Consider the following 114195-nt stretch of genomic DNA (forward strand, 5'->3'; position numbering starts at 1 on the left):
GACTTAGTATCGGGTATAACCGTAGAGTTGCGGTGTCCGCAGCAACTCACAACGTTCCGCCTCGTTTAAAGTCGCCTTGTGTGGCGATATCTGCAAAATGTACCGCTGTGTACGCGTTTCCCATCCCGATACGCACGTGCAGTGCATCCTATGGCGCAATGACCGGAAGGAGGAGATTCAGGTGTTCAAGTTGGAGACTGTTATACTCATTTTGAGTATCGGGTATAAAAAGGATTCAAAGGTTTTATGTTTCCAAACCATCACACATTAGTCCGATCTGATTTCAAATAATTTGCCTATTCACGAATGAAGGCTTTATTGAGATGGAACACAAAAAGATTGTTGGACTGTTAATACTTCTTCGGATCGAATATGCTTTTGAAATTTAATACTGTATGATGACATTTTCGTTCAGTGTACAATCGCTGGAAGCCGCAGGCGTCGCTTACCAAAGCTGGACACATGTCGAACATTTCAGTGATTAGTGCCGGCAGGATGCTACGTACTCGTACAAGTGAACTGCGCTGAAAAACCAAAACCCGCAGACCACCGACCGCCGACCATTGAGAGCAGCCAGCGGCTGTGGATTGTCGTTGGTACATGTCCATGTCTACGTGCATGTCCAAGTCGAGATCCGAGCTGCAGTCAGTCCCAGAATTCTATTTATTTATTTATGTGGGTTTTTTCTAGTTGTTGGCAGGATCTCAACATTTGGTGCGTTTGACAGCAGCCAGGTTCGCTACTTGTCTCCCGAATGTCATGAGTTATGTGTCCAATAGAAATGGAGGCAACAAAAAAAACCAAACGCATCCAAGACCCTGGTCGGGAGACGGAGATTGAGACGGAACCCGGAGACGCAACCAGACCGAGCCGCCATTTCTTTTGCATGGCGCATGTGCGCACAAATGTATGTCGCTGTGTGTGAGTGTGTTTTGTGTATGTGCATTGGTGTGTGTGTTTGGGGGGAGTTAGGGAATCGCCATGGAAGCACAAGAGTTAACCATGTATTGGTTGTCGTTACTGCCGCTGGGCACAAGCACAGCCGCTGTCAGCATCAACAGCATCAGCAACCATTGTTTGCCCCACCACGCAACCCACAGCGCCAGTAGTGCCGATGCGAGTAGGAACAGATACAGATACTCAACTTGAGCCTCAGCCTCAGCCGACCATCCCCATCCACATCCACATCCCCATTCCCTTTTCCATTCTATCTCATGATGATACGAATTCGCAGCCCATATTCGAATGCGATTGCGTTGAAGTTGTGTGTACGTACATTGTTTCAGTTGCAGATGCAGTTGCAAAGTTTTCGTTGTCGTTGTCGATGTCGTTTTTGTTGCTGTTGTTGTTGTGAGATCCATTTGCAATTCCTTTGTATTTCTCCTGACTCTGTATGGATGCTGATGGAATTTATTTTGCCCATTTGTGCATGTTTTATTCATAACTTGCAATATTTGGCATACAATGTTGAGTCAGGTTTTATTTAAATTTGTATTTTTCATTTATTTATTTTTACTCTACTCGGCAATGGCAAACAAGTTGACAAGCAGTTGAGCCTTTGTATTTTATGCAATATTTTCCATCGCATTTACATTTCGATTTGCCATAAATAAATATTATACTGCAGCCATATTAACTCTCCCCACACACACACACAAACACACACACTCACACTGGAAATGACATACTCGCATATATGTACATATACGAGTACAATATATGCACATATCGATCTGAGAAAGTTCGTTGAACTACTAACAGCTTTTGTTGTTGGCGGTGGACGTGGACCGGCCCAACCCCCATCCCCCACCACCTCTGGCTGGTATTTCAATTGACTTTTGCCACACACACCTCCACAGAGATGACGGAAGCTCTGGCATATATGTATGTATGTATGTATATATGTAGTACTCGTATATAGGTATATGGCTCAACCATCCGATATGCCAGACGGGACCGACCGACGAGCCTAATTGCTCAAGGTCACAGGCATGCGCATTTCTTCTTTGAATGTATTCAAAATTAATTAAATACAACAACAGGCAACAGAAGCCGGCACCGGCAACGGCAATCAGCGACCGGAGAAACAGAACGAACAAAACATTACCCAGATATGGAGCACAGCTGTAATGCCAATTTCAGTTTTTAATGCTCTCAAGGATGGTTTCCGAATACAATCGCAACTGAACTGCAGCATCACCAACCAGTAGCAGCATGGTAAATGGGGGAGGCTGCTGGGGGCATAGCCAAAAATTTCACTTTTCACTTGGCTAGGCTTGTGGCTTGCGGCCAGCGGCTTGCGGCTCGGCTAAAGAACCAGGTCAGGCGAGGCGGCTTAATCGGGGGCAATTTAGGCAAACATGTGTTTTTTAATTAAACTTGTCCCGCCGCAGACATTTGGAGCATCCAGCAATCCGTTGGTTTGTTCGTGCTGCAAAAGCCTCACTGTAGTCGGAGAGTATGCGTGCTGTTCTCGTCGCTGCAATTTGTCGCAATTGCATTTCGTTTAGTTATCACGTAGCGTTGACACCTGTGTAAAACGCAATGAATTTGTTTGCCGATGGCTCCGGCGTCCACTTCGACTCCACCTGGCCCTGGCCCTGGCCGGCTGCTCATTCATGGTGTTATGAACGGGCTTCCGTTCCCTTTTCCCAACCTCTCTCCCACCGCACTGTTGTCGCTGTTGTTGCCTTTGCCGTTGCCTGGCGTGGCACTGCATTCGGAATCAATGCTCAATGGGTTTCTGCTCCGCCCCGCTCCCTCGCCTAGTCGATCCAACCCTTGCACATGCGCAGCGAATTTTTTCACTTACATTGCAAATTACTTTCCATTTGCCGTTCGTCGTTTTAATCGCGTGTGCTGCCCCGATTGTGGGCTCAAAAGTTGATTAAGGCCAGTACATCTAGTAATCGTGATGCATAATGGAAAAGACTCACATTTGTAAAATCGTTTTAGGAACACAGCATCCGCTATCTGAGATTCATAAATGGAGGATACTTTACGGATTTGATGGCTAAATTATTTAGTTTCGGCATCGCATTTCACTGAGAGAAAATTGGCATGGTAAAAGAAACACACTCCTATTTAAATTAAATGTTCACTTTTTCACTTTGATTACATCTTAAGGATTTACAATCACATTTTGTAGCAAGCATAAATATATTCATTTTAATTACTATATATATTAAAAATATATGTAAATAAAGACACTTAAATTTAAATTTTTCCACTCTCGTGGTAAATATAATGGCATAAATATTTCAATTCAAGTTTCACTATTCGAGGCTGAGTGCTGTTTTCCATTCCAGAAACGATTTCCTGTATGCCAATTAAGTTTTAACAATTGTACAATATCTGTACGCCACTTGATGAATTGTTTCATGAATGATGTTGATTGAAGCCATTTCATCTCTATAGATTTGTATGCAGGCTGAATCAAGGACGTGCACGAGCCCCTCCGGTCACAGATGCTTCCTTCACTGCGTGGCAATCATCTGATGGTGTGACCACCCTCAGACTCAGACTAGGGAGTTCCATTCGCATAAATAAGAGAGAAAGAATCTAGTCTGGAAAAACCAATTAGTTAAAGCTATTTCATTAACTACTATATTGTACAGAAAGCTTCTCCAAATAACCAATTACCTATCTATATAGAATATGAGAGCTTTTAAATGTATTCCCTTCTAACTTACTGACTCGTCATTCGCATCAGAATGTAACAATGATGGGGTCGGACGAATACAATCAGCTTACATGGCTTGTTTTTTCCAATATTGCATTTCCATAATCAATGAAACACCATCTGCATCGATACCGGTACCGGTACCCCACCCCAGTGGAGCTCCAATGGCTCTTGAATAAATGTAAATACTTCAGATCAGGTAGCAGGTAGCCAGCAAATAAATAAAATTCCTGGTAAGGCACACGGACATAAGAACAATGGGCGCACATGAACGGAAGCTCGCCACAAAAAGGTTCGAGGACGGGGGCGGGGACAGGGACAGGGGCAGTGGTAGAAGGAGCTGCTGCCACTTGCACAATTGTGTCGCTCTCGAAGGCTCCTTGCTGCCGCAGGCCACCATTTTAATCGATGCGCTACTTTTTGTAGCCCAAGCGCCGCTTTGGGTTCTTACGCCCCTTCCGTTTTTGAGTTGTATTTATTTCCGTTTCACTCGTTGCACAGCATACGAGTGGCACACCAACACCCACATCCCATTCGCGCTCTGAGCCTCGGTAATGGGGCGAAACTTCTGCCATTCGCACGTATACTTCACACGTCGCCCTCATACCTCGTATCCCACATTCCATTTCCCGTCTCCCGCCCTGCCATCGTGTCGCTCCGTCCCGGCAAACGTGTCGCATGCTCGCTCTCATAATCCGATCATTTTTTCACACGCAAATTCTTATGCTTATTCTTTTCCACACGCCGCAAGGACCAATCGCATAATGGGGGCGTCGTGACGACGACAGTTACGGCGCTCGCTCTCAATTTGATGTTGCTGTTTTTGTTTCGCTATTGCGCAGCGACAAAACCAGGAGCAACTGAAGCACGGGGCGAGCATCAAAGTCGGCGTCGGGCGGAAGGCGACGGAATTTTTCTTAAGCAAAGCATAGTTTTCCCCGTGCCCAAGCGTTCGTTCGTCGTCTTCGTCTGGGCTTTCGTTTTGGCCGCCATTTTCCGTCTGTCTGGCTCCTGGGTTCGGTTCGGCTCTGGTTTCATCTCAGCCGCCGCCATCTGCTCCACTACCTCCAAGGCGCGATGCCAGTGGGGGAAAAAATGGGTTTAACAAAGTAGCGAGCGGGAAAAATCAATGAAGTATCTGAGTCAGGACATTGCGTATACGCATGGAGAACCACTCACAAAGGCCACGCCACTGTGGAGCAGAAAAATCAGACAATGGTCTTAACATTATTAAGCTCCTGTTATATGTTTTTATACCCGATACTCAAAATGAGTATTGGGGTATATTAGATTTGTGGTAAAAGTGGATGTGTGTAACGTCCAGAAGGAATCGTTTCCGACCCCATAAAGTATATATATTCTTGATCAGCATCAATAGCCGAGTCGATTGAGCCATGTCAGTCTCTCCGTCTGTCCGTCCGTCCGTCTGTTCGTCCCCTTCAGCGCCTAGTGCTCAAAGACTATAAGAGCTAGAGCAACGATGTTTTGGATCCAGTCTTCTGTGATATGTCACTGCTACAAAAATATTTCAAAACTTCGCCCCGCCCACTTCCGCCCCCACAAAGAACGAAAATCTGTGGCATCCACATTTTTAAAGATACGATAAAACCAAAAACGCAGAATCGTAGAGGATGACTATATGTTTTAGAATGTAAGATCTCAACCAGATCGTATAATTATTATAGCCAGAATCAAGAAAACAATTTCATTCTTTCTCGCTCTGTCTCTCTCTAACACACAGGTTTCATGGTCGGTTTTGCCAATTGCAAAATATGAGTTCAAGGATCTCAGAACCTATAAGAGCCAGAGCAACCAAATTTGGTATCCACACTCCTGTGATATCGGACCTTGACCGTTTTGTGTCCAAATTTCGCCACACCCCCTTCCGCCCCCGCAAAGGACGAAAAACGGGCATCCACAAATCTCAGAGACTATTAAGGCTAGAGTAACCAAATTTGGTATCCGCACTTCTGTTAGATCTCACTATAAAACGTATATCTCAGAATTTCGCCCCACCCCCTTCCGCCCCCAAAAAGGACGAAAATCTGTTCCATCCACAATATTGCACATTTGAGAAAACTAAAATCAGAATCATAGATAATGACCATATCTATCAGATTGCTGAATCTGGATCAGATCAGATCAGATCATTTTTATAGCCAATAGGAACAAATCAATTTGCAGTGGCTACGCAGCGCCCGACGTCACGCTCAGACTGATTTTCTGTCTCTCTCGCACGCACTCTTTGTCGTGTCGTTTAACATTAGCTGCGTCTGCCGGAGGAGAGCCATACTGACTTAGTATCGGGTATAACTGTAGAGTTGCGGTGTCCGCAGCAACTCACAACGTTCCCCCTCGTTTGTTTTTAATCTGTCATTTTCTCTGCAGCTGTAAATAGCCCCAAATGCCAAAGCTGTTTAAATGAAAGGCGATGGCAACAAGGCAGTTACATTTCGAAAATTACGCAGTACTTTGAGAGTACAAGGGTATGTTGTGTTCCTGTATTTGGAAGCATTTACGACCTTGTAAAATTGATATATACATATTTGGATCATACGTATCTGTAATAGGTCATATTTTGAAACGAAATTCGTCTGCAACTTAGTTCTAACTACCAGTTCGGTAGTTGAGCTTAATGTAAACTTTGCTCTTGTATGTATGTATGTGCATACATACATATAACCCTCGACATATACATTTACTCATTGGAGTACTCCTTAGAACTCGTATTTAGGGGAGGCTGTGCCCAACCAAATCCTCCAAATCACACGCACAAACAAACAGTCAGTGCTCGGGCGGTATTCACCGTTGTCGCCCCCCACTTTTAACCTTTCATAGCGGCCATTTTTATACCCGATACTCAAAATGAGGTTTGGGGTATATTAGATTTGTGGTAAAAGTGGATGTGTGTAACGTCCAGAAGGAATCGTTTCCGGCTGCTCATTCATGGTGTTATGAACGGGCTTCCGTTCCCTTTTCCCAACCTCTCTCCCACCGCACTGTTGTCGCTGTTGTTGCCTTTGCCGTTGCCTGGCGTGGCACTGCATTCGGAATCAATGCTCAATGGGTTTCTGCTCCGCCCCGCTCCCTCGCCTAGTCGATCCAACCCTTGCAAATGCGCAGCGAATTTTTTCACTTACATTGCAAATTACTTTCCATTTGCCGTTCGTCGTTTTAATCGCGTGTGCTGCCCCGATTGTGGGCTCAAAAGTTGATTAAGGCCAGTACATCTAGTAATCGTGATGCATAATGGAAAAGACTCACATTTGTAAAATCGTTTTAGGAACACAGCATCCGCTATCTGAGATTCATAAATGGAGGATACTTTACTGATTTGATGGCTAAATTATTTAGTTTCGGCATCGCATTTCACTGAGAGAAAATTGGCATGGTAAAAGAAACACACTCCTATTTAAATTAAATGTTCACTTTTTCACTTTGATTACATCTTAAGGATTTACAATCACATTTTGTAGCAAGCATAAATATATTCATTTTAATTACTATATATATTAAAAATATATGTAAATAAAGACACTTAAATTTAAATTTTTCCACTCTCGTGGTAAATATAATGGCATAAATATTTCAATTCAAGTTTCACTATTCGAGGCTGAGTGCTGTTTTCCATTCCAGAAACGATTTCCTGTATGCCAATTAAGTTTTAACAATTGTACAATATCTGTACGCCACTTGATGAATTGTTTCATGAATGATGTTGATTGAAGCCATTTCATCTCTATAGATTTGTATGCAGGCTGAATCAAGGACGTGCACGAGCCCCTCCGGTCACAGATGCTTCCTTCACTGCGTGGCAATCATCTGATGGTGTGACCACCCTCAGACTCAGACTAGGGAGTTCCATTCGCATAAATAAGAGAGAAAGAATCTAGTCTGGAAAAACCAATTAGTTAAAGCTATTTCATTAACTACTATATTGTACAGAAAGCTTCTCCAAATAACCAATTACCTATCTATATAGAATATGAGAGCTTTTAAATGTATTCCCTTCTAACTTACTGACTCGTCATTCGCATCAGAATGTAACAATGATGGGGTCGGACGAATACAATCAGCTTACATGGCTTGTTTTTTCCAATATTGCATTTCCATAATCAATGAAACACCATCTGCATCGATACCGGTACCGGTACCCCACCCCAGTGGAGCTCCAATGGCTCTTGAATAAATGTAAATACTTCAGATTTCATGGAACTCAAGTGCAGGTAGCCAGCAAATAAATAAAATTCCTGGTAAGGCACACGGACATAAGAACAATGGGCGCACATGAGCCGAAGCTCGCCACAAAAAGGTTCGAGGACGGGGGCGGGGACAGGGCGACCCCATAAAGTATATATATTCTTGATCAGCATCAATAGCCGAGTCGATTGAGCCCTGTCTGTCTGTCCGTCTGTCCGTCCGTCCGTCTGTCCGTCCCCTTCAGCGCCTAGTGCTCAAAGACTATAAGAGCTAGAGCAACGATGTTTTGGATCCAGACTTCTGTGATATGTCACTGCTACAAAAATATTTCAAAACTTCGCCCCGCCCACTTCCGCCCCCACAAAGAACGAAAATCTGTGGCAACCACATTTTTAAAGATACGATAAAACCAAAAACGCAGAATCGTAGAGGATGACTATATGTTTTAGAATGTAAGATCTCAACCAGATCGTATAATTATTATAGCCAGAATCAAGAAAACAATTTCATTCTTTCTCGCTCTGTCTCTCTCTAACACACAGGTTTCATGGTCGGTTTTGCCAATTGCAAAATATGAGTTCAAGGATCTCAGAACCTATAAGAGCCAGAGCAACCAAATTTGGTATCCACACTCCTGTGATATCGGACCTTGACCGTTTCGTGTCCAAATTTCGCCACACCCCCTTCCGCCCCCGCAAAGGACGAAAAACGGGCATCCACAAATCTCAGAGACTATTAAGGCTAGAGTAACCAAATTTGGTATCCGCACTTCTGTTAGATCTCACTATAAAACGTATATCTCAGAATTTCGCCCCACCCCCTTCCTCCCCCAAAAAGGACGAAAATCTGTTCCATCCACAATATTGCACATTTGAGAAAACTAAAATCAGAATCATAGATAATGACCATATCTATCAGATTGCTGAATCTGGATCAGATCAGATCAGATCATTTTTATAGCCAATAGGAACAAATCAATTTGCAGTGGCTACGCAGCGCCCGACGTCACGCTCAGACTGATTTTCTGTCTCTCTCGCACGCACTCTTTGTCGTGTCGTTTAACATTAGCTGCGTCTGCCGGAGGAGAGCCATACTGACTTAGTATCGGGTATAACTGTAGAGTTGCGGTGTCCGCAGCAACTCACAACGTTCCCCCTCGTTTGTTTTTAATCTGTCATTTTCTCTGCAGCTGTAAATAGCCCCAAATGCCAAAGCTGTTTAAATGAAAGGCGATGGCAACAAGGCAGTTACATTTCGAAAATTACGCAGTACTTTGAGAGTACAAGGGTATGTTGTGTTCCTGTATTTGGAAGCATTTACGACCTTGTAAAATTGATATATACATATTTGGATCATACGTATCTGTAATAGGTCATATTTTGAAACGAAATTCGTCTGCAACTTAGTTCTAACTACCAGTTCGAAAGTTGAGCTTAATGTAAACTTTGCTCTTGTATGTATGTATGTGCATACATACATATAACCCTCGACATATACATTTACTCATTGGAGTACTCCTTAGAACTCGTATTTAGGGGAGGCTGTGCCCAACCAAATCCTCCAAATCACACGCACAAACAAACAGTCAGTGCTCGGGCGGTATTCACCGTTGTCGCCCCCCACTTTTAACCTTTCATAGCGGCCATTTTTATACCCGATACTCAAAATGAGTATTGGGGTATATTAGATTTGTGGTAAAAGTGGATGTTTTTAACGTCCAGAAGGAATCGTTTCCGACCCCATAAAGTATATATATTCTTGATCAGCATCAATAGCCGAGTCGATTGAGCCATGTCTGTCTCTCCGTCTGTCCGTCCGTCCGTCTGTCCGTCCCCTTCAGCGCCTAGTGCTCAAAGACTATAAGAGCTAGAGCAACGATGTTTTGTATCCAGACTTCTGTGATATGTCACTGCTACAAAAATATTTCAAAACTTCGCCCCGCCCACTTCCGCCCCCACAAAGAACGAAATTCTGTGGCATCCACATTTTTAAAGATACGATAAAGCCAAAAACGCAGAATCGTACAGGATGACTATATGTTCTAGAGTGTAAAATCTCAACCAGATCGTATAATTATTATAGCCAGAATCAAGAAAACAATTTCATTCTTTCTCGCTCTGTCTCTCTCTAACACACAGGTTTCATGGTCGGCTTTGCCAATTGCAAAATATGAGTTCAAGGATCTCAGAACCTATAAGAGCCAGAGCAACCAAATTTGGTATCCACACTCCTGTGATATCGGACCTTGACCGTTTCGTGTCCAAATTTCGCCACACCCCTTCCGCCCTCGCAAAGGACGAAAATCTGGGGCATCCACAAATCTCAGAGACTATTAAGGCTAGAGTAACCAAATTTGGTATCCGCACTTCTGTTAGATCTCACTATAAAACGTATATCTCAGAATTTCGCCCCACCCCCTTTCGCCCCAAAAAAGGACGAAAATCTGTTGCATCCACAATATTGCACATTTGAGAAAACTAAAAACGCAGAATCATAGATAATGACCATATCTATCAGATTGCTGAATCTGGATCAGATCAGATCAGATCATTTTTATAGCCAATAGGAACAAATCAATTTGCAGTGGCTACGCAGCGCCCGACGTCACGCTCAGACTGATTTTCTGTCTCTCTCGCACGCACTCTTTGTCGTGTCGTTTAACATTAGCTGCGTCTGCCGGAGGAGAGCCATACTGACTTAGTATCGGGTATAACTGTAGAGTTGCGGTGTCCGCAGCAACTCACAACGTTCCCCCTCGTTTGTTTTTAATCTGTCATTTTATCTGCAGCTGTAAATAGCCCCAAATGCCAAAGCTGTTTAAATGAAAAGCGATGGCAACAAGGCAGTTACATTTCGAAAATTACGCAGTACTTTGAGAGTACAAGGGTATGTTGTGTTCCTGTATTTGGAAGCATTTACGACCTTGTAAAATTGATATATACATATTTGGATCATACGTATCTGTAATAGGTCATATTTTGAAACGAAATTCGTCTGCAACTTAGTTCTAACTACCAGTTCGGTAGTTAAGCTTAATGTAAACTTTGCTCTTGTATTTATGTATGTGCATACATACATATAACCCTCGACATATACATTTACTCATTGGAGTACTCCTTAGAACTCGTATTTAGGGGAGGCTGCAAAAAGCTACGCCTGTGCCCGGCTTACCCCACGAAGGAAGGGCGCATTATTTGCCATGGCTGCCGTATTCCCCCACTCGGTTATCGCTTGACGATTTGCACTATTGGCTACAATGCAACCAAATCCTCCAAATCACACGCACAAACAAACAGTCAGTGCTCGGGCGGTATTCACCGTTGTCGCCCCCCACTTTTAACCTTTCATAGCGGCCATTTTTATACCCGATACTCAAAATGAGTATTGGGGTATATTAGATTTGTGGTAAAAGTGGATGTGTGTAACGTCCAGAAGGAATCGTTTCCGACCCCATAAAGTATATATATTCTTGATCAGCATCAATAGCCGAGTCGATTGAGCCATGTCTGTCTCTCCGTCTGTCCGTCCGTCCGTCTGTCCGTCCCCTTCAGCGCCTAGTGCTCAAAGACTATAAGAGCTAGAGCAACGATGTTTTGTATCCAGACTTCTGTGATATGTCACTGCTACAAAAATATTTCAAAACTTCGCCCCGCCCACTTCCGCCCCCACAAAGAACGAAATTCTGTGGCATCCACATTTTTAAAGATACGATAAAGCCAAAAACGCAGAATCGTACAGGATGACTATATGTTTTAGAGTGTAAAATCTCAACCAGATCGTATAATTATTATAGCCAGAATCAAGAAAACAATTTCATTCTTTCTCGCTCTGTCTCTCTCTAACACACAGGTTTCATGGTCGGCTTTGCCAATTGCAAAATATGAGTTCAAGGATCTCAGAACCTATAAGAGCCAGAGCAACCAAATTTGGTACCCACACTCCTGTGATATCGGACCTTGACCGTTTCGTGTCCAAATTTCGCCACACCCCTTCCGCCCTCGCAAAGGACGAAAATCTGGGGCATCCACAAATCTCAGAGACTATTAAGGCTAGAGTTACCAAATTTGGTATCCGCACTTCTGTTAGATCTCACTATAAAACGTTTATCTCAGAATTTCGCCCCACCCCCTTCCGCCCCAAAAAAGGACGAAAATCTGTTGCATCCACAATATTGCACATTTGAGAAAACTAAAAACGCAGAATCATAGATAATGACCATATCTATCAGATTGCTGAATCTGGATCAGATCAGATTAGATCATTTTTATAGCCAATAGGAACAAATCAATTTGCAGTGGCTACGCAGCGCCCGACGTCACGCTCAGACTGAATTTCTGTCTCTCTCGCACTCACTCTTTGTCGTGTCGTTTAATATTAGCGGCGTCTGCCGGAGGAGAGCCATACTGACTTAGTATCGGGTATAACTGTAGAGTTGCGGTGTCCGCAGCAACTCACAACGTTCCCCCTCGTTTATAATCGCTTCGATTGAAGTGCGACAGCCATGGTCTGGGGACCAGGCATGACCAGGACGCGCTTGTATTTGTCCATCGGATTATCCCTTTGCCGTCAGCTGAGGTCGCTCGCTGCTCAGATACAAATATTTGCGAGGCGCACTTGTTGGCAATGCGCATAATCATTAACCATGATGAGCACTTGGCTCGTGTTGGGCTTGGCTTGGTCTGGTCTGGTCTGGGACCGCGATTTCGTTTGTGCTCGCGGGAGCTTGGACCCCTTGAGTGGTTGGGCCTGCCTGTCTTATCCGGCACCTGTCAGGACGTCGCGACGTCGGCGTCGATACGGGGGAAACTCCATCCGTAAGAGCACAGACGCCTTTTTAAATGATTTATTTTAATTTAATCAGCTGCCAAACAGAGCAATGATAAGCACCAAGCAACCAAAGGCGCTCCTCCAATTATAGCGTGCAAATCGGCAGCAAGAGCCATGAAGCAAATACAGACATATGTTGCACTCGGTTACAAAGCCCATGCCGATGCCGATGCCGATGCCTATGCCGCAGCCGAAGCAAGGGAAGGGCGTGGGCCTGGGCATGGGCAATGGTGGGGCAGGGGCAGAAATGGCCACATAATTGAGGGTTCAAGTAGCGTGGCTCAATTTGTGGGAGCGTTTCGCTTTATTACACACTTTCGACACGGCGACACAGCACTGTAAACCCCGCACAGTACACAGTACACAGTACTCACTCAACTCAGGCTGTGAGCAAGCCAACCGTACACCATACACCCTCTGTTGCAGTGGCAGTGGCAGTGGCAGTGGCAGTGGCAGTCCCAGCTCGGGCTTCTTCTTCTGCTCTAATGACTGCCTAATAGAAAAATTCGCTCGCTGGCAACCAAGTATTTGTGGAGGGATGGGGTTTCGTAGGGACTTTCTTTGACTTGACGTGCGCACGTTTCTTACAGCGGATTGTCGTAATAAACTTGTGTAATAGAATAAACGCCACACGGCACAAACAAACTCCCCGTTGAGCTTGGGCTCGGGTGCGCTCAGCTGCGGTGGGCCTTGCCACGTACGGTGCATACGCCAGCCTGTGTACACGTGCGGCTTGTTCTCATCGGAAAAATCTTTGCTTTGAGCACGTGCACGGGATTTTACATAATCAAGAGCTGAGAACTTCACCAATACTTTGATACCCGTTTGAAGCTATGCGGAATATTTGTCAGGATGTGTGTGTGCTTTGGTACGGGTACTCGTATGTACATTCGTCAGAAACAACATCGACGTCAGTCAGGCTGTCATGTTTTGAGCAAGCAGCTTACACTCCACTTCACTACACTCCCACGGAGCACCCCACTGAGCCACCCGAGCTACCCGCTGTGCCTGTGCTCGGCCCACCTGAGCTCGACCTCTGGCCAGAGCTTCTGTTTGCTCAAAAGATGGATTTTGACTTTTACAAATTTTCGCACAAGCAGAGGCCGCGAAACCACCCTTGGGTCCCAGCATGTGACCGTGTAATAGCCCTGGTGGGGTGGGGTTGGATTCGTTCTCGTTGCCAATACCGCCGCAGGTATTTCCACGGATTAAAGCACGCAAGCCGTGTCATTTGACACCACTTGGTAATCCGAAATGCCGCAGCAGTCATCCGGCCGGGGATCTCATCCTACCGCCACCGCCACTCCCACTCCCAGGCTTAGTCCCACGCCCACTTACTCCCAAATCGCAAACATATTTATTTTTAATGACGCAAATCTCAGTAGCAATAAAGTTGAATTTTGTTTAAATTCAAATACAACATCCCCCTCTTAGAGTCTCTGCTGTCGCATTTCCAGTCATCAAATCAGAATGTAGCACATATGTTTTTGTCTTCAAGATATCTAGTACAACATTGGTATTCTGGTACAACCACAAAACAAAAACCTAAAGTATTTTCACTTAGATCTAAATATTTACGAAAAACATTTGCAGCTGAGAGTGGAATATGTATTAATACATATTAAAAAATATGTTTTTTCACTTACATTTTTATGATATTTGATCTAAATATATTTTATAAATAAAACAAATGTATTTCGTATTTAAATTAAACACATTTCCGTAAAGTTTAATATAATAAAGTTTAGACTTAATATGGGCCGTACTGAAAAGACTTTTTTAACCATTTCCGGCCAGAGCATTTGCTCCTCTGATTACTTTATATTCCTTGTCGTCTGCCACAGGAACGATCTTGTTGGACTTTTTCCAACAGACCCCGATTTCGTAGACCATTCCAAGCGAAAGTATACAATTTGTTGTTCGCCTAAAACTGAACATCCAGCAGCTAATAGATTGAATGCAACATTGGTCGGCCCCCACCTCATTTGGTCCTCGGCGCAATCACAGTGCCATCCGTTATGTGAGTCCATCGTTTTTGCCAAATATGGCTGGCAATTTTTCTGCAACTGGCCATAAAATGACGCATGCAACGACGATTACTGGACAAGTAATGCCCCTTGAAACGAATTCACGAATAAGGCCCATCTTCTGCCCATTTTGATCGTGGCCTATCGTTTCTGCGGCCTTTCTTTTTTTAAAATAATTTGATCCCCTGGGTCCTAATTTGTGACTACTGTGTTATGTTGTTGAACAACGTCATGGACATCGTCATGCCGATGCCGATTGCCAGCTCAGCGGTCGCTGGCAGCAGATTGACTCTGTGTCCTCTGGGCACGGGATCCGTGTACGCAGCGACAGCATAGAAACAACAACTGATTTTATGTGTCCCCAAGGCTTGCTCATATTTCTTGCGGTGCTGTCATACAAAATTATTGCTGCACACGTCAGTCGGCGAGGACGAGGGCGATGGCGAAGTTTTTAGCGAACATATGCTCACCTACTTGATTAGTTGATTTAACCCTCTCCGAGCTCATCGCCAAGTCAACGAGTTTCTTTGTTAACAATTTTCCATAACATAATGAAGTGGTCAACACTTGATTTGCTTCATTACGGGTTCGGGGTGTGACCCGTCCATGCCCATGTCCTCTGGGATCCCAGAGCATCACATCAAATAGAGTTATGACGGCGATAATGCGCTCTAAAGCGTGCTGAGACCGCCCATGCGATGAATGCATTGGGTGGTTGGGGTAAGTTAGAATCAGAGTTCAGGATTGAGAGACCGAACAACCCTAATTGAAATTATGCGGTGTGTCTCTGCAGCGATTGCTCGTTTAGGCTGGTATTCCGAAGGGAGTACTGAAGGTTTTCATCGGGCCGAAAGCGAACCTTTTGCGGCGGAACTGATTAGCAGACAATATGTCAAAGCTCGTCCTGGCAGAGGGTAGAATCGTGGAAGCATAGCTTCAGCCCTTGGCTCCGTCGAGACTGGGACGGGAACGGGGACTACGACTGGGAAGGGACCGGCTTCGAGGGTCGGTCGATAAGGGAAAAGTCATGACAAATAAACGGATACATGTGTCGGCAATAGTTTTGCTCATTGCCGCGATAATAATCGACATGAACAACAATGGCCTTTGTCCTGGTTCTGCTACTGCTCCTGCCACTGCTTGGGTGCCCATAAAGGACATTCGCGAGCGCACGCCCAACAAAATTACAGGATCGCTTTTGCTGCGAGGGCAGGCGTTCGTACACGTACACAGGTCTCCTGGTAGCAACAGCCCGGAAACAACCCTGAGGCGATTATCTCAAGTGCTTGCCGGGCGGCGTACGGGTACGTATGTACGTATTAGTATGTTGCCACAGTGTACCCGTGTACCCCTGTGGCTGTTGTTGCTGGTGTTTGTTGGTGCTGTTTTTGTTTGCCTGCAGATGCTTATCGATTACACGGCGCGCGATGAAATCATTACTCCGAATTAAATAAACGTCATACTCGCTTTTCGTCAAGCCGTCTTTGACATCTCAATAAACGTCGGTGGCGCGGGAGGCGGGATGGGGGGCGTGCATTTGCATTTTGGATTTGTTTGGTGCCAACAAGCTGTAATTAGTTGGCTTAAACGAGTGCCACCACAACACCCGCTGGCTATCTGCTGTCTGCTGTCCACCGCTCCAGTTCCAGATGACATCACTCGTCGAAGGTACTTTCCAGCTAGCCGGATGGGTGATGGGAGACAGCAGCTGCCTGCAAAGACCCAACTCTCGCTATCATTGTCCGAACCGTACTCGTATTTGTATTTGTATTTGTAATGTGACTTTGTTGTGATTACGGGCGATAAAGCGCTCCAAAGAAAAGTAAATCACAATAAACTGAGGCCCGGCCAGGTCCGACCGAAAGGTCCGAAGGAAAGTGTGAATAAAGTCGCGGACAATACACAATAACAATGGGGCACCCCGACCAACAATGATGCACGTACATACATATGTACATATGTCTGTATGTACACATCATGGATGTACGAGTACTCGTTTGTGCATGGCCATAAAAAAGTTATAAGCCATAGAAACAATTGTGGCCGCGTCATGGGCCCGTCAGGCCCAACCAAGGAACAATTGTATGACACTTTCTTGGGTGTCGCCCCACGCTTCCACTGCCACTGCCACTGCTGCTGCTGGTGTAAATTAAGTTACTTTGTAGCTGAGGCGGAGTGGTCGTGACGGGCCTTCTTCCGTTTGCTACTGGTCTTAGGCCCTCAAACCAGTTCCAGCTCCAGTTTCTGGCCTTTGTCCATCATCGGTTTGTGGGCTGCTGGGTCTTTGCATGCGTCAGCGTTAAATTAAATCGTCAACATATCATTGATTGTTCGAACTTCGAATACAAATTCTGCACGATCACTGCCGGCTTTTGGATCCGTGGCCATTTCCTATTCTCAAATTTGTGGGATTTGGTGGAGCCCCCGACCCAGCACACGGAGATGCCATCACGTATGAGGGGAGGTTGGGTTCGTTCCCCTTTTCATCGTAATGACATTGACGCATTAGTCAAATTGCCCGCCAAATTATAGGAGTCATGAAATCGAATTACCTGTCGGGGGCAGGAAATGCGAAATTCGGTAGCCCGTTTATTAAATACAAAAATATTTCACTGTTGGCAGGACTTGGGAAGCGAGACACAGACACTCCAGCCAGGTCCTGCTACCTGCTACATGCCACATGCAGGCCGGGATGGGTTCTGTCCCGAGATCACACGAAATAGGCGTAGCCATAAATTAGATGCTTATCGCGCCGCTGTAGGGATACGAAAACAAAAACCTAACGTGTGTCTCAAGCTCTGGGTGGTTGTCGTTGTCCCATTTGGGGGCGATCCAATTAAGTGGTAATTTTTAACATTTTGGCGTCGCTTGGCCGGCTTGGGCCTGGGTCCAGCGCCGATCCGCAGCAATACTGCGGAATATTGCCTGACAAACGGAAGCGATATGTGTTGACATTGTTCTGCGTAAAAATTCCTGGGTCTTCTAACTGGAACTGGGAGTGAGACTAGGTTTGCGAACACTTTTACCTTTCCGTCTTTGAGGAACGTTTCTGTATCCTATTCCCATGTGTTTGGTTGACTTTTTATACCCGACTCAAAATGAGTATTGGGGTATATTAGATTTGTGGTAAAAGTGGATGTGTGTAACGTCCAAAAGGAATCGTTTCCGACCCCATATATTCTTGATCAGCATCAATAGCCGAGTCGATTGACCCATGTCTGTCTGTCCGTCTGTCCGTCTGTCCGTCCGTCCGTCTGTCCGTCTGTCCGTCCCCTTCAGCGCCTAGTGCTCAAAGACTATAAGAGCGAGAGCAACGATGTTTTGGATCCAGATTTCTGTGATATGTCACTGCTACAAGAATATTTTAAAACTTTGCCCCGCCCACTTCCGCCCCCACAAAGGGCGAAAATCTGCGGCATCCACAATTTCGACGATACGAGAAAACTAAAAACGCAGAATCGTAGAAAATGACTATATCCTCTAGAGTGCAAAATCTGAACTAGATCGTATAATTATTATAGCCAGAATCAAGAAAACAATTTCATTTTTTCTCGCCCTGTCTCTCTCTAACACACACGTAGCATAGGCGGCTTTGCTTAGAGTAAAACATTAGCGCCTAGATCTCAGAGACTACAAAAGCTAGAGCAACCAAATTTGGTATCCACACTCCTAATATATCGGACCGAGACGAGTTGGTTTCAAAATTTCGCCACACCCCCTTCCGCCCCCGCAAAGGACGAAAATCTGGGGATATTCAAAAATCTCAGAGACTATTAAGGCAAGAGTAACCAAATTTGGTATCCGCACTCCTGTTAGATCTCACTATAAAACGTGTATCTCAAAATTTCGCGCAACCCCCTTCCGCCCACACAAAGGACGAAAATCTGTTGCATCCACAATATTGCACATTCGAGAAAACTAAAAACGCAGAATCATAGATAATGACCATATCTATCAGATTGCTGAATCTGGATCAGATCAGATCAGATCATTTTTATAGCCAATAGGAACAAATCAATTTGCAGTGGCTACGCAGCGCCCGACGTCACGCTTAGACTGATTTTCTGTCTCTCTCGCACGCACTCTTTGTCGTGTCGTTTAATATTAGCGGCGTCTGCCGGAGGAGAGCCATACTGTCTTAGTATCGGGTATAACCGTAGAGTTGCGGTGTCCGCAGCAACTCACAACGTTCCCCCTCGTTCCCCCTCGTCAATGCATTGATTAAGGTACACCATTGGATCCCAAATAGCATTTTTCTAACTGATCGCTTTTATGAGCGAGTAATTCAAAATAAGAATACTCTTCTGCTTTCGAATGCAATCAGGGCTTGTTACTCTAGATCTTTTAGTTTTCCAAAATCCAGCTTATTAAAATAGTCCTATGAATGTTAGATATTTTTAAACTCTACAAATGTTAGATCACGACTTTTATTAATTTTCATTAGCCTCTGATTAAAGAGAATTGAAACTTTCAAATTCATTATCAGTACTACTAGTATTGTATATTTTGAATACTCGCAGTGAATATTCTGGTAAGTATTCTAGTAAGCCGATATGTACATATATCATATCCATTTTTCTACAATGCGCAACCATTTATCTGTTATTACATTTTGCATTACTCAGTATAATTAGGTGAAAATTTTTAAATTGGGACGATTTATCTGCCAGAGAATCAAAAGTCCTCAATTGCCATAGGGCGATGTCTGCTTGGATGTTTCAGTAGAATTAAAGAGGCTTTCCTACTTAGATGTTTGCATCGATTTCAAAGTCCTCGTGCTACCAACACAATACTACAAAGAGTATTTTGCATAATACGTATACAAATATATGTATTGTATCGACTACCACTGGACTATGTTTTCCACCACGTGCCATAGTTGATCATCTTCAAAGAGTCGATGGCTTGCCGCCAAGGGGTGGAGCGGGCGGTCGGGTCTCGGGGCATTTCAAAGGTTAAAGCAACAAACAGCGATACCACTCGACTTCAACTTCACCACCCACCTATGACAGAGGTCCCTGATTACGAAACTGATAATTACAATACGCTTATGAGCGTTAAATCAGGGCCAGGATCAGGATGAAGGCGAACACGGCAATTCTCCCCTCTGCTCCCCTACCTCTCTTCACCTCACCTCAGCACAGAAACCGCAAAGCCGGTGCGCCACAAAGCTGCATTGTAGTCGGTATCAGGCGGAGGTGCACGCGCATCCCCAACCTCGACCGCATCCACATCCACATCCACACGGTGACCGCCGGGGAGTGGAAGTTTAACGAGACTGACACGTGCACGCCTTTAATTTGTTTACAAATCACTTCAGATGCGTTACACGCACGGGTACGCAGCGGGGCAGTTGCCAAGGACGGGAAGGGGGTGCTCTCTCAGCCTTTCTCCATGTCGGTTTCGGTTCGCACGCACACCGCGGCCATAGATGTAATTTTTTGACCATTTACAGAAGCTTAACCCGGAATGGAATACAGCGCACGTTCGTTAAACTTTACCTATTATAGCCGGGTCTAGGGCCGAGACTGTCGGCATCGGATTTGATTTGGTTTTGTCAGAACTAAGGGCAACATATCGCGTTTCCCGATCTTCCTTGTTATGATCTATGAGCAGCTTACGTGGATTTAAAAAGAAGGCCACGGTCACGGGTTTCTAGGATATTATGTACCAATTAATATTTACAGTCCTTAGTGATTTAAAATATATTTAATTTTATAAATTTAAGCTAATTCGTGGGACGACACTCTCAGGTGCCACAGCAAGTCAGTAAAGACACCTGGATAAAGCTGTAATTAGTACTAGACTGTTAAAGTCTGACAAGTGACTTTGTGAGAATACTTTTTTTTAACATTTTTGGAGCTAATCTAAGATATGTAGGTAGATATGTAGAAACAAAATAGCTTAATATTTGTATTTCTTAGGATATTGCCACTAAACTCAAGCAGCTGTCATTTTATTGGTTATTTATTCTTGTCTAAAAATCGGACTTCATTACCATATACCGACTTGCAAGCTTTAGCTATGGCCTTTTATTCTTGTTTCTTGATATTCTAATCGTTCAAAAACTGATTGGATATACCGCTTATAATTGATATACATACATACATAACGAGGGAGAACGTTGTGAGTTGCAGCGGACACCGAAACTCTACAGTTATAACCGATACTAAGTCAGTATGGCTCTCCTCCGGCAGACGCCGCTAATATTGAACGACACGACAAAGAGTGCGGGCGAGAGAGACAGAAAATCAGTCTGAGCGTGACGTCGGGGGCTGCGTAGCCAGTGCACATTGATATGTTCCTTTTGGCTATAAAAATTATCTGATCTGATCCAGATTCAGCAATCTGATAGATATGATCATTATCTATGATTCTGCGTTTTTAGTTTTCTCGTATCCTCAATATTGTGGATGCAATAGATTTTCGTCTTTTGTGTGGGCAGAAGGAGGTGAGGCGAAATTTTGAGATATACGTTTTAAAGTGAGATCTAACAGGAGTGCGGATACCAAATTTGGTTACTCTAGCCTTAATAGTCTCTGAGATTTGTGAATACCCTCAGATTTTCATCCTTTGCGGGGGCGGAAGGGGGTGTGGCGAAATTTTGAAACAAACTCGTCCCGGTCCGATATATTAGGAGAGTGGATATCAAATTTGGTTGCTCTAGCTTTTATAGTCTCTGAGATCTAGGCACTAATGTTTTACTCTAAGCAAAGCCGGCTACGCTACGTGTGTGTTAGAGAGAGACAGGGCGAGAAAAATGAAATTGTTTTCTTGATGCTGACTATAATAATAATACGATCTTATTCAAATTCTGCAGTCCAAAAGATATGGTCATTCTCTACGATTCTGCGTTTTTTGTTTTCTCGTATCTTTAAAATTGTGGATGCCACAGATTTTCGTCCTTTGTGGGGGCGGAAGTGGGCGGGGCGAAGTTTTGAAATATTTTTGTAGCAGTGACATATCACAGAAGTCTGGATCCAAAACATCGTTGCTCTAGCTCTTATAGTCTTTAAGCACTAGGCGCTAATATGGACGGACAGACGGACAGACAGACATGGCTCAATCGACTCGGCTATTGATGCTGATCAAGAATATATATACTTTATGGGGTCGGAAACGATTCCTTCTGGACGTTACACACATCCACTTTTACCACAAACCTAATATACCCCAATACTCATTTTGAGTATCGGGTATAAAAATGCATATTCATAGATTCATAGGCATGTTAGCTACAAAGGGCCTTGCGGATTTATCGAATACCGCGATTCCAGCCGTAGTACATAATATTGTGTATTCGACCAGTCAGAAGAATTTCGTAGTAGAATGTAAATATAAATAATCTGAAACAGCTTAAGCCGTCTCTAAGAATCGAATACCCAAAATAGCAACAACCACATAGCAATTATTTGTCAAAAGTCTGAGAGTCTGAGAGATATGAGATGGAATAATCAGTATTAGTTTATTACGAGCTAATATTATTTATATGACCGACAGCCTTTGGCAAATTTAGCCTCGAATTCTCATCGCGCCTCCCCATTTCAGATCGCATCCATCAACCACCGAATATTACGTTATTATTGGGTCCACAGAAACAGAACCCCCTCTGCAGCGTCATGTGTTTCCCCTCTTCGATTATTGTGGACCAAGCACTTGGGACCTGGACCGGGACCGGGACAGGGACCTGGACCGAAGGCCTCGCCTTTCATCGCACACTTGTGCGGGCTCAAAGACACACGCTCTTTGCCTTTCAGTCGCTCAGTCAATGATTCTAGGCAACGAATTGAAAAATCCGGGCTCAGAAAATTGTACACAATTTTCTGTCTATTTAACTTTGATGGCTCTGCAGGCAGTTGGAGGTGGTGAAGAAGAGTCGAGATGCTGGGCGTCGGGAGAGGGGAGCGTGAGTTGGAAATCCTTTTGCCAGCGCCCACATAAAGAAACATAAAAACCTTTTCGCTTTGAAGCTCGGCAAAAACACAACGTTAGCGCAGTGCTTCTCTTCTAGTCTTTCTCTGTGCCGTCCCTGTCTCTGTCTCCCCCATAAGCCCCCACAGCACCAGCCCCCTGACGATGCACACCGCTGTGTAGGATGGCCTTCGGGCTGGAAGACGGAGATTGGCGAGGACTTGCTCAAACCCTCACTCCCTTCGGCCACCCGCCCCTACCGCATCGGCATGGCTGTCAAAGTTTACGTTTCACTTCGAGTGCGGTGTGCTGTTTTATTTGTTGTTGCAGCAGCTGCTTTGTGTGCGTAACGGAGCAAGTGGAGAGGAGTGGAGCTGAGCGGAGCGGAGCGAAGGATCACAGGGCAGGACCACCACAGTACGAGTTTGTGTGTATGGATGTTGGTATTGGTGTGGGTGTGGGTGCGGGTGTGTCCCACAAAGCAACCTTTTTGAATTCCAAAGTACACAGAAGAGCAATAAAAACTACTGCGATGGCAATGGCGACTTGTCGGCTGGGCGTGAGGTGGAACCACAGTTGCGTAAATACGAAAATCCGATATTACGTTTCCATTCGTCGGGCTGTATGTATGTTCATGTGAGTGCAAGTGTGTGAGTGTGTGTGTGTGTACCTTGTGTGGGTGTGTTTGCTTGTTACACAAGTGCTGCGCTTTGGCACTGCACTCAAATACTCGTAGCAGCAGCGGGACAGCAGGAGGATGAGGAGGAGCGGCAACAGAGACTCTTTGCACGCAAAACTAGAGCCCTCGCTCCCGAAAGCCTTTTAAAAACAGCACAACCCGAAAACCCCAACGTGAGGAGCGCTACTAAACAAAAAGTTGAAATGGCAAATTCAACGCAAAAGACAAGTAAACTCAAGTCTCGGCCTCGTTGTTCCTCGTATGGGTGTATGTTTGTGTGTGAGGGGGAGGATAGCGATGGGCCAGGATGGTTGTGGGTTCATCCAGCTGCCACACCCAATACAAAACGGGCCAGGAAGCTGCTGCTGCTGAATGCCAGAATGCCAGAAGCTCGTTCCCCAGAAACAAATCAAATCTGTGCCTGAGAACCCGACTGCTTGATACCCAGTTATTAGCTCTTAATTTTGTAGTCTTTCAGATATTCAAAAAAGTCAAATAAAATAGAAAATATCCCTAAAAGGAGGTAACTTCCGATATACTTGTTACATTGTATTTTGCTTCAATAAGTATGACTGTAGATTGTTCAAAATCCTCACTAATGGATCATACTCCTTGTTACATTCTTTGTATTTTGCTTCAATAAGTATGACTGTAGATTGTTCAAAATCCTCACTAATGGATCATACTCCGAATACCCTGTTATGCAGGGTTATGCAGACTTTATGTACAGCAGCGCGGCACAGAAAATATTGAAGAGCGTGTCCCGGGGCCAGCCAGTCAGCAATGGCGACGGCGGTGGAGAGGCTGAATGCTGGGATGGATGTGGATGGGGATGTAGACGTGGATGTAGATGTGCATGCCGAAGGGCCGGACGGGACAACGGCCGACAACACCACCTTTGTATCTTTCCGCAGACATTCAACACTTTTAAGCTGCAAGAAAAATGTAAAAAGCAACAGCGAGTACGAGTACGAGTACTAGTACGAGTATCTGAAAGAAAAGGAAAACAGAGAGAGAGAGAGAGAGAGAGAAGGAGGGAACAGGAAGAGAGCTTGCTGAGGATTTCAGCACATTGTTTTTGTAGGATGTGTGTGTTGTTGTACTCGACAATTGCCGGATTGAATGTACACGGCACAGGGGCGATCTGAAAGTTCTCCAAATGTCATATAAGACCCCTCCTGTATATATATTTAAATATTTATACCAGTCCATAGCACGCAAATTATTAAAAATTATATAAAATAGGTGTATAAAACTTCAATGTACTCGTATAAATACATGTGAACCACAAAACCCTGTAAAACATATTGTCGCTGTGAAGATTTCATTTAAAGTCCACTAACAGGAAGATTGCATCAGTGTTTAATTTTCCATGAAAGTTTCCAGATGTTGGTACCTGAAAAACTACATTCAGAGCTCCCAAATTTATAACTCTAGATTTCCTTGTAATTCATAATCAGGAAAGATTCAAGCGCCTAATGAAGGACAATTCAATTGTGTGCAGGGATTCATTAGAATATAATGAATAGTTTATTCTTCTATGAAACATTGATTATATTAAATCAAAAATTGAACTAAGCAACTTTTAATGAAATATAAAATTACCAAGAACAGCTCCAATTTGTGGCTTTCCATTTTGACAGATTCCACTATAATATGAACATACATTGTTTACACAAATGAATCAGCTAGCTAGGATAGAATTACAATACATATATGTATAAATAGTTGCGTTTTCCCCTGGATATACAAATATGTCTGTACATATGTACATACAGTGATGCGGCAACATGGTCATATGGATACACAAACACACGAACCAGGTGCCCCTTTTCCTGCTCACCACTCATTCCCTCATTCCGCGAGGCATCTTCAGCAAACATCCACAACACATCCAGCACTTTACTTTTGAATTTTTATTCTGAAATGCGAAACTCAATGACAGCCAACGAGAACGATGCCAGAGGCAGACGAGGCGCACCATCCATATCCATCCCACCTCCCTCCCCAGCGACAACTCAAGCTTTCGCTGCAGCGGTGCCATTGTGGCATAAAAATCACATTGTCAACTTGAAAGCATCTATCAACTCGTTTAATTGATCCTTCTTCCCTTTGTTGCTGTTTCGGTAAGACAATGACGGAGACCAGGCCTCAGATGCATCCAGTCCATATGAAAATATGAAATATGAAGAGCACACTCGTACTACATACATATATGTATACTTGTAAGTGGTCTCCACACTCTACTTTCTTGATGCTGGCTATAATAATAATACGATCCAATTCAGATTCCGCAGTCTTAAAGATATGGTCATTCTCTACAATTCTACGTTTTTGGTTTTCTCATATCTTTAAAATTGTGGATGCCACAGATTTTCGTCCTTTGTGGGGGCGGAAGTGGGCGGGGCGAAGTTTTGAAATATTTTTGTAGCAGTGACATATCACAGAAGTCTGGATCCAAAACATCGTTGCTCTAGCTCTTATAGTCTTTGAGCACTAGGCGCTGAAGGGGACGGACAGACGGACGGACGGACAGACGGACAGACAGACAGGGCTCAATCGACTCGGCTATTGATGCTGATCAAGAGTATATATACTTTATGGGGTCGGAAACGATTCCTTCTGGACGTTACACACATCCACTTTTACCACAAATCTAATATACCCCAATACTCATTTTGAGTATCGGGTATAAAAAGAAAAGAACCAATGCAAATGCTTCCTCTCCAACCTTGCGCGTTTTTGTTCGACTTCTTAAAGCAACGATAATGAAGAACAGGCAGAAACGACTTTAAGACCAAAAAGAAAAATAAACACATAAGTACAAACAATAAACGAGGGGGAACGTTGTGAGTTGCTGCGGACACCGCAACTCTACGGTTATACCCGATACTAAGTCAGTATAACTCTCCCCCGGCAGACGCCGCTAATATTAAACGACACGACAAAGAGTGCGTGCGAGAGAGACAGAAAATCAGTCTGAGCGTCACGTCAAGCGCTGCGTAGCCACTGCAAATTGTTTTGTTCCTATTGGCTATAAAAATGATCTGATCTGATCCAGATTCAGCAATCTAATATATATGGTCATTATCTATGATTCTGCGTTTTTAGTTTTCTCGAATGTGCAATATTGTGGATGCAACAGATTTTCGTCCTTTGTGTGGGCGGAAGGGGTGGGGCGAAATTTTGAGATACACGTTTTATAGTAAGATCTAACTGGAGTGCGAATACCAAATTTGGTTCCTCTAGCCTTAATAGTCTCTGAGATTTTTGAATATCCCCAGATTTTCGTCCTTTGCGGGGGCGAAAGGGGGTGTGGCGAAATTTTGAAACAAACTCGTCTCGGTCCGATATATTAGGAGTGTGGATACCAAATATGGTTGCTCTAGCTTTTGTAGTCTCTGAGATCTAGGCGCTAATGTTTTACTCTAAGCAAAGCCGCCTATGCTACGTGTGTGTTAGAGAGAGACAGGGCGAGAAAAAATGAAATTGTTTTCTTGATGCTGGCTATAATAATGATACGATCCAATTCAGATTCCGCAGTCTTAAAGATATGGTCATTCTCTACAATTCTACGTTTTTGGTTTTCTCATATCTTTAAAATTGTGGATGCCACAGATTTTCGTCTTTTGTGGGGGCGGAAGTGGGCGGGGCGAAGTTTTGAAATATTTTTGTAGCAGTGACATATCACAGAAGTCTGGATCCAAAACATCGTTGCTCTAGCTCTTATAGTCTTTGAGCACTAGGCGCTGAAGGGGACGGACAGACGGACAGACGGACGGACGGACAGACAGACAGGGCTCAATCGACTCGGCTATTGATGCTGATCCAGAATATATATACTTTATGGGGTCGGAAACGATTCCTTCTGGACGTTACACACATCCGCTTTTACCACAAATTTAATATACCCCAATACTCATTTTGAGTATCGGGTATAAAAAAGCAAAAGCGCTCAGAAAAAATCTAAATAAATAAGACCTGCACGATTTTCCTAAAACTTTCTGCCGTTTACAGCAGTGGCGGTGGGAGAAATAGGAAGGTGGGGCTATGGGGAAGCCTCCGGATACCCCAAGGCACGCACACACAAGCGCCAACAACATTAACAAGTACAACAAAAGACACAGCAGCTTGTATATACATACATACACATATGTACATACATATGTATATAAATATAATATATATATTTATGTATATGAGTGTGTGTGTGTGTGTGTGTGTGTGTGTTTTTTTTTTTTCCATGGATACGCCACGGCGGGTGAGAATCTCTAAGAGACGCGACCGGCCCGTACCTGTCAACGAACTGGACTACCCCTTCGGGGCTTCCCAGCTAAACTCACCACCACGCACAGCTGCACACCTCATTCCCCGCGGGATCACCGCAAAGTATTACTTCGCGGGGATGGGTTGCCTACGTTAGGCACTCTCCTCTACGCGTCGCTCCCTTTCGCATCTTCTCAGATCGCTCTGGATGGCTATTAGGGTGTTGCTAACGCGCTGCCAGTTCTCGTCGGACTCCGTCATGAACGCCATTAGCTCCTCTGGTCGTGGGAAATACTCTGCACTTGAGCGGTACCTCGTGCAGTGGTAGATCACATGCTCCGGATCCTCGCTCTCATTCGAACACTCAGGACACTCGGGAGTATCCTCGTGTTTGAACCTATGTAGATACTTCCTGTATCCTCCGTGACCCGTCAGGAATTGGGTGAGGTGGTAGTTCATCTCTCCGCTTCTCCGCCCTATCCATGACTCAATGTCCGGGATTAGTCTATGGGTCCACCGTCCATTTGTGGCCGTGTCCCATCTTGCCTGCCATTTTTCTATCGACGCCCGCCTTTCCGACGCACGGATGGTCTCTAGCGATGCATTAGTTCGCATCCCTGCGCGAGCTTCATATACATGCGTCATCTCGAGCGCTAGTATATCCACCGGTATCATGGCCGCGAGGACCAGGGCTGCGTTATCCGACACCGTCCTATATCCAGACACTACTCGAAGAGCGCAGAGCCGATATGGCACTGACATCTTTCTACTTAGACTCATGTTGCCGGATAGGGTTGAAGACCACACCGGCGCAGCGTACAGTAGGATCGAGGCCACTACTCTCGCCAGGAGTGTGCGACGACCTGCCTTGGGTCCACCAATATTGGGGAGCATCCTTGCGAGTGCTGCCTGCATCCGGGAGGCTTTTTGACTCACGTACTCGATGTGGGCCCGGTAGTTCAATCGGTTATCCAGCATCACGCCTAGGTACCGGATTGACTCCTGCGACTTAATAGTCGCATTACCCACGCGAAACGTCGCGTACTCCACCTTCTTCCGACTCGTGATGAGTACAGCCTCCGTTTTGTGGCCAGCCAGGTCCAATCCCGCGTTTTCCATCCAGTTGGATACGATCCGGATTGCCTCGTTGGCCGTCGCCTCGACATCTCGGAGCTCTTTGGCTACCACGACCAGGGCGAGATCGTCAGCGAAACCGACAAGCGTGCATCCCTGCGGGAGCTGGAGTCTCTGTCTCGTACCTCAGTACCCTACCCGACAGGTAGCTGGCTATTATCCGAAGCAGGTAGGTGGGAACTCCAATTCTCCCGAGCTCCTCGTTTATCCGAGACCAGTTCGCTGAGTTAAACGCGTTACGGATATCCAGGGTCACCATCGCGCAGTACTCCTTTGTGCCAAATCTCCATCTTATTCCCTCGATCGCTCTGGATGCAATGTCGGTGACTGCCTTGATGGCGTCGACCGTTGATTTGGCCTTCCGGAATCCGTACTGGGACTCCGATAAGGCCTCCTTCTCCTGGATCACAACTTGCAGTCGGTTGTAGACGATTCTCTCCAGGGTTTTGCCGACCGTATCCAGCAAACATATTGGGCGGTATCCTGATGGTTCCTCCGGGGACTTATTTCCTTTGGGTAGAAGTATTAGCCGCTGCACTTTCCACTGCTCTGGAAACACTCCTTCCCGTAGGCATTTGTTGAACGTGTCAACAAATACTTCTGGTCTGGTGGTTGCTCCAAGCTTCAAGCTTCCTGGTGCCTTTTTATCCCCAATTCTCCTGGTAGCCGCTATCACCTCCTCAACAGAAATCTGTTGCCACAGCTCGGAGTCTTGGCTCGAGACGCTTTCCTCCCTATACGGGTGCTGTGGGAATAGGGCCTCCACGATGCTACGAAGCAGGATCGGGCAGGTCACTTCCGGTGTTGACTGGCTCCTTATCCTCTTGGTGACGACCTTATATGCCGTCCCCCAAGGGTTGACGTCCGCCTCCTCGCATATCTGCCTGAAGCAGGCTGACTTGCTCTTCTTTATGGCACGTTTAAGGGCTCTTTTCGCTGATCGGAGTTCCTCTCCCCTGGTTTCGAACTCAGGCCGACCTCGTGCTCTCTGGTAGCACCGTCTTGCTCGTAGGCAGGCTTTCCTTAGCTGGTTAACCTCCGCATTCCACCAGTAGCAGGGCGCTCCTCTTTTGCAAGGCTTCCTTCTTGGCATTGCCACATCACATACCTCCTCCATGAGCTTCGCCAGTTTCTGAGCCAGGCCCTCTGCCGTTTCTCGCGCAGGGCTCCAGCTGGCGTTGCGCAGATATTCCGTGAAGGTTTCCACATCCAGGTGGTCGCCCTTCCATTTAGGTCCGGTAATTTTGGCTAGCTGTCTTTTCGTTGCTGCTCCGCATTCGAAGTGGATCGCCTGGTGGTCGCTGAACGTAAACTCCTCGCTTACTCTCCACGTAGCTCCCCTATGGAGTGAGACGCTCATGAAGGTTAGGTCGATAATGGACCCTCGACCCGCCTTGAAGTAGGTTAGCTTCCTGCCATCGTTTGCGAGTATTACGTCCAAGGACGCAAATTCCTCGAGCAGACACGTGCCTCTGGCGTTGGTTTCCTTACTGCCCCACTCTACGGACCACGCATTAAAGTCTCCCGCTATTACTACGGGGGCTCTTCCGCGCGCGTCTTCCGCTATATGCGCTAGCATACTTTGGAAGCGCGCTAGGTCCCAGCTCGGCGGGGCATAGCAGCTATAGAAGGTTACCTCTCTAAGCCTTGCTCTAACAAATCCTTCGTTGGCTGCGCATATCTCCTGGGGGTGGGTTTGTACGGCCCAGATGGCCGCCTTGCCGCAACTGCTGCTGGTCCAACCGCTTCCTGGTATCGCCCTGAATGGCTCGCAGATGAGCACGACTTCGGTCTTCCTCTCCCTGACTGCTTGTCTCAGGAGAGACTGAGCAGCTTCGCAATGGTTTAAGTTCAGCTGAGTACACCTCATGCTGATCTTTTAGTCAGGGCGTTCCTAAACTGGGGGCATCTACCGCTGCCGGCCACGTGCTTCCAGTCTGCGCTCGTTCCCTTGCAGAGCATGCACTGTGGTTCCAGGCTACAGTCCTTTGCCAGGTGGCTCTCCTTTCCACATCTTCTACACAGCTTGGACCTATCTACTTTGCTACTGCACTGTCGTGCCATATGCCCAAACTCGAGACATCTGAAGCATTTGGTGACGCTGATTCGCTCACGCAGTCTGCATCTTACCCAGCCTACTTTTAGGACTCCTATTTTCAGAGCCTTTTGAGCGCTCTCCGCTGGCAGCCTGATTGTGGCCGTCTGGGTTCCGCCGTATGCCTTTCTCAGCTGGATGTCATCCGCAGACAGCTCCGCCAATTCCACCTGGCTTCTCAGAGCCTCGCATATATCCTCCGTGGTGGTTATTTCGTCCAGGTCCTTACACTCTACGGTCACCCGGTGCGACAGGCTACGGACTTCTGCGTGCTCCTTCAGCGTATTGGCTACCAGGCTTTTAAACATCTCCGTCTCCTCTCCCGACTTGTTGAGCTGTAGAAGTAGCTCTCCTTTTTGGGTCCTCCTGATCCTGGCGACCGCATCACCGAGTCCACGCAGGGTTTCGTCCGTCCTAACCTTGCGCAGTATCTCTGCATAGGTCTTTTCACCTTTGGTGGCAATGACGATGGCGTCTGGTCGCGTCTTGTCCGCGAGCGCTCCAGTCGGCTTTTGCGGCCTCTTCCTTCTGCGCCGGTTGGTCACCGTCAGAAATGGGGTCTCCTCCGGCTCCTTTCTCTCCCTTTCAGCGTGGGCGTTCTTTTCAACTGCTACTCCTGGTGTGGTCTGGACCTCGACCGCTGCCTTGGTCCTCTTTGTCCGGGGTGTTGGTGCACCTGCAGCCTGTTTCCTCTTAGGCTCCGGGAGAGGTCTGAAAATCGGTGACGTCTGAGAGGACTGGTGGGTCCTGATCACCGCCTTAGCTCCTTCGTCGTGCAGCTGGATAGCAACCAGCTCATACAGTCCCGCATGGGTTGGTGTATGGATCGCCTCTTGCCATCCTCGAGCATCTCCACTAGCTGCGTGATCTCTCGTCCTAGATCGCGCAGCGCTGTGCTGCCCTGAGCTTTTTGGTGCTGCTCCGGGCCAGGGAGGGCCGGCAGCGGGGCGTCGGTCCGCTCACCAGTTGGCGTTCTCGCCATTTTTTTGCTTTTATTGAAGCCTTCTGAGTCGTTCGTCGTTATGGGTGTGATACTTTTCCTCATTTTGTTGGGTCCCAACTCGTAAGCCGTTGTCCTTGTCTGTTGTACAGTCGCGTTATGATCCCATGGTTGTCTATGCAAGCAGGGAGGCCATGCGAGGGTTGACTCCCGCCCTTATGGGGGCGGGAGTTCAGAGCCGGATCCGCGCTAGTCAGGAGTGACTCAACTGAGCCTGCACGTCCAATTTAATGGCTACGGAACAAGGAGCGTGCTTAGAGATTTGCCAATTTTTCACGGGACGGGGGCAGAAGCAGCATTAACCTAGCAGCCATTTCGGCGGGGTTTCATTCCGCGTACTAAAGTGCTAGAATGCTGGCTTCCGTCAGCCCTGGGGTCATCAATCCAAAAAAAGGGGGGTCCAGTTCCTATCCTAAGACTTTACTGGTCTCCGCCTTCTCGTATTAGCTTGGTGTTTCACAAGTGTGTTAGACCTATCCGGGGGATACCTGGCTTGTGCCGGCGGTTACGAGGTGCTTTAGTGCTCTTTAGAGGGAGCAGAACATCCCCGTGTCTTCTTAGTCGCCTCATACGACAAGCTGTGACATGCTGTGGTGGTATTCTACTGCCCGCTCACCACACGGGTGTGTGTGTGTGTGTGTGTGTGTGTGCGTGCAGAGTATGTTTGGATGTAGCAGTCGAAGGAACATCTTTTGCGAGCGCAAAATTGCTGTCATGGGTCCGGGTCCCAGATCCAGGTCCAAGTCGAGGTCCAAAAAAGTGATGGTGCTGCCGATGCCTTCAGCCTTTACCATGCCACTTCCAACGTCTCACAGTGGGGACTTTACCCTCCCAAAATCATAAAACCTACAGTATTAAAGGTATAATTTATTGTTTCATTTCGTGTCATCACCGTTGAATTTCGGTTTAATGTTTTTAAAAATATGCTTCAATAAAATTGGATATTTGTAGATCGGTAGCTAATTGAGGAGAGATTGAAAAATACATTTTCGAATTATTCGAAATAATCGGGAGAAAAATCCCACTGTACGCCGTTTGTTGCTTCTGCTTCAGCTTCAGCTTCTGCTGACTGCTGTTGCATTATTCATGTTTGGCAGCCAGCCATCGTGCCCCAAACACCGTCGCAGGCCCAGTGCGCAGAGTGTGGGGGGAACGTTGACAACACACCACGCCCTCTCAGGCAGCGGCAAATCACAAATCAGCTGAGAGCGCCGCCATTTGCTGCAGAGAGAGCCGCTTCCGTCGAGAGGGAGTGCGAGCGAGCAGGCACTACTCGCACACAGGCCACCGCACACACACACACACAGAGCGAACGCAAACGTCTCTCGCACACATACGCGCACACATTCATGGGGAGGTTTTTGAAAAGCAGTTTTTCTGCTGTTTCAGTTCTGAACAAACATTCCCAGTTACGCAGCTCCGTTGACTGGTTGTATATTTTGTATTCGCGCGAGTTAGCTGTGCTGTGAGCTGTGACCGCACCGCACCGGTTTGAGTTTTCGAGTCGAGTCTGATTCGATTCCGAGTCGAGTTTTATTTCGTCGCTTCGCATAAGCGGCACCACACTTTAAAACTGTTCCGGCCGCGGAACGCGGTTTTCTTTTTGGTTGAATTCATTTTGCGGCTAAACATTGCTTCGGGGCCTGCTCCACAAGACGTACAGACCCATCGGGATCGAGCCGCCAGAGCAGCTTCTTGTTTTGTTATCAATCTACAACAACAGCAGCAGCAGGAGCAGCAGCAACAGAACAACGACAAAAAACAGAGAAAGAAACTAACAAAAACTAACATTCGTTTGGGGATTGCCCGGCAGTAAAGAGCAAAGCAGAGAAGCCGAACGAGCGCATCCGCCTCTCGAATGCCTTATCAGTAGCACGGATCTAGAACTGCCGTAGGAACACACAGGAGAAGGTCCGACCCCAAACCAGGCCCAGGCCCAGGGCAAGACCCAGACCCAGGGCAAAAACCGACCACTACCACTCAATTTGGATTTGGAGTGCCATTCTCGCGCTGTCTCGTAAATTAATGTCATAAATTAATTTGGAACTCTGCCCGTCGTTGACATTGCAACCGGTGTCGGCATCTCGTTGCCGCTGTCGTCCCAACATCTACATTTCGGGTGCGGTCAGGAACGCGTCCGTTTGGAAGCCATCGTCGTGTCTCCCAATCATCCTACCTGCCGAAAAGTCAAGTGTGAGTGTGTTGTGCGTGCTCGTGTGTGACCCTAATGTTCTTTAAATTACCTTCATGCTGAAAAAAATAGATAAATTAAATAAATAATACCTACAAATATAAAAAGAAACGTATTTAAGGTTTTAAATTCGTCATAGTAGATGCATACTCTTGAAGCAGCCTCCTTGCTGACGACGACGCCAACGGCTTGCTTACTGATATGAATAATATGCAGGCAAGGTTTTCTTAAGTGGTTGAACCTTTGCGTGAACAACACAACGTTCACAGTGTTCTCGACTGCCAAACCGATCGTAAATAAGGCTTTATTTTTTGCCAACAACAATCGCCCACGTCTATGCGACAAGTGTCCAGTGTTCTATCAAGTTCATGTGAATCATAAATACCGTAAATAGCTAAGCGCAGAGGACTACCCAGGACCAACATAGCATCGAAACTTCCTCCGTCGGATAGCCACCAGATAGCAGCGACAGAAGGCGAAAGCAGAAGCAGAAGCCAACGGACTACGAACATACAGTAACAGCAACATACCACGCCAGACAAAAATCATCCTTGGAAATAGACCTCGTGTCATTCCAAAAGAAGCACATGGGCGTCTGCACCGAGGAGCGCCCTGTGATGCATTGGGTAAGTTCTCAGCTCGGACCACGATAAGGACCATTGGACTGCACTGCAGGTTCACTGCGGCTCAACGATAAGCCTGACAAATTTACGAAGCATTCGGTTCCAACTCATCCTAAGTTGCTTTGTAGTATTTACTTCAGTCAGGTCTTGGGAGCGCTGATTAATTTGTAATTTATCGCGATTCGATCCCGGGTTACTAGGAGTTATCAATGCCAGACCCGACTGAAAGCTAGCTGGGCAGACGGCTTCGGAGACAACGGGAAACAGACGACAGCAAAGGCCAAAGCCATAGCCATAGCCACAGCCGTTCTATGGCGATAAGAAACCCCTTGCCTTGTACACATATTTGGTACCTACAGCGAATGATATTGAACACTTTTCATTGCAGCTAATAGTTTGTTCTTTTTGATAACAAAAATATGTACATACGTATATACTTTTGTTGATCTATCTTCTGACCAATTCAAATCTAACTGATAGGGCACAATCTATAATTCACATAGTTTCATCGGTTTTACTATTGATTCCAATCTTGATGGGATGGCAGCTCTTTAATATGATTTTAGTGATGATCTAATTTCCCGTGTTTATGTACACATGCATCTGCAAATTATTTCAATAATCTCAAGTAGAAACAAACAAGTTTTCTCACAAGGACTTATATGGATTAATTAGTATGTTGTAGTTTTACAGCTACATATGTATATCATATGGTGATATGATCTAGGTGGTTTCGCAAATTTGTTAGACAATTAGCATCAAAACTGATGAAGTTGTTTGCATACAGCCGGACTGGATCAAGCTGATCAAGAGAATATATTCATTAAATATACGGTCGGAAATGCTTCAAAGTTGCATGCAACTCGCCAACATCGTAATACCCTCTGCCAAAGAAAAAAAAGAATACAAATATTCCTACTATCTCTAGGATTATGGACCTATTTTTAGAACGACACATAGTCACCTAAAGGATCAGTATCAGTATCAGTATCATGTTGTGACTCATGCTGAATTCTTTGCTGGAGCAAAAATGCTGATGATGGCACTACGAAAATTAAGTTAAATCTGTTGATTTTTACTCCCAGCTTGATGTTTTTTCTTCCGTTTTATATACATAAAATATCTGCACTACCTTCGTGAACTGTCAAATCCTACAAACGTTTGAGAGGACTTACCGGGTTGCCTAGCTCATATCTCGATCCAATAAATCTCAATCATTATTTTGGAAAATTTGTTATCGTTAGAATCGTTAAGATGTGGCTTTCTAAACTTTATTTCTCTTTCAATTGCGAAGATACTTACATCATTTTTGAGGAAACCTTAAAACAATATGATTTCTTAAAGGAAAAATTAGAAAAAATAATATAAAAGTGGATAAAAACATCATATTCCCGCTATGGACAAATAATATACTTATGACTGCAATCTAGATTAGCGACGCCATTTCTGGGGATACCAAATATATCCATACCACAACTATTACAACTATTGCAGGCATAGTTCTAAGATGCAGTATTCATGTTTCGTTATGGATCATCCATTTTAAAAGACAACTTAAAAACTCACTGCATACTCTTCAGATTAGGTTTAAATTGGTCGAATATTTGAAACGTCTCCTTCCATTAAAATCGAAAATTCCTACAGCTCCAATAAAGAAATCAAATCAAATAGCAACTTCCGTCGATCTATGGGATCTCCTGGCTTTCAAAAGAACCAAATTTCCGATTCATTGGCGGATGCTTAATATGGATGGGCAATCGCGAGAGATGGGCAGAGCGATCCTACGGCTGTGTTTCTGGGGGTTCCCCAAAAACGTCATAAACTCTGAGAAAAGTGGATAAAATGTATTTTGAATATAGAATGGAATATATGTACATGTACTTTTATAAACTTCATTGGGAAGGAAATGCTTTCTTCCCAAGAACATATTTAAAATTCCTTTATTTGTGCACCACCTTTAAAATTCAGCTTTCAAATGTATGTTTTTGATCACCGAATACTCTAATTAGAATATGAGTTTGGCTCAAGGTTTGTGCAGAGTAAGAAATCGGCCTCAAAGAAAACGATTCTTAATAAGAAATATTGTAAGAATGCAGGATTCGGATACATCAAAAAAAGCTGTTATTGCCACCTGTAATATAAAAAAGCATCTTCCCAAAAGGATCATTGGATTTTTGTTACGTGCAACGGAGTATTGCACATCTGTTAAACTATATAGTAAGGCCATGCCAGGGATAGTTGTATCAGTACATATATTTTGTTACGTAATTATTACGAGCCCGATTGGCAAAAAATCGAGCCAAAATGGCAATCCGAATCGAGCACAGTGCATGTGAGTTTTGGCATGGGCATCGTTTTCCCCTAAAGGTAACAACGTGTTCCTAAGCAATGCACAGCAAAATGTTTGTAAATTTCTAAAGAAAAACAAATATCTAGAGGGAAACGCGTTGAGGAAAAATGTGATTCGTATATGCTGCAAGGAAACCTGTCATCCTTCTAGCTCTCACTGCGGCGACACCAACAGAGAGAGAGGCAAAGAGGGAGAGAGAGGGGCAGTGAAAGAGGGGCGTACGGTCGCATCTATTTTCAACTAATTAATCAAAAATAAGTAAACTGGAGCATCGATGAGTCGTGGCGGGTCTAGGCGAGGCGATAAGAGGTGCGATGGGGCGGGACGTGGACGTGGACGTGAGCACAACAGAGTTGCCTGTATGAAATCTTTTGCTTGGCAGAGTGCGACACGATGTCTGATGTCTGGCCTCCGCTCGCGTTCGGTTCTTGAGAAATGTTGTACGAGTATGTTATTCAATGAAAGCACTGCCATCTCACTTGGTTGTCCTCAACGTTAGCTCGGGGACGGGGTGGGAAGAGATGGAATGGGATGGGATGGGAGCTGACTTGGGTTTCCCTCACATGTTAGGGACTCCCAAATGTGCCGCAACGTTTTCTGCGAATAAAGCGGAGAGTCTTTCTTTTTAATTGAAACGATCTTTGGTTTTGCCTTTGCCTTTGGCTTTGCCGTAATTCCCATTGAAAATTAAATGCTTCATTTATAAGCCAGCACATCCTTTAATAATTATTTAGTATTTTCTCCACTGTGCAGCAAAACCATTAACATGTGCATAAATGTGTGTTTATTTTCCTGCAAATTACAGCAGCAGAGCGCAAGATTTCTTGGGCCCGGCGCAAGAGAGAAACATCCAACACCACCTGTAGCACATCAGGGGAGCAATCAATGTGGCAGTGCTGCAGGTGCAAATAACAATCACCCATTGTTTCGCACATGCTCCACATCCTCGTGTCCAGAAATTTGTGATCACAGTACAAAGCCATTCGGCAATGCATACGGCACCGAGTCATTTAGAAGGTAAGTCCCATTCAGCCATATCCAATCCGTCCAATCGAAGTCATTGTAAGCCTCTTTGCCAGCTATGAAACCGCCGATCGTGCCACCTTCGAGGACTCCACGGCCAAGTTCTCGATTAGTCGCAGTCGCACGGACTGCACTGAGGTCAGCGACGAGACCACATCGGGCATTTCATTCAAAACGGAACCATTCGGACCACCCAGCAGTCCGGATTCCACGAACGATAGCAAAAACACGCGCAATCTCGATGATTGTGCAGGCTGTGGGCGGCAAATACAGGTAAGATAATGGTGCTCTAATCTACTAGCTATCAATCAAGCCTCGTTAAGGCCTAGTACTCTTTTCGTGGCCACCAATCAAAAGATAGTTCATAGATGCATTTATAGGGATCCGACATTTAATGAATTTCTTAAATAATAACAGAGACAGATCAATTTAAAATGCCTATCTGTCAATTATTGCACAGTTAATGAAGAAAGCTAGTCGCTATGACTATGTCCGTCTGTATTTTCATATACATAGGAACCTAGAACTTGGAAACTGTAAAATCATTATGAAAAATCGTTCAAATTCTAAAGCAATTATACGAGTAAATGTAGAAATCTTCTAAATAAAAGCAAAGTGGTTTTAGAGATACGGATCATTTCAGACAAACTGCACCATAAATATCTATTTATAAATACCTATTTATGTTTATAATTTATACCCCCCCTGTAAAACACTAAAATAATGCATCATTTTATTCGAAATATGTCATTTATGGAATGTGCCCTCACCTTTCTCCGCAGGATCGTTTCTACCTCTCCGCTGTGGAAAAACGCTGGCACGCCAGCTGCTTGCAGTGCTACGCCTGTCGGCAGCCGCTGGAACGGGAATCCTCATGTTACTCACGTGATGGCAACATTTATTGCAAAAACGATTATTATAGGTAAGTCCGTGGGCCAAAGCCAAAGCCGTTCAGTCCATTCAGAGAAGTACTGGCTGGGCACAATTACCACGGGAGAAGCAGAAGCTCCTGGGAATCGAGTGGCGGGCTGGGCTGTGCTGGGGCTAGGGCAGGGGTCTGATGAATCAGATAAAGCCTCGACTGCATGCCAAGACATTGACTAGAAAATGATTTCCAAACACGCGAATGAAATATTTATGCATGCAGCTTTTCCGAAAGCCGCCAAGCCCGTCATTGTTTTGCTCCACTGTGCGAAGGCTGAGCGAGTGCCAACGCGAACGCGAAAGCGAATACGAATGCGAGAAGAAGCAGACCGCATCGGAGATCCGATACCAGCGGATCGGGCGGCTCCGCTCCTCCGCCTGACCAGGCTGGATGGGCCTGCGTGTGTTCTGCTGCTTGCATTCCGCCGCATTCTCAAGAACGCTCGCTCACCTCGCTGCGGCGCACGCTAGCCTTAGACCAAGACCACGATGAAGACGAAGACGTCGACGTGGACGTGGATCGAGGCGGATTGGGTTGACAATCTTCGCTTGGGTGGGTTCCGGTGACGCCCCCTTCGCACTGCCTAAAAAAGGAAGCTGCAATGGTGCTATTTCACGCGCCGCAACCATCACGCGAGAACGGTTCATGTGCATCAACAAAATGAAACAGAAACAGGTTATAATTATTCCAAAATTCAACCTGCACTTGCATATCATACTCAGTACGAGTTTACAAAAGATTCTTCAACTGTGTGGCGGATGGAGAGGGACAGAAGGCCTCGCAACACCTGCTTGCCACAGCGTAAATCAAAAAGTTTATCATTCACGCCGCGCGGAGATGAGCAGCGAAAATGTTCAACTTTGCCTTCTTCCCAGGCGCAAACATAAATCCAATGCAAGTCACGCTCGTCACTCGTATTTCCTCTCAAATGATTCTTGTGACATTTATTACCGCTCCATATTTCAAAATACCCAGCATCGTAGTCGGATTGGGAGTCGCAGGCGGAGCCAGTGTCAGTGTCACTCAGTTGGCAAGTGCGGCTGGTCCCTACGGCAACGCCATCGATGGTGCGGGGTCTGGGTCTGGTTCTGGGTCTGGGTCTGGATCTGGATCGGGGGTCTGGTCTGCTGTAGCTCTGCTCATGTCCGGGTATTCGGATCTGTGTCGGTGTCGGTGTCGGTATTGGTGTGTTTGTGACTGTGTCAGTGTCTGTGGCTGATCCGCCCATTGCAATCAGCGCAACGGAGCCGCCGCGCTCCGCTGGCACGCACACAGGCACGGCACTCTAGCACACAAACCGATGCGGGTCGGATCTGTCAGCTTGTGTTCCGTGAATGCCGGCAGTGGGAGGATAAGGATGCGCTTGGCGGTCGCCATTTCATGTCGTACACAATCCATTCCGCCGTAATGTTTCATTTCGTTTCATTCCGGCGGCTTTTGCCGCCACTGCCGATGCCACAAACTGCCGTCGCTTCTGCTTCTGCTGCTGCTGCTGCTGCTAGTCATTATCAATCAAATCGAATACCGCGCTCGCAGCCCCTCCTCTGCAATCTACAAGCGCACACTCGCTCTTGATTTATACTGCAGATGTCAAATATGACAACGGTGGCTCCCGGATGGAGGGGACGAGTGGCGGGGAAGGGCGACAGAAGCGAATTTATGCCCTATGCACCGTTAACTCTACGTAAATCTTGTGGGTATTTGAGTTTCGGGTCGCGAGCCTGTCGGGTGAGTCGGGCGTGTCGGGCTGTGAATCGAAACTCTAACAAAAAAGAGATCCGGCGCATCCAATGAAATAAATTCATTTTTGGTCGCAATGAAAAATGAGATGAGAGCAAATAAAATATCCGCTACAAGTGGACGTGTGTGCTTCCAACCTTTCAAAACGATATATATATGTATATCGTGATATATATATATATCAATTGACTTGTAACAAGCTGTTTACCTCATCGATGTGCCTCCTGTGAATGGTTTTTAATTAGAGATGATGGGCTTTGGCCTTTGAAAACGACTTACAAGTCATTTCCATAAGGTTTATTTCCTTGCGAATTATCTTAGTCTTCCAGTGAATTTCCCGCCCCCATCCCCAGGCTGTTTGTTGCGGTGCCAATTTTCGGAAAGCCCCTGGTGTGGACTTACAAAAATATCCGATAAGCCCGAAACATATGTTAACCCAGCTACTGGTTACTTAGAGTCGTTCGACGACTGCGCTAGATCATAGCATGGGGATACTCGTGCATATAAAAGACATATATACACACGAGGAACTAATGTTTTTGTATCTCACTAATCTCGTCATCAAAACACATGTTTACCACTGGTTCCGCCTCCTCGGCCAGCACTCCAACTGCCGAACTGGCGCACTGCCGGCACTAGGATGGGATTCTTCTGACTGGGCCTGAGAGCCGTTCATAATTCTGTTGCTTATGTTTTAAGCTCTCAAGCAAAGAAAATAATTGGATTGTTGTGGATTTGGCTTGGCAATTCTCGTTTTTCCGCCAGTCGGTAGAAGCGGGACGAAGGAGTGCAAAGTGTATGCTGTCACCTCATTTCTGCATATTTCTTATCCCTGGCTGTGGCTGCTGCTGCTGCTGCTGCTGTGACTGTCTATCGTGATAATGTTGTGCTGATGGTACAACGGATAAGACCAGGCGAGCCAGCGAGTGGGTATCAGATTTATTTATTTATTTGTATATATATATATTCCTAACGCGACAGTATTTCTACTTTATGTTAATGCGCTAGTCACATGGAGTTCACATAGCTGTGTGCTTTTAAGCAGAATGATTTTCTTATTCTAACATTTTTAGTATGACTAATATTTTTATTATTATGACTAATATTTGTATTATTAATACTAATACTAATTCTAATTTTTTATATTTTTTTTTATTATTATTTTTTATTATTATTATTATTATTATTTTTTTATTTTATTTATTTTTTTTTATGGTTTTATCAAGTGTTTTTCTAATTTCTCCCTAAATTGCGTTGCTCTACTAATATTTTTAATATTGAAAGGTAACTTATTCCATAACCGAATAGCATTTGTTAAAAATTGTTTTCCTGAATTGGCAAGTTTGTACCTTATGGTTACCAGATTCAACGTTCTATTTGATGAAGCAAAGGTTAATTTATCATATAAGTAGCTCGGCTGTCTGGTATAGATTATTCGATGTAGAAAAATAATTGTTCTGTACCCTATCCATGTCTTTAAATCCATTTTGAATATTTGTCTTGCTGAGATTGAGATATGATCGGTTCGTCTCTTGTTATATATGTAGCGGGCAATGTTGTTAAATGTTACTTTTATTTTTTTTTTAGATTTAGCGTCACAATTTCCAAATATTTCAATACCATAGAATAAGCTGGGTGTCAAATATGTCTTAGCTATCATTAGTTTGAGTGTATCTGGTTTCTTAGTAGACTATGTATATGTTCTACCAGTAGCTTTCACTACTTGGTTACTCCAAGAAAGCGTATTGTTAAATGTTAATCCTAAGTTTTCCACATGTTCTACGTAATTAATTTGTTTTCCTTCGATTTCAAGTTTTGGATAGGCCGTCGTGTTTAGTTGCTTCTTGTATGTAGTTACACATTTACATTTATCTGGATTAAGTGCCAGACCATTACGCTTCGCCCAGCTACTCACATTGAACAAATCACTGTTACACACACTTATACACTCATCAATTTTACTCAATGGACGACTAACATACATTTGGACGTCATCCGCATACATATGACTTTTACAATTTAACAGGACGTCTGGCAGGTCATTCACATATAATGAGAACAAAAGCGGCCCAAGTACTGAACTTTGAGGCACACCAAGTGTAGTGCTCATCATTGAAGAAATTCTACTTCCACTTACTACTACCTGTCTTCTATCCGTTAAATACGATTTTAATAGCTTTATAGATACCTTACTAAAATTGAACGAGGGGGAACGTTGTGAGTTGCTGCGGACACCGCAACTCTACAGTTATACCCGATACTAAGTCAGTATAGCTCTCCTCCGGCAGACGCCGCTAATATTAAACGACACGACAAAGAGTGCGTGCGAGAGAGACAGAAAATCAGTCTGAGCGTGACGTCGGGCGCTGCGTAGACAGTGCAAATTGATTTGTTCTATAAAAATGATCTGATCTGATCCAGATTCAGCAACCTGATAGATATGATCATTATTTATGATTCTGCGTTTTAGTTTTCTCGTATCTTCAAAATTGTGGATGCCACAGATTTTCGTCCTTTGGGGGGGCGGAAGGGGGTTAGTCGAAATTTTGAGATATACGTTTTATAGTGAGATCTAACAGGAGTGCGGATACCAAATTTGGTTACTCTAGCCTTAATAGTCTCTGAGATTTGTGAATATCCCTAGATTTTCGTCCTTTGCGGGGGCGGAAGGGGGTATGGCGAAATTTTGAAACAAACTCGTCTCGGTCCGATATATTAGGAGTGTGGACACCAAATTTGGTTGCTCTAGCTTTTGTAGTCTCTGAGATCTAGGCGCTAATGTTTTACTCTAAGCAAAGCCGCCTATGCTACGTGTGTGTTAGAGAGAGACAGGGCGAGAAAAAATGAAATTGTTTTCTTGATGCTAGCTATAATAATAATACGATCTGGTTCAGATTTTGCAGTCTAGAAGATATAGTCATCCTCTACGATTCTGCGTTTTTGGTTTTATCGTATCCTTAAAAATGTGGATGCAGTGACATATCACAGAAGTCTGTATCCGAAACATCGTTGCTCTAGCTCTTATAGTCTTTGAGCACTATGCGCTGAAGGGTACGGACAGACGGACGGACGGACAGGGCTCAATCGACTCGGCTATTGATTCTGATCAAGAATATATATACTTTATAGGGTCGGAAACGATTCCTTCTGGACGTTGCACACATCCACTTTTACCACAAATCTAATATACCCCAATACTCATTTTGAGTATCGGGTATAAAAAGTTAACTAATTTACTTAATAAGATTTCGTGGTTAACCGTGTCAAATGCTTTACTGAAGTCAAGTAGTACTAATAGCGTCGCATTTCCTTCATCTTGTGTTAACCTAATGTCTTCCGTTATATTTACTATTGCCGTAGTACAGCTTCTTTGTCCTCTGTAACCTGACTGTTTGTCACTTTGCATTGTTATCTAGGAAAGTTCGAATTTGTTGTGACATTAATTGTTCAAGAACTTTTGACAAAAACGATAGAATTGATATAGGTCTAGGGACCGGGGCTATTTTCGCAAGCTTCAATGTACTTGGAAATATTGATTTTGTTAAGACAGTATTGCAAATATAAGTCACATGTGGTAATATTTTCGGAAGTAAGATTTTTAGAAATTTTGGATGTATTTCATCCAGTCCGATTGCATTTGACTTAATTTTAAGCACAGATTCAAGGACATCACACTGACTGGCACAAATGAAGCTAAAGTTATTATCACAGGAACTATTCGGTATATTGTCAAGATAATGATTATATGCTACTTCAGGTACCCCGTTTATCACAAATTTTATATTTAATTCATCTATGTCTACATCAATTTTGGTGTTATTTGCCCTCCCTATTCCCAAGGCTTTGAGCTCCCTCCATGTCCTTCTTGTTAATATTGCACTTTGAAAACTTACAGAATAAAAAGACTTTTTAGCTGTCAGTATTAATAGGTTCGTTTTTTTCCTTAAAGTTTTAAATTCTTGATACTGAACAGACGTTCTGTAGCGTTTCCATTTGTTATATGCTTTGTCCCTTAATTATATATTGTGTGCAATACATTGATTGAACCATGGATTTTTCTTTGGTGCAATCTTTAATTTACGCAGCGGTACGAATTTTTCATAAAGACATGTTATGTGAGCTCGTAGTTGTTCTACTTGAGAATTAACATCATCCATTTTAAATATTATATTCCAGTCATATGTATTGAATTCGTCATTAAGTTTGGTAATTTTTTTTTTTTTTTTTTTGTATTTACTAATTTTAGTAATAAAGGGATCTTTACTTGTTTACGTTTTAAATAAAATTATAAGTTCTTTTTTCCTTTTGTTGGTATTTCGCACACTTCTCATCCATGATCTTGTATCTAATTAGCTAAACTTTATACGTGTAAATCATTACGTTTAAATCTTCACAATTCTATATTCTGTTAATGCCATGTGTATCGGTACCTACGGGCTCTGGTTGTTAGTTCTTCTAGGTTTCTGTATTGGATTGGATGGTGGTTGGTATAGGTAAATGTTGGCTTAGGATACAGTAGGATATACAGTACGCGCGGTGTGTGTGAGTTCTGGGGGAGGCGCATGAGAAATGTTGTGTGTTGCTGTGCTGTTTTATGTTGTGGTATGGTATGGTTTGGTGTGTTTCGTTGAGTGTTGATGTTGTTTTTGTTGTTGTTGTTGCCTATGAATTATTACATACTCATTGCTATCGAACATACATGTATATATATATATATAAATATACATATATCTATGAATCTGACTTGTCGCTAGTTATTCTCTGGTGTTAAATTTGTGTTTGCTTTAAATTAGGGTTGTACACGAGTTAAATATTAATTTCAACAACTGATCTGATCTGAAATAAAAACGAACAGACGACGCTTTAGCTTACAATTACCACCATCTTTTTTGTCTTCTTCATCATTCACCGACGACGAGTACGACGACGACGACGACGGCGACACGACAACATGTTCCTATATCGCCTTAAACAGCCTGAGAGGCTGCGTACGGCGGCTGTGTGGAGCTGTCGTTGCCATACGCTGACCTAGGGCCGGCACCATAGTTGGATGCCCCCTCCTGCTTAACGTAATTGCTATAGTCGTAGTCATAGCCGGAGCCATAGCCACCATAGTCATAACGGAGCCCGACTTTGAGGCCGAGTTGCCGGGTCCAGTGCGCGGCATACCGCCCACAGGTCCAGTGGTTGAAGGACCGCCCGCAGCCCAGGTCTGGGCTCGCGAGGACATGTCCGTGGCGGGGCCCGCCCCAGCTCCTGGTGCTCCAGTTGGTCCAGCCGAATTGGGCGGCATGTTCCACGAGTTCCAGCTGCCACCGCCAGACGGTCCAGAAGGAGCACCCGTCGATGTCGAGTTGTACATATCGTAGCCGCCGTATCCCTGGGTCTGCTGGGGTCCAGCATAGTTCGACCACTGAGGTGGTGGGCCCTGAGGGCCAGGTGGTGCGCCCCAGCCCTGGTACGATCCTGGGCCGCTGTTGCCATAGCCATAGCCCTGCTGCTGCGGCGAGGTGCCCCAGCATATTCAGTGGCGGACCACCCATCTGACCGTTCTGGCCCTGGATCATGTTCATCGGAGCATGATGGGGTCCCCAGTGGCTGCACTCGCTGTTCATCTTGCCATAGGCACCACCAACCGTGCTGTTGTTCGAGTTCTGTCCGCCAGATCCGTCACGAGGCTCGGCCTTCTTGATCTCCACCTGCTTGCCGTTCAGGTTGATGTACCGCTCATTGGTCACATGCTCAACCGACGACTCTTCTTCGAAGGACAGGAATCCGAAACCACGGGATTTCTTCTTCTCCTGATCGTACATGATAACCACTTCGGTCACTTTGCCGTACCGACCAAAAAAGGTACGCAGATCGGTTTCCGTTACGCTCGATGGGAGACCGCCGAGGAACACCTTGTAGCCGCCGCCTTTCTTCGGCTTTTGAAGCGTGCGTGGGTTGCATGGCTTCGGCAGCAATGTCAATGCATGTCAATGCTCTTAAAATTTCGGTACCATATGTCGTCGTCAATCCTTTTACAATTAAAATCATAAGTCAGGAAAAGTAGGTCGTGTCTGGAAAATGTTGGGACAGATAACTGATCATGAAGAACGATTTTTTCTTTATCATTGACAAAACAAAGGTCCAATAATGTACTTGCAGTGTTTGAGAAATGTGTTGGTCTACTATTATTGACTAGATGCAAGCCTAACGATGCCATCGCTGACTCCATATGTCGTTCCTTCAGTATATTGCTGTTCAGATCCCCGATTATAATTACGTCAGTATAGCTTACAGATAGGTCTGAAATTGCATCAATTACTTGTTGGTAGATTTTATTGCGGTGTGGTCGTTACAGACAGCCCAATAGTAATTTAAGAGAACTGTTAATTCTATAAAAAGGTATTCTATTGCACTTTCTGGAGGGTGCTTGCATATTAATTTGGATTTGAGTTTCTTGTTTATGTATACAGCAACACCCCCACCATTTCCTTCCCGATCAGATCGGTATAGATCAAATCCGGTACACAAAATGACATTATCACATAGATGCGGCATGAACCACGTTTCCGAAACGCAAACTACATCAACATTCGATTGTTCAAACATATATCGGAACTCATCAATCTTACCATACAGACTCTGAGCATTTATATGACAAATATTTATGGCATCTTTTTGTTTAGCCAGCGTACGACTCAATATCCTACTATTCGTTGGAAGTCTATTCATATTATGGAAAATTTAAAAGATACTAAACAGCATATTAGCCGCACACGCAATATACACAAATCACTTATAACTATATAAAACGAGGTGGAACGTTGTGAGTTGCTGCGAACACCGCAACTCTACAGTTATACCAGATACTAAGTTAGTATGGCTCTCCTGCGGCAGACGCCGCTAATATTGAACCACACGACAAAGAGTGCGTGCGAGAGAGACAGAAAATCAGTCTGAGCGTGACGTCGGGCGCTGCGTAGCCACTGAAAATTGATTTCTTGCTTTTGGCTACAAAAATGATCCGATCTGATCCAGATTCAGCAATCTGATAGATATGGTCATTATCTATGATTCTGCGTTTTTAGTTTTCTCGAATGTGCAATATTGTGGATGCAACAGATTTTCGTCTTTTCTGGGGGCGGAAGGGGGTGGGGCGAAATTCTGAGATAAACGTTTTATAGTGAGATCTAACAGAAGTGCGGATACCAAGTTTGGTTACTCTAGCCTTAATAGTCTCTGTGATTTGTGGATGCCCCAGATTTTCGTCCTTTGCGGGTGCGGAAGGGGGTGTGGCGAAATTTGGACACGAAACGGTCAAGGTCCGATATCACAGGAGTGTGGATAACAAATTTGGTTGCTCTGGCTCTTATAGGTTCTGAGATCCTTGAACTCATATTTTGCAATTGACAAAACCGACCATGAAACCTGTGTGTTAGAGAGAGACAGAGCGAGAAAGAATGAAATTGTTTTCTTGATTCTGGCTAAAATCATTATACGATCTGGTTCAGATTTTGCACTGTAGAAGATATGGTCATCCTAACCGATTCTGCGTTTTTGGTTTTATCGTATCTTTAAAAATGTGGATGCCACAGATTTTCGTCCTTTGTAGGCGCGGAAGTGGGCGGGGCGAAGTTTTGAAATATTTTTGTAGCAGTGACGTATCACAGAAGTCTGGATCCAAAACATCGTTGCTCTAGCTCTTATAGTCTTTGAGCACTAGGCGCTGAAGGGGACGGACGGACGGACGGACGGACGGACGGACGGACGGACGGACGGACGGACAGAAGGACAGACGGACAGACAGACAGGGCTCAATCGACTCGGCTATTGATGCTGATCAAGAATATATATACTTTATGGGGTCGGAAACGATTCCTTCTGGACGTTACACACATCCACTTTTACCACAAATCTAATATACCCCAATACTCATTTTGAGTATCGGGTATAATAAAACCTTAAACTTCAACATTATATTACTATGGCTAAGGGAAGTTTTACTAACGAAAAAGGTTATTCTGGTCTGTCTCAACTGGCCTGATAACTGCACCTGGATCAACTGCTGCCAGCTCATCCTCGGAAGTATCCCGCAATGTTTGCAGGTCATGCATGTTATCCACTCTAAAAATCTCTCCAGCTGGATGCTTCTTAACATGCACGATCGCCCGACGAGTGAAAACAGCCGATAGTGCTTTTCCTTTTTTCATTTTCATCGCCTCTTTGAAAACAGCCAGATTCTCTTTAGACAGCTGCTCATTAATATAAAACGCAGCCTGCGAGTCGAGTTCCATTAGGTCCAGTGATAGCAGTTTTTTCGATTCCCTGCGATAGTTGCCAACAGCTCGCAACAACGCCGCCTTCTCTCTCACACTCTCTAGTCGCAGGATTATCACTGGATCAACAGCTGTTCCGTGAGTTCTCTGTCGGATCCTAAAGATGTCTTTCACCCTTGGGAGGGGTGTTAGGTTAAGGGCAAAGCACATCTTGTTGAATCGGACCTACAACATTTCACCTTCTTCAAAGGGTATTCCATGAATACGGACATCACACGCAATGTCCGCTTTGGCGCGCTCAACACATTGTGTGCTTAGATCTCTAACTTGCGCACGTATTTCTTGCATACCATGTACCTCATTTTTATACCCGATACTCAAAATGAGTATTGGGGTATATTAGATTTGTGGTAAAAGTGGATGTGTGTAACGTCCAGAAGGAATCGTTTACGACCCCATAAAGTATATATATTCTTGATCAGCATCAATAGCCGAGTTCGATTGAGCCCTGTCTGTCTGTCCGTCCGTCCGTCTGTCCGTCTGTCCGTCCCCTTCAGCGCCTAGTGCTCAAATACTATAAGAGCTAGAGCAACGATGTTTTGGATCCAGACTTCAGTGATATGTCACTGCTACAAAAATATTTCAAAACTTCGCCCCGCCCACTTCCGCCCCCGCAAAGAACGAAAATCTGTGGCATCCACAATTTTAAAGATATGAGAAAACCAAAAACGTAGAATTGTAGAGAATGACCATATCTTTAAGACTGCGGAATCTGAATTGGATCGTATCATTATTATAGCCAGCATCAAGAAAACAATTTCATTTTTTCTCGCCCTGTCTCTCTCTAACACACACGTAGCATAGGCGGCTTTGCTTAGAGTAAAACATTAGCGCCTAGATCTCAGAGACTACAAAAGCTAGAGCAACCAAATTTGGTGTCCACACTCCTAATATATCGGACAGAGACGAGTTTGTTTCAAAATTTCGCCACACCCCCTTCCGCCCCCGCAAAGGACGAAAATCTGGGGATATTCAAAAATCTCAGAGACTATTAAGGCTAGAGTAACCAAATTTGGTATCCGCACTCCTGTTAGATCTTACTATAAAACGTGTATCTCAAAATTTCGCCCCACCCCTTCCGCCCACACAAAGGACGAAAATCTGTTGCATCCACAATATTGCACATTCGAGAAAACTAAAAACGCAGAATCATAGATAATGACCATATCTATCAGATTGCTGAATCTGGATCAGATCAGATCATTTTTATAGCCAATAGGAACAAATCAATTTGCAGTGGCTACGCAGCGCCCGACGTCACGCTCAGACTGATTTTCTGTCTCTCTCGCACGCACTCTTTGTCGTGTCGTTTAATATTAGCGGCGTCTGCCGGAGGAGAGCTATACTGACTTAGTATCGGGTATAACCGTAGAGTTGTGGTGTCCGCAGCAACTCACAACGTTCCCCCTCGTTTAGTTTGATAATTTGCTGCTCCATTTCGTGGATTACCTCACCCGCCTTTTCAAATTGCAGGACACGTTCAGTAAGTTTCTTCACATCTACTGCCATCCAAGAATTTGATTGGTCAAAGCTGTGAACTTTTCCTCTATGGCCTGCAATACACCCTCAGACTTTAACGTATTTGCCGTGATTAGTTCAGCCTGCTTAGCAAACATTCTGTCCAGGGCTTTCTGAATATTTTCTGGTATTTCCTCAGAACTCTTCGAGCCCTTGAGATCAGTTCCAGATTGGGTCGCTTGGTACGGGCAGACCAGGAGGCTTCTTGGGCAGCCATAAACAGTGTTTCGGACCGGGTGTACAGTGTCATAATTTTAATTTTATGTGGCCCGTCGTGGCACCGGGCGCGTTCGGAAGAGCAGGAAAGCAGGAAAGAGACTAGAATTGGCTTCGTTATCACTGAAAGTGTGTGTCAAAAGGCTTTGCTTCAGTGCAATTTCTGTGGCCAGGGAAATGTCTTAATCAGCGACCAGGGATGCGCCCTGCTCCGGCCACCCCACTGGTGACCACAAAAGTAGGCAAGTGGAAGAAAAAGTTTGGCATAAAATGTTTACAGTTTTAAAAGTCAGCGAAGCGCGACCATTTAATTGTGGCCAGTGAGCAAGAGTCTGACTCGAGTACCGAATTTATGGCCCCTCTGAAATCGCGGGTTATGCAATAAAATAATTTCTTCTCTCAGCTCTGCCTGCCAGTCAGTCAGCCAGGCATCTGGAGCTCCAAGCTAGAATCATAGAAAGTATAACGAATATATTAAACGAAAGCGTACCAGGGAAGCCTCAGAAAAAAACCATCTGAGTGATGGAAACTAAAATCTACAAGAAACCAAAAACTCCGGACCAGAACCGGCCTGAAGAAACCAACATTCAAGGGATTGGATTCAATCTCACGTTGGGTTTTTATGTTCTAGTCGCCGCCCCCAACGGTAGGCATCGCTTCAGCCCTGCCCTGCCTCAGTGTCTGTCTGTGGCCTCATCAAAGAGTTAAGCAAAAGTTTAATTTGATGACGGTGGAAAGAGCATGCAACCAGTTCAGACCCACGGAAAAAGCTGAGAAAGAGCGCAGTATTTATTATACCCGATACTCAAAATGAGTATTGGGGTATATTAGATTTGTGATAAAAGTGGATGTGTGTAACGTCCAGAAGGAATCGTTTCCGACCCCATAAAGTATATATATTCTTGATCAGCATCAATAGCCGAGTCGATTGAGCCCTGTCTGTCTGTCCCTCCGTCCGTCTGTCCGTCTGTCCGTCTCCTTCAGCGCCTAGTGCTCAAAGACTATAAGAGCTAGAGCAACGATGTTTTGGATCCAGACTTCTGTGATATGTCACTGCTACAAAAATATTTCAAAACTTCGCCCCGCCCACTTCCGCCCCCACAAAGGACGAAAATCTGTGGCATCCACAATTTTAAAGATATGAGAAAACCAAAAACGTAGAATTGTAGAGAATGACCATATCTTTAAGACTGCGGAATCTGAATTGGATCGTATCATTATTATAGCCAGCATCAAGAAAACAATTTCATTTTTTCTCGCCCTGTCTCTCTCTAACACACACGTAGCATAGGCGGCTTTGCTTAGAGTAAAACATTAGCGCCTAGATCTCAGAGACTACAAAAGCTAGAGCAACCAAATTTGGTATCCACACTCCTAATATATCGGACCGAGACGAGTTTGTTTCAAAATTTCGCCACACCCCCTTCCGCCCCCGCCAAGGACGAAAATCTGGGGATATTCAAAAATCTCAGAGACTATTAAGGCTAGAGTAACCAAATTTGGTATCCGCACTCCTGTTAGATCTTACTATAAAACGTGTATCTCAAAATTTCGCCCCACCCCCTTCCGCCCACACAAAGGACGAAAATCTGTTGCATCCACAATATTGCACATTCGAGAAAACTAAAACAGCAGAATCATAGATAATGACCATATCTATCAGATTGCTGAATCTGGATCAGATCAGATTATTTTTATAGCCAAATAGGAACAAATCAATTTGCAGTGGCTACGCAGCGCCCGACGTCACGCTCAGACTGATTTTCTGTCTCTCTCGCACGCACTCTTTGTCGTGTCGTTTAATATTAGCGGCGTCTGCCGGAGGAGAGCCATACTGACTTAGTATCGGGTATAACCGTAGAGTTGCGGTGTCCGCAGCAACTCACAACGTTCCCCCTCGTTTTTTATGAGCACTTGTCAGCGACCTCATGTAGCGCCACCAAACCACCGTGGGCACACAACCAGTGAAACTGTCCGATCAGAAAAGCCGCAACAAAACAGTAACTGGGGGGGAAAACTTGACAGATATGTAGTTTCATAAAGGTAAATTATTTACTTAATTTTTAAGTGAAATATATTCAGTTTTGGTTTTCAGATTTGTAGTTGGTTGTAGTGTCTCTTGATTAGGATAGCAGCGGTCCGTTCCAGCGTCAGCCGACTAACAATGGGGCGCTAATCTAATCTGCTTGCCTATAAAATTATAGACAGAATCCCATTGAGCATGGGCTTGCGTTTCTTGGAAGCCGGAAAAGTCCTATTAAAGAACGCTTAGAAATGCAAATGTAAATGTTAATGAAACTATTAAGAGCGGCGTTGGAGTTGGGCTAAGTTGTGGTCTTAAAAAGGGGTAGTTGGTGGTCGGCACTGGTAGCGGTATCGGCTTGTGGTCTAAGCGGCAGCCTACCGTACGCACAGTCCAATAGACAGCAATCCAAACTAATTTTCCAGCGAATTTAACACGTAAAAAACAAAAATCATCCACAGAAAACTCGTCGATCGGCTGATACGAGTGGTGTGTAGTCACAACAAAACCAAACCCCAAAATAAAAATAAACGAGGGGGAACGTTGTGAGTTGCTGCGGACACCGCAACTCTACAGTTATACCCGATACTAAGTCAGTATGGCTCTCCTCCGGCAGACGCTGCTAATATTAAACGACACGACAAAGAGTGCGTGCGAGAGAGACAGAAAATCAGTCTGAGCGTGACGTTGGGCGATGCGTAGCCACTGCAAATTGATTTGTTCCTTTTGGCTATCAAAATTATCTGATCTGATCCAGATTCAGCAATCTGATAGATATGGTCATTATCTATGATTCTGCGTTTTTAGTTTTCTCGAATGTGCAATACTGTGGATGCAACAGATTTTCGTCCTTTGTGGGAGCGGAAGTGGCGGAAGGGCGGAAGGGGGTGGGGCGAAATTTTGAGATACACGTTTTATAGTAAGATCTAACAGAAGTGCGGATACCAAATTTGGTTACTCTAGCCTTAATAGTCTCTGAGATTTGTGGATGCCCCAGATTTTCGTCCTTTGCGGGGGCGGAAGGGGGTGTGGCGAAATTTGGACACGAAACGGTCAAGGTCCGATATCACAGGAGTGTGGATACCAAATTTGGTTGCTCTGGCTCTTATAGGTTCTGAGATCCTTGAACTCATATTTTGCAATTGGCAAAACCGACCATGAAACCTGTGTGTTAGAGAGAGACAGAGCGAGAAAGAATGAAATTGTTTTCTTGATTCTGGCTATAATAATTATACGATCTGGTTGAGATCTTACATTCTAAAACATATAGTCATCCTCTACGATTCTGCGTTTTTGGTTTTATCGTATCTTTAAAAATGTGGATGCCACAGATTTTCGCCCTTTGTGGGAGCGGAAGTGGGCGGGGCGAAGTTTTGAAATATTTTTGTAGCAGTTACATATCCCAGAAGTCGGGATCCAAAACATCGTTACTCTAGCTCTTATAGTCTTTGAGCACTAGGCGCTGAAGGGGACAGACAGACGGACGGACGGACGGACGGACAGACGGACAGACGGACAGACAGACATGGCTCAATCGACTCGGCTATTGATGCTGATCAAGAATATATATACTTTATGGGGTCGGAAACGATTCCTTCTGGACGTTACACACATCCACTTTTACCACAAATCTAATATACCCCAATACTCATTTTGAGTATCGGGTATAAAAAATGCAAATACTCGTAATTATTGTATACGTTTAGGCAGACGCCGGACGAGGGCCTAGAATCGAATTATCACCATGGGACGTCATCGTCGGCAAAGCCCAGAGTGAGAGGCAGAGGAAGACACAGGGGGAGAGGCATGGGCAGAGGTAGGAGCTGCTCGTTGCGCTCTCACGAAACCCGGCAGCGAAAATTTTGCGAATTCCGTGAACGGGGAAGGTTGGGTCGGGCTGATGTTGCTCCTGAAGCTGGTGGTGGCGTCTGGGAAATCCGCTGCAGCACAGTTGTTTCTATTGTTGTTGTCATTGATGTTGTTTCGGTATACTCGAACATACACTCGTACACGTGTAATCGGAAGAGCCAGACCCAGCGGGTGGCACTTGAGACTTCATAGCGCAATCCCGATCCCTCTGCGCGTTACAAATGCTCTCACGTTACAAAACGTGGCCAGGGGGACGGGAACGCCCTGCCTGTCCTCGTTTTCAGCCGTATCCCGGCCTTCTCTCAGCGTCTCAGCGTTACACTTCGGTGTGCACAGCGCTCCGCTCTGTAAGCATGAATGGATTTCCGCCCTCCAAACAGAGCCCGCCCGATCCGTCTCTTTAGGGTTTCAGCCCATCCATCGCTATCATGGGGTCGAGTCGTCAGGGCATCGAGTGGCCGCGAGTGGCCCGAGTGCAACGCTGCGCCACTTGGCCACGATTCCATTCAGCTGTTATCATGGCAGCCTCCAGTAGCCCATCTCCTCCCTGCGCGATTTAATCTATTTGCGTAATCAAAGGAAAGACTTGACTTTTTACTGTTTGCTGTGAAACAACATTAAATATGAGCCCCAGCCAGCAAGAGCTATGCTGGTGACGCGGACGTGGCTATCGTGTTGTATCAGCGTTGATGATCAGCAGTTCCCGCACATGCACACATGTCCATACGAGTACGAGGCAGAGCGAAACAAGTGCAGCGTCACCAGGATGCTGAACGAAGCGATGCAATGCGTTGCGATGCGGTTATCTCGGAGATGTAGGACACAGGGCCTTGTCGGGGATTGATGGGCCCCGTGTGGTGGGCCACAGGAGTGTTTTGCCAGAAGCCGAAGCGGAGACAAGTGCATATCCGCATCACAAAGCTTTCGATGCGGTTGTGTTTGAGGTTGGTTGTTAGTTAGTTTTGGGTAGAGATCGCTTTAAAACTGGAACTGGGAACGATAGCGGGACCGGAGCGAAGCGACCATAGTGTTGTCCGCATCCAGAATGTGTGTGAGAGTATCAGATTTCGAGCCCTCGAAATCATAATCATATATTAGGCGTTGTCACTTTGACATTTCGCCTGCTCTTTTACATGGCAATAATCATAATTCATTTTTCTCTCGCTACCCAGCTTTAGGGCGCAGGAGGGCGTGTCAGGACGGTGGAGCCCATGAAATAAAATGCTGTGGAATGAACTCTGCTGAAGCTGACGCTGACGCTGAAGCTGTACGGGTAGTCTGAAACAGTTTTATGAGTTGGTAGCAGGGACTCCGCCGCGCCGCGCCGCGCCGCGTCGTGTCGCCGTCCCCGTAGTCTGCCGTAGCTGCCTGCATCCATGTTTAATATTATTTATGGGGCTCGCGTCTCCCGCAGCAGTACAAGGTACATACATATACGTATGTACATCTGCATACATGTACATACATACATGTGCGGCCTGAAGAACGAATCCGAGTGAAAGATCGGGTGAGAGTCGCCGTCGTCGCGACTCGTGTAGCGACAAGATGTGCGACAAGGCGAAATGACAAAAATCTCGGCGTCACATCCCAAATAATATTCAAGAAAATGAAAACACAGATGGAGAGTGGGAACTGGAACGGGAACGGGAATGGAGACGGGAAAGGGAACAGGATCGGGAACGGGAATGGGAGCGAGGGCCTGTCTTGAAGTACGTTTTACGAGCATATGAGTATGATAAATTTATATGGAATTGTTTTGGTGTCTACATTGGGTGTTTTATTTTTGCGAAGTTGAAACTGAAGTGAAATGCGCCAATTATTTTGATTAATGTCAAAGAAATCGCGTGTCTTGCGCATTTGATGTTGCATTTCCTTTCCCCTCTGCTGCCAGGAAAAAGGCTGCCTGCCACAGTCATCCGTAATGCGGGCTCCGCTCGTCAATTTTGGCACGAAACCAGCAACTCCCCAATGATTATGGTGTTGCTGGTAATCTTTGATCTGTCATTTGCGAAAGTGAAAACAGTAGCCAGGCCACAGATCGAAGCCCAAAAACGAAAACGAAAATGAAGACGAAGACGCAGGCGTACACGATGACGATGTCGATGATGAGTAGGCGTTTGAGTTTGAGTTCGAGTTTGAGGGCCACTCATTGTTGGGACTTGTCCGTGTCCGTGATTACGGGGACAGCAGACAGTAGCCGCAGCTTCCTGCCAAACATATTATTAGTTATGAAATTATAATTCTGTTGGGGAAGCCGACACAAATATACTTAGCATGATTTTTATAAATATCATGCCGAATAATTGTATCGAGTTGCCGAGTCGGGGTGTGCGGAGGAGTACAATATACAATACGTTGGTAACTTTCGTGGTTTTGCCAATTCCCATAGAATATAGAGGATTAATTCTTACAAATATGAATACATTATTTTCTTACAGATTTTTCGGTACTCGCCGTTGCTCCCGCTGTCTGGCTTCCATCAGCTCCAATGAGCTAGTGATGCGCGCACGGAACCTGGTCTTTCATGTGAATTGCTTCTGCTGCACGGTCTGCCACACGCCCCTCACCAAGGGCGACCAGTACGGCATCATCGATGCACTCATATACTGCAGGTAAGCTTCACTTCGCCGCTAGACCGCGTTTCTTTATACGCCAATAACACTTGATTGTCCAACAGAACCCACTACAGCATAGCGAGGGAGGGAGACGCCGCATCGTCCAGCATGAGTGCCACGTATCCATACAGCTCGCAGTTCGGCTCGCCGCACAATGACTCGTCGAGCCCACCCTCGGATCCAAGTCGGAGTATTGTTCCTACGGGCATCTTTGTGCCCACATCACATGTCATCACCGGGTTGCCGCAGCCGGCGCGACAGAAGGGCAGGCCGCGCAAGAGCAAGCCCAAGGACATCGAGGCGTTCACCGCGAATATAGGTATGTTGGCTATGGTAGGCCATAGGTTGTAAATTCCGAACTGTTACGAGGTACGAGTGGGGGCCATAAAAGTAGCAGCATGCAGCGTGCAACATGCCGCCCCGGTCTTTATGGCCACTGGAGCTGGATATTGGCGCCATTGAGGCATTAGCAATGGCAGAAGCAGCTTTTATGGGTCTTCGTCATAAAACTCGGAAGGAGCTGTAAAAGTCTACAAGAGTTTCTGGATTGATTGCAGATCTCAACACAGAATACGTGGACTTTGGCCGAGGATCGCACATGGGCTCCTCGTCGCGCACCAAGCGCATGCGCACCTCGTTCAAGCACCACCAGCTGCGCACAATGAAGTCCTACTTTGCCATCAATCACAATCCCGATGCCAAGGATCTGAAGCAGTTGTCGCAGAAAACGGGTTTACCAAAGAGAGTCCTACAGGTGAGTTGGCGCAGCTCCACCTGATGACAGTTTCACATTTGCAACGCTTCCCATTCCTAGGTCTGGTTTCAAAATGCCCGGGCCAAATGGCGCCGCATGATGATGAAGCAGGATGGCAGTGGCATGCTAGAGAAAGGAGACGGCACCCTGGACCTGGACAGCATCTCGGTTCATAGTCCAACATCGTTTATAATGGGCGGACCCAATAGTACGCCGCCCCACAACATGGACTAACATCTGCTCAGGGAAAATGGGAACGATGCTGCCTTCAACATGGAGCTCGTGGGCCTCCGCCAAAGCTGCCCCTGTCCCTGTCCCTATCCCTCTCCCTGTGCCGGTTCCTTCCGGGAACAAAGCATATTGGTGGACCTGTTGAGTGGCAGTGACAATTAGATCGTGTGGGACCCGAATCGGAAAAGTCCACGCATGCATGCATGGACATACCACATTCAAAACTTCAAATATACTACCCCTAGAGAATGTTGTTAGACAAGCTAGCTAGCTGCCTGCTTAGCTGTTGAAAAGCGTATAACTTATGTATTTTTGTAGTCGCTTCTAACTCGTTGCCAGCACTAAATACTGCTTGACTGGGTTTCAGACGACAGCTCACAGCTCTCAGCCATGACATGACTGCTCCAAGGCTTTCGGTAGTTGGTATTTTTGCGCTGCAGGTCATCCCCGTGTTGTTTCTATTTCTATCGTTCATTTGTAAATATGTACTGAAACCTTATAGCATATGTACTGGCTTAGACACCGGATATTGTTAATATATTAATATTATTTATAGCGTACACTTCATCACATATTTATATAAAATGAAAAATGAATAAATGTATCTATATACATATGCCCACAAATACGCATAATATATATTTATATGTATTTAATATTCATTGCCCAAATTTAAATAGTTAGAGATGAATTTAGTTTAGCGAGAAGCGGTCTATAAAATATAGTGCATATATCGTACCAGTAGAATAACTGTACTAATTGTACTTTACAAGCTTCAAACGCGGTGAAAGTTATGAAAGCAATGACATATAACCGAAGCAAAGTGAGCAACAAGAGATTTGTACTTACAAATAGTTTAACCATAAGTCGTACCATAGAAGCCAAATAAAAATTATTAAAACAATCGAAGATACATATACACTTGTTTAATCTAATCTAATATCTAACACTGGATCACTACTTTGATGGAACATTTTTTGAATGGAAGATCATTTGGCCTAACTACATATATGACCAGATATTTTTTTTTTGTGTGCTAAGGTTTTAAACGATTAAATGGCTATATAAAACCACCGTGACAGGCAAGTACTCATAAAATGTATTTGCTCTTAGTTATGTATGCACCACGTACTTGAAGAGTAATTAAAGTGAGCTTTAGCAAATCGAAATTTTCCAATCAATTCCGACCCACAAAAAATGGAAATATTGGTCCGGACAAGGTGGGAGTCAAACTAGTACGTACATGTATTTTATGTCGCTGACTGCGAGGTTCATTTTTGCAGAATAATTTGATCTTGAATGCTTTTGAATAAGTTATATATTCAGTAATCCATGCTACTGCGTCCGGGCTATGCAGAGTCAATGCTTTTTCTGGTCCACTCATCGATTCGGTGCTACAATAGGCTCAAGGATAAAGGTAATAAAGCTGATCATCTTGTATTGAACAATTGGAATACCCATCTTTATCCTTATCTATGGGCTCAAAATCCAACAGACATTTTTAAACTAGAGATTAAATCACAGCAATGAGAATACAATTTGTTACCATTTGTGAAAAATAATTTATTACAAAACATTATAACTTAATTGAGAGTGAGATTGAGAGTGCTTTCTTACTTGCAGCTTCACTTCACAACTTCAACACTAGAATAATCAATCTCAGTTCATGCAGCTGTTAATATGCCAGAAAAATATATATGCGTGTATAATTTAGATTCGTTACATTCAAAAAATTAATATAAAAGATCGATTTGTCTAATACAAGGGGTTTGTTAGCGTTTTTTTTTTGTTGTTTTTTTTGTACTTATTTCTTGTGTTATAACACAAGAAGAAATGTCTTTTATAACTGTCATGAACAATTTCAAGTAGCTTAGAATGCGTACAGCTAAGTTGCTTAACGAGCGCAGATAAGGCAAATTTTATAAACAATTCAAGGCGCTAAAAATACTTCAACGTCGCTATCGATGATGTTGCGCTCGCTCTATCGACCCTGCTGTTGGTCTCTACGTTTGTGACACTTTGTAAAACACAGATGTAACAGCTCTATGGTTAAGCAGTCCAGCTCCACTATGTGCAATTTAGTTGGGACTAGTTAAGGATTAATTCAACTCGGAATTTCTAAGCATATGTAGTATGTTCTTGTTATGTTTGTGTGTACGAGTATGAGTGTGGTTTACATTTGTGAGTGTTAAGTGTGTTAAGATTAAATACATTTATACCTATAGAGCATGTATTGCCGGTTGCAATGAGCACTATTTAGCTGCTGTTCTTGACGCCCAAAAAGGCAGAACTATCCCCGCCGATTCCTTCCCCCTGCTGCCCTGCGCCGTCATCACAGGCAGTTGGACTATTTGTCACAGCGGCCATGGCCTCACGGCGCTGACGCTTCATCTCCAGTAATTGCTTCCTCTGGGCTTCTCGTCGCAGTGCTGCCATCGAATTCGCAGCAGCGGATTTCGATCCATTCGCACTCGCGATTTTTGTCAATCCGGCAGTTTTCGCTTTAAAAAGTCCCGTTTTCGTCGATTTTATCGTTTTAGACACCGTCTCCACCGCGGGCGGTTCAGCTGTGGCCTGGAATAACCCATACAAACGGTTATAGTGAATAAGATGCTAATTTTTTAGTACCCACCTTCCAATCATTCATTTTAAGCTGATCAATATCGGCAAAAATGGAATCAACCTGGGTCACCTGCAAATAAACCATGTCCCAGAATCCTTGCAAATCGTAGACTGTTGTGGGGAACGCATCCTCTGGTGAAGGATTCAAATTGTTGTGACATAGGCCTGTAAACCAGAAATAAGCGAAATTAATTGCACACTAATGAGTAAGTAGCTGTTGATCACGCACCCTCAAATTGTTTCATTTTCTTCGAGGCCAGAAGACGGGCCTTCCCAGAGGCAGCCCGCAGCAATCCAAAGGTGTCCTCTGTGATATCAGGATTATTCTGCGGAAATTTATGTTTCATATTGTTAACAAACGAACAACTCCATTAAATATCAGGTAGGTCTCTTACAGCCAAGGCATCTATGTACTTTTCAGCAAGAGCGGCCAGCGCTAACAGACGATCCTGTTCGCCTTTGAGTATTTTAAGAAAATGATTTCCATCCTTTTCCATTTGGGGGGCTGTAATAATTTTGGTTATCCCAATATACTGCTCAGAATCCAATTGGGCAATTTTTACGGGCTCGTGTTCAACAACATCTATTGGAGCTGGTGCCGACTGTGGTTCCTCTGTGGCCAGATTCACCTCTGAGGCACCTAAGGACCGAGGTACACTTCGCTTCGGCGATACCGTGGGTAACTGGGCACGGAACTCATGACTTAGGTGCCTGAATACAGGCAAGTCCACTTCCCCGTTTTTGCCTGACAAAGGCTCTATCTGTCTCGGCGATACAGCCTGGGAGCAATTATTGTGCAGCTTTTTCCTAAATTCTCCGTAGTCCTTGCTGGGAGAAAGCTGTTTAAATTTTCGCGCCAACTCCGAGTTTTGCGGGCACTCCACTTCAAGCTGATACTTTGACGTCCACGCTGGAGACGGTGAATTGGCCCGGCCATGCTTCTTGGGGCTGTAGAATCCTTGGGTCAAAGCACTTGCGCCGTATAGGCGCTCAACACGCGACTTTATGAAGCTGCTAGTTGAGCCATTCGTGCCGCTGCTGCTTCCATTGGCACTGCCATTACATTGGGCGATACTAGAATCTGCTCCATTCTCCGGACCGTGCCCCTTATTATTGTTGCTCGCCTCGACCAGGCTGTACTTGCTGGGCGTGCAGGGCTGAGTGATGAGCGGCATGCTATTGAGAACTGTGGCCGCCAGGAAATTATTGCGCTTGCAATACTGCAGACTACTGGTTGAGGGGCGGATTGGCGAGACCTCACGCGACTTATTTATGTCTTGTCGAATCTTCGAATCGTAGGTGGTTAGATTGGAGTATCCGTTGACGCTGCAGGCCAAGTTCAAGTAGCTAGGCTTTTTCTCAGCTGCGGCGGGGGGGTGGCGGTGACAATGGAAGAGGCTTCAGTGCAAGCATCGATGTCAACATCGACGCCTGCAGCGTTCGGCTCATTGGCGGGTTCGACGGCAACAGGTGACAGCACCATACGCACCAAGCCCGTCCCGGGATCTACAAGGGCGGTCGTAGTGTACTGTAACTGCTGCGGCGATCGCAGAATGCAGTGTTCACGTAAGTTAGCAGTGAACTCGCGTGTTATGTCCTTCACAGAAAGCGGCGTTGGAAAGTTCAGGCTGCCACTGGTATCTGCAATGTGTCATAGAAAGAAGATTCAGAGTTAGTCTCTTTTGGCCAGTCAAGTCGCGAACGAACGCAAGCAAAGAAACAAAAAAAATACAGCAAAGAAGAAGAAAGGCAGAAGTAGCTGAAACGCAAAACAAAAGGAAAACCAATAAATAAATTCGAGGCAGCATTCAGATTGAGGTTACGATCGGCAGCAACCCACGTACCATATACCATATACCTGATATATCGGAAGAGTCCGCATCTACATCGAGTGAACAGCTGCCAATGGAGTCCAAGCTGCGATCCATGGGAACTTTGGCTTTGAGCTATGGAATCTGTGTACTGTGGGAGCCTTCACAATTCTAAAATTTGTGGGGAATAATATAACAGATTGACTTCCGGAAGCCGGGCTACACAGACCAGGCAAATGCTCGCTATCTTGCTCACAACCAAATTAACGCCCATTTCTAATTTACTGTGCTGTGCACTCGGAACAGCGCTGCGCCCCGAAGAGAAATGCAATTATTTGTGTAATCGTTAAAACAAAGCACAAGCACTTGGTTGGTGTTGGTGGTTGGCCGAGACACAGCACGGGCACCGCGAACGAGGGCGGTGGCAATTATTTGCCATTTATGCAAAGCGGAAACTCGACGGATCGTTGCGATCGCTCTTTTTGGGCACCAGACTGCTGCGACAAATGACCGAGCTGTGACTGTGTTGGGGTCTCGAGGGCAACAATATCAAGCTGAAGATCAATGGAAACGACTCTTGGCTTAGCTGCTCTCCAGTTTCGTGCCGTCCATATGCACGTATGGATGTATGCATGCACACATTGTTGCGTTGCTTCCGCGATCGACAGCTTAGAAGATGGGAGCAGCGCAGATCTAACGGCACTGTCATCTACAATTCCAGTTCCGCTTTGCTAACTTTTTGCCGTTGCTTCGACACTCCGTTCTGTTGTCTTGTTGTTGGAACTGAACTAATAATTGACACCGAAAATCAACTCGGCCTCAAACCGACACAGACGCAGACGGAGTAATGTTCATACAACGGACATACTCACACAACTATTTATAATCCGGCACAACGGAGAAGACGGGAAAGGCGAACGCAACAGAAAACATGACGATGATGATGTCGCCTGATATTTGGAGTTTGCAACCAACATAAGGCGACAGAAACAAAAATGAGACAGACGGAGCACTCACACGCAATATGTTCTATTTTAGTCGCTAATATGTATTATAATCACCTTACAAAGCCAACGCAGTGGAAGCTCCTGGTGTAGAAGTCAATTCCCTCCAGTTGAATTTATTGGAAAAATATGGAAATTGCGGATGAAAACACTTTCGTACAGTGTGACCGCGGATTTGTTAATAAAGTATGCCCGTTAGACCCGAACTTAGCCCACTTGTCCCCCCCTCTATTTAAACAGTGTTTCCACTGTATTTCCTTGAGCTAAACCGCGAAATAAAATATTTTTGTAAATGTTCCTTCCTATCCTTCCTCATTACAAAAACCTCACGATATCTCTCACCTCTTAAAGGGTAATTATTTTCGTGGAGTGTATTTTAATACCCACTGGTCGACAATGGGTTAATTGTTCTCTGGCCATGATCACTAACCATACAGTATATATATGTGCCAGTTCATACAACGAAAGCGTCACACACTGGCTAGCGCGTTCAGTACCCCAGAGTGACGTCATCATGAGAGAGAGAGCGCAGAGAGAACATCTTTGCATGTGTTAGTACACACGCAATATGTTTCGACAAAAATATGTGATTGTATGCTTTTTCAGATTTTTTGAACTGTATGGTTAGTGCCATGATCAAGTCATATTCGATTTCGACCTGAACGCAAATTTTCATTCGATTGATGAATTAATTTTCTATAAGATTAGCCACTTTTAGAAATCCCTTTTGTTAAATTGTGTCTAAAATAAGGTTTAACAAATAAGGGGGAAAGCGCGTAGGAATATAGTGACATTGCTGCGATTAAAAATCCCACCACGAAAAGATCCCACAAAATTTGAGCACCAGCTATATGTATGTATGTATTTAACTATGACACTGTTAAATATAGCTGGCGCTCAAATTCAACTTTATTTTCACGGCAGTCGGTCTAAGTTTAACCAAAGACTATACAATACCAAGATGTTGCATGAGGAACAAATGCTTTTTCAATTTTCGTTTGACGCTTCATGGTACGGGCGCGCGGGGCTAGTACTTAAATTCTCTTTTACGCTACCTTCGCCTCCGAAATGCTACTCGGCTTCGTCAATGCCTCGGTCAGCGTCGAGTCGGTGTGAAAGCATGTCAGTGTGTGCGTGCCGAAAACGTAGGGCAGCGTGGTCGCTGATGTCTTTGGCGCGGCATAGTGGGGACTCAGCCGAAATAGTCAAAAAATTGTATGAGTGCTTTAGATAAATTTAATGTACGCATCTAATAGAGAATTTTCCAATCGAATTTTCAAGATAATTTTAGTTTAGGAGATATAAGCACTCAAAGTTTAACATTTTTTCAAAGTGCAAATATTTATTGAACTCATATTCACTAACTAATTTAGCAAGCTGAGACGGCCAAAGGTCCCACTGTGCCGCTCCAAAGACATCGGCGATCCGCGACCACCGCTTCGACGGTGCTGAGGCTCGAGAGTCCAGAATTATTTCGTTGCTGGTGAAGGCATTGCCGAACAGACGAAACCGATGGGCAGCGGGGTCGCGGTAGAGACGAAGTACAGGCGAAAAGGGAATTGAAACACCGGTCCTAATGTTAGGACCCGCCATAGAACAGCTTTTTGGTCGCTCATGCAACATCTTGGTATTGTATAGTCTTTGATAGAAGTTAACCTACTTGCCGGTCGCATTTTGTAACACTATATCAACTACAACTATATTATTCTTGGCCTCTTTGTGTCGCCACCAACGACACAGTCGATGCTCCTGCCCGACGCCCACATAAAGTTTAGTGCCATCGGCATTAAAGGTAAGGCCATTAATGAAGCCAGTTATGGGTATGGTTTGAAACTGTTGCAACTTGCGGGCATTTGGATTCGTTTGCCAGAGTTTCACAAAGCCATCACAGGAGCCTGAATATGATAGAGAACGTAAGAAAAGGTGGAAATAGAAATTAAAGAATCCATCCAACCTGTTGCCACTAAATCCGTATTGACCACCACAGCAATTGCTGTTATCCAGTTGGCGACGCCGTTTTCTCCTACACCATGGGCCAGCTGTGTGGTGCAAATGGGTTTCTTCTTTAGGGCGCTCCACAAGCTGATAGCACTGCAAATGTTACGAAATTTTAGTATCTATCAGTGCGCGATATTTACGCTATATTTTACCCATCCACACCACCTGACACAAAGTGTTCATCGTTCATTAACTTGACACACTCAATGCTGTCCTTGTGTCCATTGTAGATCAGCTGCGATTCTTCTGTAATCTTCCAAATGCGCAAGGAACAATCTGAACCGCCTGCGGTAATGGCTCGCTCTCGACTCAGGGCATCTATGCTGGTGACTCCTGTTTGATGACCAAATCTGGAGATAAAACGGTTCAAAAAATGTTTGCATGTTTACACTGTTTTAAACTTACAAACTCTCCACATAGGCCATCTCGTCCAGCGACCAAATCTTCACAGAACGATCCTTAGCTGCGGAGTACAAGTCGTGCGTTCCTTTTCGAAAGACCAGGCCTGAAATGCTATCTCTGTGACCCTTCAGTGTCTTTACATGCTTCATCGTTTGTGGGCACCAGATTTGTATATGAGGACCTCCCTCGGCCAGAGCCATGTACTTCATGTCCGTGGACAGGCAGATGGCTATGACATGGGAGCGTCTCTTCTTGCCAGTTTCGGGCTCTTCTCGGTGTGGCAAAACATCGCATTTGTCCAAGACCTTTCCATTCTGCGTGGACCATTTCAGGACGAACTGAGACTTGGCTCCCGCATAGAGGAATTTGCCGTCTGGACTGAGAGCCAGTGCACAGATTGGCATGTGGTGGAGCTTGTGTTTGAGAACACTTGTCACTTCATTGGTTTTCAGGTTGCCGGCAATGTTCCGTCGCAGTTTACCCACGCTATCCAAGTAGTCAGTCTGTAGGCGCTGCTCAACACTCTGGCCCAGCTCCCGATCTTCGGCACGCTCCGACTCCTGCTTCTCAATCTCCGATAGATACTGCTTGGCCAGACGCAGACGTTTGTCTTGAGCAGTCTCCTCCTCGCCCTCGTCGGAAGAGAAGGCTAAAGTGTTGTGGCCTCCGTCTCCCAGGTCACTGTTGTACTCCTCATCATCACTTTCAATTTCGTCATCCTTTTCCTTGGGACGGCGTTGCTTCTTCGGCACTGGCCCTTCTGCACGGGCATTCTGGAAACCCGATTTCCCCGATTTCGCTGCTGTTTTGACGCCCTTACCTTTTGTTGCTGCGGGATTCTTTTTCAAACATTACAGATACGTTTCTTTTTGGGCGGCTTCAGTCTCACCTTCCGTTTTTTTTTTGGCCTTGGCGCCTGCTTTGAGAAAAAAGGACGATGACATCTTGATAACTGACCAGTGCTTGGGCTTTAATTCAATATATTTATTATAAAAACTTAGTTTAAAAGCCATAATAGGCCCACGTGCAGACTTTAAAGCGGTATGGATTTTTTAGTACATAGAAACAGCTGTTTCAAAAGTGGCCATTTCTGAGGTCAGGCAACACTGGTTTTGGCGCGCACATAAACATAAGTGGCACTATGTATATACATTCGCAAGTAATTTTAACTGCAATTAATTGAAAATTTCAAATAACACTTTTATTTATGATTAAATTGAAATGCTTTATTCAGAATATTTTATGGATATAATTTAAATATGGGTAACAATAACTATACGATTGAAAAGTTATCAAGTAATTTGGTTAATTCAGTTTTTCTATTTATTCCTTCAAATTAGCATATACAAAACATTAGCAATGATAGAAAAGCATGTGGATGTGACGCTTGTAGGGTATTGTAATTCGTTTTCCTGTGTTATAAAATTATCACAAAGTATGTTATTCAGTTGTAATTGTTTTTTATTAAATTTTGCCGTTGTTTTTTCCGAAATAACTGATGATGACGAATGTGTATGGGCTAGAGCTCCTGGTGGGAAGGAGAGCTCGGCCCCTAGTGCGTAATGGGTACCTACAAAGAAGAAAGAACGCTCCGCGATGAAGAACGTTTCCATAATTTTCTAAAACTAAGTAACGTGTAAAAATAATTGCAAAAAAATTAAATAGGAATATCTGTGTTCACGCGTTACATGATCGAGCAGAGACCCGATGTTTCGGTGCCATTCTGGACCTTTTTCGTTCGTTTGAGCGTCACATTCCGCAACGCTGGCTTCAGTTCAACCACCGGCTCCGGATCGGCATCGACAGCAGGCGGGGGTGTGGCTGGTTTCTGGGCAACGGCAGAAGATGATCCCGCTCCAACAACCGCCGAGACTGTCGCCGAAGTTGGTGCCGTTGTGGTCGCGATTGAGTTGCTGTTGCGGCTGTTGGTGCCGTAGCTGCTGCCAATGACCGAGATGGAACTGATATTGGCTGAAGCACTGGTTGCAATCTTGGGGACGAATGTGTTACCGCCGCACAGAACTGGAATGGTGGAAATGGTTTGAATTGCGTTCACCTGCTGCGAGGTCTCCAGAGAACTGCAGTTTCCGGATCCGCCTATGACACTGATGGCCGAGTCTTGCGTATCCGCTGCCGATCCCATCGTTGCTGCTGCCGGCGTCGATGTGGCGGCCATTGATGAGCCGTTGGAGGCACTATTACTTACTATACTACTTGTATTCTTAGTGATATTTATTTTTATTCTATTAACTAAGCTAGCCAAAGGTAACGCCGGTGCCGGTCCTGCTGCGCTCAGGTTATGCGTCGACTCCTGCGGATCTCCATTCAGTTCTGTTTCCGCGTTGGCCACCGTCGCCACCGTGTCCGCGGCCTCCAGCTCATCGTCGTTGGCTGGAAGAGTGAGCGAGACCACCGAAACTGGTCGCTCTATAGTAGCCGGCGAGGGCAAGGATCCAATCGTTTGGGTTTGTGTTTCTGACATGATACCAAAAGTATGAGCAACGCGTTGAATAACTGTTGTCTGGACACACTTACCGCTGCTGTTGATGGATATCTCATCCTCGGGCAAGGGCAGCAGTGGCAGTACCGTGCCCACATCTTCGAAGCCATCGTCTTCGTCCTCATCGTACTCGTCCTTGGGCTCCTCTTTGATCTTTACATTTAGCAGGGCCAACCGCGTCTCATCATCAATCTCCTTCTCCACATACGTGTCCAGATCGGTGAAGGGAATGTTTGGCTCTTGGATCTCCACATCAGACTCGTTGGCTGATTCATTCTGTGGCTGCTGGCTGCTTTTCTGCTTCTCCCCATCATCCTCGCAGCCAGAGCTGGGTTTCACCTTGTCCTCCGTTTCGTTGCCCATTTCGGCGCGCGTCACATTGGCGGGGACATACTCATCGTCGTCAACAATTTCAGTGACGCTGGGCTCTTCGTTGGGCAACACAATTACATCATCGTCATCATCATCGAACAGGTTCGGCGCAGGCTTAGCGGCGTCTGTTCACCAAAAAGAGAAGAAAGACCATGAACTCAAGAACCCAAGAAGAAAAGCACAGCAGAAATCTCATGCAACTTATCATCTTCCTTACCCCATCCTCCAGCTTAAGTACCGTGTCCATTGCGTTGTCATCGGTGTTGTTCATGTCCACATCTTTGGAGTCTTTCTGCTCTGCGGGCGGGTTCAACGAAGTCTTGTAGTCCTCATAGCACAATGGATGGTAGATCTTATCCTCGACGCGAATGGCACTGCGCAAGTGCCATTCCTCCAGCTCCTCGTTGTAGAACTGCTCGAACTTCTCGTGGCACATGTCGCAGGAGCGGTCCACATCATCGTTACCGGCTGCGCAGGTGAGCACAGGCGAGTCCAGCGATCGTTGCTGGGAGAGATCATCGATTGCATCGGGGCCGCCTGGCTGGCCCTGCGTATCCAGAAAATTCTTCTCCCGCTCTTCCACATCCTCGATCTCTTCGTACTGCCGCCAGTCATTCAGGTCATAGTACCAGCGCCTGGAGGTGGCCTTGCGGGTTGAGTCACGCTCGCTTCGGTTCTGACGGAAGTGCCAGTCTAGATGCTGACTGTACTTAATGGTCTGCTCGGGCGGGAAACGCACACCACAGCTGCTGCACTGCATGCCCAGGTAGAGCGTGGCCACCACCGCCGACTGCCGGGTCTTAATAGTCTCTAGCCTCTGTAGGTTGATGCGTTTGATGGGCTCCGTTGGCGGCGAAACGTACACCGGAGGGGCGGCTGTGGCTTGGGCATCAGCTGGAGCGGCAGCTGCGGGCGCTTCTTTGGTTGAGGTTGATTCGCCAGACGATATGCCCGGAATAGAGGTTCCACCAATTATTCCAGACGAGACGAGCTTTTGGAACAAATCATTGATATTCAGATTGCCAAGAGAATTGGATGCAGCTGGCAGGGATACGGCTGGGGCATGTGCTGCTGCCGCTGGCTGCTGCTCCACTACGGGCAGGGGCTGGACAATCATCGGTGGGGGCTGGGGTGGCTCTGCCGGAGCTTCTGTCTTAATGTAGACCATATCAGCCACGTGCGTCTTGCCGGCCACAACGCCCTTTGGCAGGGTTCCGAATCGGATAAAGCAGCTGGGTCCGCCATTCAGCTTCATGCCCTTGGGCAGGCCGCCATATTCGATCTTTTGGAGCTGGCCATCGAGGAGAGCATATTGAAAGCTGTCCACAAACTGTATCGAATGCTGCTCGGCTCCCATCTGGAAGGTCTGCTGTCTGGCATCCAGGAAGAGTGGAACAATCGTGTGGGCATCCACAATCATGTTTATTTTGCCAACCACCAGGCCACGACGCACTCGGCCAATGTCCACATTGGGCGGAGGACCCTCCGCCTTGAGTACGTGCAGGCTGTTGCCAATGGGCAGGGAGACTGGCGGTCCACCAAAGTAGATCTCATACCAATGATCGTCGATATAGAGCTCGCGGGAGGGAAAGCCAAAACGGATGCGATGTAGGGCCCCATCTAGATGGAACGGCTTGTAGTCGTTGTTGAAGCTTAGCGGCAGAGGCTCATTGTGATCGATCAGGATCACGCGCTGGCCATCCTGGAAGCCAATCTCGTGCGGCTCGTCGCCATCCATAAATATGATGGCCACCTGGTTGTAAAAGCGAATCTCTTTGGATCCGCCATCTATGGTGATGCTGCGCACCACATCCGCCATGGGGTTGTCCAGCGAATTGATGGCCTTGGTCATTGTTACGGGCGGAACTGGTGGCAGACCCATCATCGAGGGCGGCTGTGGTGGTGGCGGGACGATCGTTTGTGGCTTCACAATCGCAGGCGGCTGTTGCCAGGGCATTCCCCGGAACCCGGGTGGTACAACAGGAAGCGAACCCCCCGCTCCTCCAGCTCCACATCTCTTATTATTGTTATTGTTGTTGTTGTTGTTGTTGTTGTTGTTGTTATTGACATTGGCCAACTGCCAGGCGGCCCTTTGAGCAGCCGCAGGATCCAGCTGTTCGCCCCATTTGCTGGGCTTTCGTCTCTTGTTCTTTCTCTTGGACTTCTCCCGTTTATTTTGCGTCGGCTTTTCGGTGGACGTCGATCCCTGTATTGGCTGATCCTCATATCTAGGGGAGCCGTCGCTGCGTGGCGAGCCAGAGGAATGATTCTCGTTGCTCTTGAGCTTGGGTATCCGCTTGCGCAGAACAGCATCTCGGGCTGCATTACGCTCCACTTCCGCACCATCAGGTCGGCGACGGGACTCTTTAATCTTGCTGTTCTCGTTAATGGCCACAACCTTCTGGACCAGGTCCTTGTACTGCTCTTGGTTCATATTGTGGTTCTCGTACATCTCCTGAGCCTGGCTGAGGATCGTGCGCATCTTCTCGTCGTGCGCCCCCTGCAAATCATCGTTGGCCTTCAGCTCGGCCAGCTGCTTGAGACGCTGCACCACAGACTGATCTCTGACTTTGTCTGGAGGGATGAGAGATTCATTAGTTCATTAGTTGCCTCAATAAACTCAGCAGAGTTCAACGCATGGCAGAGCTATGCATAACTGGCGGGCTACGCACTACTCCAGGGGAAGCCCTGGATACTGTGCTGGACCTCCTCCCTGTGGATCTCATGGGAAAGAAGGTGGCAACACTTTCCGCCCTCAGAATGAGAGAAGCCAGACTGTGGAAAGCATCCGCGGTTGGGCACTCGGGAATCCTGATGAGAATCCCGCAATTACCAGAGAGGACAGATTACTGTATCCCCAGTGATCACCTCTCGACGCCCTTCCAGGTATCAATCCCATCTAGGGAGGACTGGGAGATGGGCGAACCAGGACCTGCAAATGCGGTCCACTTCTACACTGATGGCTCAAAGCTAGACGGCCGCGTGGGAGGCGGAGTCTACTGCAGCGAGCTGAACATCAGTCATTGCTTCAGGCTCCCGGATCACTGTAGTGTGTTCCAAGCGGAGGTTGAAGCCATCAAGGAGGCCATTTCGATCGTCTCCAAATTACTTCTAGATACGCACTTAGTGTGCGTCTTCTCGGACAGCCAAGCAGCTATCAAAGCTCTAGGCTCAATATCGTCGAACTCAGCGACTGTAAATGACTGCCGCAGGTCTCTGCACGAGATCGCAGAGCAGTTAGATCTCTTCCTTATATGGGTCCCCGGCCACAGGGACATCGAGGGGAATGACGCCGCCGACGAGCTAGCCAGGCAGGGTACTACGATTCCTCTCCTACCGGAGAGGGATCAAGTAGCGATGCCCTTGGCTACGTGCAGGCTCCTAACGCACGAATTGTTCGAGCAAAATGCCAATAGGAGATGGCAGCAAACCGTTTCCTGTAAAGTCTCAAGATTGATATGGCCATATCGATCGAAGAAGCGCTCAGCAGAGCTGTATAAACTCAGCAGAGCACAGTGCTCTGCAGTTACTAGAGCCATTACGGGACACTGGCAGATCGGCACTCACGCCTCTAGACTGTCAATCCCTCATAACGACTTCTGCAGGAGTTGTCGCGACGAGGAGGAGGAGGAATCGGTCCCCCACTTCTTCTGCCACTGCCCAGCCCTTGGAAATCGTCGTCTTCGAATTCTCGGGGCCGCTTTCCTCACGGACATTTCGGACCTGTCCGTAATCAAACCAGGGACCTTGTCCAAATACATCCAAGCCACCGGATGGGACTGCCCTTAACCTGCAGTAGTATGCTCTCACGGTTCGGGCAACGCGAAGGGGCACATGCCCATGCGGCAACACAACGGACCTTTTATAGGTCCAAGTGAGCTTGGGGGCGGGAGGCTCTTATCCCCCCCTCCCGGCTACCGCCTTAACCTAACCTAACCTAGTTGGCTGTTGTTGTTGGTGGTGTGATGTCTACTTACCGGACTTACCGGATAGCTTGTTGTGGAGACGCGCAGACTTGGCCAGCTTGGCGCGCAGCTCATCGAGTGATGGCATCTTGAGCTGCGAATTTGTTTTGGATTGTGGCTACAGAAAACAACAAAAAAAGGCAATGTAAAATGGTTTCACAAAACTAAACGGAGCTCCGTCTCGAAATTTACCTTTTCCACATCACAGTTGTCCATTGAGTCGTCTTCCACCACGATGACTGCATTTGCACTTCCAGGCTTCACCACAGCGGGAATCTCGCGACGCAGATCAACATCCTCGCTGCCGAAGAGACTAAGGGGTATATGGGAGTTATTGATGAGCTGCCACGGTTAACCAAGTACTTCTAAAATATCAGATCACTCACGCGTCCAGTTTAGTTGATTTGCTGCGTTTCTGCTGCTGTGGCTGCTCATCCTCGTCGATCTCTGGGGGTAGCGAATCTGCGGAACGCTTCTCCCCAGTGATGCCTTGTACCTGCAGCAGTTTGTTGATGGATTGCTGCAGTGTCTCCGATACATTACCCTGCGGCGAGCTCTGATTGACTAGTGGTGCGGATGCGGCGGCTAATGCAGATGCTGATGCTGATGTTGATGGGCTTAGCAGTAATGCTGTTGATAGATTCGCTGTAGATTTATCTAATTTATTAAACTGTTTTTGTATTTTGAACGACACTTTTGCGGGCAATTTTGAAGAAGACGTAGTACTAGTAGATGATGGCGATGATGCGTTGGAGGCGCTACTAGCAATTTTTGTTGTGCTGCTGCTGCTGATGCTGTTGTTGTTGGATGTGATTGTTGTTGTGGTCGTGTTGGTGGTGCTTCTGCTGTTGCTCTGGTCGAGTGGTTTGGTTTTAGCTATGGCGAATGCTGGCGGAGGCGGCGTCTGGGGCCGCCTCAAGTCAATGTCCATACTGGATGCCACCATAATCGGTGGACTTGAAGCCGCAGGAGCTGGAGGGCCTGGTTCAAGTATTTGAAATGTATCTAGAAAATTGATTTTGCTTTTGGGCACACATTTTTGTTCTTACGGAGAGGGGAGAATGAGATGGAAGCAAGAGAACGACCAAAGTAAAATGGAAATAAAAGCAGAAGATGTGCTAAGCAAATTAAATCTGGGCGAGCACCAAATATGAGAAAATCATAATGAAAAAATCATACAGAGAAGAGAGGACCAGGCCCAGGCCTTGGCCTTCAATCACCATCAGGCACAACAGCCAGGCTAGTGTCGAATTAGTGAGAAATTTAATTAACTAATGCAACAAAATCGTGGAGTGCAAGTGCAGTTCCACGGGGCTGGGGGCTCCGTTTGTGGACGCAATGAGGCGCAATGTTAGGTTAGACCATTAAAAAAAAAATCATAATAGGTGTGATTCAAATGGTATAAATACTAGGGGGAGGGAAGGTAAAGGGGAAAAGTGCCGTTCTACAAATACAAAAATAAGATAGATGTACAAATAGTAGAAATACAAAATACAACTAGCTGCTCTGCTAGCTGGGTCGCATATACAATACATATAGGGAAGCCAACTACAAAATTACGCTTCAAACAATTATAAAATAAATATGATATGTAATAAAGTATGTAAGTAGGTAAGTTGTCGATACTCCAATGTTTATAAATTAGTATTTTATGTTCGCTTTGGATTTACACGGGTTGTGTTCACAACAAATTAAAACTGCAGTCTTTATTTTATTTTAGTTTCTCTTTCATCTAAATCAATCAATGTTTTATCAATAGGCGGTTTAAGTACAAAAATTACTTGACAGTTATCATTATTTGTTTTCTTTTGTTCTGTTTTTTTTTTGCTCGTTTCAACTTAGTTTTGTGCTTTTTTCGGTTTCGTATAAATAAGCTACAAATCACAACAAAAGGCGGCACCCTGGCTACGTTTTGCATCAATTAAAACAACTGGGAATGCAAAAGGTTTTCAAACACATTTTATTTACACTTTAGTTTACGATTTGATTTGATTTTCAAAAGGTTTTGGTTTCGGTTTTGTTTTTGTTTTTGCTAGGGTTCTTTTTTGATAGCACTCTTAATTATTAAAAACAAAAATTCCATAAATATACTAAGTGAGATCATATGTGGGCAGGCTGCGTTCGTTCTATTCCCCACCAAAAAAAAATGGCCCAGAAAACAACGAAGGAACAAAGGAGCCGAACAAGTTCGGGTATGCTCGTATAGAGGAAGATTTGAACAAAATTATGAAGGGATTGCACTGTAACGATCCTCTATTCAGAACGAAGGGCAGACGAGGACACGACCAAGGAAAGTTCATTTCGTTTGACCTTTGTCATTTTCTTGGATAAACGTTTAACTTTTGCCATTTCCTGGGAAGATTACTTTTACTCTAGATCAGTGGTGTGCACCCGGACCTACATATTCCAGACTTTGGAACTGTTCCCGAAAAACGGAAACCAAATAAGACACACGTTGTACACTCTACGTGTAGCTGCAGCTCTAGATAAATTAGCAAGATCTTAAATTCAAAATAATCCTATGATCTTTCAAATAAATGACTAGCTAAAACGTGATGAACTTTCCGTCTTGAGGTATCGTCTTTAGGATGAATATCACAATTTATCACAGCTTTCACAGCTTGGGTTGCGGGAGGAAGATAGACAGGTAGAGCAAAAAAACCTTACGATGGGTCAACAACACACGCCCACAAGAGCCCGCCATTCCACCTGCCTAAGCCAGAGAGTGCCGCCAATTTGGTTTGTAATTTCAGCTTTCTCAACTACTTTGCCCGTACGGCCATGAGCTTTGAGGTCGACTTGCTTGTTGGCTAACAAATGTGAGATTAGAATTAAAAGTTGTTTCTTACGTTTCTCTAAATCATTCGTGATGATTGTCACTTTTGCTGCTACTGCCGCTGCTAATGCTGAGGATGATGCTGATGCTGCTGCTGCCACTTGAGATAGGGATTCTGGAGCTGCTGTTTTCTGTTCGGGAGACTTTCCACCACCGCTACGTAGGTCAACGTCCATGAAGATGGGCGAGCGACTGAGTGATCGAGTCGAGGACGACTTTCCGCGCATGGACGATGACGATTTGTGTGCAGCATTGCGCTTAGATTTTGATGGCGAGGTGGTTGGAGAGGTGCTTTTACGCTTCGAATTTGACGGTGATCCATTTCGGTCATGTCGGTCGGAATGCTCCTTTGCCGATGGTTTAGATGAGCGTTTGGCAGGCGATAGTGTCGAGGAGCTAGCGCCACCTCCACTTTTGTGTCGTGCATCAGAGCCCGATGAAGATGTTGAGCTCTTGGATTCGCTGCGCTTGCGATTCGATGAGCTGTTTGGATGGGAGCTGCTGCCATTGTTGCTCTTGGTGGAGCGACTGCTGTTGCGTACCGGTGAATTGCTGCGCGATCGACTAGATTTATGCGAAGATGAGGAGGATTTTACCTCCAGACGGGGATCAGAGGATCGCGAGGGAGCCGCCTCCACTTGAGATTGCATTTGCCGCGCCAAACGTGGATCCCGCTGACGCACAGAGTTCAGTAGAGCCGGATTGACTGGATTAACCCTTGACTTCGCGGAAAAGGGCTGTGTGGGGAAAAACCATGTTAGCTTTGATCAATGTTAATGCTCTATGCCTTTTGGATTACCTGTTGGGCAGCTGGCGTGTTTGGTATCCCAGGATTCCCAGCGTTACGAGAATTTCGAACGACTGGATCCATAACAGGTGGACGAAGAGCAGCAACAGAAGCGGGTGGCGCTGGCATAGCGACATTGGGTGCGACAGCAATAGCATCCGTCGCCTGGTTCAGCTGACGCTCTTGCTCCTCTAAATGCTTCTTGGTTTGCTCCAGCTCAAGCTCCAGTTTGCGTTTCTTGAGCTCCAGAAGCTCGCGGGTCTTAGCCTGGAGTATCTCCTCCATGTCGCTGGGCAGTGTGGAGTTAACCGGCATACCAGGAACCAAACCCTGTGCGAGAGTACCAAGAAGGAACAACGTTAGCCAATCTATTTGCGATGAGGAGAGACAATTGCCAGCAGACTGCTTACCGTTTTGAGAAAGTCCGGATTAACATGAATGGCGGGATTAACATGTATTTTGTTGGTGGGGTTCTTGGCCGTAATGGGCCAGTTATTATCAAGACGCTTCACCTTTACGTCTAGGGCATACATCTTGGAAGGTGGGAACACCTCGTTCCAGGTCTGTCGCAGGGCATACATCCGTTCGCGCACCTTCTCCAGCAACTGCGACTGGGAATGCTGCACCTACAAGGTGAAGTTGGTTAATGCCAGCGAAAGGTAAACACTTAAGTGAGATGGATGACTTACCGATTCGAACGCGTTGAGGAATATGTTGACTATACATTGTGCGAACAACTGCACGTAGCTGCTTCTCACGTTCTTAATTATCGAATCAATTAAATATAGTATGGGCAATTTAAACTCGGGCGGCACCTGTTTAAAGTTTGGTAAAATAGGTAAGAACATAGAACAATAAGTTTCTACAGAACGTCGGTAGCAGTCAGTCAGACAGAGGGGCAAAGAGAGAGTAAGAGAGAAGTGGGGGACCGACAGACAGACCAAACATCGGCGATATCATCAACGGCAGCGGCGGCATCTGGGCACAAGTTAAATCTGCACAAAGCCAGACAAAGGGAAGGATCTGTACAATCCAGTATGAGACTCGTAGAACAGGGGACTGAACAATCTCTAGGTATCCGAGTGAGCGGCGATTACATGGGTTCGAGCAAATGAATTTGTTACGACTGTTTGTATGTCCTTTTCCCCGGGTGTTTGGTGAGAGATGTGTTTGGAAAATGTTCTTTTTCTACACGTTTATGATTCATAGTAGATTTTCTTTAGGATTAGATACGAACATAAGCAAGGTACTACAGGGCTGAAGTATTTCCGTTTATCGTCTGGTTTACTTTGACCAAAGACTATACAATACCAAGATGTTGCATGAGCGACCAAAAAGCTGTTCTATGGCGGGTTCTAACATTAGGACCCAAAAGGCACGAGGGAGCGCGCGGTGTTTCAATTCCCTTTTCGCCTGTACTTCGTCTCTACCGCGACCCCGCTGCCCATCGGTTTCGTCTGTTCGGCAATGCCTTCACCAGCAACGAAATAATTCTGGACTCTCGAGCCTCAGCACCGTCGAAGCGGTGGTCGCGGATCGCCGATGTCTTTGGAGCGGCACAGTGGGACCTTTGGCCGTCTCAGCTTGCTAAATTAGTTAGTGAATATGAGTTCAATAAATATTTGCACACTGAAAAAATGTTAAACTTTGAGTGCTTATATCTCCTAAACTAAAATTATCTTGAAAATTCGATTGGAAAATTCTCTATTAGATGCGTACATTAAATTTATCTAAAGCACTCATACAATTTTTTGACTATTTCGGCTGAGTCCCCACTGTGCCGCGCCAAAGACATCAGCGACCACGCTGCCCTACGGTTTCGGTACGCACACACTGACATGCTTTCACACCGACTCGACGCTGACCTAGGCATTGACGAAGCCGAGTAGCATTTCGGAGGCGAAGGTAGCGTAAAAGAGAATTTAAGTACTAGCCCCGCGCGCCCGTACCATGAAGCGTCAAACGAAAATAGAAAAAGCATTTGTTCCTCATGCAACATCTTGGTATTGTATAGTCTTTGCTTTTACCGAAGAGTGCGTTTTCTTCATTTCGCAATAACAAAAATTGCTGCATTTTTTTTTCATGGAATATTTTAGAAGCAGTAAATGGTTTTGTATAAAATAAAAGACAACTTGATGACGATTGTTGAAGTATTTTCTGTTTTTATTGCATTTTTCAGTTTACTTGATGTTTTTTTTTGTTTTTTGTTTCTTTTGTTCTTTTGTAAGCTTTAAACTCTGCGATCAAAAGTTGAAAGAAAGTAAAATAGAAGAGGAAATCAAACTTCTTACCTTTGTAGAGGATAAAATCAGTCGCGGCTTAAAACCCAAATTATGTGATAAATATTAAGATATAGAACCTAACTAGGGCTATAGGGGATCTGATATGCCTATTTCCAAACGACACCAACGAAAGCCCAGAGAAAATTATCACATTTCAAAATATACAAAAGGAGGCTGCTGTCCTTCGTTGGATCCCTTTGGAAAAAGACAAACAGATCAAGAGGGTTTATAGAGAGAGAGAGAGAGAGAAAGAGTAACCAAAGTTCCTATCACATATCGAAATGGAGATTCACTGTTCTCGTCACAGCCAGTTGCTGAGTACGACGACGGGGGCTTACTAGTCACTGTTTGGTGTGATTTGGTTGGGTGTCTTGGTTGAAATAAATATGCGTGTTATGTTAACCTGGCTGATGTAGTACTCCACCACGCGGACTATGACGTGTGCATAGTTAATGTTCTCCTCCGCCAGCATTGTGAGCATGTTGATGAGCGGTTTGCTATTGCAGTTCAAGTCCTGTAGACTCGACAGATCCTCCTCACCAATACGTCGCTCATCATCGCGGTATGACTGAAATAATTGATCCATCTTTGCCCTTCCTTCCTAGGTGGCAATCCTCTACTGGGTTATTGATCAAATTTATGTTTAGAAGAAACACGCAGTTGTTAGGGAGAACGCTACAAGGGAGAAAGGCAAATTTTGGTTAGTACCAGCAAGGCAACAGTATTCAATTTGCTAGGCAACAGCATTTAATTTATTTTAACAAATATGCGAATTTTTCTAAAACGATGGGGAGAGTTTCAGGTGCAGCGGCAAGGTAAACAATCACGCGCGTCTGAAAACAAACCACAAATACACCCACATACATGACAACAAAATTCAATATGGCGTCCATCAGACACATTGCCTCGAAGGTTGCAATTTGCAAATTGCATCCTGCCAACGCTTGAGGAATATTTTATCACCCAAACTTCTTTTCACTTTATTATCTTGGCGTTCAGCACAGTAGTTTTTAATAGTTTTGCCCACAGCGTTTATGTTTATGTGTCTTTTCGAAAATTTTTCGCAGACAAAGCCACGTTTATATTACCAACACATGCACACGCGTTTTTCACAGTTTTCAAACCAAGTTTTAATGCTTATAGCGTTTACATAAAAATACCTTTTGTTATTAATACATTTGTACAATTAAATTAAAAATTAAAATTAAATTAAATCACTTCAAAATAACAAAATTAATCGTAAAAAACTGCGATGTATTTTTTTTATGAGTGTGTGTCATACAGTGTGACCGCGGATTTATCGATAAAATATATCGTCCGACCCTCAGAAATATACCGAAACATACCGCCTCATTTTCAAAATATACCGTAAATATACTAACGAATTCAAGTTCTATTTTACATATTCCTCGTTTTTGATATTCCGTCGAATATTACTAGCTATATAGAACTTTTAAACATGCCATCATAATTTTATACGATTGATGAATCCATTTTCTTCTTGACTGGCCAATTCCCAATACATGCTTTTATTGAATTTCTATATAGCGTTGAAAATTAAATTTAATATTGATGAAATTGACCAAATATACCATTATATACCGATATACCGTAAATATACCGTCGGTTAAATTTTGACACTAACCATACAGTATATAGATGTGTTTTTGTTTATTATAACTAAAACAATGATGTATCTAAATATACAATATAAGATTTAAATATATATATATTTAAATAAATATGCGTAAATATAAATGGAATTGGTTTTACATATATTTCAAATCGCACCTTGAATACTCTCATGGACAATACCCATAAATTTTCTAATTCAGTTATAAAGACAACATTAAGACAACAGTAATTTTGAAAACCCTCATGCAATATACGAATGTAATAAACTTTAATATTTATGTACATATGTATGTACATAAGATATTTTATATATACAGTATATACAAGAATATTTCAAAACTTCGCCCCGCCCACTTCCGCCCCCACAAAGGACGAAAATCTGTGGCATCCACAATTTTAAAGATACGAGAAAATCAAAAACGCAGAATCATAGATAACGACCATATCTATCCGATTGCTGAATCTGGATCAGATCATATAATTTTTATAGCCAAAAGGAACAAATCAATTTGCACTGGCTACGCAGCGCGCGACGTCACGCTCAGACTGATTTTCTGTCTCTCTCGCAGGCACTCTTTGTCGTGTCGATTAATATTAGCGGCGTCTGCCGGAGGAGAGCATACTGACTTAGTATCGGGTATAACTGTATAGTTGCGGTGTCCGCAGCAACTCACAACGTTCCCCTTCGTTCAGAATATATTTGAAAAGAAGCTGGTAATGACACTAGCCGACACTTCCTTCCTGCTCCTACGGGCGTAATCGATAAGTTGTCATCATCAATCAAAGGGCCAATACTCTCCGCACTCAGCAACTCACAACGTTCCCCCTCGTTTGTAATGTTTTTGAAAAACTTAATAAATATCCTTTTAAAACGTGTTCTGGAAACTTTCTTGCTATATTAATAATGAATCAATCTATGCAAAAAAAATTATTTCATATAAATCGGTAAGTTGGTTAAAAAGATATAGCGGTTTGACTTTTGAAAATTGTTGAACCTATTCAGTTGAGCGGCACTGTATGTATTTACGTATACATTGTATGTAGTTACATATATGAACATTCTTAAGGTATGTATATCCTCTATTTATAAAGTCGAGAACCGACGGTGTTTACATAATTTTTATAATTTATAATAAACCTGTTTAAAATAAGGAAATAAATGTGTAATTATATTATTGTAATATTTTATATTTTGTGGTATAAATCAAACAAATAACAGCTTTTATTTCATTTCCCGCGCCCTAGTGTACCATACTCCCACCCCCTGCCCATTCGTCATTTATTTTGTGGCGGTAGGTCAGCTCATCAAAAGACCCAAAACAAGAACCAAACTCAAATTTCAGTTCTAGCGGCCAGCAATACGAAACACACACACGCAAAGTACGTGAGAATGCATGTGCACCCATACACTAAAACATGCTGGTGGCAAAACACTGTTTTGGGTCGTTTATGAACGAACGAACAAAAATGAACTATTCATGGAAGTGAACGAACTGAATAAGTTCATCTTATTCGTTCTTTTTCGTTCATCGTTCTTTTTTGTTCATCGTTCTTTTCCGTTCGTTCTTTTTTGTTCATCGTTCTTTTTTGTTCATCTGTCGTTCTTTTTTGTTCATCGTTCGTTTTCGTTCGTTTTTGTTCCTCATGTTCGCTATGTTTGAGCTGGTATGGCAGCTCTTTTTGTTTTGCTCATTTCGTTTTGTTCGCTATTTTTGAGTTGGTATGGCAGCTCTTTTCACATTTTGTTGTGGCGGACTCTGGCAAGAAAGTTGAAAAGAAATTTAAACTGTTTTGAAATGTCGCTTAAACGTAAATTTAGTGCTTTATGGAATCACTTCGATGCCATAGATGACAAAAAGGCAAAGTGCAAGTACTGCAAGTCGGATTTGAGTATAGCCGGAGGTTCACAGAGCAATTTAACACGGCATTTGAAGTTGAAACACCCAGCTTCTCTCGATGAAATTGAACGACAAGGAAGTACTGAAGCCAGTTATTCTGCCGCCACAACATCGCAGCAAGAAATAACTGCATTTGTTCAGAAGCCACCGACAGCGCGTAAAAGTGAGCAATTAGACAAACAGTTAGTGCGAATGATTTCCAAAGGCCATCATGCTCTCCGGATCGTGGAGGAGCCGGATTTTAAGAAGCTGATAGAGGACGTTTCAAATTGCCCTGGATATAAGTTGCCCACACGTAAAACGCTTTCTAATGTGCTACTTCCAAATATACACAGTGAGTTAATTGCCAATGTGAAAGAGAAGATAGCATCTGCATCTGGAGTTTGTCTCACAACTGATGGATGGACATCGCTCACCAATGAGAGTTACATAGCTGTAACCGCCCTCTTCATAGACAAGACGAATATGGAACTATCTTCGCATATGCTAGCTTTTGAAGCGTTCGGTGAGAGGCACACAAGCCTCAATCTTTGCTCTTTTCTTCAGAGTGTTGCAGCTGATTGGAAAATTGAAGATAAAATTACTGCAATTGCATCAGACAATGCTGCCAATATCGTATCAGCGATAAAATTGGGAAATTGGCGCCATATTCCATGCTTTGCCCACACTTTGAACATCATTGTACAGAAAGCACTGGGACCAATTGACAGTGTAAGGGTCAAAGCAGGGGCAATTGTAGAATTTTTTAATCGCAGCTCATCCGGATTCAAGAAGCTCAAAGAAATTAATAGCCAATTAAATCTTCCCGACCTTAAGCTGACACAAGATGTGCCTACACGTTGGAACTCAACATACAAAATGTTTCAGCGCTTGTCTATTTTAAAAGATGGAGTTATGGTGGTCATTTCCCTTCTACGCCCTGAACTAGAACTGACCCAGGCAGAATGGGAAATTATTGATGGTGTATTGCCAGTGCTGAAGCCATTTTCTGAAATAACAACTGAAATTTCAGCAGAGAAAAATGTCACCTTATCAAATGTTATTATAATGGCCACATTGCTGCATCAATCCATAGCCAAAGCTATTCCAAAAGATGATTTTCTACGGGCAGTCGTAGAAAAACTCAAAGAGCAGTTGACCGTACGTTTTGGCGATTTAGAAAATAATATTTTGTATGCAGAGAGCACCATACTAGACCCAAGATTTAAAAAACGGGGTCTTAGGTCCGATGAATGCTATGAAAAAACAGTTGCAGCTCTACAATGTAATATCGCTCAAACGGGATTGGTTGATAATGTTGCTGATGATCTGTCTTCACAAATCGAAACCGAAAAAACGTCGCCAACCAAAAGGGGCATTTGGGACGAGTATGACAAGCAGGATAACCAAATAACAAAGCCAAGCTGTAACACGGCTGCTGCCATTAGAGAGGTAGATAAATACCTAGCAGAAGAGAACATCAATAGAAAGCAGGACCCTTTGATCTGGTGGACGCAGCGAAAAAATGTATATCCACGACTATACGAATATGCGTTGAAACGTCTTTGTTTGGTGGCCACGTCGGTGCCATGTGAGCGCCTATTTTCTGCAGCAGGAGAAATAGTCCGCAAAAGACGAACGCTTTTGACGCCCAATAAGGTTGAAAGCCTTATGTTTTTACATAATAATATGTGAAATACTTAAAAATGGTGTTATTTTATAGGTTTTAAAATTATAATGGACAACATAAGTAAAATTGATTATTGTTTTTCAGCCCCGACTTGTAAAACATATAAAATGGAAAACGAGATACTTAATTGAAACTGTTGGTTGTGTCCTAACGATATCAAGTACTAAGTACGAATTAAAATAAATTTAAGAAGTTAAAACGTCAATGAATTGTAGTGCATTATTTACATATAAGCTTAAAACTAGATATGAGACTTTAAAATTGAACTAAGAACAAAAAGACCGAAAAACAAAACAGGCCAAAGAACAAAAAAGAACGAACTAAAGGGACAATGTAAAAAAGAACGATGAACAAAAAAGAACGAACGGAAAAGAACGATGAACAAAAAAGAACGATGAACGAAAAAGAACGAATAAGATGAACAAAAAGGAACAAACTAAAAGATCGACTTAGTTCACTGCATAAAAATGAACGAACGAACTTATTCAGTAAATTGAACGATGTTTACCCAACACTACAAAACAGAACCAGACCTGAGAGAGCTCAAAAAATCTGAAAAAGCATACAATCACATATTTTTGTCGAAACATATTGCGTGTGTACTAACACATGCAAAGATGTTCTCTCTGCGCTCTCTCTCTCATGATGACGTCACTCTGGGGTACTGAACGCGCTAGCCAGTGTCTAACCAAAGACTATACAATACCAAGATGTTGCATGAGCGACCAAAAAGCTGTTCTATGGCGGGTTCTAACATTAGGACCCAAAAGGCACGAGGGAGCGCGCGGTGTTTCAATTCCCTTTTCGCCTGTACTTCGTCTCTACCGCGACCCCGCTGCCCATCGGTTTCGTCTGTTCGGCAATGCCTTCACCAGCAACGAAATAATTCTGGACTCTCGAGCCTCAGCACCGTCGAAGCGGTGGTCGCGGATCGCCGATGTCTTTGGAGCGGCACAGTGGGACCTTTGGCCGTCTCAGCTTGCTAAATTAGTTAGTGAATATGAGTTCAATACATATTTGCACACTGAAAAAATGTTAAACTTTGAGTGCTTATATCTCCTAAACTAAAATTATCTTGAAAATTCGATTGGAAAATTCTCTATTAGATGCGTACATTAAATTTATCTAAAGCACTCATACAATTTTTTGACTATTTCGGCTGAGTCCCCACTGTGCCGCGCCAAAGACATCAGCGACCACGCTGCCCTACGGTTTCGGCACGCACACACTGACATGCTTTCACACAGGACTCGACGCTGACCTAGGCATTGACGAAGCCGAGTAGCATTTCGGAGGCGAAGGTAGCGTAAAAGAGAATTTAAGTACTAGCCCCGCGCGCCCGTACCATGAAGCGTCAAACGAAAATTGAAAAAGCATTTGTTCCTCATGCAACATCTTGGTATTGTATAGTCTTTGGTCTGACGCTTTCGTTGTATTAACTGGCACATCTATATACTGTATGGTTAGTGATTTTGACCTCAAAAATACCGAAAAGTAAAAATACCGTATCTAAGCTGCAGTGTGACCGCGGTTAAAGTTTGACCCTCAGGAGTATACAAAATATACCGTCTCATATCTCTGCTACTCTGTTCTGTTTATTTATACTCTTATTTCTTAATTAAATGCCATATATCATCAATGATTTAAGATAAGATCTTGAGCTCACTTAATTCAAATGACTTCGCAAATCTACAGCCAGAAGAAGTTCATACCGACGCCGCCGGAGAAGGGCTCCTTTCCACTGGATCACGAGGGCCTCTGCAAGAAGCAATTTCTTCTATACGCCAGCTGCCTGCGGCGTAACGCCCAGGACACGAGTCAGTGCCGCGAGGACGCCCAAAACTATCTTGCTTGTCGCATGGACAACAATCTTATGGAAAAAACCGAATGGTCAAAGTTGGGCTTTCACGATAAGAAACCGGCGCCACATAGCACATATAGCAGCCACAGGTAGCGTGGCAACCATGAAGTTAACGCAAATGATAGAAGAACTCTCCGATGAACGGCTGCCGTACAAATTTCACCTTAAAATCCTTATTACCGAGGCAGCCAAACACTTCTTTGAGCTGGAGCAAATACCCGAGAACGGTGGGTGGTTTGTAAGATAAGTGGTCCGGCTTATGCCTTGAGTAATCTGCCTTTTCAGTGCCCATTCTCCATAATCGCGATGAGTGGTTGGTATGAGTGGTTTCGTGATGCGATGAGTCTTTGGCAGCAAAACTGGATGTTTCGCCTCTTCTGGCAATTGAGAGTGATGCAATCGTCCGCCGACCCTGAGTAGATTGTCTTTGTCAATGATTGGTGACAGTTTCACAAGCTGCGATCGGCTCCGTAATGGCTTCTTGGCAAGTAGCAATTGGTAGTCATCTTGAAAGCAGGTTTTGGATGTTTTGTGCGTTGGATGAAGCGAAGGACATAGCCAATAGTGTGCACCAGCTTCCACCAGGAGGAGACTCGGGCTATTAGTTCTTCCCGCGGATTATCCAATTGTGATTCGGCCAATGTAGACAAACAATTGGTTTTGACTTCGTTTTGTATGCCAGTTTCTGAAAGAGTAACGTAAAACTTTGAGTTGTTCAACATTACCAAGAATTGATCGTTGTCACGTAGCCATGAAGGACCAGCCCACCACAGCCGAAAGTCGATGAGATCGGCAGCCATGAGGCATCTGGACGCACAGTCAGCTGGGTTTGTTTTGGAGTCCACATGACGCCAAGCATGGCATGGAATGGAATCCAGAATTTCCGAGGTTCGATTCCCAACAAACGTCTTCAGCTGGGCTGGTGCATATGATAACCACGATAATACAATTGTAGAGTCGCACCAGGCAAATACAGTTGTATCTTTGTGTCGTAATCCAGCCTTAATTGATCGTATGAGTTGGCTTAGAAGAAGTGCTCCGCAAAGCTCCAGGCGTGGCAAGGATTGCTGCTTGAGTGGAGCCACCCTTGTCTTTGCAGCCACTAAAGATACGGACACAGAGCCGTCGTCGTGTATTACTCTGCTGTAAACTACAGCCGCGTATGCCTTGATAGAAGCATCGGAGAATCCGTGCAACTCGATGTTGTCTGCGTAGTTGACAACCAAACGTGGTAGTTGAAACTGCTGCAATGTGTCGAGGTCAGCGCGCCACTTCAGCCAATTGTCCGCCAGTTTTGTTGGAAGTGGATCATCCCAATCCAGATTGAGTAACCATAGTCGCTGAAAAAGAATCTTGAACTGAACCACGACGGGTGCCAAGAGTCCAAGTGGGTCGAATATCCGTGAAACATAGGACAAGACTTGTCTTTTTGTGCAGTTAGGAATTGCAGATAGACCCACATTGTATGTTAGCGTGTCCTTTCCAGGATGCCAGTAGAGTCCCAGAACCTTTACTGGTGACCATTGAGTTGGTTGTGTGTAGGCGTCGGTATCCTCCTCTGCTATGCCTTTGGTATTGGATACCCATTTCCCGAGCTCTAGCTTGGCGCAGGACATTAGTTGTATAAGTTCGTTCCGGTTCCGCAGTAGCTCATCCTCACTGCTTGATCCAGTAAGAACATCGTCAACGTAGAAATCTTCCAGTAGGATTTTTGCAGCATTCGGAAATTCATGATGATGATCCGAAGCCAGTTGTTGCAACACCCGAACCGCTAGGAATGGCGCACATGAAGTTCCGTAGGTGACGGTACATAGGTGAAAGTGCTTGATTGGATCGGTTGGATCTTCCCTCCAAACGATTCTCTGAAAATCCGATGCTTATTGCAGACCCATATTTGGCGGAATATTTTCACAATATCCGCTGAGAATACGAATTTGTACATTCTGAAGCGCAGGCACACAGCAAACAGATCGCGTTGAATGCTCGGCCCTGTAAAGAGAGTGTCGTTCAAAGTCTTACCATTGGCGTCGCGGAATGACCCGTCGAAAACTACTCGGAGTTTTCGACCCAACACAGGGTGGTGTGGCATGTAGAAATGTTGCCCAGAGGTGATTTCTTCCGTTGGCAGTTGTCGCATGTGTCCCAAAGTCTGATATTCTCGCATGAAATGTATGTATTGTATTCGTAGCTGCTCATTCTGTTGCAAGCGACGTTCAACCATCTTCAAGCATCTATATCCAATGTTGTTGTTAGTGAAATTGCGTTGCTTGCTTGGGGTGTCATGAGTGCCGTAATAACCCATCCAAAAATTGATGAAATGGCGATAAGATTGCCCTTGCTGTCATACATCTTCCTTCCTGTAAATGTAGACCATACGTGTTCGCTACCCAATAGTATGTCGATTGGTGCGTTTGTGCAGAAGTGTGTGTCAGCCAATTGAAGATCACTAAACACATCGAGTGCCGATGCATCAATGTTTTGCATTCCCATTGATGAAGTGATTCTGCCAAGTACATGGGCGTTTACAATCAAATAATCCTCAGCAATTCGGGACTTGATGTGAGGTGTGCTGAATCCCCTTGTGGTGTTGGCTTTTACTGAAGATATTCCCGAAACAAGAATGCCAAACGTGCCAATCCAAGAGCGTGAATGCAACGTTCCGATATATACGAGAGTTCTGAGCCAGTATCCAATAAGAGGCGACATGTTATGTAGTCCCCATTTGCGTTTTTAACATAAACCATGGCCGTGGGTAATGTGCTTCTGTTCAATCCTTTTGCTTGAGTAGATTGTGCAGTGCCTTGCGCACATACAATCGATGGTGTGCCCTCTGCTTGGGCAATGTGACTTGAAGTCACCGAAGTGTTATAATGCACGTTTGAATTGCTCGGATTATCCCCTTTTGTTTGCGCAAAGGTCCCGATAATACCCGATGTAGTATCTGGTAAATGGAGTAGTGAATGGTGATGACCTTTGCATTGTTTACATGTGTATTTTGATTTACACTTTGTAGCAAGGTAATAATTAGTGAGGCATTCAACTAGTATTTAAAATAGCATACAGCGCGCATTGGTATTTACCGCACCATCGATACACTCGGTGGGAAATACCAATAGTGAGATATCGGATAAGAAACATCGAGAAGAGAGTGAGTGCACTTTGTAAATGGCGATTGTGAGAGACGGACGCGCAGCTAATAAAAAAGAGTTACATTAAATCGCCGGGTTTGTGTTTTTATACCTATACAGTTCACTCACGCACCGATATTGGTCCCTACAATTCCCGGGTTAGACGGCCTACAATTTCAGAAGTGGGATACGATCAATCGCCGCCAGTGAAAAATAGCGAAAATTTTTATTATCTCGTCCGTCGAAGACGCCATCGCTGAAAAAAAACATGTCGGACTTGGTCGGCACGGAGGAGTTCTCGGCCGCCCAGCTGCGCGAATGGCTGGAGTCCCTCAATCTACCAAAAGGTGGAAGCAAAGCTGCCATGGCAGCGAGACTTAACGAAATACCAGTAGAGCTGCGGGGACAGGGACCACCGGCAGCCGAAACATGCGAGAACGAGAGGGAAGATGAGGCGGCCGCAGATCAAGACTCGACGAAGAGCGAACGCAAAGAGAAGAACGAAAAAGCACCGCAAGCGCCTGGGCACAACAACAACCATGGCGAATATCGAGCAGAGGTTGAAATGTTAAAACTGCAAATCGAGCTGCTGAAGCTGCAGAGCGAGAGGGAGAAGGAAGGGAGAGGAGAGAACACAACACCAGCCGCCAGCAATGACGCTGGCGTCATGTTGCTAAATGCCGCCAAAGTCATGTTGCCAACATATCATGGCAACATTTCTGGAAACAACGATGACGTCACAACTTGGATCGCGCAGTTTAAGGCCGTCGCAAAAGTGAACAAACTGAAGGATGAGAAGCTACTAATGCTGCTAATGTCGAAGCTTAAGGACAAAGCATTGGTGTGGCTGCATTCGAGTCCGGAGCACATGTCGCTGCCAATCGATCAATTGTTGAACGTCATGGAAGACACTTTCCATCCCAAGGAAAGCAAACTGTTGCTCCGTCGCAAGTTCGAGTCCCGTTCATGGGCACGTGGCGAGGAGTTCTCGATGTACTTCAACGCCAAAGTGTCGCTGGCATCCCGCATAGTCATTGACGACGAGGAGTTTATTGACGGAGTCATCGAAGGTATCCCAGATGTAGGCCTGCGTAGGCAAGCCCACATGCAGTGCTTTGGCGCTCCATATCAACTACTCAAGGCGTTCGAGAAGATCATGCTGCCAAAGAAGTACGGTTCAACTGAAGGGGCAAACACTGGAGCCTCGCCAACACCCATTCGCTGCTACAACTGCAACTCTTTGGGCCACGTGGCAGGGGAGTGCCGCAAGCCCAAGCGCGAAAGAGGAGCGTGCTACGGATGCGGCAGCATGAGTCACCAGGTGTCACACTGTGACGAAAAGAAGTACAAGGTACATAACGATTATATATACAAATTTAATATATACATTAGCAATTACAATAACAAATGCTTGTCCTTAGATTGCCTCATCGACTCAGGGAGCCCAATAAGTTTTATGAAGTTATCGTGTCTAGAGCACCAGTCGGAAAATAACCTAAATAAAGTGGAAGAGCGCTCACGATTAAGTTCGAACGAAATCAAAGAAGATGATTTAAGTTTATATAAGTTTAACAAAGACAAGAAAAACAGAGAAATTGAATTTATTTTGAATAGAAATGCGGATTACGCTTATGTTGGACTAAATAATAGCAAACTTAACATCTTTGGTAAAATACCCAGTTTTGTAATTATTAACAAAAATCGAATCAACTTTGAATTACTAGTAGTGGCAGACGAGTCGATGGGCTATGAGGCTGTGTTAGGTAGGGATTTTATGAATTTATGCAAATTTAAAATTGTAAGTGACATTTGCAAGGAGAAGGAGAGTGAGACAAAAAACGAGTGTGAAATAAAAAATGAGTGTTTAGAAAAAAATGAGTGTTTAGAAGAAAATGAGTGTTTAGGAGAAAATGAGTGTTTAGAAGAAAATGAGTGTTTAGGAGAAAATGAGTGTTTAGAAGAAAATGAGTGTTTAGGAGAAAATGAGTGGTTAGAAAAAAATGAGTGGAAAATAGAGAATGAGTGTTTAGGAGAATATGAATGTGAAGTTAAAGATGAGGGTGATAAAGAGAATAAGCATGAAGTAGAAAGTGGAGGCAAGGTAGAAAATGAGTGTTCTGCAATGGTTGAGTGTCTGGAAGACAGCGATACCTGCGAGAGCGTAAAAACCAATTTCAACGAACTACCAAGCCAGTATCCAGACAAAGAAAACGACTGGGAGTTGAAAGTAGGGACAGATTGTAGCCAAGAACTCGCAGGACGACTTAAATACATGTTTAGGACAGCGTATGTAAACGCAGAAAGACCAAACTTACCACAAACCAAGTGGGAAATGAAGTTGAATTTCGAACACGAAAAACCGTTTCATTGCCCACCTAGAAGACTGTCGTATAGCGAAAAAGCCCAAGTACAGAAAATGATAGACGAATACACAGAAAAAGGTTACATCAGAACCAGTGAGTCAGAATACGTTTCGCCTATAGTACTGGTAAAAAAGAATTCGGGAGAGTTGAGACTGTGCGTCGATTATCGCACACTTAATAAAGGTATGATAAAGGACAATTACCCAACACCTCTGATAGACGACCTACTAGATAAACTGTCAGGGAAAAGACTTTTCACCAAGTTAGACCTGAAGAATGGATACTTCCACGTATTTATGCATAAAGATTCAGTTAAATACACATCGTTCACGACCCCCATGGGACAATACGAATGGTTGAGGATGCCGTTCGGGTTACGAAATGCATCGGCGGTGTTTCAAAGATTCACAAACAACATTTTTGCAGATATGGTAAAGGAAGACAAAGTTATAATATACATGGACGATATTATGGTAGCAACAAAAGATAGTGATAGTCACATGGAAATTTTACAAGAAGTGATGAGACGATTGGTAGAGAATAAACTTGAATTAAGGATTGATAAATGCGAATTCTTACAGTCAGAAGTTAAGTACCTGGGCTATTCCATATCGGGTAACGGAATTAAACCAGATACGAAGGGATTACAGGCAGTAAAAGGGTTCCCAGTCCCCACGAAAACGAACGAAGTGCAGAGTTTCTTAGGGTTATGTTCTTACTTTAGACGGTTCGTAAAAGATTTTTCTACGAAAGCTAAGCCCCTTTATGATTTGGTCAAAAAAGACAGGAAGTTTGAATTCGGTATCGTAGAACTAGAATGTTTCGAACAACTCAAAAGTAATTTGTTGGAAGCACCGATCTTGGCACTTTACAATCCCAGAGATCCGACAGAATTACATTGCGATGCAAGTTCGTTAGGTTTCGGGTCAATTCTAATGCAGAAGAAGGGTGATGGCAGAATGCACCCGGTGTTTTATTTCTCCAAGCGGACAACAATTACCGAAGCAAAATACCACAGCTTTGAACTGGAGACACTAGCGATAATTTATGCACTACAACGGTTTAGAGTATACGTGCAAGGCATACCCTTCAAAATAGTGACAGACTGCAACGCGCTAACTATGACTCTAAACAAAAAAGAACTCAATCCACGCATTGCCCGCTGGGCGTTAGAGTTACAAAATTATGACTACAAGTTAGAACACAGGTCAGGAAGTAGAATGCAACACGTAGATGCGCTAAGCAGAGCCGTTCAGATACTCACGGTAGACACAAACACCTTTGAAGAAAATTTAATTATATGCCAAAACAGAGATAACAAACTGATGGAGCTGAGAGAAACGTTACAGAAATCAGAACACAAACATTATGAGATGAGAAACGGAATAATATACAGGAAAAAAGATAACAATACTATCCTATTCTGCGTACCCGAGGAAATGGAAGGCCACGTACTCTATATGTACCACGATGAACTAGGGCACGTCGGTATAGACAAGATGACCGACGCTATATCGAAAAGCTACTGGATCTCAAACGTAAGGTATAAAGCCAAGCGACACATTGAAAACTGTCTAAAATGCATAGCGTACTCAGCAAAACACGGAAAAGAGGAAGGGTTTTTACACAACATACCAAAAGGGTCAGGACCATTCGAGGTAGTACATATCGACCATTTCGGGCCAGTCGACAAAGGCAGGGCCAACAAACATGTTTTAGTAGTAATAGACGCGTTCACCAAATTCGTAAGACTTTATACGACCAAAACCACTAGCACAAAGGAAGCAGTAATTGCAATGAAAGATTATTTCCGAGCTTACAGTAGACCCAGATGCATTGTGTCAGACAGAGGAAGCTGTTTCACGTCAAAAGAGTTTGAAGAATTCTTAGAACAGAGCAATGTTAAACACGTAAAGATAGCAACAGGGTCGCCACAGGCCAACGGGCAGGTAGAAAGGGTGAACAGAAGTTTGGGACCCATGATTGCAAAGCTTGTTGACCCGGAAAAAGGATTACATTGGGATATGGTAGTGGAAACAGTAGAACACGCGATGAACAACACAATTCAAAGAACAATTAATGAACACCCGAGCAGAATGTTGTTTGGGGTCGTACAAAAAGGAAAGGTTTCAGATTTACTAAAAGATCATCTAGACGAACTAACCGAACAGCGGGCAACAAGGGATATAGAAAAGATTAGAGCAGTAGCAGGCACTCATCAGGAAAAAATACAGTCTTATAACAAACAAGCAACAAATTCAAAGCGAAGGGAGCCACACGTGTACGTAGATAATGATCTAGTTATGGTGAGAAATTTCGACACTCATACAGGGGTGTCTAAAAAGCTTATCCCGAAGTTCAAAGGACCTTATAAGATATCAAAGGTGTTAAAAAATGATAGGTATTTGCTAGAAGATGTAGAGGGGTTTCAACAATCAAGGATCCCGTATAAAGGAGTTTGGGCGGTGGCAAATATGAAGCCGTGGATTGAAAATGGTAATAATGCAAATGTCACAGGGAATCAAAATGAAGAAAATGATTGTAACACGTAAACTTAGAATATTAAGAGTAAACCACACCCAACTGTAATAAATCAACCTATCTAGAAACTAAATTAAATGTAAGGAGTTCAGGAGCACTCCGGTCAGGATGGCCGAATTGTAGCAAGGTAATAATTAGTGAGGCATTCAACTAGTATTTAAAATAGCATACAGCGCGCATTGGTATTTACCGCACCATCGATACACTCGGTGGGAGATACCAATAGTGAGATATCGGATAAGAAACATCGAGAAGAGAGTGAGTGCACTTTGTAAATGGCGATTGTGAGAGACGGACGCGCAGCTAATAAAAAAGAGTTACATTAAATCACCGGGTTTGTGTTTTTATACCTATACAGTTCACTCACGCACCGATATTGGTCACTACAATTCCCGGGTTAGACGGCCTACAACTTGTTGCTCAAATGACCAGGCTTCAAACAGTTATAGCATAGATTTTTATCTTTTACAAAGGAGCGCCTTTGCAAACCTGTCATTTCCAAAAATTGTGGACAGCCATACAGAATGTGTTGTGTCGAATGGCATTTGGTGCAGTTGCTGACTTCAACTGCCACCATCGAGTGTGTGATTCTTTATACCCGATACTCAAAATGAGTATTGGGGTATATTTGATTTGTGGTAAAAATGGATGTATGTAACGTCCAGAAGGAATCGTTTCCGACCCCATAAAGTATATATATTCTTGATCAGCATCAAAAGCCGAGTCGATTGAGCCCTGTCTGTCTGTCCGTCCGTCCGTCCGTCCGTCCGTCTGTCCGTCCCCTTCAGCGCCTAGTGCTCAAAGACTATAAGAGCTAGAGCAACGATGTTTTGGATCCAGACTTCTGTGATATGTCACTGCTACAAAAATATTTCAAAACTTCGCCCCGCCCACTTCCGCCCCCACAAAGGACGAAAATCTGTGGCATACAAAATTTTGAAGATACGGGAAAACCAAAAACGCAGAATCGTAGAGAATGACCATATCTTTTAGACTGCAGAATTTGAATTGGATCGTATTATTATTATAGCCAGCATCAAGAAAAAAATTTCATTTTTTCTCGCCCTGTCTCTCTCTAACACACACGTAGCATAGCCGGCTTTGCTTAGAGTAAAAGATTAGCGCCTAGATCTCAGAGACTATAAAAGCTAGAGCAACCAAATTTGGTATCCACACTCCTAATATATCGGACCGAGACGAGTTTGTTTCAAAATTTCGCCACACCCCCTTCCGCCCCCGCAAAGGACGAAAATCTGGGGATATTCACAAATCTCAGAGACTAAGACTTAAGGCTAGAGTAACCAAATTTAGTATCCGCACTCCTGTTAGATCTCACTATAAAACATATATCTCAAAATTTCGCCCCACCCCCTTCCGCCCCCACAAAGGACGAAAATCTGTTGCATCCACAATTTTGAAGATACGAGAAAACTAAAAACGCAGAATCATAGATAACGACCATATCTATCAGGTTGCTGAATCTGGATCAGATCAGATAATTTTTAAAGCCAAAAGGAACAAATAAATTTGCACTGGCTACGCAGCGCCGGACGTCACGCTAAGACTGATTTTCTGTCTCTCTCGCCCGCTCTCCTGGTCGTGTCGTTTAATATTAGCGGCGTCTGCCGGAGGAGAGCCATACTTAGTATCGGGTATAACTGTAGAGTTGCGGTCTCCGCAGCAACTCACAACGTTCCCCCTCGTTTTGATTTGTCCCCGTGAGTTACTGTTTTCCCTTCAGACGCAGGCTCCCCTTTGCTTAGTTCCAATTCCTCGCAACGAGCATCCAAGAACTTGAAGAAGTCGTCGAGAGTGGGTGAGTCTTTATTCAAACTGCGTTCAATCCACCTGCGACTCGTGTCGGCATCAAGTTTTTCCAGTGCTAGATATATAATCCAACAGTCGCGTCCCGTTTGATTTACGGCGTCCAGACCACGTACAATTTCGTTTGCACCGTCGGACACTTTACGCAAAATCGCCGCATCAATTTTAGTAGTTGTGGGCAACCTCATAAATTGTTCCAAAAACGAGTTTACGATATGCCTCAGCCGATTGTACCTTTCCTTGAGACGCTCCCATGCAGTGTTGTAAGCAGTGTCCGTGATCGCCAAATGTCGTACCAAGTTGGCAGCCTCATCGATGAGTAGTGTTTTCAAATGATGAAACTTCTGTGTGTTCGTCAAATGCTGCTTGCTATGAATTGTACTTTCATAGATATCCTGAAATGCTGACCACTCTGTGTAGCTGCCAGCGAACCGTTTGATTTAAATTTTTGGCAATTCGCTCTGTATTGGTGTGACCGCACCAACTGCAGAATTCGAATTTACCGCGCCTCTAAACTCGACGCTCTCGCTCTCTCCAGCAGCACGCATAGACATGTTCGTCGTGTTCTGGTTTGCAGCTAACTGTTCAAATAGCTGTTGTTGCTGTTGTAGCAGGCTGAGTACTGCGTCGTTGTTTAGATGAAGCTCTCTGCTGCCATCCCCTTTGATCGTTGCAGTTGTAGTTGGTTGTACTAACCCCTTTTCCTCCAAAATCATTGCATGTGCCAATAGATACTGTTCCTTGTAGAGGAAGACAATGGTCTTCCTCTGGATCCCCATACCCATCCACGTGTTCGAGAAGGGCTATGGAATCTCCAAGTTGTGAGAACTCTTTCCAAGCCGATTGGAGCAGTTCCATTCGTGAGGTGACCTGCGCCGTTGTAGTTGGTTCCTCCCGTTCAGCCCAAGCCAATGCGCGTGTGATAATAGCCTTGAGTCTGCCACGGGCTTTTACCAATGCCTTTAATTGTTCCATTGTAAACAATTTTCAATGAACACCAAAGCACACAAAACTGTTCAAGAATCCGCGTCGAAGGACCAAAGAATGTTCGCGAATAATATGCTCGACGGATTTGATTTTAGTGGACTGTATTTATTTTGTTCTTGTCCAGTTCGATGTCTATTTGGTACTGAAAAAAATGCCGTCGCAGCGGCGGTAAGAATATGTGTGTATACAAATTTTCGTCTCTTCCATTCTCATCTTGTTCTCCTTTGCCGATGGTTCTTCGCTTAGCGATGGACTTGTTATACGTTCCTCAACACTCCGTTCCCGCTCTTCTGTCCTGGCAATTCAGGATCACCTGTTACCTCAAGCTTCGGCTCCACTATGGTCTCCATTTGAAGGGACTGACCCTTGCGACGCATTCGGTTCGAGCCCCGTGTGATGAGCACCACGGCAGGCGATTGAAACGGCAAAGCCTGTATGACAGTCTGGAGAAGTTTTGGTGGTGTCTCTGGAGTCTTGGGATTGCCAATGACCACATCCGCTTGCAGGGCACGCTCTCGCTCCTCCTCGCGTTCCCGGGCTGCATTCTTTCGCATCAGCTGACGGGCTCGCTTCTTCAGGATGGCCTGCGCGTTGGGATAGTATGCAATACCCTCGTTCAAGTCCGACTTGGACAGCACAAATAAATTGGAGTAGCCCTTGTATCGCACATCGGCCGTGCGACGATCGGCTCCGTTGATGCCCAGCAAGCTGATCTCTCCAAACACTGAGCCTTCGGTAAGGGTTGGTTCTGGCCACCACGTCGCTGTTAGGACCGCCCATTACCTGGACTTGGCCCTTTGCGACACACAAAGTCTTTGGGCAGAAAGGTGACCGCCCGCAGCTTCAACACCAGATCCCTCAGCAACGCCTCCTTGCAATCGGCAAATAGCTGAACCTTGGACAGTTTTTGAATGTGTACGGAGATGGCGATGTCTGTTTTGAGATTGATGGGCAGCGCATCAAGTATATTGGACTCATCTGTAAGGAAAGAAGAGAATCAGAAAGGTGCACTACTTTGGAGGAGCATGTACCTACCCAAAGTACGCTACTGCTCCCAGGTGAACTGGAACCACATCTTGACCCTTGACTGCAGCTCTTGGGATAGATTCAAACGTCGCATGTACTCCAGCGTCTCGTCCTCCAGCTGACGGTACTCGTGCTTGTTCCTGGTGGCCGTGGATATGATGTCCCGTATCTGTCCGATCAGCAGGGCGAACACAAAGACGCCCATCAGCCAGGCTACCGTCATAAAGACGTACTCCCCCTGGCGTTTCGGCTTCGGATTTTTTTCCTATCGATGTGGCCGTTGTAGTGGTCGCTTGTCGGGCGGATAGGAAAGCATATTTGTGTTCTTCGCCTGAAAGTATGCCCGATGGTATTTGTACAATTTATATATTTATGTATATAATATATATATAAATATATATATATATTGTATTATTTATACAAGTATATATCACACCTCACCGAGATACTTATTAATTATTAAGTTTAGTCCCCATAGTTAGTGTATAGTTAGGTTGGCTTAATTTCTTGTTGTGGTGTTACATGTTAAATGTTCCTGGTCGTGTGAGGGCTAGCGCCATCTAGGGTTGACATTAAGAATATGCTTAAAAACGAACAAAAAATCTCCCCACCATGTCCATAACCATTCAAGGTGAATGGCGAAGGATCGTGCAAAGACAGATCCGGAGAACAAAATTTTTGTTGGTCAGTAGATCCGCCCAAATCTTTCTTTCTCCTCGTGGCCGTACAAGCATTCAGTTGCGCGGTGAGAAAAAAAAATAATAAAAATAAAATTAAACCGCCGTAAATAACCGTGGTGTGAAACCAAAGTGCACTCGATCGGGAAAAAATAACCCAAGAAAGCAGATTGGGCTCTAATCGAAAACGTGAGTACCGGCCTTCGACAGTGCTAGGAGCCTCGAAGTTCGATTTTCCGACTTTTTCTGTAGTTTCCGCTTGGAGGTGAGCAGCCCCAACACAAAAAAAAAAAAAAAAAACACCTGGAGAAAGAAGGAATTAGCACCTCAACCCCATCCCCCTATTTTCGCAGTGCCAGTTCCAACCGGGTAAATATGTGCATGGAGTAACTGTTAGAAAAAGTAGCCTGATCAGTATTTTCAAATTCCACATTAGAATCGGCACTTAGTTTGGGAATTATCCAAAAGCTGCAGCCCGAGCTTTAAGCCCCCGCACTACGAACCAGCTGATCCACCAAGTCGCGGGCAGTGAACTTTGGCTGCGCGAGACGAGGACAGCCGTCTGAACGGGCTTAGTGCGGCGAAGTGGCGTAACCGTTTCGCATTCAAAACCGGGCCAAGAAACGGAAACCGGTGCTTGCAGTCAGCGTAGGCCCGAAGCCGCTTAAATGTTCCTACCAGGCGGGAAAAAAATAGTGCACCACGTGTGTACATAACCTCCCGGCGACCCCTAGTGGTATCGCCTCTCTTGTTCTTCTCGTGATTCGGCCTTACTGTTCCAAACGTTTATTTAAAGTGCAGTGGAGGCCAGCGTTTGTCTTATGTGCACGTTAGTGTCATTATGTAGGCTGAATGAAAACTGTAAGAGATGTGCTCACATACATATGTATACACCGCCCACTGAAAGCCACTGAGGCCAGTAAGATCCCACCGTGACTCGCATTCCCTTGAACCTCGCAGTCCGTTGATATGACTGTTTTTGTGTAGTTGGATATACTTAGTGTTAATTGTAACAGAAAAAAAAACCAGAAAAAAAACCCACCAACACATGGAAAGTTTGAAAATGCATTTGATAAAAGCTTAAAAGTTTGAGCTTAAAAGCGTCCGCTCGTCCGGGTCCCCTCCGCGAGCTTATGCCATGCAGCACGCGCTGTACGATTTTTGGTTTGCAGGTAAAAGTTTAATGCACCCACACACAGCCACACGCCCAGCTACGAAAGATCTTTCGCCGCGGGAACACAAACAAAAACTGAGTGAGCTTTATAATATACCAACAACATTAAATTTTATTGCCTCCCAAAATTCCGCGAGCGTGGCAAAAGCTTCGTTCTTTTTTGCTAGAGCTGTTTGTCGGTCGTTGACCTCACACTTTTAAAGTAGTCACAGCTGATTGGCCTTCTGCCTTTACAATACGCTTGGTAGAACGAATAGTATGTCCAACTACTCCCTGAAGCCGATGTGCTGGGACATGTGTACCTATATTGCGCTATAGTATTATCTTTCTATCTAAGGAAAAATCATTAGTTTATATCGCACTATAAAATATCGTATATGCACTTATAACTATTTACACTTATCGTATTTATTTATCTAAATATTCCCTAGTAATAATAGCTATATCTCTTGTGACGCTTTGCGTTCCTCCTTTTGTCCATTTAGCCTTGTCTTGGAGTTCTCGGTTAGTGTTTCTTTTTTCTTGTAACATGAATATAGTATCTGAATATAGTTTCTAATAAAATGATTGTTAAGATGAATATGTGCTAGACGTTACCGCATTTGGGGGAACCATGCCGCTCGTGAGCGAAATAGGATGACCAATACCGGACACTCCAGGGATCCTGATATTATTATTGGCTCTTTCAGGATCATGGTAGGGTGGGCGTGGCACGACTCCGTGCCAGCAAAACAGAGATGTCCGCCGCGGTGGTAGATCCCTACTCCTTCTCTGCACTATCTTTGCCCCACTATACTTTCCGTACCCCTAACGATCCTTTCCTTGTCTGTCCCCCTCCCATTACCAAAAAGAGTACGCGAATTTTAATAAAATAATACCAGCAGGAGCGAAGCAACCTAACTGGAGGGTTACCCTAAAGAACCCATCCCCATTTCCGACCAGCGATCAGCCGTGGAAGCGAGCGCGTACTCCTTTTCAGTTAGCCGACCACCAGCTTCATCGTGCGAAGATTCTCTTCGTTACTCGTTTCACCGTCTTGGTGGCAAAGGCAAAGCACCGCACATAAGGGTGTCCCTTGCCACTGAAAACCCAGCGGTTCTTCCCCAAGCCCTGATAGTCACTGTAGGCGTAGTACAGGGCAGCTGTGATGTGGATCATATAGAGCATATAGGTGAGGCTTTTGGCCACGCGAACCTATTTGGATAAAAGCAATCCAAAGATAAGTGAATAAAAAAAGGATTCAAATGGAAACTTACAAAATGCGGCGATGATATCACCCGATCCAGCAGGCGGAACACTTCCCAGAAGCTTTGTATCTTAAAGAAGCGAGGGAAGCGCAACCAGACTGCGCCCGTTCCCAGTTTCAGGTAGAACAGCTCCAAGGGCAGCAAAGCCAGAAGATCCAACTGTTTAAGAGTTCTATGAGGCTGGGTTTGGCATGAGTGGAGGGACTAAAATGCACCTTAAACTGTAGCTTCCGCATGTAGTTTTTCCTCGTGAGGTTCTTGTTCTTCACCCAAAAGCCATCGAAGAGGTACATAACTCGGTGCTTAAAGAAGACGACATCCAGCAGATAGACGATGTCCGCACAGAAGTCGCAGGCCAGCCAGATGTTGGAGTTCTCCTTCGTCTGAAAGGGAAATGAGGCGCGCAACGGCATGACCCAGGCGTTGTAGAGGAAGGATAGCGACACCACACACAGCCAGGAGATGTAGATCTTCCCCTGTGGATCCAGCGTCCTTTCGTCGTTGTTGGCGCCGCACAGGCTGGAGCAGAGCCAGACATTGGAGCGAGGAGTGTCCGCCTCAAAGAGGCGTCCGCGATGAGGCGAAGAACCCGCCGGCACCAGACGCACATTGTGCTCCGGCGAGGGATGCAGGCTCTTGGTGCTCGCATGCAGGGCCGTCGGCGGAGGCGAGGGCGAGCTGGCGTTGCTGGACGAGGGCGTGGGCGGCAGCTCGACTTGACCTTGTTGGCGCGGGCCGTAAAGCGTCGCACCAGGTGGCGGACCTGGTCGCGTAGGAACTGCTGGCCCTGCGAATCCAGGCTGCCGGCGCTGCTCGGCTTGCGATGATGCTCCTGCTCCCGATCCTTTTCAGGTTCCAACACGGCTACGATCTCGCTCTCGTTGATGGAGGGCGAACGCAGGCGACTCACATTGTGATCCTCATTCTGCAGCTCCGGTGACTCGTTGTAGCAGATCTGCACGTCCTGTTCGTCTTCGTCCTCCTCCTGGATGTCCTGGGACTCGTCTGCGGGCTGGTCACACGACTCCAGTGGAAATACCACCTGTCCCGTGGCCGCCGCCAGCTCTTCGGCTCGCTGTACTGCCACCGGATCGGGTACTGGCATGGGAACCATCCCCGGAAGGGGCGTCATCTCAAAGTTGTCCGGCTGCAGGATGCGTCTCACACTGTCCGGACTTACCAGCGGCTTCTCGTGCTTCAGTATGTGCTTGACCAGGGCATGGGTGGCTCCGATATTGCTCTGCTGTTCGGCGGCGTCCACACAGCCAATTCTACCGTTACGGAAGTACAGCCGGGAGTGATAGAACCGGGGACTGTTTGGACGCTGGCGACGCTGCGGGGCCTTGTAGGCATTGATCTTGTAGGTGATCCGCTTGACGGGACTCGGGGTCTTGTTCTCCTTGTCGCCTCGCCGGAGCTGCGCTTGGAGCTGCACCTGAGCCTGCTCCTTCTCCAAATCGTTCTCGCGCTGCATCATTTGCTCTGTGGCCGTAACAAACTGTTCGATCTCCTTGATGTCCTTGGAGATCTCCTCCAGGCTGTGCCGCACCTCAGCCTCCTTCTCCCCCGGACTCGAGTAGCGGCGCACGCTCTCCGGCTGCCGGTTGATCACATTCCGCATAAAGGCGTGCCGCTCCAGAGTATCGCAGAACTTGGGCTCTGCCACCTCCTTGGACCTGCCCGATTCGTAGCCGGAGCTGGTGGTAGGCGTGGACATTGGAAAGGTCGCCATCCGCTTGAGGTGCGAGTGTGCCTTTGGTAGTTGGAAATCGTCGTACAAAAAGTTCTCCAAAATGTTGGGCGATGACTTCAGTAGCGATGCATTCGCCTCCAGTTCGAGCTCCTCGCTGCGCTGGTTCAGCTGTGAATGAAGCGAGCACTCGGTCGATTCGATGGCCAACAGCTCGTCTCGAGGCGAACCAGCACGCACATCTAATAAAAACAGCTCCCGGTGCTGCGGCTGAATGTGCCTTGCATGGTAATTGCCCCGAGACGCCCGCACTTTTAATGTTTCCAGTATCAATACCTCATCTATTTAGTATGAGGTATTCTATCTATGAGTTGTCGGTTATTGGTTTAAGCGCGTGCCATAAGCGAAGGACGCGGGTTCACAATATCTTTGGGGTCAAAGTTTATAGGCCTCTTACTGAAAAAATTCTAAAACTAAAGCTTATTTCGTTAACCCAATAATGGTAACTAACAGATACAAATATTTTCCACGGATAAAGAAATGTTCCAAAGAAACAAATGTCTATTGCGGATACAAAAGTAAAGCTAATAATCCAAGTTACCTGAACGATTCCAAAGCGTCTTATATGTATTTTAAAGAGAACCCTAACAAATGACATGAGCTACCAATAACTGATGAAGCTTCTGTATCTCTGAGGCTCGGAAGGGAAAACCCTTCCCCAATAGTGTATAAAAAACCTCCTCGAACTTCCAAGATTCCTCAGAGTATCTCAAGTTGACCTCATCGCGCGTGCACGAAAATGTCTACGACATTTACATTTACACCCGATACTTAGTCAGTATGGCTCTCCTCCGGCAAACGCCGCTAATATTAAACGACACGACAAAGAGTGCGTGCGAGAGAGACAGAAAATCAGTCTGAGCGTGACGTCGGGCGCTGCGTAGCCACAGCAAATTGATTTCTTGCTTTTGGCTATAAAAATTATCTGATCTGATCCAGATTCAACAATAGATAGATATGGTCGTTATCTATGATTCTGCGGAAGGGGGTGTGTCGAAATTTTGACACAAAACGGTCAAGGTGCGATATCACAGGAGTGTGGATACCGAATTTGGTTGCTCTGGCTCTTATAGGTTCTGAGATCCTTGAACTCATATTTTGCAATTGGCAAAAAAGACCATGAAACCTGTGTGTTAGAGAGAGACAGAGCGAGAAAGAATGAAATTGTTTTCTGGCTATAATAATTACACGATCTGGTTCAGATCTCCGGGAGATATAGTCATCCTCTACGATTCTGCGTTTTCAGTTTTCTCGTGTCTTTGAATTTGTGGATGCCACAGATTTTCGCCCTTTGTGGGGGCGGAAGTGGGCGGGGCAGAGTTTTGAAATATACTTGTAGCAGTGACATATCATAGAAGTCCGGATATAAAACGTCGTTGCTCTAGCTCTTATAGTCTTTGAGCACTAGGCGCTGATAGGGACGGACAGAAGGACGGACCGACAGACGGACAGACAGACAGACAGACAGGGCTCAATCGACTCGGCTATTGATGCTGATCAAGAATATATATACTTTATGGGGTCGGAAACGATTCCTTCTGGACGCTACACACATCCATTTTCACCACAAATCTAATATACCCCAATACTCATTTTGAGTATCGCGTATAATCAACGCAGGCGCTCTGTACTTCTACTTGAAGTACAGTGGAACTAAGCTCATTTATAAATGAAACCTATATGTATATAAAATTTCATAATGTGCGGGAATCTTGTGATCTATAGCTCACAATTATCAAAAAAAATTACTTAGAATTTCCTTAATTTTCATTATTGGCTTACCTTTCGTAATGTTTTTGTTCGAGTTATGTGGAGTTTCCAAAAAGCTCTTAAGCTTAACTAAAACTTTTTATAGTTAAAGCTATCCCCTCTAATAAACCACCGATTCAGGAAATCAAAATAATAGAAACACATATGTACTGATTATTATACCCGATACTCAAAATGAGTATTGGGGTATATTAGATTTGTGGTAAAAGTGGATGTGTGTAACGTCCAGAAGGAATCGTTTCCGACCCCATAAAGTATATATATTCTTGATCAGCATCAATAGCCGAGTCGATTGGGCCCTGTCTGTCTGTCTGTCTGTCCGTCTGTCCGTCTGTCCGTCCGTCCGTCTGTCCGTCCCCTTCAGCGCCTAGTGCTCAAAGACTATAAGAGCTAGAGCAACGATGTTTTGGATCCAGACTTCTGTGATATGTCACTGCTACAAAAATATTTCAAAACTTCGCCCCGCCCACTTCCGCCCCCACAAAGAACGAAAATCTGTGGCATCCACAATTTTAAAGATATGAGAAAACCAAAAACCTAGAATTGTAGAGAATGACCATATCTTTAAGACTGCGGAATCTGAATTGGATCGTATTATTATTATAGCCAGCATCAAGAAAACAATTTCATTCTTTCTCGCTCTGTCTCTCTCTAACACACAGGTTTCATGGTCGGTTTTGCCAATTGCAAAATATGAGTTCAAGGATCTCAGAACCCATAAGAGCTAGAGCAACCAAATTTGGTATCCACACTCCTGTGATATCGGACCTTGACCGTTTTGTGTCAAAATTTCGCCACACCCCCTTCCGCCCCAGCAAAGGACGAAAATCTGTGGCATCCACAAATCTCAGAGACTATTAAGGCTAGAGTAACCAAATTTAGTATCCGCACTCCTGTTAGATCTCACTATAAGACGTATATTTTAAAATTTCGTCCCACCCCCTTCCGCCCACACAAAGGACGAAAATCTGTTGCATCCACAATATTGCAGATTCGAGAAAACTAAAAACGCAGAATCATAGATAACGACCATATCTATCTGATTGCTGAATCTGGATCAGATCGGATCATTTTTGTAGCCATAAGCAAGAAATCAATTTGCAGTGGCTACGCAGCGCCCGACGTCACTCTCAGACTGATTTTCTGTCTCTCTCGCACGCACTCTTTGTCGTGTCGTTCAATATTAGCGGCGTCTGCCGAAGGAGAGCCATACTGACTAAGTATCGGGTATAACTGTAGAGTTGCGGTGTCCGCAGCAACTCACAACGTTCCCCCTCGTTTTTTTTTACAATTTCTTTATATATATATTTTTTGTTGAAATAATATTCCATTCAGCTCTACATTTACAATTACATAATTGTAATATTTTTGTTGTTTTTGTTTTGTTTGTTTTCTCTTTTAAATTACACAATACAATATATATGCATATATTTAAATATATACTCATGTAGGCATTTTAAAACGTATACATATAGTTAAATATCCGCAACTCGATTTTAAGTTTTTTAAAAAAGACTTTTATTTTACAACTTAAATATCTTTATGTCACAAGATTTAAATGAATTCCCCGACTTGACTTTGGGTCTGCTTGTCTCAAACGGAACTGATCTCTCTGCTGCTGGCTAGTTTCCATGAGCCCTTCTCTTGGAACTACCGACTCTGGCTTCGGGCGTTGCTTTCCTCGGATGCATCTTCGTGTCGGTGGCGTACGTGCCTGGATCGATATTTGGGGATGCGTCGGCTTTGATGAAAGGCATCCACTGCTGGCGATCGGTGTTGCATTACATGACGGAGCTAGGAATGTGATACTCCTTGGTTTTATGTCTAGCTTTGATTGGTCCTCATGAGTGGCGTGATTCTAAAGAATCGATTTCTCGAGAGTGGCGTGATTCTAATGTTGATGAAACAATGTGGTCCATTGTTTATATTATGGGGGGCCCTAGCTTGGAGTATGGGAAGAAACAGTTATTGATTCTTGAGTGGGGTCCTGTTACTTGTGTGGATGGGGTGGATGAATTGTACATAAACATAATGTGTATGGGATGTGGGGAATTATGGATATGTCACTCCCCCAACGTTTGTTATTAGCCTGTCCCTAGGCGATTACCCTCGGTATAGTGACGGGGTGTCAAGTGCGGTGGCTGAGGTTGGTTCCTCTTCTGCTTCTATTATAGGGTTAATACATTTAACCGTGACTCTTTTAGAAGTTTTCTTAAATTTAACAGCTACATAACTTAGTAGTACTAATATAATTATGACAAATGAAATTAGTAGACTTATTTGTAATAGGTTACTATATTTGGTGTATTGCATAATTATTTCGTTAGTTCGGACATACGACAGTGGTTTTATTTTAGTTATGTTGTTGTTGACATAAACATTCTGCGCAAAATCTAACATTGTGTTTGATATTGTAAATTCATTTAATTGGATTGAACAGTTGTAGATTTTTATAATGGTATTTCCTTCCGCTATGATTTCTTGGTTTACACAATTCTGGTTTAGCGTTGTTTTTGGAAGATTCCATGTGATTAGTATATTGGGTTCAATAAAGTTTATTTGAAAGTTTTGAAAAGTTTTGCAATATGGACATTTAGTGGGAATTTGCATTAAAATTCCTATTATACAATTGTCATTGGTTTTCAATCTAGTTTCTTTAACAACCTTCAACGCCTTCAACGCAGGCGCTCTGTACTTCTACTTGAAGTACAGTGGAACTAAGCTCATTTATAAATGAAACCTATATGTATATAAAATTTCATAATGTGCGGGAATCTTGTGATCTATAGCTCACAATTATCAAAAAAAATTACTTAGAATTTCCTTAATTTTCATTATTGGCTTACCTTTCGTAATGTTTTTGTTCGAGTTATGTGGAGTTTCCAAAAAGCTCTTAAGCTTAACTAAAACTTTTTATAGTTAAAGCTATCCCCTCTAATAAACCACCGATTCAGGAAATCAAAAAATAGAAACACATATGTACTGATTATTATACCCGATACTCAAAATGAGTATTGGGGTATATTAGATTTGTGGTAAAAGTGGATGTGTGTAACGTCCAGAAGGAATCGTTTCCGACCCCATAAAGTATATATATTCTTGATCAGCATCAATAGCCGAGTCGATTGGGCCCTGTCTGTCTGTCTGTCTGTCCGTCTGTCCGTCTGTCCGTCCGTCCGTCTGTCCGTCCTCTTCAGCGCCTAGTGCTCAAAGACTATAAGAGCTAGAGCAACGATGTTTTGGATCCACACTTCTGTGATATGTCACTGCTACAAAAATATTTCAAAACTTCGCCCCGCCCACTTCCGCCCCCACAAAGAACGAAAATCTGTGGCATCCACAATTTTAAAGATATGAGAAAACCAAAAACGTAGAATTGTAGAGAATGACCATATCTTTAAGACTGCGGAATCTGAATTGGATCGTATTATTATTATAGCCAGCATCAAGAAAACAATTTCATTCTTTCTCGCTCTGTCTCTCTCTAACACACAGGTTTCATGGTCGGTTTTGCCAATTGCAAAATATGAGTTCAAGGATCTCAGAACCCATAAGAGCTAGAGCAACCAAATTTGGTATCCACACTCCTGTGATATCGGACCTTGACCGTTTTGTGTCAAAATTTCGCCACACCCCCTTCCGCCCCAGCAAAGGACGAAAATCTGGGGCATCCACAAATCTCAGAGACTATTAAGGCTAGAGTAACCAAATTTAGTATCCGCACTCCTGTTAGATCTCACTATAAGACGTATATTTTAAAATTTCGTCCCACCCCCTTCCGCCCACACAAAGGACGAAAATCTGTTGCATCCACAATATTGCAGATTCGAGAAAACTAAAAACGCAGAATCATAGATAACGACCATATCTATCTGATTGCTGAATCTGGATCAGATCGGATCATTTTTGTAGCCATAAGCAAGAAATCAATTTGCAGTGGCTACGCAGCGCCCGACGTCACTCTCAGACTGATTTTCTGTCTCTCTCGCACGCACTCTTTGTCGTGTCGTTCAATATTAGCGGCGTCTGCCGAAGGAGAGCCATACTGACTAAGTATCGGGTATAACTGTAGAGTTGCGGTGTCCGCAGCAACTCACAACGTTCCCCCTCGTTTTTTTTTACAATTTCTTTATATATATATTTTTTGTTGAAATAATATTCCATTCAGCTCTACATTTACAATTACATAATTGTAATATTTTTGTTGTTTTTGTTTTGTTTGTTTTCTCTTTTAAATTACACAATACAATATATAGGCATATATTTAAATATATACTCATGTAGGCATTTTAAAACGTATACATATAGTTAAATATCCGCAACTCGATTTTAAGTTTTTTAAAAAAGACTTTTATTTTACAACTTAAATATCTTTATGTCACAAGATTTAAATGAATTCCCCGACTTGACTTTGGGTCTGCTTGTCTCAAACGGAACTGATCTCTCTGCTGCTGGCTAGTTTCCATGAGCCCTTCTCTTGGAACTACCGACTCTGGCTTCGGGCGTTGCTTTCCTCGGCTGCATCTTCGTGTCGGTGGCGTACGTGCCTGGATCCATATTTGGGGATGCGTCGGCTTTGATGAAAGGCATCCACTGCTGGCGATCGGTGTTGCATTACATGACGGAGCTAGGAATGTGATACTCCTTGGTTTTATGTCTAGCTTTGATTGGTCCTCATGAGTGGCGTGATTCTAAAGAATCGATTTCTCGAGAGTGGCGTGATTCTAATGTTGATGAAACAATGTGGTCCATTGTTTATATTATGGGGGGCCCTAGCTTGGAGTATGGGAAGAAACAGTTATTGATTCTTGAGTGGGGTCCTGTTACTTGTGTGGATGGGGTGGATGAATTGTACATAAACATAATGTGTATGGGATGTGGGGAATTATGGATATGTCACTCCCCCAACGTTTGTTATTAGCCTGTCCCTAGGCGATTACCCTCGGGTATAGTGACGGGGTGTCAAGTGCGGTGGCTGAGGTTGGTTCCTCTTCTGCTTCTATTATAGGGTTAATACATTTAACCGTGACTCTTTTAGAAGTTTTCTTAAATTTAACAGCTACATAACTTAGTAGTACTAATATAATTATGACAAATGAAATTAGTAGACTTATTTGTAATAGGTTACTATATTTGGTGTATTGCATAATTATTTCGTTAGTTTGGACATACGACAGTGGTTTTATTTTAGTTATGTTGTTGTTGACATAAACATTCTGCGCAAAATCTAACATTGTGTTTGATATTGTAAATTCATTTAATTGGATTGAACAGTTGTAGATTTTTATAATGGTATTTCCTTCCGCTATGATTTCTTGGTTTACACAATTCTGGTTTAGCGTTGTTTTTGGAAGATTCCATGTGATTAGTATATTGGGTTCAATAAAGTTTATTTGAAAGTTTTGAAAAGTTTTGCAATATGGACATTTAGTGGGAATTTGCATTAAAATTCCTATTATACAATTGTCATTGGTTTTCAATCTAGTTTCTTTAACAACCTTCAACGCCTTCAACGCAGGCGCTCTGTACTTCTACTTGAAGTACAGTGGAACTAAGCTCATTTATAAATGAAACCTATATGTATATAAAATTTCATAATGTGCGGGAATCTTGTGATCTATAGCTCACAATTATCAAAAAAAATTACTTAGAATTTCCTTAATTTTCATTATTGGCTTACCTTTCGTAATGTTTTTGTTCGAGTTATGTGGAGTTTCCAAAAAGCTCTTAAGCTTAACTAAAACTTTTTATAGTTAAAGCTATCCCCTCTAATAAACCACCGATTCAGGAAATCAAAAAATAGAAACACATATGTACTGATTATTATACCCGATACTCAAAATGAGTATTGGGGTATATTAGATTTGTGGTAAAAGTGGATGTGTGTAACGTCCAGAAGGAATCGTTTCCGACCCCATAAAGTATATATATTCTTGATCAGCATCAATAGCCGAGTCGATTGGGCCCTGTCTGTCTGTCTGTCTGTCCGTCTGTCCGTCTGTCCGTCCGTCCGTCTGTCCGTCCCCTTCAGCGCCTAGTGCTCAAAGACTATAAGAGCTAGAGCAACGATGTTTTGGATCCAGACTTCTGTGATATGTCACTGCTACAAAAATATTTCAAAACTTCGCCCCGCCCACTTCCGCCCCCACAAAGAACGAAAATCTGTGGCATCCACAATTTTAAAGATATGAGAAAACCAAAAACGTAGAATTGTAGAGAATGACCATATCTTTAAGACTGCGGAATCTGAATTGGATCGTATTATTATTATAGCCAGCATCAAGAAAACAATTTCATTCTTTCTCGCTCTGTCTCTCTCTAACACACAGGTTTCATGGTCGGTTTTGCCAATTGCAAAATATGAGTTCAAGGATCTCAGAACCCATAAGAGCTAGAGCAACCAAATTTGGTATCCACACTCCTGTGATATCGGACCTTGACCGTTTTGTGTCAAAATTTCGCCACACCCCCTTCCGCCCCAGCAAAGGACGAAAATCTGGGGCATCCACAAATCTCAGAGACTATTAAGGCTAGAGTAACCAAATTTAGTATCCGCACTCCTGTTAGATCTCACTATAAGACGTATATTTTAAAATTTCGTCCCACCCCCTTCCGCCCACACAAAGGACGAAAATCTGTTGCATCCACAATATTGCAGATTCGAGAAAACTAAAAACGCAGAATCATAGATAACGACCATATCTATCTGATTGCTGAATCTGGATCAGATCGGATCATTTTTGTAGCCATAAGCAAGAAATCAATTTGCAGTGGCTACGCAGCGCCCGACGTCACTCTCAGACTGATTTTCTGTCTCTCTCGCACGCACTCTTTGTCGTGTCGTTCAATATTAGCGGCGTCTGCCGAAGGAGAGCCATACTGACTAAGTATCGGGTATAACTGTAGAGTTGCGGTGTCCGCAGCAACTCACAACGTTCCCCCTCGTTTTTTTTTACAATTTCTTTATATATATATTTTTTGTTGAAATAATATTCCATTCAGCTCTACATTTACAATTACATAATTGTAATATTTTTGTTGTTTTTGTTTTGTTTGTTTTCTCTTTTAAATTACACAATACAATATATAGGCATATATTTAAATATATACTCATGTAGGCATTTTAAAACGTATACATATAGTTAAATATCCGCAACTCGATTTTAAGTTTTTTAAAAAAGACTTTTATTTTACAACTTAAATATCTTTATGTCACAAGATTTAAATGAATTCCCCGACTTGACTTTGGGTCTGCTTGTCTCAAACGGAACTGATCTCTCTGCTGCTGGCTAGTTTCCATGAGCCCTTCTCTTGGAACTACCGACTCTGGCTTCGGGCGTTGCTTTCCTCGGCTGCATCTTCGTGTCGGTGGCGGACGTGCCTGGATCGATATTTGGTGATGCGTCGGCTTTGATGAAAGGCATCCACTGCTGGCGATCGGTGTTGCATTACATGACGGAGCTAGGAATGTGATACTCCTTGGTTTTATGTCTAGCTTTGATTGGTCCTCATGAGTGGCGTGATTCTAAAGAATCGATTTCTCGAGAGTGGCGTGATTCTAATGTTGATGAAACAATGTGGTCCATTGTTTATATTATGGGGGGCCCTAGCTTGGAGTATGGGAAGAAACAGTTATTGATTCTTGAGTGGGGTCCTGTTACTTGTGTGGATGGGGTGGATGAATTGTACATAAACATAATGTGTATGGGATGTGGGGAATTATGGATATGTCACTCCCCCAACGTTTGTTATTAGCCTGTCCCTAGGCGATTACCCTCGGGTATAGTGACGGGGTGTCAAGTGCGGTGGCTGAGGTTGGTTCCTCTTCTGCTTCTATTATAGGGTTAATACATTTAACCGTGACTCTTTTAGAAGTTTTCTTAAATTTAACAGCTACATAACTTAGTAGTACTAATATAATTATGACAAATGAAATTAGTAGACTTATTTGTAATAGGTTACTATATTTGGTGTATTGCATAATTATGTCATTAGTTTGGACATACGACAGTGGTTTTATTTTAGTTATGTTGTTGTTGACATAAACATTCTGCGCAAAATCTAACATTGTGTTTGGTATTGTAAATTCATTTAATTGGATTGAACAGTTGTAGATTTTTATAATGGTATTTCCTTCCGCTATGATTTCTTGGTTTACACAATTCTGGTTTAGCGTTGTTTTTGGAAGATTCCATGTGATTAGTATATTGGGTTCAATAAAGTTTATTTGAAAGTTTTGAAAAGTTTTGCAATATGGACATTTAGTGGGAATTTGCATTAAAATTCCTATTATACAATTGTCATTGGTTTTCAATCTAGTTTCTTTAACAACCTTCAACGCCTTCAACGCAGGCGCTCTGTACTTCTACTTGAAGTACAGTGGAACTAAGCTCATTTATAAATGAAACCTATATGTATATAAAATTTCATAATGTGCGGGAATCTTGTGATCTATAGCTCACAATTATCAAAAAAAATTACTTAGAATTTCCTTAATTTTCATTATTGGCTTACCTTTCGTAATGTTTTTGTTCGAGTTATGTGGAGTTTCCAAAAAGCTCTTAAGCTTAACTAAAACTTTTTATAGTTAAAGCTATCCCCTCTAATAAACCACCGATTCAGGAAATCAAAAAATAGAAACACATATGTACTGATTATTATACCCGATACTCAAAATGAGTATTGGGGTATATTAGATTTGTGGTAAAAGTGGATGTGTGTAACGTCCAGAAGGAATCGTTTCCGACCTCATAAAGTATATATATTCTTGATCAGCATCAATAGCCGAGTCGATTGGGCCCTGTCTGTCTGTCTGTCTGTCCGTCTGTCCGTCTGTCCGTCCGTCCGTCTGTCCGTCCCCTTCAGCGCCTAGTGCTCAAAGACTATAAGAGCTAGAGCAACGATGTTTTGGATCCAGACTTCTGTGATATGTCACTGCTACAAAAATATTTCAAAACTTCGCCCCGCCCACTTCCGCCCCCACAAAGAACGAAAATCTGTGGCATCCACAATTTTAAAGATATGAGAAAACCAAAAACGTAGAATTGTAGAGAATGACCATATCTTTAAGACTGCGGAATCTGAATTGGATCGTATTATTATTATAGCCAGCATCAAGAAAACAATTTCATTCTTTCTCGCTCTGTCTCTCTCTAACACACAGGTTTCATGGTCGGTTTTGCCAATTGCAAAATATGAGTTCAAGGATCTCAGAACCCATAAGAGCTAGAGCAACCAAATTTGGTATCCACACTCCTGTGATATCGGACCTTGACCGTTTTGTGTCAAAATTTCGCCACACCCCCTTCCGCCCCAGCAAAGGACGAAAATCTGGGGCATCCACAAATCTCAGAGACTATTAAGGCTAGAGTAACCAAATTTAGTATCCGCACTCCTGTTAGATCTCACTATAAGACGTATATTTTAAAATTTCGTCCCACCCCCTTCCGCCCACACAAAGGACGAAAATCTGTTGCATCCACAATATTGCAGATTCGAGAAAACTAAAAACGCAGAATCATAGATAACGACCATATCTATCTGATTGCTGAATCTGGATCAGATCGGATCATTTTTGTAGCCATAAGCAAGAAATCAATTTGCAGTGGCTACGCAGCGCCCGACGTCACTCTCAGACTGATTTTCTGTCTCTCTCGCACGCACTCTTTGTCGTGTCGTTCAATATTAGCGGCGTCTGCCGAAGGAGAGCCATACTGACTAAGTATCGGGTATAACTGTAGAGTTGCGGTGTCCGCAGCAACTCACAACGTTCCCCCTCGTTTTTTTTTACAATTTCTTTATATATATATTTTTTGTTGAAATAATATTCCATTCAGCTCTACA

The 114195-nt window shown here is 44.4% G+C and overlaps 6 protein-coding genes and 3 pseudogenes across 11 annotated transcripts; 3 read left to right on the top strand and 6 right to left on the bottom strand.

The window, feature by feature from the left end:
• The first annotated feature begins 33229 nt into the window (after nt 1-33229).
• Nucleotides 33230-59144, top strand: LOC108159775 (protein apterous). The gene is made up of 8 exons (XM_017293334.2): nt 33230-34638; nt 37791-38002; nt 38065-38281; nt 38791-38930; nt 57062-57235; nt 57301-57557; nt 57796-57992; nt 58053-59144. The coding sequence occupies exons 1-8, from the start codon at nt 34600-34602 to the stop codon at nt 58224-58226; spliced, it is 1410 nt and encodes a 469-aa protein (XP_017148823.2). The 5' UTR covers nt 33230-34599; the 3' UTR covers nt 58227-59144.
• On the bottom strand, nt 44938-46639 carry LOC117192831 (annotated as a pseudogene).
• A 736-nt stretch (nt 59145-59880) lies between the features above and the next one.
• On the bottom strand, nt 59881-63302 carry LOC117192623 (annotated as a pseudogene).
• A 1982-nt stretch (nt 63303-65284) lies between these two features.
• LOC117192962 (U3 small nucleolar RNA-interacting protein 2-like) lies at nt 65285-67673 on the bottom strand. The gene is made up of 5 exons (XM_033397684.1): nt 67635-67673; nt 66064-66899; nt 65811-66008; nt 65615-65751; nt 65285-65555 (listed from the first exon to the last, which is right to left on the bottom strand). The coding sequence occupies exons 1-5, from the start codon at nt 67671-67673 to the stop codon at nt 65317-65319; spliced, it is 1449 nt and encodes a 482-aa protein (XP_033253575.1). The 3' UTR covers nt 65285-65316.
• LOC117192475 lies at nt 67361-80069 on the bottom strand. 6 transcript variants are annotated; one of them, XM_033397173.1, is made up of 12 exons: nt 79963-80069; nt 79206-79477; nt 77210-77335; nt 76931-77146; nt 76533-76850; nt 75747-76470; nt 73284-73500; nt 73090-73210; nt 72910-73015; nt 69150-71506; nt 68596-69058; nt 67361-68535 (listed from the first exon to the last, which is right to left on the bottom strand). In XM_033397173.1, the coding sequence occupies exons 2-12, from the start codon at nt 79386-79388 to the stop codon at nt 67745-67747; spliced, it is 5622 nt and encodes a 1873-aa protein (XP_033253064.1). In that variant the 5' UTR covers nt 79389-79477; nt 79963-80069; the 3' UTR covers nt 67361-67744. The 6 variants fall into 6 exon arrangements, with proteins under 6 accessions (XP_033253064.1, XP_033253063.1, XP_033253062.1 ...); XM_033397172.1 differs by having other exon boundaries at nt 73284-73527; XM_033397171.1 differs by having other exon boundaries at nt 73284-73542.
• A 5596-nt stretch (nt 80070-85665) lies between these two features.
• LOC117192919 (cytochrome c oxidase assembly protein COX19-like) lies at nt 85666-85965 on the top strand. The gene has a single exon (XM_033397653.1). It carries the CDS (start codon nt 85680-85682, stop codon nt 85956-85958), a length of 279 nt encoding a protein of 92 aa, XP_033253544.1. The 5' UTR covers nt 85666-85679; the 3' UTR covers nt 85959-85965.
• A 329-nt stretch (nt 85966-86294) lies between these two features.
• LOC117192918 lies at nt 86295-88980 on the bottom strand. Its single transcript, XM_033397652.1, has 2 exons — nt 87885-88980; nt 86295-86550 (listed from the first exon to the last, which is right to left on the bottom strand). The coding sequence occupies exons 1-2, from the start codon at nt 88165-88167 to the stop codon at nt 86315-86317; spliced, it is 519 nt and encodes a 172-aa protein (XP_033253543.1). The 5' UTR covers nt 88168-88980; the 3' UTR covers nt 86295-86314.
• A 127-nt stretch (nt 88981-89107) lies between these two features.
• Nucleotides 89108-90559, top strand: LOC117192917. The gene is made up of 2 exons (XM_033397651.1): nt 89108-90344; nt 90415-90559. Exons 1-2 carry the CDS (start codon nt 89262-89264, stop codon nt 90442-90444), a joined length of 1113 nt encoding a protein of 370 aa, XP_033253542.1. The 5' UTR covers nt 89108-89261; the 3' UTR covers nt 90445-90559.
• A 6198-nt stretch (nt 90560-96757) lies between these two features.
• On the bottom strand, nt 96758-104353 carry LOC117185874 (annotated as a pseudogene).
• Nucleotides 104354-114195: the final 9842 nt, after the last annotated feature.

The sequence above is a fragment of the Drosophila miranda genome, assembly GCF_003369915.1.
Source record: "Drosophila miranda strain MSH22 chromosome Y unlocalized genomic scaffold, D.miranda_PacBio2.1 Contig_Y2_pilon, whole genome shotgun sequence".
NCBI lineage: Eukaryota > Metazoa > Arthropoda > Insecta > Diptera > Drosophilidae > Drosophila > Drosophila miranda.

Bases quoted from the DNA above. Each gene is read 5' to 3' on its own strand.
- LOC108159775 (XM_017293334.2), top strand. From the start codon at position 34,600: ATGGGCGTCTGCACCGAGGAGCGCCCTGTGATGCATTGG. The intron at 38,282-38,790 runs GTAAGATAATGG...CTTTCTCCGCAG, and splicing joins GCTGTGGGCGGCAAATACAG to GATCGTTTCTACCTCTCCGC. The intron at 57,558-57,795 runs GTATGTTGGCTA...GATTGATTGCAG, and splicing joins GGCGTTCACCGCGAATATAG to ATCTCAACACAGAATACGTG.
- LOC117192919 (XM_033397653.1), top strand. From the start codon at position 85,680: ATGACTTCGCAAATCTACAGCCAGAAGAAGTTCATACCGACGCCGCCG.
- LOC117192962 (XM_033397684.1), bottom strand. From the start codon at position 67,673: ATGGAAACGTTCTTCATCGCGGAGCGTTCTTTCTTCTTT. The intron at 66,900-67,634 runs GTAGGTACCCAT...TGTTTGAAAAAG, and splicing joins CGGAGCGTTCTTTCTTCTTT to AATCCCGCAGCAACAAAAGG. The intron at 66,009-66,063 runs GTAAGTTTAAAA...TTTTATCTCCAG, and splicing joins ATGGCCTATGTGGAGAGTTT to ATTTGGTCATCAAACAGGAG.
- LOC117192917 (XM_033397651.1), top strand. From the start codon at position 89,262: ATGTCGGACTTGGTCGGCACGGAGGAGTTCTCGGCCGCCCAGCTGCGC. The intron at 90,345-90,414 runs GTACATAACGAT...GCTTGTCCTTAG, and splicing joins GTGACGAAAAGAAGTACAAG to ATTGCCTCATCGACTCAGGG.
- LOC117192918 (XM_033397652.1), bottom strand. From the start codon at position 88,167: ATGGGTTATTACGGCACTCATGACACCCCAAGCAAGCAACGCAATTTC. The intron at 86,551-87,884 runs GTAAGACTTTGA...TTACTCTTTCAG, and splicing joins GTCATTCCGCGACGCCAATG to AAACTGGCATACAAAACGAA.
- LOC117192475 (XM_033397167.1), bottom strand. From the start codon at position 79,388: ATGGATCAATTATTTCAGTCATACCGCGATGATGAGCGACGTATTGGT. The intron at 77,147-77,209 runs GTAAGTCATCCA...TTCACCTTGTAG, and splicing joins TCCTCAACGCGTTCGAATCG to GTGCAGCATTCCCAGTCGCA. The intron at 73,211-73,283 runs GTGAGTGATCTG...TATACCCCTTAG, and splicing joins AAATCAACTAAACTGGACGC to TCTCTTCGGCAGCGAGGATG.